General features: G+C 40.3%; 2 protein-coding genes across 9 annotated transcripts; both read left to right on the top strand.

Moving 5' to 3' along the window:
• Positions 1–21,779: 21,779 nt before the first annotated feature.
• On the top strand, positions 21,780–24,886 carry S100P (S100 calcium binding protein P). Its single transcript, XM_068404269.1, has 2 exons — positions 21,780–21,917; positions 24,737–24,886. The coding sequence occupies exons 1-2, from the start codon at positions 21,780–21,782 to the stop codon at positions 24,884–24,886; spliced, it is 288 nt and encodes a 95-aa protein (XP_068260370.1).
• Positions 24,887–72,368: 47,482 nt separating this feature from the next.
• On the top strand, positions 72,369–143,746 carry KIAA0232 (KIAA0232 ortholog). Of its 8 annotated transcripts, none has more exons than XM_068404208.1 (9): positions 72,371–72,564; positions 90,895–91,398; positions 107,200–107,337; positions 120,580–120,646; positions 122,021–122,102; positions 123,685–126,982; positions 137,873–137,954; positions 140,041–140,138; positions 141,094–143,746. In XM_068404208.1, exons 2-9 carry the CDS (start codon positions 91,168–91,170, stop codon positions 141,271–141,273), a joined length of 4,176 nt encoding a protein of 1,391 aa, XP_068260309.1. In that variant the 5' UTR covers positions 72,371–72,564; positions 90,895–91,167; the 3' UTR covers positions 141,274–143,746. The 8 variants fall into 8 exon arrangements, with proteins under 8 accessions (XP_068260311.1, XP_068260310.1, XP_068260309.1 ...); XM_068404211.1 differs by having other exon boundaries at positions 72,372–72,564; positions 90,895–90,936; XM_068404213.1 differs by lacking the exon at positions 72,371–72,564 and adding an exon at positions 94,681–94,746 and having other exon boundaries at positions 91,334–91,398.
• The last annotated feature ends 433 nt before the right edge of the window (positions 143,747–144,179 follow it).

Genomic DNA, 144,179 nt, shown 5'->3' with positions numbered 1-144,179 from the left:
GGAAAGTACTTTTCACAGAAGGGAAGAATTTGGGCAAGATTTCAGCAAGATGACAATGAAATGTGTGATAAGGAAAGACAGGAGTAATACTTGGCATCAATGTAACCCATGTACAATCGTTGTCTCTTTGGCTTTGGATAAGATTCATCAGGTTGTCTGGAAGAGGCTGCTGGCAAGCATGTACACAGTAACTAAGGAAGTCTCACCTTCATAAAATGCCATTGAAGGATTGCAGAAGTGCAATGGCAAACGTTCACACGAGACCACTATAAGTATGGAAAAGCAATTCTTTATGTCATATCAGAACAGAGGGAAATCTAGCGTTGAAAGGTAACCAGTTAGGACATGATTTAAAATTTAAAGAAGGAATGTTCTGATTTCAGACAGGATGGTAGGGTTCTAAAACCAGACACATCTATGATGGCAATTTCAAAGAGTGTAGGGAAAATTTGGGTTGCATTTCAGTTTCTGTTGTCCTGACCACATGAGGGAAGAGGAAGTTAAGCTACGAATCTGACATGCTTTCGTTTGTTGTCTTGCTGATCTTCAACAAAGACACCCTGATGCAAGTGCTAATAATCCTGCGTGATGATCATAATTTCACTGAAACTTCTTTTAACAATGTGTTTTGGCTGCTTAGGTAAGTGCTGTTTATTTTCTTTGTTTTGTTTATAGTTAGTCACCTGGAACTCTTGAGATGGATTTAAAAAAACTTCTCACAGTATATCCACCTCAAATAGACTTATGCATGAGACAAGGAGAATGCTAACTATATTTTCATAATGCTGAAATCAAAATTAAAATGTGTGGGGAATCAAAAAAGCATTTTCACAAAGAGATTGTTGTAGAAAAAAGTGTAGAGGAACAAATCATACACCCAAAATGATGTTAGGTTAAGGCAAGCACCGTTTTTCTTAGACCTTCAGACTTGAATATTTATTGTGCCAAACACCGAATGTAGAATTTTAAAACGTTAAGGAGGTTTTGTTCTAGGTCACGTAGGTGCTGAAAGACAAAGCAGATAAGGTTTCATGTTTCTTATTCAATACAAATTGCACTGGATAATACTGAAGGTGTTCAGTATAAATTAAAAAATGGAACGAAAGGGAGAGATTAAGAGATTAAGCAAGGGCAAAAGGATTTTTTCAGTGGGATTTTTCAGAAAGACAGTAAAGTCACAAGATGGAAACGTAGCACAGCTTATAGCACAACTGTATTTTAAACAACAAACCAAATGAACAGAAAAACTGAAATTAGTGATCAGTTCTTTGACACTTGAACAGCTTCTAAGTTGGCATTTGCACACTACATCAATTCTTTCCCTTATTTTTTCTGCTCTTTGTATTGCCCCTATACTGTCCATATTGTTCTCTGCAAGTTGTTGAACGCTGCACTGTGGAAAAAATAGAGGTACCTAATTCCTTAGGATATGATGAATAGGTGGCTTTTTCTAAGGGCAAAGGAAAAAAGTTTATTTGCATAATTCTGATAAAACTTATCAGATGCCATTTTAGGATCAGATAGGGGCAAAATCATCCCATTACTTGTATGTTAGTGTGAAATGTGCCAGAGTTACAAACAGGATAAAATTTGGAAGAAAATCATGCAGTTTAGTCTCATTATGAGTAGTTCTTAACTGTAATAGTATAAATGCTAGAAAAAGGAAACTAATGGTCTTAGCAGTCATGGGGCTAGATTTTATAGGATTAGCACTTCTGCGATGAGCATCAATGTCATTAGAATAAAAAAAAAATTATCTGATATCCACACTGTTTTCACTTCAGAAGAAAACATTTTGTACGGCATTGCACAATATCTCATGTAGATCACTTTGTGTATGGTCAGTGCATGATAAAGAGAGGCAAAGCAGGAAAGAGTAAAAAATTTTATTTCTGATACTGTCTGAGTCAGCCTTAGCTAAAAGCCAGGCAACAGACCTGATGGGACACCTATGGTCTGCATGGCATATTGCATACCTGCTAAACTAAGGAGGTGAATTTGATGCTATAAACTACTTGTCAGCAAAAACTTAATGAAAGAAGTTTACACAAAACTAAAGAACCCACCTCAAAAATGCTGTATGTTTGTCACTAATTAGAAGCAGTGCAGGACAAGAACTCCGACACGATGACAAAAATTGTTGTGGATTTTTCTTTCATCTTGATGAGTCTTTTGCTATTCACTGATGAATCATTCTGAATTACTCCTTTTGGTCATTCTTTATCTGGCAGATAAAGTGTTTAATGTGCTTCAGACTCAAGCTCTATTATAAAAGCTTTTTGTTGGAAATAAAAAATAAGTATACCAGCAAGTACATAGAAAATCTTCATTTATTGCACACAAACAATGATGGAGGACTTTAACACATCAGATTAAGTTTCCTTTAGCAAGAAAGTGATTGCCAGTGTTCAAGGGAGAAGTGGGTAGTAACTAATCTTAAAAATTAATATCATAATGATTTTAAAGTGTTAGCATTATTTTAAATACTGTGATTGTAGACATTTCAGCTGTAATGTCATCATCTCTTTGCTGCTTTAACTTTTAAATCTATGTGTATTTCTCCACTAGCTACCAGTCCCATTAATTTAGCAGTCATCCAAACACCAAAGGAAATCCATCTGTCAATTGGAGACCACACTGAAATCGCCTGTATTTGGGAAAAATCTGTTGTGAGGTATAGAGTAAGCTGGTATCTTATTAATAAAGAGAACACCACCAAAACTGTGTCATCAAAACTTTTCTATGTATCCAACACCACCCATGAAAGCAAGGATGTGCTAGTGATAAAATCTGCCAATGTAAATGACACTGGATTTTACTACTGTGAGATAATTATTGAAATACCTTTCTGTAAGAAAGTGTGTGGAAATGGGACAACAGTGATTGTTGAAGAGAAAGGTAAGCTAGCAAGAACATACATGTGCTGTTTAACTTATCATAAAGATTCTTCAGTTTGAACTATTTTGTACATTTCCTCCCTCTTCCACATCCCTCCCTCAGCGCTGTGGATCTGAGGATGAATGAGACAAACACAGAGAGGACCTGAACAGCTCGTAATGACAATTGACTTAAGCTCTCTGCCTTAATACCCCCAGTGTAGTGTTTTTCTTCTATAAGGGTTTGATAATAGGAATTACTAGTTAAGGTTTACAAAAAAGCTGTGCGTCAGCTGTGTATTTCACAAAAGACCCAAACACAATTCCTCCTCAGAATGGATTTGGTAACTAGATGTATATATTTTATTAGTATAATAACACTAATTATAGTAGTAGTAGTATTATTAGATAGTGAATGAATCTGCCTTGTTGTAAGGAGTGGCTGAAACAATCACATGGTTGCTCTGTTCAGTAATATGTATCCTTTACTAACCATTTTATCTTTTTATTACAAGTTCTTGATAAAAAAATGGGAGATAAATCAATATGGAAGATAGGGCAGCATGGGTTCTATATTTTTTGAGGATTTGTGTCTATAAAGTTGCTGTGACAAAATGTTTTACATAGGCTGTGTCTCCTTATTTTATTATGGTCATATGCTGACCTTTGCAGGGGAGCAATTTAAGGTCCCAATTCTGAATTAAGCATTGAAAAGCATTAATACAATGAGTGTTCAAACACAATTAAATTTTTCTGCAGTAGGAGTGAGGTATGTTTCACCTTAAATTATGGGAAGAATGTGACATACCTAGAAAACAACCTACCTCGCTTCTGTTACACAACTGTCTCAAGACACTGTACCTCACTCCTTGAAGATGCTGATGTCTACCTCTCTCTTTCTACCTCTTAACTGTAGAGAAAGACTAGAGGACTAGCTCTGACTAGACCTTTAACATTATTCAACATCACTCCTATATCGACTGGTCAAGTCACAGAAAGTGACCTTTCTGTTCATCCAGCACAGTCCAGTTTTGGAAACTATTTTATACTATTGGCCGACTGCTAGTCTTAAGGGAGGCACAAAAATTCTCGAAGATTTAGGAAATATCAGTGGCAGAGAATGAAGTAGTGTTCAAAATGGTGGGAAATGACTGTAAAAGGCTGTTAAAGAGTTGAAATAATCTAAGCTGCTGAAATGAGTTAGGTGATCTGATCTCTTACTTGGTCAAGTAGTAATAGTCTTAAAGTACAAGCAGAAAAGATTCACATTAGACACTGGGTGGGGGGGCGGGGAAACTGTCAAACTGCAAGAGCAATAGAAGGGATTGATGTTACTGTTCATCAGGCATGCATCCCTCAGGAGTGGTAAAGTATAGATGACCTTGCACTTGGGTGGGGAGATGGACTGATTCACTCCTGAAGTCACTTTTAATTTTTAATTTCATTTTTTTATTGTTTGTTATGGTGGTGTTGTTCTATTGTATCTTTGAATAGTACATAAATTTATTTAAAATATATAATTGCAGAAGCTCACTCATTGAAAAAGAGAGATTTGGTAATATGGGCCGTCATTCCTTTCTTAACGGCAGTGGGAACCTTGTGTCTTTGCTACAAGAAGAAACGGCACTCAAAACTTTCTGGTGAGTGGCAGTATTTCCATTAACACCTGTTCTCTAAGTTAGATGTTTGTTTCGAGATGGCTGGACAGGTGCACTTAAGAGGCATCACTAAGAGGAATTTCAGTGTATAACTTTTGCTCACCTGGTCCTGGTCTGCTAGGGACACCTCAAACTGAGAGGAGGGATCAGAGGCACAGCTTTGTAGTTCAAGGGAATGTTCTTGCAGCCACTTGCCTCCATTATTTATCTTTCCAGGAAAAGCGATCACTTAGACTGAAGACCTTGATCTGGCTAAGGTATTGAGGGATATCAATTCTATAATTTCTTAGCAGACTGAAAAAGCGAGGAGCCAGAACTTAGCTCTACATCATAGTCTTACTCCTGGTATTGACACCTGGAAGTGACATCTGAAAGACCCAGCCTTGGAGACTTTGTGCTGAGCGATGTTTTTTAAGCTGTGAATTTTTATAACTAATTATTAATTTTTGAGATTTTTTTTCAAAATCCTGAAATGAAGGATGGAAGAAGTCACAAGAAAAAACAGTGAATGGCAAGGGTACAGGACAAGTATAAATGTAGGTCATCTGCAGGTGGTGGGGACAGATCAGTGACATGTAACCTAAGGCAGTGTCTTAAGTTAACAGTAGTATGAGTATTATGGTTGCGGCATGAGGCTTACTCAGCTTGTTGAGCCGTCAGGGATATAGGTGGAGTATCTATGACTTGAGATGCAATTCAACTTGCAGATTAAAAAAGCAGGAGGAGGAGATTTAGACAAGTGAAGTCCGTCAGCTCCTGTTTTGGTCACTGGAGTTGACACAGGCAACTGTATGAACTAACCCCATTGTAGGTGTCTACTTAAGGGTGAGCTGATCAGTTCTCTTGGTCAATTTTCACGGCAGAAACTCTATTGACCAGCTCTCCATCACATAAGGGCTGTTCAGAAACCTGAAGGTAGTTGATTTCATCTGCAAGCTGAATATCGCTCTAGTGCCTGTCATCAAGAGTAGCCACACAAGGGCTCTGCACTCTTCATTTCAGAGCTTTAGAGCTCTGGCAGAGTACCAGTGTGACTCTGGAAATGGACAGTAAGCAAGCAGTGACCATAACTTGGTGTTTGCTAAGGTTCTGCACAACGTCCTGTGCCAGCAGGAAGGCATCAGGAGGAGCAGATGCTCGAAGCTGCAGAACTTCATAGGAGAAATGAATCTGCCAACGAAGCAGCTGAGGAAAACTCATCATGTAATTCTGCTGAATGGGTAAGTAGTTTATAAAAAGACTCTTGCTATGAGAGGATTTTGAAAATGAGGCACTAGGAGCGCGCTGAACGGAAAGCACACAACAAGATGCTGTTCCTAGGATGGCGTCTTACTATGTATGAAAAAGGTTTAAAGCAAAAAGAAAAAGTTTTCTTGCAAGAGACGATACTCGGAAATAAGAAAAGAGATATTTATGTTGTAGGAAAGTATTGGATTCTGTTGTTATATTTAATGATGACACTCTAAAATTGCCTGGAGAAGAGGGCAGCAAAAAGTGGAGAATATCATTATAGCGACTGCGTGAAAGAAGTGTAGAAGTGAAAAATGACAATGAAGTCCCTTTACATATAATTGTATATCAAGCTCAAGGGGCTTGGACCAGCTTCAGCTCATAGGGCCATTAAAGCAGACAACACTCGCTGAAACCAGGTAGCAGATTACAGGCAATCTCCTTTTTCCAGGCAGTTGTTAATCTTTTAATTATATTAAAACATAAACTGGCCAAGGGAAAGAAGCCCTGATTTAACTCTTGCATAGGCAGGTGCAACTTCCATTACAATCAGCTGGACAGGCTTGGACAAGCCACACAGAGGTGATTTAAGATGCTAAAGACCATGGTCACAACTGCAGTTTTGAGCTTACAGATTCCTGAATTCTCCTGTTAGAGAACCTGGCTTCAGTCTTGGTTTGGTCGTGCTGGTACTGAAATCATGGTGAGAGAGAATATCAAGATGCAGGCAGTAAAACAGTAATATCTATCTTTTATTGTGCAATAGTCATAATTCTAAAAAAATAAAATGTATAGCTGGGAAAATTCATTCCCCATAATAAGCAGATTCCCACTGAAGCTAAGACACTTGCTTTTACAGGAGATATCATAGTACAAAATTTAAAAAATACAAGGCATGAGATGGTCTGGTCATAGTAATAAAATATTGTAATTACTAGCTATAAAGGGATAACTCTTCTACTTGTTAATATTTAATGAAGACATAAGAAAATGAGGTTGAGAATGAGAAAGCAAGCATCAGAGGTGGTGCAGAGTGAAGAGTTCATTAGTAGCCATTAAATGCTCAGCGTTTGCATGGACAAGACTCATCCAGAGGATGTTATAATATATACAATTATAAAAGGTCTTTTGTTGTCACTTTATAATTTAGCAGCTGTTAGCCACAGTGATGTGTCATGGCACAGGTTCAGTGTTTTCTTTCATGTAACAGACCTTTTTGCTATTTTAATGAAAGCAGAAAGAGTGATTTCATAGTGGTATCATTTTACATGTTAAAGCATAGTTAGATTTTATAAATCATTCAAGAGATCCAGTAGATTAGTAAAGCCAGTACATACGCTGTTCATGGAGACTACATTTCAAACAATTTAAGCCAGTAGTGATGAGCAAATATTATGGTGTCTCTGGAGCTGCACTCATTGCATTTCAATTGTCTTGCAGAACATGACTGATTTAATGTAATTTTTTTTTCTGTGTGTGCAAAAGTAAGTCTCTAAAAAGTTCACACTGGTTCTTTATGTTGCTTGCACTTTTTTTTTTTTAAGCTTGGAAATTTGCTGTACATGCTGGGTAGGTTTGGGCACCATTTCTAGAACAGCGAACGTGAAGGTTCTGTATGCCTCTGCAAGGCTATTTACAGTCTCCAATTTACGTCATGGGTTTTTTCCAATTCTTGGGGTTGTGAAGGCAATCTTGTATCACAGAACTTAAATCAAGGCATGGATTTTATTCTCACCTGTATCATATGTTATAACAACGCTGAGCAATTAGGTCAGATGACAACATGTAGCTCCAAGTATCTAAGTCAGCTTAACCTGAGAGTGAACATCCCCATAGCAAAGCTGTCCGCTATAGTCATGCTTTTACTATATAGCACTTGTCTCTATCCCTCTGGAGATTCATCCCATATTCCCTGAGATGCTCAGGGAGTGCTTCCCAGACAGTTCTGTCCGCTGCAGGGGAATTCAACCCTTGAGGGAATTCTTGGAGCAGTTGATGATTTTTTCATTGTTGAGTTCTGCAGGTTCCAGCCCAAATCTAAGCCCTGCTGTAGCATTAATGCAAACTTCCAGCCCATGGAACCACACAAAAAGCACACTCCTGAGGGGCTCTGGCTGTGCAAAAATGCACAGAAGCATGATCCAGATTAGCTGGCCATGCCTACCATGCCTCCTGTTTGACATTCAGCCAGCAGGTACCTCTCTCTGTTCTGAACATCGTTCATTAAAACAAAAATAGTAAACCCCCATAGTAAAGTATAAGTGTGAAGACAAAGAGCCACCACTTCATGGCTTTCACCTTTTTACTGGTTTATGTCATGTCAGCTGGAGAATTTGATTTTATACGTCTGTGAGCACAGGTCTTTGTGCACATTTCAGGCAGATCTTTAATTCTCAGGTTTTGCTAAAGGACTTACCTGAGGATCCCAAATCCTACATGTGCTTGGGAAATCAGAACAGGATGATTTTTGCACAATCCAGAATAACATCTGAAGACCGCAGCAGTTTGCTAGTTTGCTGCATCAAAAGAGCATCCATCCAGAAGGAACAGTGCGATAAAGCTTTTTGGAATTATTGGAGTTAAATGGTTAAAGGGATAAAAAAGCTTTGCCATTTCAGATTTCATAGAACCTGGGTTATGCTGGAACTTGACATCTTTGGTATTCTAAATAAGTACTTTGTGCCTGGTACCTAATTAACTAAGAGACTTGTATCCAAACGTAGGAAGACTTTGCCTTTCAATGTTAGTACTGAGACACTCTTTCCCTCTGAAATTATAACTCCATGGCCTGTGTTTTTCTCTGTTCCCTTGGGCTGTGCTACATGCTGTGTCTTGGGTAAAAGTTCATTAAGTTCATTTTAAATAGACTTTATGGGTAAAAGTTATTTTGACTGGAGTTTTCTTTGCTTTTTAAGGCTGTGTCTACACTTTATGAATCACTTGATTCTTTTTTGCAATGAATCAAGAGGAAAAGATGACAAATCCACTGCAACTATTGTATCCAGTGCAGCAGATGAGCAAATCCCAGGAACTAGGACAGCTGAAAAAGTCTAGAACAAGAGTGAGACAAGGATCTGCAGTCTACTTTGACATTCAGAACTAAAAGGACTACATCATAAACAAAATATGGCTAAATAACTATAAAACTGAAAACAATATGATAATTTGCTGCTGAAGGATGGATTACGTGAGTTTCCTGTCAGAAGCATGTCAGCAGGACAATATACAAGACAAAAGGTTGGTTCCAAGCAGTGTCTGAATGTTTTGTCACTAACAAAATACTGTAAGGAGTTTGTGAATTTGGAGGGTATGTCATTTTAGAAGACTGTCTTTAGCTCTTCCTCCCATGTCCAGAAATAATAAAGGATGTATTATCATACTTTGAAAATTTTCTGGTCTGAAAAACATTCTCCAACAAAAGCATTACTTCAGGCAGCCCATTTATAAATAGCAGAGGATAGAGAAAAAATGCACATGGTAGTAATCATTTGTCCAAACAGACAGTGCTACACATGGGACGGAGTCTGATCTCTGAAACTATCATCAGTGCTGACCACGTCACAGCAAGAGTGGTATGTCAGAAAGGATTATATTCCTGTGGAAAGGGACTGTTAGTGTTAATTCATTCACGCACGATGAAGTGTCTTCCAGAGAAGGTAGTCACCTACACACAACGAAATGCTAGGTTTAAATGAAGCTATATATGATATTATGTATAATTATTGTCTGACTGGGGTGGGTGTGCTTGGAGGAGATGGGAGTCTTAACACTTGTTCCACTTTTGCCAGCTCTAAAACTTTAAATAAATCACTGAAGGAATAAATCAAAACTGAAAATGTAAGTACGACCTGGCTTCCAAGGTCTGAACAGAGGTGAAGAGTATTGACAGCAAAGCTAATGGCAGTTGTCCGAGGGCTGCTGAATACTAAAAGCAGATATCTGAAGTGTGAATGTATTTATGCACCAGGGTTATTTCATCTTCTGTTACAGTTTTTTCAGAGTTTAGCTGGAGGTTAGATCATCTTGCCAGCAAAGCAGGGAGACACGACTTCACTGCTCAAGAAGTGTGTTGCAGCTTGTATGTGGTCAGTGCAGTAGACACAGACTAGCATTCCCAGAGTCCTTAAAAACAGTTTGCGTAGTCTAAATGTCTGACTGCCTTGCTACTCAATATTCCGTAATGAAATCTTCATGGCCATAGAGCATGGCTCATGCTCTGGCTCTGTCTATGCTATCATGACTACAGTTCACAAAGCTACCTCTCACATTACTGTAGCTCAGCCGTGGTCACTGTTTGGTGTGGATCTTCTTTCCTGGGTTGTTCTGTAACCTGCCCTGAATGCCCTTCTGCAGTGAATATACTGCTGTCCAAAATACACTGTAATCACTGCACTGTGAATATACCCTGTACGAGAGAAACTGTTTGTTATAGCACATCACCTGATATTTATGTACACATTGAATAAAGCAAGAGGATTTTATTTTCTTCCTTTTCAAGTTCAGTCACTTTAAAATCTTGATGTTTTTTGGCCTGAAACTCATTTTTATAGCTTTGTTTCCTTTACTGCATGGTGAAACACAGTCACGTGCCATATTCCTTTGAAGATCACAAACGGGACTCTGGATTTCCACAAACCCTGTTGCCCCCTGCACAAGAAAGTTATAATCAGTAAAAGGGATGGTGACCCTCCGGCCAGGTCCCTGATCAAGGAAGGGCTGTAAGTGGGTGCATTAAATTTTGGTCTTTCCATATATTACTGATTACTTCTCTATTTAAGCACAATGAGGAGATGTAGACTATTCAGGGAATGTTAAAGGAAAACCACCAAATAAAGAGATTGCCTCCAAGCCACAGTTTACTAGTCTCCAAATCATATTTTCATTACAACACTGTTAATAAATTGTTGATTAAATGTGGTTCCTACCAGCAAAGAATGCTGCCATGTTAACAGCTGCTCATATTTTGTATGCTAACATGGTCATTTCCAACATCTGGCAGTTGAAGATTACATTCAATTTATCATGACCTGTTTTTATCTATGGCTGACAGTGGCTATGAGCCAGCAGAGTATTTTCAGAGCTCCTGCTGGTTGTCCTACTCAGTCAACAAGAGTTTGACACCTATGCATCATGTATATAATCTCTGCTTCTGTACCATTTGGGAAGCAACAAACCCTGATGAGGATTTTCCAGGGCAGGCAGACTTCTGCTTTTTTTGTCTTCATGGTTATTTTGATAGCTCTAAAACAAAAAAGAGCTCTGTAACTAACCTCAGGACATATTCTAGCATCCAGTGTGATCTCAATTTTAACTGTCCGTTTACCTATTCATTATATAATGAAGCCCATCATCTGCTTAATAACAGAACTTGAAGAGAATCCTGGGCCTTTGCTTTTAGCCAGTTTTGGTGGTTATTCCCTCTTGAACAGGCTGCTGCAAAGTGATGGTTCCATTCTGGTTTAATTGGAGGTTCAAAGTCCTGTGTCAAGCACAGGCTAAAATACCCTAATTTAAGAGCAAGACTGGCACAATGTATTCTAAAGCCTTGTATGTGTTCTGCTGTGCTTTTAATGTCTCATCAGTGTACTTAGCTTAGTCATGCTCCTACAAATGAGGCTCCCTCTCTATTTCTGTCATGCTCATGACCTTGGTTTGGAGAGCTAGTATAGTCAGCTTGAGACTACAGCCCTGAACTCTCTCTTTTCCTGCTCCATTACACAATCATCCAAGGAGTTGCAGCTTAATTAATCTACCTAGCACTTACGCAGCTAGTCTTAGCAACTGGGTACAGATTATTTCAGTCTGACTTGAACCATACTTTTTTTCCAAGCCCTGGGTTGGGGTTCTTTCCTCTCCACAGTACCTATGGAAGAAGAGTATGGAGCAGGTATTCCTGGCTCCATTACACCAAGGATCCTCAGTAGCAGGCAGGATGATGAGACACCCCAACCAACGTATTGGCAAAATAGTTGTGTTTGTGTGTGATGCTGTGACTAACATTCCTGTGACTCATAACAGTGCTGTCGGAACAGCAATGACGTTAACTTGGTTGACTAAAATTTGTTTGAAACCTGATTTTATCTAAAGTGGTTTCTCTGTACCGCTGACATCAAGAACCACTGCAAAACTGCCACTATTCTCAAAAACTCAACAGCTACAGCCCAGGCTTAAATTGACTTAAGGATGTCTTCGTTCAAAAAGCTTAGAACACTCTCAGCTTAAAAACAGTCCTACATTAAGTAGGTGCAACTCTGGATCTAGGCTAAATCTATAGAGCCAGTCTGATCTGCGCAAACAGGAAGGGTTTGTTTGAATTGTAATTCTTGCCTAGTTTCTGTCATTGCTTGGGAAATAAAAGTTGAAATCAATACTTTGTCCTAGCTAAAATGTTTTTATCTGCTTCTCTGTTAAAGACTACGATCTTCAAATAGATCCCAAATTTAAGGAAAAATACCACCCGAGGGGAAACTGAAGTGTGCCATGGGGTCCACAGGATCCATGTTTCCACTAACCTAAAGAGGTTGCTATGTGGGTTTTATTCTACCTCGATGAACTGGGCTTTCAAATTCAAATGCAATTTTGTGTGCTGCATCTATTTCACCATCAGACTCCAACTCAAGATATATTGCCACATCCTATATAAATAACAACAGAAACAAACCAGAGGATAAATCTATAAAATGATCAGAAGTTATTTTTTCCATCATGCTTGGGTAGTTACAATGAGGGTGTCTGTAAAAGGGTTTTTTTATTATTATTACTTTTAATAAGTAGTCTTGTCTCGGTATTTAGTAAACAGGAAAATGGAAATACAACTGTCAAACGAATACACAGATCAAAAGAGCATTAACTAATACCTCTGACCAAGAGGAAGGGCAGATGATAATCTATAAATGCTTCTCAGTTTCTACATCATATGAAATACTGAGATGGGAAGAAAGATTTTGATGAACTACTACATTCTAGTAAAAAGGCTTTGGCTAAATTGCTGTGGTCTGGTGCTGGGTGCTGGTGGATTTTGTTGGCTGATAGGATGTGACAACAATTAATGCCTTGTTCTTTTTCCAGAGCAGAGCCAGTTGGCAGGACTCAGCAACATCTTATACAGCCAGAGCGCTCTTATCAAAGTTATGAAGTAACTTTGTCTCAGGAAGTATTCGACTCCACAGAGGTAGAGGAATATTAAAAAGGATAAGGCGGAGAAGGAGTAAGTGCAGCACCTGTGTTAAGTATTAATATTGGACTAAAGACAGACAGAGGTTAGAGATAAAACTAAACAATGTAAGGGTTCAAAATAACAACAAGGAATTGGGTTTGTCAGGTACATCTGCTCTGAAATGCTCCATGTTCTGTTATCTGCTGATGCACTTGTCTTGCCCTAAACCTGAATGACCGGCTCCGCAAGCCAGGAATGCTGTGTCTGTGCATTGCCCGGCCTAAGGCAATTGTGGTCCACGGTTAGGGCTTCTGATACTGCTGTGGAAAGAAACCATGAAAGCAGGTAATAGGTATTGCTCCCTTTTTTACTTATAGCTTTTAATTCTGGAGAGAGGAAAAAAACCATAAGCGTCTCTAATGAAAACAGCAGAAAAAGGTCAGGTAGTAAGGTAACAGACACTCCAAAAGTACCACTGGGCTGATTGGGTTTGCTCAGATGGAATACCTGTCCTTTCTGTACAATATTACGATTTGTCCTTTTAAGTTTCTTTTTAAATACAGACTAACCTTAACCTAAAGACTCTAGGTCTAATTTAAACAGGGATTGCTATTGAGCAAGAAAGGAAATGGAAAGAATAGCTACCATTTCATTCAAGCTCTGCGGAGGGGAAAAATGAGCTGATAGCCTCTGGGTAGAAAGAATAACAGCTGGTTTCTCATCTCATCTTCAGATCTGTGGTGTGGCAGCAAAGTCATGTGAGCGGAGGGCCTGGGCGCTGAGCATGAGGACTTCAGACAGACGCAGGCCGTTTCCAAGACACCATAACCAGTAATTGTCACACCAATGGCTACTCTATTAAATACACCCAGTCGGTAGTACATCTAGAATCATAGAATCATAGAATGGTTTGGGTTGGAAGGGACCTTAAAGATCATCTAGTTCCAACCCCCCTGACACAGGCAGGGACACCTTTCCTCTAGACCAGGTTGCTCAAAGCCTCATCCAACGTGGCCTTAAACACTGCCAGGGAGGGGGCAGCCACAGCTTCTCTGGGCAGCCTGTGCCAGTGTCTCACCACCCTCACAGTAAAGAATTTCTTCCTAAGATCTCATCGAAATCCATGCTCTTTCAGTTTAAAACCATTCCCCCTCATACTGTCACTACTTGCCCTTGTAAAAAGCCCCTCTCCCGCTTTCCTGTAGGGCCCCTTCAGATACTAGAAGGCTGCTATGAGGTCTCCCCAGAGCCTTCTCTTCTCCAGGCTGAACAGCCCCAACTCTCTCAGCCTGTCTTCATAGGAGAGGTGCTCCAGCCCTCTCATCATCTTCACGGCCCTCCTCTGGACTCGCTCCAACAGCTCCATGTCCTTCTTATGTTGGGGGCCCCAGAGCTGAACGCAGTACTCCAGGTGGGGTCTCACGAGAGTAGAGTAAAGGGGCAGAATCACCTCCCTCGACCTGCTGGCCACGCTGCTTTTGATGCAGCCCAGGATACGGTTGGTCTTCTGGGCTGCAAGCACACACTGCCGGCTCATGCTGAGCTTCTCATCAACCATCACCCCCAAGTCCTTCTCCTCAGGGCTGCTCTCAATCCATTCTCCACCCAGCCTGCAGATAGATTTAAACACATTTAAACTCATTTAAAAGATAAATTTGGGCCAAAATAATGCAACTCCTATATTTATATCCACATGGCCACATTTCCTCAACACAGTCAAGCATCCTCTGGCTTTAGGTGAGAGTCCGTCACAGAATCACAGAACCAATCAGGTTGGAAGAGACCTCTGGGATCATCGAGTCCAACCATTGCCCTGACACCACCATGTCAACTAGACCATGGCACTAAGTGCCATGTCCAGTCTTTTCTTAAACACATCCAGGGATGGTGACTCCACCACCTCCCTGGGCAGCCTGTTCCAATGTCTAATGACCCTTTCTGTAAAGAAATGCTTCCTAATGTCCAACCTGAACCTCCCCTGGTGAAGCTTGAGGCTATGTCCTCTTGTCCTATCGGTAGTTGCCTGGGAGAAGAGGCCGACTCCCACTCCACTACAACCTCCCTTCAGGTAGTTGTAGACTGCAATAAGGTCACCTCTGAGCCTCCTCTTCTCCAGGCTAAACAACCCCAGCTCCCTCAGCCATTCCTCATAGGTCAGACCCTCCAGACCCTTCAGCAGCTTGGTCGCCCTCCTCTGGACTCGCTCCAACACCTCAACACCTTGCTTGAAGTGCGGGGCCCAGAACTGAACACAGTATTCAAGGTGCGGCCTCACCAGTGCGTCCCTCGTCCCAGTACAGAGGGACGATCACTTCCCTAGACCGGCTGGCTACACTATTCCTAAGAGAGGCCAGGATGCCATTGGCCTTCTTGGCCACCTGGGCACACTGCTGGCTCATGTTTAGCCGGCTGTCGATCAGCAAACCCAGGTCTCTTTCCACTGGGCTGCTTTCTAACCACTCTTCCCCCAGCCTGTAGAGCTGCATGGGGTTGTTGTGGCCCAAGTGTAAGACCCAGCACTTGTTCTTGTTGAACCTCATGCCATTGGTCTCGGCCCATCTATCTAACCTGTCCAGATCCCTCTGTAGGGCCTTCCTACCCTCCAGCAGATTGACACTCCCACCCAGCTTGGTGTCATCTGCAAATTTGCTGAGGGTGCACTCAATCCCTACGTCTAGATCATCTATAAAGATATTGAACAGCACCGGCCCCAGAACTGAGCCCTGGGGAACACCGCTAGTGACCGGCCGCCAGTTGGTCTTTGCCCCATTCACCACCACTCTCTGGGCTTGGCCATCCAGCCAGTTTTTAACCCATTTAAGAGTCCACCCGTCCAAGCCCCGGGCAGCCAGTTTGTCTAGGAGGATGCTGTGGGAGACAGTGTCGAATGCCTTACTGAAGTCTAGATAGACTACATCCACAGCCCTGCCCTCATCTGCTAAGCGGGTTACTTTGTCACAGAAGGAGATCAGGTTGGTCAAGCAGGATCTGCCTTTCATGAATCCATGTTGGCTGGCCCCGATGCCCCGATTGTCCTGCATGTGCCGTGTAATGGCACTCAGGATGATCTGTTCCATCACCTTGCCTGGCACCGAGGTCAGACTGACAGGCCTATAGTTCCCTGGGTCCTCCTTCCGGCCCTTCTTGTAGATGTGTGTTACATTTGCTAATTTCCAGTCCATGTTTGGGTTCCTCCCTCCAGGTCAAGGACTCTCCCAGTTCTGTGCAGGTCATTTTTTATTTCCCTGTTTGTTGAAGGCCACCTCTTTTACTCATAAGTGAAACCTGAAGTTAAATTACCTGTTACAAAAGCATGCTCTGGTTCCCATTTCCCACCCCACCTTTCAGTATTTCTGAGCCCAGCGTGCTCGTTTGCTGCCCCATTAACAATGACAGAACAATGTCAGTGTTTGTCTTCTGAAAAAGCCCTATTTGTTCTTCGCAGTTGCGCTGCGCCCTGTGATTACTTTCTGGAAACCAAAAGCAGACAGCTCTGTGAAATGTGTGTGCCTGGGGAACTTCCACTCGGTCAAATTGCCTTGTAAACCTTCCTGACGGTGTATATGGATATCACTTCACTTTACACACAGTTCTGTGTAGGTCAGCCCTTCTTGTTTCTTCAACGTATGCATAAATTCATATTTTAGCATGCAAAAAAAATATTTTTATGGGGGATGCAAAGGTTTTTTCATGATATGTTGCCTGCATGGACACTCAACACAAGGCAACTTTATCATAGGGATCCCTTCCCTCTGAGAAAATGTTATTGTACAATAAAGGGAAAAGAGTATTGCTTAGCTCATGAGAGCTTAACATGGCCAAAACATTCCTCTTTGCATACAAAAGTCTTTTGAAAGCTTTCTTGGAATTGGCTCAGTTATTCTGGCATGTCTTTACCTCTCTCTAACAAATAGGATCTTCCTGTAAAAGGTTCACTCAGTCTGTTTTAAAGTTTACACAACAACCATCCACTCTCTCAGCTCATTTCCTTCCTTTTCTTTTTCATTTTACTTGTTCTCTTTTTCTTTTTTCTTTTTCTTTTTCTTTTTCTTTTTCTTTTTCTTTTTCTTTTTCTTTTTCTTTTTCTTTTTCTTTTTCTTTTTCTTTTTCTTTTTCTTTTTCTTTTTCTTTGTCTCTTTTTCTTTTTCTTTCTCTTTTTCTTTTCTCTTTTTCTCTTTTTCTTTTTCTTTTTCTTTTTCTTTTTCTTTTTCTTTTTCTTTTTCTTTTTCTTTTTCTTTTTATTTTTCTTTTTCTTTTTATTTTTCTTTTTCTTTTTATCTTTTTCTTTTTCTTTTTCTTTTTCTTTTTCTTTTTCTTTTTCTTTTTCTTTTTCTTTTTCTTTTTCTTTTTCTTTTTCTTTTTTTTTCTGTTTTTCCTTTTCGTCTTTTTCCTTTTCCTTTTCCTTTTTATTTTCTTTTTCCTTTTCCTTTTTATTTTCTTTTTTCCTTTTCCTTTTCCTTTTTTCCTATCTTTTTCTTTTTTCTTTTTCCTTTTCTTTCTTCTTTGTCTTCTTCTTTGTTGTCTTTTTTTCCTATTCTTTCTGATTATGCCATAGAACAACTTTTTACTATGCTCACCACAGCTCAGCGTGATGAGCTTATATCTGAATAGGATTTTGTAAGTGCTAAGGTAGAGCAAATGACAGTTGGACTGCTTGTGTGAGACTGGCTGAGGAATCACGGTACTTAGAAATCATGACTACAGCACTTGAGTGGACAATATTCGGTTACCTTAGGGTGTGACCTCTCTTTCTGTCATTACAATAAAAAAAAAGTAGTCTTGTAAACCTTAATATCATGAACCTTAAAACTGAAGTATAAAAAACCCTGTAAAGAACAGCATCCAGGAAACGATTCAATCAAGGACTGAAAATGAGACAGAAGTATTTACACTGCAAATAGTAATTTATTGGCTGTTATATATTCATTGATTTTACAGTCCAGTATGGCTATGTCTACTGCACTAATAAATGTGTTTGAGGAGAGTCAATATACAACAGTGAAAGTGCGTTTCCCAGGGTAAAGCTTTGCCAGACGACAGTGGTGTTACCCCAACTCTCAACTCAGAAAGTCACACAGCCAGTGAGCTGACCTTGGTCTTCTCCAGTTTACCTGCCTTTCAACTTCACTTAAAGAGTATGTGAGCTTATTAACTGCATTTGTGAAATATGTTTTAAGGATATTTTGAGACATAAATGATAATAAAATAATGAAAACCTGTAAGTATATAATTAACAGAACCTATACAGTGTGTCACTGAACAGCACACTGTGCTTGTACGATCTCCTCCCTATGCCTCATCAGTGCCTGTTTAGTCTAATCTTTCTGTGTTTTCAAAAACAATGTAGTAATTGCAACATTTAATCACTAGACATAAATAAATTTACCATGCATTGCAGAAATGAAATGACCTTTAAAAACTGTTACCCAGACTTAGAGCAAGTTTTCAGAAGCAGTGCAAAGGAAAAGCTTGCTCTTTAGTAAACAAAGTGTGTTGATACTCTTAAGTTCAAGAAGCAATCCAGGACACTGGAAAATTTGAGGTTTTTTGATAATTTTATCTCAGTGTGGAACATGCAATGCTTGTTTATGGTTCAGAGGGTATCATCTTGCTAAGAGAAAAATAAAGTGCTTTTCATACTGCTGCCAAGATACAACTTAAGAAAAACAGCTAATTCATCGTTTCAGGTTGTGTTTTCTTCTTCCTGTGCTTCCTACATTCAGATACATAACAGATTTGTGGAAATTGTCAAAAGGTCCTTCTCTTGGAACTTCCTACATCTTTCGGAATAAGCTTTAAGGGATGATAAGCTCTAATAGAAGTTTAACATTTCAGCTATCCCATTTCAGCTGTACAGCTGGCTGTGACACAAATGGCTCTTTAGAGTAGAGCTGATGTATGTATTTATTCAGACTTTTCCAAAACAGACGCTGCTGCAAAAAGTACAGGATAAAATTTATTCTCTAAGAGAAAATCAGCACAAGGTCACACAAATCTCATGCAAGCCTGAACATCTGGACAAATGCCATAAAATTTGAGTGTATCTGAATGGTTTTTGAAAATTATGTGTGTAACAGTCCACATTTCTATCACATAAATAATTTAAACTTTTGGCCCAAGTTAGGAACAGCAAGACCTAATTCTGTATAAACCCTCAGTAAACACTCCTCCAAGCCTTTGCCCATACCATTCTTCGAAGAAAGAAACCTGAAAGAAGAAAAAAATGGGTCTTGTTTATATTAAAATAATAATATAGAATTTAAACAAGCCCACCGAAAATGGCTTATCACACTGGGGAACTGCTCTCCTCTGTGTGCCTCCTATTTGTATTCTGCTTTGTTTTTGCAAACAGTTGTAATAGCCTGTGCCTTGTGCACAGAACTGCTATTTTTAATGAAAACCAAATTGTAAGAAAATATTTAAACAACACAAAAAGTGTAAATTGAAAAGTCTGAGCAGTACTGATGTGTGTGTGCATGCATGAATACAAATATGACACATTCAAAAAAAAACAGCCAATGAGGCAGTGCTGCCATGGTGACCTTACAGCTTGTAGAAATTCAAGCCCTGTGGTTTATTTTGTGTTTTAGCACTTCTGGAGCTTCTCAAAAATTGTGTGTCACCTTTGCAGAGAAAATGGGTCACGAATGAGGACACCTTTTCTGCCAGGTTACGTGGCCAAGGTGTGGACACACTGACATATCCTGTTGACTGAAGCTGATGATCTTCCCCTCTGCCTTTTCAGGGCACTTTTTTTCCTTCTTCTACATAACTAACATCGATGTTCACGATTCAAAGTCACAAGAATGCGTAAAGTAGACGTTTTATTTTGTAAGGTTTTCTTTTAGAGGGAGGAACTGATTTTTCTTTAACAGCCATGCTTAATATTCATATTACAGAAATATGTCGGAAAAGGACAAAGGAAAGTTCCTGGCACTTGACACACCAGTGACTGCTGTTGCGTGTGTATGCAAACATCAGATGATGTTCATAGCTAACAAGGGCCAGTTGTTTGCTCTCTTCTTGTTCCTTCTTCTGGAGCAACCCCACAGGTTTCAACATGCACTTCAATGTAAAAACTTCAAACTTAAAACCTTTACCCACTTAATGCAAATCAGTTGCAACTATGTCATGAGGTTGAAGTCACAGGAACAAATAGTTCTCATGAACTCTTGGAATAAAGCATGCGGCCTGAGATGTTGCTGTGATTTTCTGGGAAATGCAAAATCCCTTGTTGGAGAATGTAAGATGGAAAATCATGGGTTTTTTTTTGTTTCAGAAAGGTACTAGGTTTCCATGTACTTGTGATGTGTAGTCTTCCTCTGAGATGTTGTAGATGTTACAGGACAGATTCTGCCTGGGGAACAGGTGGCTATAGACATCTGGGAGAAATTAGTTTAATTTTTAAAATTCTTCTCAATTAAAAAACATTTTTTGCTAACTTGTCGATAGCATAACAGGAGTGGAAACATATCTTCAAGTATGCAGAGGTATGTCCAAAGACATCCAAACTCGGGTTTAATTTTGGTAATCTATAGTCAGGGTCTTCTACAGAGAACACTGAACCCTGGGGTCCATCAGCATTATTCATGCATGATGCCCTAGTTTTGATAGGTTCCCCCAAATAACCTGTTCAGTGTCCACTCTGCAGCCTCTAGTGTAGATGTAACTCACCTTAAATGAGCTCCTCCAGGTCTAGCATAACCACTTGGGGTTTGACAGAGGCCAAGTTACCTTGCTGCTTGGCCAGAAATTTTATGTTGTTCAAAACTCGGTGTAGCTGTAGCTGATCAGCTGCCATCACCTGAGCTAACACTGTCCACATACCGCTCAGCTCCCAGCACAGACCCTCAAACAGCTCTGTTGTGTGTACATGTGGGTCCAGCGTGTTCGGTGTTTTAATGATGGGGGAACCACTGTTTTCAAGAAAAATCACAAAGTTCATCAGGAGCCACAGAAGACTACAGGATTTCAAAGTGACCTTTTGTTTTCAGTACAGTCCATTTTCTCGCAAGGTTTGATGCTGCACAGGGTCAATAGCAAGTTATTTCACTGCAGATCAAGATGGATTTTGATACTAGCTGTTTGCTCAAGTATCAGATTTATTCCTTCAGCTATCCCCATCTGAGCAAGTTCTTTGTGGAGCACCTCTGAAAAGCTCCCTTTACTGTCCCTGGAGAGATGTTGGTTCATCAGACCTGTTTCAGACATCCACGCTGGCCTGAGTGGAGGCCCAGGGGGACTAAGTTACCTGTCTGTATCCCAGACCTCTACTTTTGATCTGGTGAATCCCACTCCCAGTGTGTGCTAGTGAGCCATCTGGTCTGCCACAAGGTCCTCTGCATGGCAGAGAGGGCAGTCTATGTCTGCTCTTGGCTCAGCACAGGCAGCACCTCGCAGAGCCCCTAACTGTGGTACTGAAGGAGAAGCGAGACACTCCTCTTCCTCCTGAGCAGGCTAGCATGTACTCTGCCGAAGCTGGGCTACCAACCCTCTGCTAAGACGAGGATATATGAAGGAACAAATCTGATTCTTGAGCAAACAGCCAGTATCAAGATCTGATTTTTGTTTGTTAGTCACACAGTGTATCTTGAAGGAGAGGCTGGTTTCTACTGGTGAGCAACTGGTTGTACCAGCCACGCCAGGGTGATAAAGCTTGAGTTTTGAATAGCCAGAGGTGTGTACTCCAAGCAGTGCTCAGATACGGATGTTTGCTAAGGGATAACCATCCCTCTGGTGTGCCACCATTGATTGGATGGGACCGTTGCATAAAGCACCTCAGAGTAACACCAGTCTCCGTCCTCCGAGAGAGCCCTGAGGCTGTTCCTGTTCAGAAGAAAGCCAGACTCCAGCAGCAACATGTCTCAGCTGGAAACTGCGATGGGAATGACCATTGCTGTCTTTGACAAGTATGCGAAGACTGATGGCAACAGGCAAACCCTCACCAAAGCAGAACTAAAGACCCTCCTGGAAGCAGAGCTCCCAAACTTCCTCTCGGTAAGAGAACGGCACAGCATCATTGCTGCATAGTGGGTGCAAGGGCTGCCTGCAGACATAGGTTTTAGTACATTATAGGGGAAATTACATCCAGAAATATTCAATGTTTTGTAGAAAAATTTTAAATAAAAAAGTCTTTGTACATACTGTATAAAACTCATCCTAATATTCAGGGCCATTCCTTGTTTACTAAATTAATCACTCGAGTTATCAGGACCAGTGGCTCTGAAATAGACTGGGTTTCATCTTCACAATTCATCTACTTCTTCTGTTTATCCCTGGATTTATAAGCTCATGTCATGTCACAGCTGCTGTGAAGGTACTTATGTTGTCAGCAATTGAAGATCTTGCTTGCAGATGGGGACTCTCTCTAAATATTTATACAATTACTTTCTGTAGGTATTTATACTACAAACTCAGTATACACATCAAAATGATGCATAAACAAGAGCAACAGGTGAACTCAGAGCAAGCTTTTTTGCATTTGAATTTAATAGTAAAAGAAAGACCTGAAAAAGTATTTTATAATATAAATTTGTATGTAATCATCATGTGCATTTAAGTAGGTTTTATATATATAAAGGGGATGATGCTCAAAGGTTGTTCCTGATTACAGTTACTGGCCAGGCAACAGCTTTTCCAGTTGTCCATAACTGCTCTTACTGGTTCTACTTATTTCCTGAAACTAGTGGAAAAGCGAATTTTCCAGGGACATAATTAGCTGCATGTCCTCTTATTCTCTTCCCATTTTACCTATTCTAGAACAAAAAAAAAACCAAACCCACAAAGTAACATTTTATGCCAGTACTTAAAATAAATTTGAACCAACAATGTCTTGTCTCACAGACTAATAACTGCAAGAAAAAAAAAAAGAGAAAATAAGTCTGACTTTAGAAAAAAAAGTTTTACCTGCATTTTACTGACATTAATATCAATATTTTTTTATTTGCAAGAATGTTCTGGGAAAGAGAGTCTTTTAATCTTTTAGAATACCTGACACAGCTCACAACTACCTGGAAAGGTCTTGAATCAATCAGAGGCACAAATAAATATATACCACAGGACTGAAGGATTGGACTCTTAAAGAGTCTGCAATAAAATAATTCCCACGTGTGCATTTCAGAAGTAATTCAGAGGCTAAGACTAGTTCATATATTTCACTAAATAATATAAATATTCACTTATAAAATTAAACCTGATTGTAATTTGCAAAGTGAAAAGCAGTAAAACCTTCCAGACACATTCATCAGTCAAATCTAGGGAAGTGGTTCAATTTTTAGTGATTTTAAAAGTGCCCATATTTAAAGTGAAACATGAAACTACAGAATGAGAAATTTAGTTAATTAGACCATGATCAAGCAGTGCATCAGATTTCTATTAAGGTAGTCATTATTTTCAATTCCTCGAAATTTTCCAAAAGTTTATATAATTTCTTTATAGAATAACATCAGATTTGGTGATTGTTTAACTTTAACAAAATCCACACGGTTGTTTCCCACATTAGATAGGTCTCTACTGCCATCCCTTGTTTATTTTTAAAACTGCGTTTTCTAAAATCACTGAAGTGAATCAGTGTCGGGACTCAAGCCAAAAAGCCCTCCTGTAAGCTACTTTAGGGAAAAACCTTCTTCTTTTTTAGGAAAAAACTTTTTTTTCATTTGAGCAAAATTTTTTAAAAGTATCTCTTTTTACTTGGATGGTACCTTGCTTAACATCAGCCTCGAGAGGGACTGGTTCAGTCAGCCCGTCAGAATTATGGCAACTTACTTAGAAAGAAAAAGATTTTTCTAATATTTTTCCCTGCCGTAACTCAAGCTCAGCATCCCGCTTGCTTCAGGAGGTGCCTTCCCGGGTGCCAGCTCCTGTGAGCAGGAGCCAGAGGGAGCACTCGAAGCATTTTTGAGGCCATTTCCATCTTTGCTGGGGTGGCAGTGCTTAATGAAGCTTAAATGTGACATTTGCCCCAGGAATGCATCGTTTTGCAGAGCTGTGAAGTGCCCGAGCACCAGCCGAGCCTTTCCATGGAGTGGGTGGGGAATGCCTGGCTAGCTCAGCTAGGTGATGTCCTCAGGGCTCTGCATTTCACAGCTTAGCCATGATAAATGATGTCTTAAATGTAGAAAACATGCCTCTCCATAGCAGTGTGTGACCACAGCTCCCAGGTGCAATAAACTCAGGAGCACATGCTTTCAGGGAGGTGGACGATGTGCTCGCTGCCACCGGGCAGAGGGTGGGAAAAGGCAGGTCTGTACCCATGCCATGAGCATGCCGAGACTCACACCTACCCCCACCATCACCCAGAGCCCCCCAACCTCTGCCTGTTCCCCACATGCCTGGGCCTGGCCCCAGCAGCGGTGTGAGCTGCTTTCCAGGCAGCTGGAGGAGGCGCCAGGCAGGTCCCGTCGAGATGGGCAGGCAGAGGTATGGCTCCCTGGGGATGTGGTACCTGTGCTGGGCGCTCAGCAGTTGCCTCAGCCAAACATGGTACAAAGGGACTCAGGGCTTTATAGCCAGAGATATAATGGAGAAAACAAGCAAAGAGAATTAAAACCAGAAGGTCTCACTAAGCAGGAAATGTGATAACCTGAAAGTCCAGGTAGGCCTATGGCCAGGCTGCATGTCGGAGCCATCGCACCTCCATCACACCCCCACGGAAAGGTAAATGTGCTCGAGCTGGCGACAGCCTCACGCTCCCCGGGTCTTCCCCTGCACGCCTCGGCGAGGGCCCGGAGCCCCACTAGGGCCCTTGGTTGGGGTACAGGTAGTTACGATGCTGCGTTGGGGTTTGTGCACCTCAACCTGCTCCTTTTCTTTTGCAGTCAGGGAAGGACAGGGACGCCATTGACAGAGTCTTCAAGAACCTGGATGAAAACGGCGATTCCCAAGTGGACTTCAAAGAATTTATCATCTTTGTGGCAGCTCTGACGTGCTGCTGTCACGACTATTTTGAGCAGAAAGGAGCCAAATAATTGTCAAACTGCTCGCAAGAAGCCGTCTTTGCCTGTGCCCCATATGCTAGTGGCATGGATCCCTTCACTTCTTCCACGTACCGCCATGCAGTTTACAAGCATGCTGGGCTGTAAAAATAAATCCTACTGTGCTTATTTCCCTGTGTTGAATGTTAATTTCTGCTCCTTTGAGGAAGAGCCTGGGTTTGACGGCTTCCACTAACTCTCACTGAGTATTTTCTCTCTTCCTCTGCTTTTTAAAATTCTGTTCTCAGCCAAAAGGCTCAATATCCATCCCAGCGCAGAGGCCGCACAAGGGTAAATGCTGCCGGAGCCATGAGTCAGCTGGAGGCTGCTTTTATACAGCAGCAGCTCGGGGATGCAGCCTGCCAAGCTTCAGCTGATGGAGACTGCAGCCCAAACCTGTGCGTGTGCCACCACGGCGGTGCGGGATGGATCTCATTGGGACTGCTTGTGAACCTGTTTGGTACCCTCAGCTGGGCGGTTGTTGCAGGGCTGCCATGTGGGATCCTTCTTGGTTAAAAAAAAACAAAACGAACACAAACTTTTTTTTTTTTGCAGCATGGAGGATTCTGTGCAAATTTATGTGCTGGTGAACCATCTCACCCAGCTCAGATGGATTTACTTCCTATAACATGATAAGGCTTTTGTACCAATATAATATTACTATATCATTGGCAATGTAGGTAGGGTTGCACACTATAACCATTTCATTTTAAAAAAATTTAAATACCTCTCAAATAGCGTGCCATAATATTTCTGCATGAAGCAAGACTAATGACAGCAGACCTTGCTTCTTTACCTGAAAAATGTCTGTGTGGAGAACTGGATGAGTTTACTTTCAGTAGAGCAGGCAACACACATCAGCTGTGACTCTGCAGCCAGAGCAGGACTGAACCAAGTGGTATTTTGGAGCACTTTGCAGGTGAGCATCCTCGTGCAAACTGAAAAAAAAAAAGGCAATTTTTTCTTCAGAATGGTCTTGTTTGGTGCTATTCCCATCTTATGCCAAGAGTCAAGTCATTCCCTGTCCTGCTGCATGTGCAGACATGCTGTCCAGGCAGAAGCACTGCAACTCCCCGTGAAGCTGCACAATGTTTTTGCACAGCTTCCAGCTCCAGCTGGAGATCACGCTGCACAGCAAACACAGGAACGAGAGCTCTGTGGCTGCAGAGCGCTGCCTTAACTGTAAAAACACCTTCCTCTTCCTGCTGAAACCTGGTACAATGAGCCAACTGGTGGAATCACACACCTGGAGCTGGACCAAGAACTTAGTTTTGCTGCGTTTCCCAAGTCTGAAGTTAAGCCACAGGTTCGACCCGTTCATAGCTGTGTACAAGAATACATATGTTTAAGTGTATTCATCTTTTTCAAGATGAATTTTCATCTTTTGGGGCCTATGTGATTATTTCAGCCTGTTTTAAGCGTTACAGCTGTCCTTTCATCTAGCTGCATTTTGTTCCTCGGTTTGGCTGTACTGACTAAATGGACTAAACATGACTTAAAACTTTATTCCTAATACCAAAGGCACAGTGTCCCAATGCCCTTTAATGGATGTGACTGCCACCTGCTTTGGGAAAGGCTCTGCCCTTCTCTGCCCTGCCACTGTTGGGTTGGATCAAGCCATCACGATCCAGGGGCTGGGCTTCCCTTGGTGATCGTTGCTCTGTCCCCACCAGAGCTGTCTAACCCCAGTAAGACCTCAGAGTCTCACATCCCCCCCACGCTACGTGTGCCTGGTGTACACACCAGCACTGTACCCAGCACAGACACCTGCAGAGGGGTCCCCCCACCCAAGAAGCATTAGAGCCACGACTGCTCCGAGTGGAAGGAGCGTGCTGGTGCAGCTGCAAACGGCACTGCAATGGGTGCTGTTAGCCTGTGGTCACAGTTAAACCAGAGACCATACTTAATGTGCAACCAAAAAGTAGTGTTGCCCACGTTCATGCCTTCTCCCTGGCACCTTGCTGAGAACAGATTCCCAGCTTAGCGTAGACGTACAACAAAAAACTAATGATCAGTTATTCCTCATTCGCTAACAGACTTCATAAACTAGTATCTGTGTGCAAGAGACTGCTCAAGAAAGAGAAAGCATGTGGATGTGGGAGCACGCCTGTCCCCTGCCAAAGGGGACAGCAGTGGTGTGTCACCGTTCCAGCGCTGCGACAGACTGAGCTCATGCAACAGCCCATTTTGAGCAGGGGTCTGCCTTCTGTCCCCAAATCCTTGTGGCATGCCAGTGTGGCACAAAACCGTGCTGAACAACACTCATAAGGTTGCCGAGTTCCTGGATGATCAGAAATAAATCGCATCACCTATATTGCACTTGCAGAAGTAACACTTACTTTATTAGCAACAGTAATGTTTCTCTGCACCACCTGAGCAAGAGAACTACTAATTATGAAAATGTACAAAAGTCTTCCCAGTCCAGGGATCCCAAATTACTCTTTTCTTCAGAGACTACTCCGTATTATGTCAGTTGTTTGAGATACCTTTACAGCTCTAATCCCATACATCCCTGTCCGACAACTGCTGTGCAGCTCATCACCTGCAAGGCCTGGCAGATTCCAGTATTACATCCCTCACTATTTTGTCAAGGCTATAAATGAGCAAAGCACTCTCCTTATTGCCAAGGAAGTTGATTATAAATTACAGAGGTAAATTTCATCTATTGCATATCTAGCTAGCTAGTGGTATGAATCATCCTCAGGTGAGGAAATTTAGGTGATACCTGTCACTAATTGATTAGTGTATCCTAATTTTTTTAAAATGTATTTTTCCTTTTCCAAGTTTAGCGTTATCATCTAAAAGCTTTCTTCTGTGTTGCTTCATAATATCCATCCTCACTGAAATTATTTTTTTTACCACTGTGTGGCACTCAATGCAGCCTTTTTATTACCCACTGAGCCCCAAATCCATGTATCATTATCGAAACACAATGTAAAGAATTTGTGTTAAGCTTAAAAAAAAATCAGAAGCGTTTTTAACATCATGGCAATTTTATTTCTCAACAAACACTGTACGTCACATTGTGAGCATTTCACTGATCGCAGTGGAAGCAGCAGGAGCCGAGAGCCACGCAGAGGCTCCATCTCTTGGGCTTTTGGTTGGGTTTAGCTGCAGCATCCCAGTTTCACCCTTGTGAAAGTTGATTCCCCGTGTTTATAAACTGCAAATCCCTTGTGCAATTAACTGTAGTATCGATTTACACCCCACTGAGATCGCTTTTAAAACACACCTTTTAAAGAGCATATTGGTGAAAAGCTCCTGTCTTGTCAGCCAAGAGATTCATCTTATTACTCCATTTTATCCATTGGAGTTTTAAACCACACTGTTCAGCGGTAAGCGCTGTGTATCAGCGTGAGCAATATTTAATTTACCCCATATTTCACTCTTATTTCCTAAACTTCCTGCCCCCAGTGTTCGATATCCACACAATTTCACTCACTCCCCAATGCCATTTTGCCCGTTTTCCTGACTTTGTGCAGGTTTTTTCTGTGCTCATAGGGCATTTGAAGACCGTTTACTCCGCTTACCTGTGGTTCTGCTCACAGCAGCATGAAGCTGCTTTGTAACCGCTCCACCTCCCCAAACAGGTACCAACCAACCCTGATGAGCTCAAGCACCCTCTCATCCATAAAGGAGTACCCAAGCTGTCTCTCCTGCCACCAGCTCAAGTGTGCTATGAGATGAGGGGAATATTATTTTTCTCATTGTTCCTGCAGGCCCCAATCCTGCAAACTCTTTACACTTGTGTTTATCTCTGGTTAGGCCCCCTGCTCCCACCCGTACCCGTGGGGACACCCAGAGAGCCCAAAGACCATGCTCAGGAGCACATGGATGCTGTGTGCTTCTTTGCTACCCAGAGGGACCTGTGCATGATCAGAGCCACAGAAAGAGGGGGAAGAAAAGGGGTTTAGTGTTTGGTTTTTTTTTAATTTTTCCCTGCAGATCTTTCAAAAGCTGCAACTCAGTGATGAATATTCATTTCAATGTAGTACTGAAATTTCAACTGATGACACCTCAGAGAGAAAATGATCCAGGAATAAAAGGTATTAACATATAGCTCCCACCTTATCATAGAAGAAAAGTGACTTTTCAGAACATATTATTTAACCTAAAAGCATTTCAGCAGAGTCACTTTAATATCTTTCAATCCACTAATTTTTTTCCCCAGTATTATTAATTTTCACTATGAACCCACTGTTTACGCAGAATATACTGTGTATTTCCTTCCCTGGGTAAACTTTTGTCATTCAAGGTTCAAGTTGCAGAGATGCTAGACCTGGATTTATACCTACCATTTAATCCTAGCTCTTAGGCCTAAGTGTATTGCATAGAATGAGATCGTTTAAGAAACAGTATAAGGCAGATGTAAGAGAAAGGAAAAGACAACATAAAGAGCAGCTCAGCAAATATGAGCTAACAGTTGTGGGCAGGACATGTTTGACTTATGTTAACAGAAAATAAGAGATGGGAAAATATATTCCTCGCAAATGACAATATGGGAAATCATCATCTGTGATGAGTTTCAAATTAGGCAAGGCTTAAAGGCAGAGGTCAGAAGTCAGCTAAGCAGCAAACCAGCCAATAGGTATTTTTGTTATCTTATACAGAAAAAATATAAATTTGTATTAACAGTAGATACTTTCTATAGAGGAAGATACCCCAGTATCTATTGTTGCCATTTTGAAATTTAGTGGGATATTGTCAAGGCTCTTCAGTTTTTAAAATGACACATTGAAATCTTTTTCCTGAGTGTATATACAGGAGAATATAGGCATGATGTTACCTAACCCTTGAGTCACTTGTGGTCACTTTGCTGTGGTTTTAGCTGGGAAGGTTCCTCATTATTTTACCTTCAAGTTTACTGGCACTCATGGAAAAAAATCACAGAATCACAGAATCACAGAATGTTAGGGATTGGAAGGGACCTCGAAAGATCATCTAGTCCAATCCCCCTGCCGGAGCAGGATTACCTAGACCATATCACACAGGAACGCGTCCAGGCGGGTTTTGAATGTCTCCAGAGAAGGAGACTCCACAACCTCTCTGGGCAGCCTGTTCCAGTGTTCAGTCACCCTCACCGTAAAGAAGTTTTTCCTCAAATTTAAGTGGAACCTCCTGTGTTCCAGCCTGCATCCATTGCCCCTTGTCCTGTCAAGGGATGTCACTGAGAAGAGCCTGGCTCCATCCTCATGACACTTGCCCTTTACATATTTATAAACATTAATGAGGTCACCCCTCAGTCTCCTCTTCTCTAAGCTAAAGAGACCCAGCTCCCTCAGCCTCTCCTCATAAGGGAGATGTTCTACTCCCTTAATCATCTTCGTGGCTCTGCGCTGGACTCTCTCTAGCAGTTCCCTGTCCTTCTTGAACTGAGGGCCCAGAACTGGACACAATATTCCAGATGCGGCCTCACCAGGGCAGAGTAGAGGGGGAGGAGAACCTCTCTCGACCTGCTAACCACACCCCTTCTAATACACCCCAGGATGCCATTGGCCTTCTTGGCCACAAGGGCACACTGCTGGCTCATGGTCATCCTGTTGTCCACTAGGACCCCCAGGTCCCTTTCCCCTACGCTGGTCTCCAACTTGTACTGGTACATGGGGTTGTTCTTGCCCAGATGCAGGACTCTACACTTGCCCTTGTTATATTCACTCAGTCAAGCGTAGTGTTTATCTCCCCAGTAAAGCCAGTTTGGGGCTGGAAACTGGACATTTCACTCCTCAGGCCCTCTAAGCATCCCACGCTAGCAACATGTACCCTCAACACTTGACCTACGGTGCCAAGATCAAGCTCTTTAAAAATACATTTTAGCTGCTGTTTTTCTTATAAAAGGTGGGTAGAGGAGGGGGAGGAGATGCTACCTAGCTTTTATGCAACAGCCTCACAGTGAAATGCTCCTGTAGGAGCTGGGAAATTGCATTCAAATCTTTCCTCAGCTGAAACCCACGCACTCCAGCTGAGCGCACTCAATAGCAGGAGCCAGGGTGGTGGGAGGCCCAGGGTACATGCCACCGGCTCCCTCCGTCGCGTCAGAGACCGGTGAGGCTAAGGAGGCCTGAAAAAGGGCACGTGAGAAGTAGCACATCTCTGTAGCCTGATAGAAGGAGTATATAGCTGGCAGTGCAGGTGTCTGTGTTCCAGATATGCTATAAGGGCAAATTCTGTATTTCAGTCAATAACTACTTAATGCAAAATACACAGCCAGCATAGCTGAAAAGATACTCTTTGCCAGGTAAGTTCCCAAGCTATCGAACGGTAGAGCTATGGTCGCTGCTCTGGTCTTCTCTCTTGGACCATGTTCTCCACAACAGGCTGAAAAGGTCACAGCAGAGGATGGAAGGGAGCATCTCCTCCTCCTTATCCTCATCCTCCTCCTGCCCCAAGCATCCAGTCAACCCTATAAAACAGTATAAAACAGAGGGTGATGCTCAGCCCACCACCAGCAGAGCGAAAGTCCTTCCAGCATGTCTCCGCTACCCTAACCACTCAGCAGCGCTTGGGGAAGCTCTAAATGAAAAAAAGCTGACTCCTGCTCAGATACCTGGAAGGAAGGATTGAGATATCTCTTTTTCTAAAGAGAGTTCATGGCTGCAATATCTGGAGGTGAGGTTTGGAGCTTGCCTGGTGTCCTCTGGGACATTACTTGCTGCTGCCTGTGTGCACACAGCTCCCCATTGGACAGACTCATGCTTTTGGGGGCCCTTTCTGAGATACCTTTCCCACGTGCTGGGAGCAGACCCTTGGGGATTAACACAGGTTTCTTCAATCTGCTCAGATCCACCCACCTGGAAATTAGTCATTCCAGCAGCTAATTGACTGTGCTTTTGTACAGCTTTTTCAGGCCATTTTCTTCCCCAGACTCACTCCTTTTTTTTTTTTCCCTAGTCAATATTTTTTTTACTCCTGTAACAACCCAAAAGCCTCTGGATCACAGCTCCATTCTGGAAGCTGCTCATTGTCTGAAGGGAGAGAAAAATTCTTAACTTTTTTAAGGGCACAGCTCTGCTACCCTCCAACAGGTGATCAATAGGAGCATACACCATATTATGCTACAGGACTAGGCACCAGAATATTATACAAATAAGTTTGATTTTGGCTAGTAAACCTTTCCATTATATCCAAATAAATGCACTGAATTCTTTTTCCTCATCATTTTATAGTTTCCTATTTAGATGTAGTTGCCAATAACACTTTCTTTTGTTTTATGACAGGCAGAAGTATATCTGTAAAGTATTAGGTAGCTATTGATGGTTGCATTCAGAAAGAACAAAAGGTTCCTGAAAAGAAATGGATAAGAAAGCTGACTGGAGATGTGCTGTGAGAGCCAGGAACTTCCCCTCGAGGATGTAAGTACAAGCACAGAGAGACTCAACCAACCTGCAGGTCACTGCCACAGTTTTAGCCTTGCTACCTAAAAGGGTTTCAATCTGATGAAGGCTTGAAAACCCAGGATTGTGGGTTTGCTTTGGAAGAATTTTAATGTTCAAATATTTATTTTCCCTGTGTCTCTAAATCCTTGTTATAATTACAGCTCCCTTCTTCCTTCTCATTTCCAAACCCTACTCTGTAATTTAAGTCTGGGATGCTTTGACCAAGTAGTCTCGGATGAAGATGTTTTGGAAGCCACTGATACATCACAAAAGTCAATATTGTGTTTCTGAATTAACTTCCTCACCTGCGCTGACCTCAGCTAGTTCAGTCTCCCCGTACACTCCATGAGGTTTCACGTCTGTCAGTGTAAGTTAGTATGTTTAAAAGGCTGAACAGTAAAACCTGCAGAGCAAGTAAAATGCCAAAGACCCTGTGCTCTCTGCTGCTCTTCCTGCAGGTGCTAAGAGCTGTCTGAAATGAATATTCAACCTCCCATGACAAAAATAAGCTCTTCTTCCCTATCACTGACTTCCCAAATGAAACTGCTGGGAGAAAGAGAAAGCCCAGGGCTGCAGCTGTAGGGGAGCTGGAAAGGATCTAAAGTAAATAAATCTCAGGTAAATCAGGGATGATGCTAGGTTGGTCCTCTGAGGGCTCTGTAGTTGGAGGCAAAGACGTGTGCCTTGCCTGGGGCTCAGCCTGGGGCTAGGGCTGGGAGAAAGGGAAAGCCCAGAGCTGCAGTTTTAGGGTGCTGAAAAGCATCTTCCAGAGCTAACTCAGGTCTGCTGCTTGATTTCGCTACTGCAGAATACGTGGACTGAACGCACGGTCACCCGGTCTGGGTGCCCAGCCACGTGCCACCATTCTGAAAGCCACACACCTCAGGCGGGTATCATTCCCAACCATCATCTCAGAGGCAGAAGGATTTTAGCCTGGTTTTGGCAGGGACAAGCTCAATTCCTGCAAACCCAGCGACTGCCCTACCTGTCTTTCAATAGGAAGACTCTGTTGGCTTTCCCACGTCACGAGGCAGCAGCAGAGCCTCGCTGACAGCCTGCCCTTGCTAACAGACACATCGCCTCCTCAGCCAGCTGGAGCCACAGGGAAGATAACAAAGGGCAGGATAAAGCCAAGACAGCGCAGCAGGGTGAGGCAGACCTGCAGGAAAGGACACTTCCCCCCAGCTGATTTTCAGCTTTATCCTTGTTTTTCCCTGCTCTCCACATTTCCCTCCTTCTTTTCCTTCCTGTTTTCTTCCTGCCCAAACACGAAGGAACCTTTCAGCAGAAAGCCGCTCTGTGGTTTATTTTGTAAATAACAAACTGAAGCATTTCTGTCCCGATAAGGCCCCAAAAATCAAGCAAAAGAACTGTCCTCCTCTGGACAGAGGCAGCTGCTATTTCAGCTCACCGTTTAGCCAGCACAACGTAGTCCTTTCTAGCGCATCTCGCCCTGCTGCACGGCAGCTCAGTCTTTCAGCCCTCGGAGAATGGGCACATTAGGAGCTGAATATAAGCAATGTTTGCTTACAATTTGCTCAAGCTATGCCCAATTACTTTATTAACGGACTGGTTTGCAACAGGGTTCAGATAAAACAAAGCTGTGCTTTAGGTTTGGTTTTGCAGTGCTCCCGGGTTTAGAGCAATAAAAACGAAGCAATGTTCGCTTTCTTTTTGTGGGATATTGTCTGTAGAAGCATGAGCTAAAGATCTCTCTATGGGCAGCCTGTCTTCTACTAATGTCTCAGTGCTAATGAAAGCAGAAGAGCAAATAATCTTATTTTCCTTATACCTTTGATTAGGATAGGATGACTCTTCAAGAGACAGCTTTAAATATCTGTGTAGTAATTCTTTTCGGATAATGTAGTTAGGATAATGTAGTTGAGATAACGTAGATCTACAGCTACCTGAAAGGAGGGTGTAGCGAGGGGGGGTGTTAGTCTATTCTCCCAAGTAACAAGCAATAGCACGAGAGGAAACGGCCTCAAGTTGTGCCAGGGGAGGTTTAGATTGGATATCAGGAAAAATTGCTTCACCAAAACAGTTGTCAAGCATTGGAACAGGCTGCCCAGGGAGGTGGTGAAGTCATGATCCCTGGAGGTATTTAAAAGATGTGTAGATGTGGTGCTTAGGGATATGGTTTAGTGGTGGACTTGGCATTGCTGAGTTAACGGCTGGACTTGATGATGTTAAAGGTCCTTTCCAACCAAAACGTTTCTATAATTCTATGATTCTATGAGTGTGGTGCTTCTTTCCACCAAGCAAGTCCGGGCTCCTCCTGCAATACCACCTTTGTATTAAGTTCCCCTCCCTTTGTTTAGTGCACTGAGGAAAGCTGGGGGAAGGCTTTTTAGAGAGATCCAGGAGACCTCTGGATCAGCTTCCTGGGGTTGCTGACAGCAGCGTGCAGGTAGTGATAATTCTGAGCTTCAGAAGATACTGAGCGAGGCTTCTAACCCCTTAATGGGAAGGGGATACAAGTATCACCCCCATCATCCACCTCACAGGTGAGGCTTTGAGAGTCTGGTCAAGGTGACAGAGAGAGGAGGTAGCATTATATAGGTTCCTACTATTGCAAAGCATAATTTTGGCGACCTTAATACTTTGCCTCTCGGAGATTAAAGCATCCAATACATGTGCTTGGAAAAGCTTTCTGTAGAAGGAATCAGTGCAGGCAGAGACATCTCCTACAGAGCAATACAAAACACGCTGGAAGGCTGCTGTCTTGTGAGACGATGTCCGGAGCCTGCTATGAGCTGGCCCCATGCCTGGACCGAGACTCAGCACTGCTGCATGCTGTCCCATCCACAGACTTCTCTGTAACTTGAGGAGGTCATCTTTAAACCAAAGGGTTTAGCAGTGGCTACTTGCTGCTGGGCTTTTAACTGGTGGTGTGACCTCTGCGATTCTTTAAATCTACCTGTTCTTTGAAAGAATCACCTTGAAATAAATGTAAATCAATTATTAGTATATTTACTGATCTGTGGTGCCTATTACTGCATTTGTTTTGCAATATTTTAAAGACTTGGGCTTCGTACAGCATTGTAAAAATAAACCAGAAAACTGTTTTTTGTACTGCCTGGGGAGGGCTAATAAGTCTAGATGTTTTTCAGTAAATACCCACGTTCCCTTGAAATTTTTATTTTTATCTTTGAAAATGTACATAGTACTGAAGCACGGCTGGAAAAGAATGTAAGAAGAAAAGGAGAACGTACAGACCTGGTAAGTGTCACACTTTATAACCACATGATCTCTTGAATGACATCAAATGTCAGCTATACTTGGGGATGAGAAGTGGTGGCCCTTCCCCTGCCAGGCTACAAGAATGCTGATATATTGTCATCAAACAAGATGTGGACCTTGGCAGAAAGATGTGGGGATTAAGATTCTTGCTTGGAAAGTCCCTCAAAGTGATTTGGAAAAAGTGCTGGGTCCCTAATTCCAGTTGATAGGGAGCACTAAGTTTCGCAACTGATCAACAATCTGGGGTGATAGAAGATGATTCATGATAACGCACAAAAGAGCCTTAGATGCTTTGTTATAGGATATCATTTGTTCTCTATTTACATAGTGCCTTTGTTTCAAAGTACAACTGAAGGATAACAGCAGTGAAACGGAAAGCAATACTCAACAATGAAAGCAAACAAGCCATCAGCTCTGGATCTCAAGTGAGAACAATAGATGGAGATTACAGAGGAAAAGAAAAGATCAAGACAGTGGGAGAAACAGCATAAAACAAAGAAAATAATAGATTCCTACGGCTATATGTAGAGCTGAAACTGTGAATGATAAGGAAGTGCTTTTTTGCTGCATCACCTCAAGGTAAGATGCAGAGACAATGTCCACTTTTCTTTTAGGCCTTTTCTCTTAGACCTTTTCTCATGTTCTCCTTTGCTAGTGATGGTGCCTCAGTCTGCAATACCCCATTGCAATGGATGCTGCCAGTTTTATGTGCCTGACCTTCTGAGAAGCACTGCAGTACTGAGCAAATTCATTTCAGCTTTGGTTCGTTCCCTCAAATATCTGAATCACCCATGCCCTTTGCCCCCCTCCTTCCCGAAAGAGATTCTGCCTCACCCTTGTCAGCATCTACCCTCTGCCAGGAGAACTGGTAGCCCTTTTCTCCCCTACACACTCTCCTGTATGTTGTCCAGGGCTTACCTGCCTCCATGCCAGGAACAGTCTGCAGCTGGGCCAGGAATCACTGCAGCGCCCAGGAAGACAGCAGAAGGTGATGGGGAAAAAAAAAAGACTCTTCTAGAGAGTGTGGAGATGAGACAGGGGTGGGGAGGATCAACTTTCAGGGCATTAAATCAAGACAGCAATTATACTTTCTATGCAGGAAGAACTAAAACCCTTCACTGTTGGCCAAATAAAAACGTATGTATTCGTTTCCACAAGGCATAGGTGAAGAGGAGCTATGCACAGCCAGTAGTTGCAGGACTGAAGGTGGTGGCCTTGTAGTCCTGCAATCAGCTCTAGCCTGATGTTCCAGACAGGAGTGGACTCTGTCTTCCCTATCCACCCTGGAAAATCTCGAAAGCAAACGCTTCAGGACATAAGGAGTAGGATGGGTCCTCGAGATAAGTGAGAGATTCTGCAAAAGACAGGCAGAGCTGACAGATGCATCTCTGACTTCGGCCTTTTAAAAGCCCAGGAATTAAAATTATAGTTAATAGCTGTGCCAACAGGCCTTGGCTCCACTTAGCAAGACCCCTCCAACAAAGTCTTGAGCCTTGGTTTTCTTTCCAGACCAGCTTCTGCAAGATCAAGGACTATTTGCTGCAACGGGCTGGCCACTGACCTACATAGAGCAGCAAAGCTCAATGCAATACAGGGCAAAGCTGAACTTCCTTTTTAAAAATAATCTAAGTTTAGAAACAATTTAGCTGCTGGGGTAGCTGTGTGACTCCAGAAGCTGCAGAACCTAAAGCCAGTGGTTTAACCTATACCTGGTTCTTGGCAGACCTTGGGCTGCTGATGATTTTGCATCTGAAAATCTCTGTTTAAGGTGTTTTTAGTTCTGAATAGCAGAGGCATAGATGGAGGCACAAAGAAACCATATTTCTTAATATGTAGCTGTTTCTAAACACAGTATTTTGTATTAATTTAAAGATGCCTGTTCTAATTTATGCATACTGCTCAGCCCAAAGGAGGTTCAAATTCCTGACCCAGGCCTCCAGGCAGTGTGGCAAGATAAGTAAAAAATGTTAACAATATCTCTCATTATATATCTCTAGTTGCTTACATGTCTTTTAACACTTTTCAGGGCTGGGATTTTCCGAACTGCTCTGTGCTGGTCTAACTCTGACCTTGTTTCTTCCAGTGATTGAGGCATTCATTCAAAACAGATCCCAACATGTATATATAATTTGGGACACAGGGGTAATTTTTTTCCCTACTTTTATGAAGTAATATTTTGCTTGTTAAATCACATTAACTCAGTCTTATGCCAGCCCCGAAATAATTTATCCCAGTAGATTCTATCTTCCTCTTACTGTTATTCAAAGTGGCTGATGTTCGATGACCCAAGCACATAGTCAATCTTATAACTTCTTAATTTGTAACAGGAGATTTTAAAAGTGCAGCTTATGTAATATCTGAGCAAAACCCATTTACATGTGAGAAATTACTGGCCGTCCATTTTGTGATCGAACGCATACAGCAAGATTAGTGATCATCTGTAGCTCAGCTGTTATTTTTACTGGGTTATCAAAGCCCTGGGGAGGATTTTGTAAAGCTATTTAGCCTGAAGGAAGGGATTAAAGAGGTTTCTCCCCGTGAAACATCTGTTGCAAATGTACTTTCTAATATTCAGAGCAGAATGTTAAAATTAATCAGAAAGGGGAAGAGTTTCTTTCCTGTTTAGCAGTCATCTCTCTGCTCAGCCATCCCACAGGTCAACCTACTGTTTCTTTCCCTGCCCAAACCAGAAGCTGCTCCCACCACCACAGAGCAGAGGACTCTTTGGATGCTGTGCCCCTCCTGGAATAGGTCAACTTTTTCCTCAAGCTCTCCTCTCTGTTGTCAATTAATGAGAAACAAGGACTTAAAGTGACTGTTATAGTCAGAAAAGCCAACCATCTATGATCTCCTCCTCTTCTTGCCCTGATTCCCAGACTCTACACTCATGCTTTTGTGATATATGCACTTGCACACACTATTTTTTTTCCCAAACAGGTACCTGCTGGAATAGTGCATAATCATGCCAACTTTGGGCAACAGTTGATTATTTTCCCAAATTGAGCCCATTATCTACAATCCCTCTATTTCTGTGATTTAAAAAAAAAAAAATATAATATTAAACTAACTTGGGTACCAGCAGGTCTGACACTGATATGGCTCAAGAGCTGTTTTCCGTACCTGTCTTCTCCTCTCACATGGCTTTCTCAAGCCCACTTATCCCAGCCCCAGGGTACAGCTTATACTCTAGGGGCAAGGACAACTTTTTTTCTCCAGTAGCAGATAGGACTAGGTTGTGCTATGCTTCTACTGCTTATAGTATTGCTTTCTATAATATTTGGGGAGAAAGGAGATATCCAGTAATAAGCAAGTCCATTCACTACAGAGCAATATATACTGTGCAAACTTAAGTGCTGAAAGAAGTTGGATAAAATCAAATTCTCAGTTTATTCTCCTGCTTTATGCATAGGAGATTTTCACAGAAATTGAGGAGACTAGACTTGATGTTCCTCATTCTTAGTGCTTTTTTTATTGTTGAGTTTAAGAAAACAGTCTGATTTCTTTTTTCAAAGCAAAAGGAGAAATAATTTAATTCTTCCCCTCTATATGAGAGGGGGAAGAATGATATACTCATGCTTATATATGCTGGTCTTAGTAAATTGAAGCTTCAGGAGGGTGGGGAAATGGCTTACTGATAGCATGACAGTAGTATCCTAATAAGACCCATAAGTGACACAGATTACACTGCATTTCTGTCTTCCGTTCAGCCATGGACAAGTGGCAGACCCCTTAAAAACACATCATCGTTGTTGCTGCTGCTGATATCTGGTCAAACACAAGAGGAGGAATAGCACGACTATGGTGACTTCTGAGTGCTTAGTAGGACATACCTGTCCTTGTCACTCCATGCTCCCAGCTCCCAGAAAGGGACTGAAGTGTCTCATTCCTCTGGGCCAAGTTCACCTGCTCCAGGTGAGCTGCTGCCAGCAGACACATGAGCACAGAAGCCGCGGTGAGGCAACGATGCACCTACTATGCATGTGTTAAGAAATAAGGAAGCAAGGATACTAAGGCATAAAACTCCTAAAGCTGGATACTTGGGGAGCTCCCAGGAAGGCCCAGGACTTACACCCTGTAGTTATCCAGGAATGGAAGAGGTTTCTTCTTGCAAAGACAGGCTGTGGTAACAGAAAGTAGAACAGAAATTTTAAAAAAAAAGACTGTTTCGGGTTGATATATAGAAGAGGTGGAGATACAATTTCTAGTGCTGAGTATGAGGACAAGGTCATAAATAAGAAGGCAGACAGTAAAATATCAGCAAACACCTGTGCTGCTGCTGTAAATGGCATCTCAAAGATTAACTGGTAGAGGTATACCAGCCAAGCTTTTCCACTATGGCATGGGCTTCAAAAAGTCCTTAAGCACTTCACTTGGTTAATGTTGTACTGAAAATCCTGGCGAACACATCCTGAAACCTGACAGTGGATACGGTGGCCAAATGACCAGGACTTCCTTCTGAGGCAGTGAGGAAGGGGTGACCAGACTTCCCCCATCACTGGTATGCACAGGCTATGCCACAGTAATTTGGGAGTCCACCCTCAGTGCCTTTTCAGGCCTTTTCATTGAGAACAACAAAATAGTGAAAGATGTGAGCTCTTGTCTACTAAAAACTGGAGTAAACCCAGAGTAATGTCACGGGGGTCATAAAACAGCCTGTAAATAACCACTGAAAACCTGGGCTATAATAAAACTGGTGATATGTGATTAAAAAAAGCTACCATTCCCCTCAGTCTCTGTGCCCACATCCAGGTGACACGCGGTCCCCACTGTGGGGATGGCTGCGACACAGCAGTTAACTTGGCAACTGCTGCTGTAATAAAATATTTCCCCTCTGAATCAGAAAGTATTAAAAACATACTGACAAAATGCACCCTGCATTTTTCTCATGTAATAAATCTGCTTTTATATTTAAAGACCATAGTTCTTCCCCTGGCAGGACATAACTGTGGAATATTTCTTTCCTCAGTAGACACTGTACCAGCCTGATTTCTGGAGGGCCTGTGAAGGGGAGATGCAGAAATGCAGAAGAGGAGCTTTGTGCAAGTTGCTGCTGGTGGAGGCACAGGAGATGTTCAAGGGACATCCATGGGCTTTGCTGAAGATACTGCAAGGAGCAAGCTGTTATTCAGTTTGCAGACTCAGCTGGCTAACACAGGACAGAGGTCTGCCAAAGCTCTCCCTGCCCTGGGAAAAGGACCATCACTGGGTCACATCAAAAATTTCCTTCATTCCCCATAGACCCTCCTCCCGAACGGTCTGGAGAACAAGTCTTATGAGGAGCAGCTGAGGGCACTGGGGTTGTTTAGCCTGGAGAACAGGAGGCTCAGGGGAGACCTTATCGCTCTCTACAACTACCTGAAAGGAGGTTGTAGAGAGGAGGGTGCTAGTCTCTTCTCCCAGGTAACAAGCGATAGGATGAGAGGAAACAGCCTCAAGCTGCACCAGGGGAGGTTTAGATGGGATATCAGGAAAAATTTCTTCACTGAAAGGGTTGTCAAGGAGTGGAACAGGCTGCCCAGGGAAGTGGCAGAGTCACCATCCCTGGAGGTATTTAAAAGACGAGTAGATGTGGTGCTTAGGGGCATGGTTTAGTGGTGGACTTGGCAGTGCTGGGTTAACAGTTGGACTCGATGATCTTAAAGGTCCTTTCCAACCAAAACGATTCTATGATTCTAGGATTCTCTAGAGCGTGGGCTCCCAATCCAACACGCTTCTGAGCACAGCCCAAGGCAGGTGAGAGCATTTACTGATGCCAAAAGATCCCTACAGAATCTGTACAGACTGTTGTGACCTGTTCTTAAAGCCATTTTGACTCAAGCTATTCAGATAATATGTTGAGGGGTGGGTGTATGAGAAAGAAGCTAAGACAATTTCCAGCTACACCCTGCCTTTGGGGGCTGCTGCTGGGCCTTAGAGGACATGGAGATGTTCACTGAAAGGAGTAATCAGAAATAACTGCAGCCTTACATGACATCTGCAGCCAAGTCTCACATTCAGATGACAAATATCTTGCCTTGAATATAATCTTGGCTATTGTATTTAATAAAGGCATCTATTAACAAATTATTGGCTGGTGGTTATACAGCACTCCCAAGTACAGCAGACTCAGGATTCATGGTGTGAATGATAGCTGCCTCTTTTTCCTACATTTTTTTACAAAATAACTCTGGGGAGGCATGCAGAGAAGCAAAGCCTCTGAAACACATTTAATTAGATAAACCGAACCTGCAATGTAGAATTTGGAAGCTGTCCAGGTTCGGGATGGATAATTCAGTAATCTGGCTGGGAGACAGAGGGACTCTGCTGATCTATGTGTGAATCAACTGCTGCTCTTCTGGGTTTCCTTTTCCCCTCCAGGCCAGTAATTCATTTGCCCATCTCTTCTCCCATCTAAAGCTTCTAGGGTTTTTCACGTTGCCATCTCTCTGCCCTGAAAAACACCCATACACTCACTTTTTCAGGACCGGTTTTGGAGGAGTGGAGAAACGGAGGTGCACAGATTGGTGAGATCATTGCACTCTACAGGTAATCGGGCCATGGGGGAGCATGACTTCCCAGGTCCCCATTCCTATGGGATTGCTGCTGTATCTTCTTAACCAAGAAGTTCCCTCTTCAAGGGGAGGGAAGAGGGATATATCTCTCTCTCCTGCTGTGGCTCTCACTGATATTTATTTCCCTGGGAGCAGGCTGTAGAAGTACAGAAATCAAAGGGACAAGACTACAACTTGCACAAGGGCTGAGAAGCTTCTTAAAGCAGCTCCAGGGCCAATCACAGTCATTGAGATATTCTGAATTAGCAGCACTGTGTGCATGTCGAAGGGCACCCTGATGAAGAAACACAGATTATCCTTCATATTGGCAAAGTAATATCTGGGATGAGCTTGCATAATATTATAATCTAGAACTCAAGGTGTCCATGGGCCTTGCCCAGGTAACTGCACCTGAACTGTTGACTCCTCACAGGTACAAGTTAATTCACCAGAGTCCTAGTCACCACCTTTTAACACTGTCTGAAAAGTGCTGGAAGTGTGTCACATTCCCTGCATGCTCATATCTGGGGGCCAGAGACAAAAGCCAAGTTCATCCATCGAGCTGAAGGCAGCAGGGAAGGGGCAGAGCACCCGGTGAGCACAGGGATGGCTTCTGCTGCTGGAGGCAAGACGGAGATGGGGAGTGGTGGAGGAAACTTTTTAGTGGAGGACAGAAAGCAAATCATAGAATCCTAGAATGGTTTGGGTTGGAAGGGACCTTAGAGATCATCTAGTTCCAACCCCCCTGCCATGGGCAGGGACACCTTCCACTAGACCACGTTGCTCAAAGCCTCATCCAACATGGCCTTAAACACTGCCAGGGAGGGTGCAGCCACAGCTTCTCTGGGCAACCTGTGCCAGTGTCTCACCACACTCACAGTAAAGAATTTCTTCCTAATATCTAATCTAAATCTACCCTCTTTCAGTTTAAAACCATTCCCCCTCGTCCTATCACTACTTGCTCTTGTAAAAAGTCCCTCTCCAGCTTTTCTGTAGGCCCCCTTCAGGTACTGGAAGGCTGCTGTAAGGTCTCCCCAGAGCCTTCTCTTCTCCAGGCTGAACAGCCCCAACTCTCTCAGCCTGTCTTCATAGGAGAGGTGCTCCAGCCCTCTGATCATCTTCATGGACCTCCTCTGGGACTCCCAAAGAATCTTCACTTCTTGAAACTGCACAGCAGATTAAAAAAAAGGAGTCGCTGCCTGGCATTTTCTGTCTCTACAGCAAACTACTGGCCAGCCGTTTTGGAAGGAAACTCATCAGTTTGCTTACAGTGTCACCTGGAGCTCTAAAATAATTTTTCTGTAGCTAGAAAATATTTGGGCTTAACTGACACTGCTGCAACCCCAGGGAAAAATATGAGGGAGGGAGAGACAGGGCTGAAAATGCAGGCGACGTGCTGTGTTTGCACAGCAGCTGCCGTCCCCGAGCAGCCTGCAGTCACTCACGCCTGCCTCGCAGAGCAGGTACTCCATGTGTGCATGCAGAATACGGCCGAGTAACACATCTGTGCTCTAAAGAACGCTTCAGCTTCATCGGCCTGTGGGCAAGAATCAAGGCATGTCTTACAAATAAATAATTTTTGAATAACTGAACATGTGAAGGCTGATTTCAGGGGGCTTTGTGTGCTGGGTTGGGTTATTATGTATGTAATAAGGTGCAGGCGGTCACTGAGGCATTTTCTGCAGCTCTCTCCTCCCTCATGTGAGTTCCCTGGTACTCACTCACACAATTGCTTTCACAGTGTAATCTGGCTTTCTGCGAGGAGCGCTCGTTTTCATCTGTCCTCCTGCCTAACTTTTGCAAAGCTGTGAAAGCAGACTATCTTCGAGACATCTAACACTCAATTCCTTTTGGTTGAAAAGTTTGGGTTTCCATTTTGGGAAAACACTTGTGGTGTAGCTCCATTGCAGGAGGACTTTGTCTGAGGAGTCAGAGGAGCGCTGCTGGATCTGATCCTCACTAACAAGGAGGGTCTGGTTGAAGAGGTGAAGGTTGAGGGCAGCCTTGGTTGTAGTGACCATGAGATGGTAGAGTTCAGGATCTCATGTGGCAGGAACAGAATAGCTAGCAGAATCACAACCCTGAACTTCAGGAGGGCCAACTTTGGCCTTTTCAAGCAATTGCTAGGGGAAATCCCATGGGACAGGGTACTAGAAGGTAAGGGGGCCCAAGATAGTTGGCTAGCATTCAAGGACTGCTTCTTCCGAGCTCAAGATCAGAGCATCCCAACAGGTAGGAAGTCAAGAAAGGGTACCAGGAGACCTGCATGGTTGAACAGGGAACTGCTGGGCAAACTCAAGTGGAAGAAGAGGGTGTACAGATCGTGGAAGGAGGGGCTGGCCACTTGGGAGGAATATAAGTCTGTTGTCAGAGGATGTAGGGAGGCAACTAGGAAAGCTAAGGCCTCCTTGGAATTAAACCTTGCAAGAGAGGTCAAGGACAACAGAAAGGGCTTCTTCAAATACATTGCAGGTAAAGCCAACACTAGAGGCAATGTAGGCCCACTGATGAATGAGGTGGGGGTCCTGGAGACAGAGGATAAAAAGAAGGCGGAGTTACTGAATGCCTTCTTTGCCTCTGTCTATACTGTTGGAGGCTGTCCTGAGGAGCCCCGGACCCCTGAGGCTTCAGAAGAAGTCAGGATAGAGGAGGAATCTGTCTTGGTTGATGAGGGCTGGGTCAGGGACCAATTAAGCAAACTGGACGTCCATAAATCCATGGGCCCTGATGGGATGCACCCGCGGGTGCTGAGGGAGCTGGCGGAAGTCATTGCTAGGCCACTCTCCATCATCTTTGCTAAGTCGTGGGCAACGGGAGAGGTGCCTGAGGACTGGAGGAAAGCGAATGTCACTCCAGTCTTCAAAAAGGGCAGGAAGGAGGACCCGGGTAACTATAGACCAGTCAGCCTCACCTCCATCCCCGGAAAGGTGATGGAGCAACTTGTTCTTGGTGCTGTCTCTAGGCACATCAAGGATAGGGAGATCATTAGGGGCACTCAGCATGGCTTCACCAACGGGAAGTCTTGCTCAACCAACTTGATAGCCTTTTATGAGGATGTTACCCGGTGGATAGATGATGGTAAAGCTGTGGATGTGGTCTATCTCGATTTCAGTAAAGCGTTTGACACGGTCTCCCACAGCATCCTCGCAGCTAAACTGAGGAAGTGTGGTCTGGATGATCGGGTAGTGAGGTGGATTGTGAACTGGCTGAAGGAAAGAAGCCAGAGAGTAGTGGTCAGCGGGACAGAGTCCAGTTGGAGGTCTGTGTCTAGCGGAGTTCCGCAAGGGTCGGTTCTGGGACCAGTTCTATTCAATATATTCATTAATGACTTGGATGAGGGATTAGAGTGCGCTGTCAGCAAGTTCGCTGATGACACAAAACTGGGAGGAGTGGCTGATGTGCCGGAAGGCTGCACAGCCATTCAGAGAGACCTGGACAGGCTGGAGAGTTGGGCGGGGAGAAATTTAATGAAATATAACAAGGGCAAGTGTAGAGTCCTGCATCTGGGCAAGAACAACCCCATGTACCAGTACAAGTTGGGGACAGAGCTGTTGGAGACCAGCGTAGGGGAAAGGGACCTGGGGGTCCTAGTGGACAACAGGATGACCATGAGCCAGCAGTGTGCCCTTGTGGCCAAGAAGGCCAATGGCATCCTGGGGTGTATTAGAAGGGGTGTGGTCAGCAGGTCGAGAGAGGTTCTCCTCCCCCTCTACTCTGCCCTGGTGAGGCCGCATCTGGAATATTGTGTCCAGTTCTGGGCCCCTCAGTTCAAGAAGGACAGGGAACTGCTAGAGAGAGTCCAGCGCAGAGCCACGAAGATGATTAAGGGAGTGGAACATCTCCCTTATGAGGAGAGGCTGAGGGAGCTGGGTCTCTTTAGCTTAGAGAAGAGGAGACTGAGGGGTGACCTCATTAATGTTTATATATATGTAAAGGGCAAGTGTCAAGAGGATGGAGCCAGGCTCTTCTCTGTGACATCCCTTGACAGGACAAGGGGCAATGGGTGCAAGCTGGAGCACAGGAGGTTCCACTTAAATTTGAGGAAAAACTTCTTTACGGTGAGGGTGACTGAACACTGGAACAGGCTGCCCAGAGAGGCTGTGGAGTCTCCTTCTCTGGAGACATTCAAAACCCGCCTGGACGCGTTCCTGTGTGATATGGTCTAGGCAATCCTGCTCCGGCAGGGGGATTGGACTAGATGATCTTTCGAGGTCCCTTCCAATCCCTAACATTCTGTGATTCTGTGATTCTGTGTGATTCTGTGATGTCCCTTCAATTAATCATACTGTCCAAAAAAGTTTATTTAATATGTCAGAGCTAAACAAAAGTGCAAATATGTCATGCACATGAAATATAAATTGCCTATTCAATTCTAACAGCATTCAAGCCTCATGACATTCATTTGCTGGTACCTGGAACTATTAGCTGAGAACATTCTCCATAAATCTAGTCTCTTCAAATCAGAACTGAACCCATTGTTTTGTTGACAGGGCAGTGAAGGGAGCCTGTGCTTTACTATTTTTAATAGCAGAACAAGCAGCAAGAGAGTTTTCTTTTTCCAGGATTCTCCAGTATTTTTCAGAACCAATACCTTTTCTTCTATCAAGGTAAATATATGGCTGTTTTGCTGGTTGAAATATGAAGCCAAGGAACCTATATTAATCTCATCATTTTAAGCTGAAAAAAACCACCTGTACTCTAAGAAGCTTACAAGAATAGATAGCTGACCAGCATCAAGGTTTCCACTGTGGTTTGACTCTTGCTGCATGCCTGCTGTCCACGCAACTCTTTAACTACAAAGACCAGAGTGAAAGTGTTGCCTTTTTACTGTATACATGCACTTTAACTCAAGCGAGTTTAGCTGTGGACACATACTGACTCCTTTTCTTCTGACAAACATCTCGCTATTTGTCTCACCAACACATACCAGCATCTTTTCTGCAGAACAGTCACTACCATTGCTGGTCCTTCACGCAATGTGCATGTGTATGCAACCCAAAGCAAGAAAAACCCCAAAGCAAGAAACTGATCAAGTAGTAAGCCAAACTAAATGGCATAAAACCCAGGTACTGTAGGAATATGGTGAGATTGGAATAATCTAATTTACAGTTAACAACCCAGTTCTGGCTAATTGTTGTGGCTGCCCCCTCCCTGGCAGTGTTTAAGTCCAGGTTGGATGAGGCTTTGAGCAATCTGGTCTAGAGGAAAGGCGTCCCTGCCTGTGGCAGGGGGGTTGGAACTAGATGATCTTTAAGGTCCCTTCCAACCCAAACCATTCTATGATTCTATGATTCCATTCTATGATTCTAATTTCAATCAAATCTGATAAAAAGCTTGAGAAGTCACTGGTGGGACTGAGAGGGGAACAAGCAGACAGAAGGATCCTTACAAAGCCAGAATAAAAATAAATTCATCCAGGGACTGCTTTGTCCTTTTAGGACTCAGCTTAGAAAACATATACCCACTCACATGCAAATTTGGAAAAGGGCAGGCAAAACTTCTCTAGCAGGTGGAAAGTCATGCTGATACCCTGCCCTACTTCCTATTGCATGCCCAGATCTTTTCCAAAACACACCCTCTACCTCTGCTCGTGTTTCTATGTGGTATAGATGCTTAGTCAAAGCAGTCTTTTGCACAGAAGTCCTATTTTCACCCCACTGAACTTACCAAGGATGAGTGTTTCCAAAGTGCGTAGGGGTACTGGCTGCCTCAGACTGTACTATGGCCATTTTGGTCCTTGGGGACTTCTTTGAAAATGGCCAACTGTATAGACAGAATGGTCAGAAATATAAACAGCATGGGATGTGCTACAGATGTTTTTTACTGCTTACACAGAGAGTGTGAATTATAAGGCAAACATTTGGGATTTTTACAGGCCATAAAAGGTGAGCATTAAAGACAAATGAAATATTATTGAACAGTTTTTTACATTTCTTAAATCCTTCCCACAGTCTTTTCTGCACCAAGACCAGTCCAGTAATGTAAGGCTCAAAATATATTTCCCATGAAGTCCAGAGGAAAACCCTTACATCATATACAATATAAATGTGTAAATCAGGGCAACATGTTGTCCTAGATATTTTCAGGCACAAAACGTCTCAGTTACACTAAGATACTGCTCAGCATCTCAAGGTTGCACCTCTAACAGCGGCAGATTCACTGCATTTGAATAGTTCAGCATGATTTTACAGAAACCACAAAGCTTTTCAGGAATATCAGCAAACGCATATAATGGTAAAGCTTGTGTGGCACAAAGAGGCAACAGTGGAACTCATCCACCAGAGGATCATAGTGGTCATGGGTGCAATCTGGATTTAAAAGACAGCCTACGAGAGACCCAAAACCCATCATAGTGAAATTCAAAGTGAGATGTACTTCAGAGGAGCGAAGAACTTAGGTAATATCAAAAAATAATGCAAATTCTATCCTGATACCATGAATAAAAGAATATTAAGAAGTTCAAAAGTTCTCTATTAAGAAGTACCAAGTTGCCTTAGTCTGAGGAGCCCCAAACTAATGTGTTAATAGCAGTTGGATGGTTGCTATATGCTTCCACAACAGAATAAAATGATGTTGAAAAGTTTCCAACACTGCTTACTGATGTATTAAGATGTGGTTTAGAAGGAATAATTTATTTTTGAAAGCATGCAATGGAGAGGCAGAGCTGCAAGGCAAGGTGACAATCAGCCCCCAACTGTGTGACACTTTGGGTACCCTACCAGGATAGCCTTAAGATTACAGCCTTTCCTCACGGATTAAAGATGGATTGATGGACTGTCAGATTAGCCCTGCCCCTGAGCAGATTTGCCTTTCCCTTTTATCTCCCAGCTTTCACTGCCTTCTGCCTTTCTCCATCTGATTAGATGAGTTATCAAAGCATATTTTTGTGCTGAGCAGAAAACTCCATTCCAGTGCAGCACGGATAGATTTTCAAAAGAACCTAATCTTGGTTTTGATGAGGCTTTTGATGAATGGAGAAGATGAGGCCTGCTAGTCTGTGCAATGAGTCCACCAGATACTCCTGGAGGTTAACCGATGGGTGTTCATTGCTCTGATAGGCCTCCAAGATTTTACTTTTTAAACTCAGGCTCCATTGCTATCACTTCTCTGTCTTCACTCCCTCCCCTGCACCTTCCTGCTGCCTCCTTGCCCTGAGCCTCTCCCCAATGTCTGCCACCACCGCCTTGCCCCACATCTCTCCTGCTCCTGCCTGGATCTCCTGTGGTCAGGGCTGGAGCCAAAGCCAAGCAGCCTTGGTGGAGTTTATCAGCTCAGGATCTGCCAGCAATGGGTCTTGGCCCCCATTGGGGCCAGCATACCTCGCCACCAAGGTGTGCCTCTGCTGTCTGAGGCAATGTGGGCATGGAGGAGCCTCAGTGTCACCCAAAGGCAACAGGGACCTGCCGCACCATTCCCTACAGCCATGCCATGCCGCATCAGGAGCCTCTGTGCAAATTACTACGTCTACATATCTCAGTGATCTGCCTGTCAAAAATAGTAGCTTTGGTCTTGAAGTCGGTATGAGGATGATGCTGCACCCAGATTAATGAGCACACTCACTCTCAGCAGGGCCAATTAGCCAGAGTAGGCTGGGGGGTTAATTCAGTTCCAGAGCTGGCTTGTTTTCTAGTTGTGACTGTGTTTGCCTCTAATTTGGGTATCTTTGCATGTTGTCACACTACGTCTTGAGACCTGGCAGCATCTACGCCACTTCTGAAACGCTGCTTCATCATTTAGTTCATGTAAGCCTTGTCAGACTCAGCAGAGGTATACATAAATACATTTTAAATATCTAGGCACCAGCACACTTCTCAGGCAGTTTCAGACCCAGCCCACACAGCCATTTGATGCCAACCTGAGAGTGGCTGATTGCTGCTTCATGCCAAGCCTGGACTGACACACTGTTTGATATATCTATCACAAAAGTAAATCAAATTGCAGCATAAAATACAAGAATCAAATTAAAATCACATGAAGAGGGGACATCCAGAATGGGCACCTAGAAGACTGAAAATTCACCAGAAAATATAAGTTCAGTGACAAGCCCTGAGAACTATTTACATTTATTTGAAGAATAAAATCCTGTCTGTCTCCCTTGTTTGTTCTTGAGGGAGGAAACTAACACTTGAAGGATGTACATAAAGTCTTCAAGAAAATGGTTTAAATTGAGATGACTGTCTTCAGATTTACTTTCAAAATAAATGCCCTTACTTTGGGCTCATAGTCACAAGGCTCAAGGCAGTGGTAGCAAAAAATTTAGTAGGCCTTTACCATAAAGACACAACCTCAGCCAAAAAAGAGTTAAAATTTTAAAAAGTCAGGAAAAAATTGCTCATTATACCTGCAATAATCTGAATTACTGTACCATATCTGTATTTTAGTATTACCTAGTCATCAAGGTTGAAATATCTTGTTATTGCCGTAATTCTCCAAGAAGCAATTGTATTGCCAAAGACATTATGAAAAAAATGGAATTTTCCTGATTAGTAGGAACAATGTAGCAGGACAAAAAAAAAAATAGGTTTTATTCAGTATCTTGGAGGGATAGACAGAAACAAATTTCGGAAAAATTGCCTCTTTCATCTCTCAGAAAATTGAGCCTGTAATTACATCCTAGATCTTGGTAGACTTAGTTTTTATATCATTGTTATGCACTTGTTCTTTATATGTATGTTAATGTGCCTTTTTAAGTTTTCATAATTTTTATGTATAGATGATTCATTTGGAGCAGCAGTAAAGGAATCTTGCAAATTTTCGTCTTTTTTTTCCCCACATTTTTGCAAATCGGGTCACAGCTTTGCATAGACACGAGTTTGGAAGCGAGTATTTTCAGTGTGTGTATTTACAGAAACAGCCCTGAGTTAGCACGAAGTAACCACGGAAAGCTGCAACAACCTTCGTACTGGAGCAAAACTGTAAGGAGATATTGATAACGAGCTGCTGTTAAGAATAACTCCATTAAATTGCAAATACAGATGTCACAGTTGTGCAGGGCGGATTTGGTAGGAGGCTTTGGGAAGGCGGGGGGGAAGGCAGGGTGGGGAGGTGCGATTAGCCAGGGCCCTCGGCAGGGACGGGGTTATCGTCGGCGGGGACTCCTGCCAGGTCACGGGGCAATATTTCCCTGAAGCGGACAATCTGCAGGAATTTAGTCATAATAAAACAGGATAAAGTGTGTTTGTGTAAACATGGAAAGGACGCAGGCTCACGCTGTGAAAACAGCTGCGAAAACGGTTGGTGTTCTGGAGTCTGACTTTCTCAGCTTCAACTTTTAAGATACTTAATTCTTCATAGAATATTTAAACAGGAAACAGTGACTATGAGTAGAAATTGAAGGTCTGAGTGGGAAAAAAGCGCGTTTTCAAGGGAATAGAGTGTTTGGGGTTTTGCTTTTGCAAAATCTGGTAAAAACAGAGGAAATTGAGGGGAAAAAAAAGGAAGCAAACTGTTTTATCAGACATATTTTCCCACAGAATGATCAGTGAAGCAGAGACACTTGTTTCAATTTGTGCAAATCTCCAGTTTAGGGAAGTACGTGAATACCACAGGGGGAGTTTCAGAATGAAATGTCCAGATCTCTCAGGCCCATATTCTGCACAGAGAAACCAAAAGGAAAACCTCGGGCACTGCTGGCACTTCCAAAATTACACCAATAACCGCGTTGCTTCACTCACCTCGTGCTTACTGTAGGGTGGCTATTTTTGTCTGCAGTTGTAGGGCTGCAGCACAGTGATAACTCACTATGAAAGTGCGTGGGGCTTCACTGTGCAGTTTCATCTGTGCTCAGGCTGGTCCTTGAGCCTGAGTCCCATCTTGGCAGGGCTCTGGGTAGCAGTGCAGCACATTCACTTTCAAAGCTCCACTTCAGACTACGTTGATGCCTTCTTTTTTTGCTTATAAAAGGGTTTCCATTTTTTAATGCCTTAATTCCTGCTCAAATTTTAGAGATTTGTCAACAGATTAAAAAATTGCACGTGGGCACCGAAATGTTTAATCCAGCCCCGTGTCTACTACCAGATGACTTAGACGTTACTCCTATAGTCTTGTACAGATCAGAAAGCTCACACTCACAGATCCCTTGCAGGACTAGCACCATACTTCATGAGTTAAGAACAGCTCTCCATGCTCAGCCATGTTTGGCTTTGGCATGTCGCGTATGACAAGGCCAGCCGTACTAGCAAGGGTCTGGACGTCTAATCAACCAGAAAGAGCAAGCATTTATCTCTGGCGTCCTCCCCTGTCCCCCAGCAGAACACGTATTTCCAGAGCCACTGATACTCTTGCAGCACAGACCTGGTTTATGACTAGTGCCTTCAGGAGCTACTGCAATGCACATACTTAATTTGACAGTACTAGTTATGGTAGCACAAACTGATACCATTTACAGAGGATCTTTCTCTAAATGACTTGTATTTACAGAAATAAATCCCAGTAATATTTCCTATTTTCAAACATTCAAATCTGTGAATATGAATGCTCCTGCATTTGTAAAAATATATCCTCAAGATGCTCATAGTAAAACACTATTGAAACATGTACAAATACATATATAGATATATAAAAGAAATACAGAATGAGAATTAAAGAAAAGAAATACACTAAATATACTCTATCATCAGAGAAATACATTAAATAAATACCTGTTTTTAAACTGCCTGTTCAGCCCATCTAACAGTCCAACAACCATGTTGCTCAGGCGGATGGTCCCCTCTGCTACTTTCAGTTGAAGTACACAAAGCTGAATTTAGCAATTAGATAAAAAAGTTGAGCTACTTTCTAATTTCCACACGTTCAAATAGATTAAGCAATTAGCAGAAATATTTTGTGGATTAGCTTTTGCAAGCCCTGCTAGAGGGGCCTCACGTCCTTGCTGGAACTGCACGCTGATGAGCTAATACACAGGTTAAACCTGCGCAGCCCCATGTCATTTGCTGCAAAACACTTTGCACATGGTAGTAGGAGCTCTTCTATTAACTCCAAATGTTTTTAACATCTGTTAAGTTATTTGTTTGATAGAGGGCAATAAAGAAAGGTGAAAAGGGCCATCCCTTTGACCCACAGCGTAGTGCTCTGCAGCAGCACGCAGTAGCCTCCGGTGGTTTTTATGCCCAGGATTAGCAGGGATTGGGAACGATGCAGAAGCAGCATGCTGAATCAAGGGCCAGAAATTGCTTTGCAGGGCAATTTCTCCAGTAAGATCCAAAAAAGATGATGATTTCCAAGTACAAACACCCTAATGCCCTATAGTCAGAATTTGTTTATTTAATCTCAATTTTTGTGCAGTAGATGGTGCAGCTCAGAGCTTGTTTGGATGACATGACAACGGTGCATTTCATGGCACAAAGGTTTGGCTGTGAGTGACAAAGCTATCAGAAAATTTGGGAGAAGTGAATGCAAATAAGTTTGTTAAACTTTGGCAGCAAATGGGAGAAAAAAGAGAACTTGTTTGCAATCAGAGACATCATGTCATGCCCTTTTTTCCTTATTAGGGAAGGCAGTGAAGCATTTCTGTTTAGGCCGAATTTACTCCTGGTAGTTGTGGATACAATTAGTTTCAAAAATGCACTCTTTTTAAAAATCTTTGTCTTCCAACTACATATAGAACTTTGAAAAAAAAGATTCTCTTGGATCCATTCTCAGTCAGATGGATTTCTACCTCTGGGTTTATTTTTTGCCTCGTGTTCATTTCGGCCTTATGAAGGACCCAGTATTAAGGAAAGTGAAACATTTATTTTCCTGCAAAGTCCTCTCCCTGGAAAAGCAGCATGCCTCTTTTTTTCCTCATCCTTGATTCTCTGTCCCTTTGGTCCCTTTCTTCTCTGCAGTCTTCAAGCACCGTAAAAGCTGCAATTCTCTTTTCCCTACGTTTCTAATAATTATCTGTTACTTGTTTCTACAGTCTGTCTCCTATTCCCTTTAAGAAAATTGTGAACACTCTACAAACTGCATAATTAATAATAATTAAGTATTTTATTGCACACTTAGCTGTAGGCACACTAATGAATTATCAAAGTTTGATTGTGAATGAAGATTTACACTTAACTTTGCCTCAGATATATAAATGCATTATCAGCAATATCTGTGACAGACAGAAATGTCTCCAAGTTTTCTGTAATAAGTGAGAAAATCCTGTCTTGATTTTCTCTTCAGCAGTCTCAAGAATATCTCTGTGAAATAAAAGTATTTTTTTTCTCTTAGCTGGAGCACAGACCTGCATAGTTCATCATGCCAAGCTAATGTATTTATGGTCCGAAGAGCTCTCCTCACCCCCAGACTTCAGGCTTACAGTGGAATCCAAGGTATGTAATGATGATATGAACATGATATACTTTACTGTAACCTGTGCTTCAGGCAGCTGTTAATGCCAGTCTAGCTTTCTGTGGTCGGCAGCCAAAGGAAAGTTGTCTGTGGCATATGTATAGCTTCAGCCCACAGCATTCTTACTGTGAAGTCAATGGCACGCTGAAGTAGATGCCACAGAACCAAAGAGCCATTTGTTAAAATTCAAGTCTCAGATGTTAAGGTATATTTGGGATCATTTCTCTGCCTAAGAATGAAATTAATTTCCTCCCTGCTATATTACTATTGTGGTAGTGTCTAAAGTCTTGCACAAAGATCCGGAGACACATTGTACCAAACTTTACAGAAACACTGGGAAAGACGGTCCAGCTCCAAAGAGAGAAAAGTCAAAGATAGCAAAAAGGTCAAAACACATAAAGGAGAAACCAAGTAGTGGGAAGGGGAACAGAGAGATACACCGACCTTCCCACAACTGCTGAGCAGATCAAGAACAGAAGGATTTGAACACAGTCTGTTGGCTCCTAGTCTAATCTTCTATTGTATGCTGCTGCTTCTGACAATCTTGGTCAGGAGAGAGATGCCTTACTATTTCAATATTGCCCCAAATCATGTCTTTTTAAGTTGCTCTTGTTATGCACATGCTCAAATTTTCAGCCCCAGTTTATGCAAGTCATATGCTGCTTTGTTAACTGGGAGATCATTATATTTTTTACTGAGTGTAAATACTTTCAGTGGCATGCAGGTCAATAAAATCCCACTCCCTGCTTAGTTTATGAGCATGCAACACTTATGCATACAATGTAGATCCAAAAACGTGCACAATGGGGTTTCTCTGCAGCATCTCTGGGATTGAGCGCACCCTCAGCGAGTTTGCTGATGACATCAAGCTGTGCGGTGTGGTCGACACGCTGGAGGGAAGGGATGCCATCCAGAGGGACCTTGACAGGCTTGAGAGCTGGGCCTGTGCGAACCGCATGAAGTTCAACAAGGCCAAATGCAAGGTCCTGCATGTCGGTCAGGGCAATCCCAAGCACAAATACAGGCTGGGTGGAGAATGGGTTGAGAGCAGCCCTGAGGAGAAGGACTTAGGGGTGATGGTTGACGAGAAGCTCAACATGAGCCGGCAGTGTGTGCTTGCAGCCCAGAAAGCCAACTGCATCCTGGGTTGCATCAAAAGCAGCGTGGCCAGCAGGTCGAGGGAGGTGATTCTGCCCCTTTACTCTGCTCTTGTGAGACCCCACCTGGAGTACTCCGTTCAGCTCTGGGGCCCCCAACATAAGAAGGACACGGAGCTGTTGGAGCTCCAGAGGAGAGCCACGAAGATGATCAGAGGGCTGAAGCACCTCTCCTATGAAGACAGGCTGAGAGAGTTGGGGCTGCTCAGCCTGGAGAAGAGAAGGCTCTGGGGAGACCTTACAGCAGCCTTCCAGTACCTGAGGGGAGCCTACAGGAAAGCTGGAGAGGGATTTCTTACAAGGGCATGTAGTGATAGGACGAGGGGGAATGGTTTTAAACTGAAAGAGGGTAGATTTAGATTAGATATTAGGAAGAAATTCTTTACTGTGAGGGTGGTGAGACACTGGAACAGGTTGCCCAGAGAAGTTGTGGGTGCCCCGTCCCTGGCAGTGTTTAAGGCCAGGTTGGATGGGGCTTTGAGCAATGTGGTCTAGTGGAAGGTGTCCCTGCCCATGGCAGGGGGGTTGGAACTAGATGATCTTTAAGGTCCCTTCCAACCCAAACCATTTTATGATAAAATTATACCAGTGGGACTTTATTCTATGACCTCAGTTAGTGGTTCTGGTCCTGAACGGTCTGGGAAGGAGTCAATCAATCTTATTGCTTTTCCTTGGACTCTTGCTCTCATTGATCTGAAAAAAAGAACATGAGTAATTTTTAAGTTCAGACCTTCAAAACACTAAATAGTATGGAAGGATTGCTTGGTTTTATTTACATGCAACACTCCCCCTAAGACATCCTCATAGGATGTTTGTTTACTTTTGTGCAGCAGTATGACATTCTGTGATTCTGTGATTCTGTGACATTGTTGACTCATATGTGCTTTTTTTCTTTTATAATCTTCAAATATGTTTCTACTGAACTGCTGCTAGTAAGCAATTCCCATTTTTTAATTTTTAATGTTAATTTATTAACTTTAAATTATGTTTATTGGTACCTAAATCTACCTCAACTATGAAAATACCAAGTGAAGTATTATCATTCATTAACCTCATTGCATATACTTACAGCTTCTCCCTATACTCTTACTTACGTACATACAGTAGTGAAAGCAATGGCAACATGTATTGATTGCAGTGTGGATGAGATTTTAATTATTACAGTTTGCAGAACAAAGACATAATTAAGTAAGTTCATGCAATATACAACAGCTGCCGAATAACTTTACCTTCTCTGCAACATTTTCTAGAAAACCAGTTCTCTAGCAAGTGACTCTTGTTTTTAATCACACTGCCAAAATACAAAACTGTGTTCATAATTCAGGTGCTGTACACCAAGTACATCTTCAACATGGAGTGCAGGGGCATCACCCACGCTTACAAAGAGGTAGAGCTCAGGTATGGCCACAGCTATCACTTACATCTGAATTTCTCATCTGCAGAGCCAGCTATCAGGTGCCAGACTGAATTTGCAAGCACATAGTGTCAGGCAGGTTTTGTGGATGAGCGAAGATAAGAAGTAGGTGAAAAATTTGCAGCAGATCAATGTGGGCAGCACAGACATGCTATTTATCTTCCCGAAGCTCCTTGGAAGGGACTCAAGACACCTTCAAGGGCATTTCCTCTTACAAGAGAGTAAATGAGCACCTCTATGGCTAAACTCCTTAGTGATCTATAAAGGATTAAGCATTAGAGGGAAACAAGAAGAGCCAAAGTTCTGTAATTTATTTTTGGAAGAGAGGAGCACTCAAAAAAACCCCACAGATCTGGTAGCAGCAGGCAAAACTGATTTCTTGGACTTAGTGCTGCACAGAAGTATGAAAAGGGTGTAGACAGGAAAAGACGATACCAAGACCAGAGGGCAAACAGAGAGGGTAGGAGCTGCCTGCATGTTAAGAGAAGGAGAGAGAAAAGAAGGCAAAAAAGATTTTAATGTCAATTTTCTTTCCATAAAAGCCCATTTTCTACTCGATTTTTTTCCATTTTACCTTAGTCTTTGACATCAGTGAACTGTGTCTGTTCATTCTAGCAATAAATTTAACCCAGAGTTTCCAGATCCCACTATTTAACAAGATTTTGGAACTTTGTTGTTTGATTATTTGCACGTTTCTATCTGATTATTTGCACATTTCTACTGAAGTATTTGTCTGTGTGACATTCTGACCACTACACCCATCATAAAATACACCTTGGAGTAAGTGTAACAGTGGGTTTTGTTTGCCTGAGTTTTTTTAAAATTGAAATGCAATTCCAAAAGAGGAGCTAACCTGCATGTGCAGAATCAGGAGAGTACTTTAGCATCCTGCAAACACGCTTGGAGAGAGAAAAATTAAACATTTAAGCATGCTGATTAAGGCATTGATTCTGCAAATACTCACTACCAGGCATAATCCCTTTGAAATCAGGGGGACTATTCCCAGTCAGAAAAGCTGTGCCTGTGAGTAAACATTTGCCTCCCTCAACTCTTGAAAGCGATTGCAGACAATATTTTTCTTCTAGATGAACAGTGCTAACTCGTCGGCAGTCCACAACTATGAAATTACATATATTGTAATTGTGAAAATTACATAGGACTGCCCCTAATAACAGCCTGTAGTCAGTAATCGGCTCGGTGGTGAGATGAGAAGCGCTTAGTCATGCAGTGTGAGGCGCACAGGAAATGCCGAGGTGAACTGTCGTAATTAGACATATATTATTAGTATTTATTAAAACACAACTAGTTACACTGGTTGTGCATATTCGGTAGGCAGACCTTTTGAAAAACTGAGTAATCCAGCCTCAGCTGTGCAACATGGGCCTTGTTTACAATAGAAAGTTGTGCTGACCTAACCATATTGCTGCAGTTAAAGCTGCACATCTCCTGTTTAGGAGGAGTTGTATCGGAATAGCTTGCTTTTCCTGAGCAGAAGAAAAACCAGTGGCAGTGTAAAACACCTTCATACCTGTATAACCATGCATCAAATTAAATAGTACCATTAAATGTGTTGTAAAATTCACACAGCTCAGATAACATAGTTAAATTGGCACATGATCTATGAAGAGACCAGACTCTCTAGTTCAAAATAAACATCGATCAGTGAATCTTACCCCTCTGTCAGAAGGAGGAGGAGAAGTGAAAATGCCCAGTGCTTAGGATAAAGCCTTTTATGCCTGAGTATCTTGTGACCTAACCAGCATTTGCAACTCAGTGAAATGCAATGTATTCATTTGGCGGCTGCCTGTAAAAGTACTTGAATCAGTCTGAACTGATTCTTTGAATAGGAACAAAGAGGGAATCACTATGACTGGAGGGAGAGAAGCTGCTCATTTAAGAAAACAGTAAAAGGTCACAGAGGGATAAATGTTTCTGCCAGCATTAATTTTACTATAATGTTCCAGTTTCTCATCTTGAAAACTGAATGGATTTTTCCTTGTTCTTCCAGTCAGAGAAGTAAGGGAATATGCATATACATGGATAAGAAACACACTGCACTGTGGTGGAAGCTGGTTAATGCTCTCCAAAGAAGATTTCTGTTTTCCAGTGATCACTGATAGCACCACGGCGCTGCTGGACAGACAGCAGGACCAGGCGGCACAGACGGGGCTTCTGCCTCTGGCCTGCTGTAAAACCTCTGCTAAGTCACCTTCTCTCTCTGTGTCTCAGTTTCTTCCTTTACAAAATGAGAGAAGGTCAATTTGCAAAGCACTCTGAGAAATAACGATGACACACACGTGCTATATATTAGTTGGGTGGATTTGTTATTATCTTCTGTACCTTTTCTTGTGCAATAGCCACCATTAAAGGCGGGAATTTCAGCTTTGATTGCTTAGTAGATCATTTACTAATTTTGGATCCAAATCTGAATTCAGATTTCAAATGAAGTTCAAAGCTCCAAACTCTTGAATGTGATTTTTCAGTTTAAGGTATTCATTTCTTAAAAATCCATGTTACAGAAAATGCAAATTTTCATACAGAATACCTCAATAAAACACTTTTTTTTTCTATTTATTATTTGAATATCCAAATGGACACAATCGATCTGCTCGGCAACGCTACTTCTTTTTGAAGATTCCCCTCATTATGTATTTATAGAGAAATTGCTACAAGTAATTCCACTACCGATTGCTACCGGTAATTCCATTAGGCTGAATCACCGAGTAACCTTGTTTTTGACACTATAACCAGATACATCACATGAAGCAGTGAACTGACTGCATCATGCACTGGGTGGCTGCTGAGAAGGGTATACTGAAAGTTAGGAAACAAGAAAATAGTGCACAGATGTGGGATCTAACAAACTGAGCCAAAATTTGGAGCCCATTATACCTTGCTGTCCCTTACTAGTAAATTTACTACAATTAAACTGCAAAAAAAAAAAAGAATAAAAGTTTTGATTTGCATAAGTACGGGCATATCTGTTATGTGAGGTCTCGAACACAGAAATAAAACTATTCACATGTGAAAATATTTTCAGGATCAGAACCAATATTGTCAGATGTTCCCATACGTAAGTTCCAGGCAGCGTGTTCTGTCACCACAAGTTCACATTTGGTCTCAGTTTTACTGCTTTAGTTCTGTAAAGGATAAAACATAAGTAGAGTTAAAGTGGAATAAAGGAAACAGAAGGTAGTCCCAGCTGTTTGCATGCTAGGTGTGGGAGAACAGCTACTCTTGCTTAATTCAAATTGTCAGTTGTCTCTATTTTGTATATGCTAGCTAAATTTATGCATATTAATTACACGTTTTATATTTGAAATGTTTATATGATGCTGTTTTTGTTGATATAGCACAGAAAATAATCTAAAGCATATATTTCAATAATATTATTTGTCAAATTATTTAATTTCTTTCATAATGGACTACTACTTTACTTTTTTTTTGTATTTCCTGTATTCTTGGTATACATAAGAAATTCTCTTTATATGGCACTGAATCTTTGAATCATAATAATACATTATTTTCTGTAAGAGAGAAACTTCCTAGGTATGAAAATGGTTCATTCCACAAGTCCTGGTAAATCTTTCCAATATTTAAAGGTACAGTCTGGAATACCAGTGACCCAGGCCCCACTGCCTTTATCAATATCAATTTTACTGAGCTGTTCACCAAGATGCCTGTCATGAAATACATGAATAGCTTTTGTTTTATTAATTGCCTTTTGGATATCATCCCGGCATCTTCTGGCCATTCCAAATAACGTTTGCTGTAGATACGGGTTTGAATTAATTCTCCAAATTCAATGACTTCTCCGTTGAAGGAAGTTCAGAGGCAGGATCTGATGGACTCCCTTCTCTTACAGATTTCCTGCCTGTGTCTAGGCAAGGAAAGACTAAGGTCTTGTCCCGTGCTGTTATCTGAAAACCCTATGCAAATTATGAACGCTTTTTAAAAAGCTCTAATTTTGCCCAGACTCATATGAAAATGATATTGTAAACATGTATAGATGGATGATGAGATCAGACTAAGATCTTAATAGGCTGGGTTCTTCCTATTCAATTAGTTGTAAATTGTATATCTTTCTCTCCCTAATTTAGGAAACCACTTTAACCTGTGATTAAATCCTAGTGAAAACAAGGAGGTATCAGCACACATTTAAGGCTTAGTCTACACTTCAGTGTTTAAAAGAGCATCTTAACAACATGCATTCCTGAAGGAGTATTTATCATGGTAAAGCAGTATTTCCATGTGCCTTGGACACAGCCTCCAGGCAATCCACTAAAAGAGATCTAAGTGATCATGAGATGCTGAAAAATTTATTAAACAACACTGAGACAACTTAAATATTCAACTTTTGTGAAGTCTGACGTTGTAAGCTTGGTAGCTCCACCCTTTCCATATCCTGCAGGTGACTCTTGGCATTATCTCAGTGCTCCACAACCCACACTCCCCTATCATTCACCTTCAAGAATTCAGTCAGTCTCTTGAAACACGCACGGAAATGATGTACGCTTATACTGAGAAATGCAGAGACGTACCATTCAGCACTCCTATCTGAAAAAACAGTGTAATTTATAGACATGAATATATATTAGCATCTACATGTACATTTATGGATTGCTGCTTTTACTTTTACGGACCTGTGCAACAAACTTTGCAACACCAGTATCTTCTTTTTCCCAGGGGACTAAGGGACAAACTTTTTAGCAGGGCCTGTTACGATAGGACAAGGGGTAATGGTTTTAAACTAAAGGAGGGTAGATTCAGACTGGATATAAGGAAGAAATTTTTTACAATGAGGGTGGTGAAATACTGGAACAGGTTGCCCAGAGAGGTGGTAGATGCCCCATCCCTGGAAACATTCAAGGTCAGGTTGGACGGGGCTCTGAGCAACCTGATCTAGTTGAAGATGTCCCTTCCAACCCAAACTATTCTATGATTCTATGATTGACCAGGTAAACATAGATTCATCTCTGTATAGTGCCTTCTCTGACATTTTGCTGAACTGAAAAATTGGCTGCATCATTGTTATTCTGTGCTTTCTGGAAGTCCACAACTGAAATGTTGGCAAGTTGATGGTGGGAAATTATTAGAACCTTATATATATGCTATACCCTGTCGAAGTGTGGCAGAACTCGCATAGTCCTTCTCCAGAGCCCTTCCAGGCATTGGAACTTACAGGGTATGTTCCCTTCTGGAAAATTCAATGTACCCCATAGCTTTTGCCTAATGCTTTATCTTCAGAAGCAAGTTTTCCAATTAAATATAAACATAAACATAAATATAAATACAAATATTCTGCTGTGACTTCTTGTGGACTCCCTTATATTGTAGTGTACAAATGGCTTTTTTAGTTATCTGATGTCACATGGAAAAGGGACTGAAAGTGAAAGAAACAACCCTTATGCAAGATGAAAGGAGTATTCATAGATGTACATGGTAAAACTTTCCCAAAGAGATAACTTATATTATGAAGCTTATTTCTTTCACTGGCATTATGTTAATCTCTTACTGAGACATTTAGCCACTGCAAACAGTAACTGATATTGTCTGCAAATATGATACACTACCGTGGGTGTTGTGCAAGCCAAATACAGCCCACAGGACAATTCTTCTCGTACCATCATTACCAACTTGTACAATCTTGGAGCAGCGATGAAAGGAAATGACTAATTCAGGAGGTGCAATGAATCTCAGCAGAAGTTGCTGCTGCCACATGAAGGAGTGGTTTGCCATCACTTGGCAAGCAAAGACTGGCAAGCAGTCCAGCAGCCACTCCAGGGTTAAAAAAAGTGGAGAATGCCGGTGCATGAACCTCTGATAAACCTTCTTCTCAGCTTCTTCTGAGGATAGACTGCTGCTGCAATAATATTATCACAAGAGCCCGTCTGTAGAGAGTTCTGCTGTTGTTGTGTGTGAGCGCAGAAACGTGTTGGTACAACCTCTCTATTTAGCCCTGGGAAGGCTGAGAGCCTGGTGGAAGGACTGAGCTGCTACTCAATGGAGCAGCACCATATTGACCACTATCATATACTCTTGACAGGTTAGATCATGTCACCCTCTCCATCTGCCATAATGTTTCCATTGCAATTATAGCTATGTATCTATTTACTGTGATGTTTTACCTTGCGGGTTTTAAATATGATGTATTAAAACACAGCGCAGGGTAATCCAAATGCAATGAGGCAGGTATCTGTAAAAGCCAAAATTAGGATACAGAGAACAATGTATTTCAAATTAAGTGGGAACAAGATTACTTGTTAACTGAAAATAATGAGCACCTTCAGTGCCTTATGTGCATGCAAATAATAGGTGTGCCAAAGGAACATAATATCAGATGACATTACAAAACCTGCCACCATGGAAAATGAGAAAAGTGCACTGGAGAACCTAATTATTACAGAATTAAAAGAAAATCCCCCCCAAATCAACATCGCAATCAAAGAAGTATGTTGATTTAACCTGCCGCTGCATAAACTCAAAACCTGGCTGCCCCCAATGAGACATGCATCAGGTGAACCCCCAAAATGGGATGGTGAGCCAGAGAAAGGTATGCAGTTAAAATGTTCTCTGCATCTATGGGTAAAAAAAAAATTAACAAATCATGGAAGCTTGTTATCATCTCATGTAACTATAGAAAGCAGAACAGTTGATGCAAACAATCACACATTCAAAATGTGAGACCAATCACAGAAAAACGTAAGCACTTGTCATTGACTTCGGATGAGACCACTAACAGCAGTGAAACCAGGCAGTTATCAAGGTTCAGCTGAGCTATTGCTAAGGTTTTCTTTGTAAAACAAATGGGGCAGTACATTTAATGCACATTGGAATTACTTTCTACCACTAGCTCGTGTAGCAGTTTTCAAAACTCCCTTGTCACAAATAATGACAAGTAGTGACTGTCGAGAAAAGTCAGTTAATGAGTTTGCTGAAAAGAAACTGCAGCTGAATGCCTCACTCTCACTGCACAATACATTACCAGACAGTTGGTGGTAAATCTATGAAACAAGGAACATGAAGACTAATATCATATATATGGTTAACCTCATTCACAGAAGAAATACTGCACAGACACACAGAAAACGTATCAAATATCTTAAGGAGCTGAATCAAAACTATGGGAATTTAACCTCTCGTTTGAAACTTGTGTGACTGTAAGCAGGGAAGCTGCTGCCTTTGCTTTTCCAAATGTGCATATCTTGAAGATGAGAGAGCAAGTAACACATTTCAGTTATAAGAAACTATCTCTGCTCATTGGTCTTCCTACCAGCTTTGTAATAGCTCCAGTCTGCATGGTGGCTAAAATCCAAGAGCGCTATTCAGGTCACCTATTATCCATGGAAGAGCTTAAAATTTACTAGAGTTTTCATGTCAGACTGCAAAATTTTTCACAAAGACCCACCCCCCCTACTTAAAAGTATCCTAAACTGAACTCTTAGGACTGTAATTGAGAAAGAAGTGCCTAAACTCATCCCCAAAGAGCCCATTCCCACACCTAGCACCCATGAATAGCACTGAATTTAGCTCAAAATCCATTTAGCACTCCCAGCTGACACTGGCACTCTTATCCTGCTTGTGAAGAGAGCTCTTCCACAAGACTGCTAGAACCAGCAGCCCAGAGAATAGCTTAGGATGAGGTCCACATCCTCCCTCCTCTTAACTCTCAGTAACTCACTCATGAGATAGATATAGTATTTACATTTTGCATTACAGAGCTGGGTAAACTGCATACATATAAATGGAAATAGAGTTGGAATTCCAAGACTTTTAGACTTTTCATTTCAAAGGAGTATCTTCAGCAACAAGATATAGGGAGTTTGGGTCTGGTTTTATATTCTTCTTGGTTCTGCCTTTCCTTTCTAAATAATAACCTAGTTGCAACAAGAGCAATGGAGACTGGCCTGTATCCTAGGGCATTCCACCATTTGCTCATTCCTTTGGAAAATCAGAATCACTGGGTTCAGCTTATTCAAGACTGAAAACATCCTAGAAGAAACATTTCCATCTTCGAAGACAAATGCACAAATCAACAGATGACTCTGCACAGGGCTGCCATGGCTATGTCCTCCACTGGTACCTGCCTGGTCTGAAGACATAAAACAGTATTTTGAACTCTGACATTATGTTTACAGTGACATATAAACCAAGACCAGGGTATGGACTTGAACACAGGACTACATAGTACTTAACTGTTAGCATAGTTGGCCAATAACAACTGCGTACACCATTTGGAGATAGCACATGCCAAGAACTATCCCTGATAGGAAACCTGGGTGCAGCCACACTGGTTTCAGGGAGTGAGGAGAGAAGAAAGTGCAGTCATATGGATGTGAACTGGGGTCCCTCACGGCCCATACTTATTGAAAAAATGTCTTGATGTCCACAGCTATTTCTGGCAAAGCCAAACCTGCTGACTCTTCAGATGGTTTTCAATGTTTTCTACTGATGAGCTCTAAGTACATCTCCATTTCAGCATACAGGAGTCCTGGATCAGCTGGCAGCCCTAGGCAGTCGGGGCAGAGAAGCCAGTGCCTCAGACAGGTGCCCTGAATCCCTTTTTACAGAGGCTTATAGGTTTTCATTGCCATAATATTTTCTGGCACAGCAATGTTTCAGTTCCAGGTATGGAAATCAATTTTACGCACAACAGTGAAGCGTGGAGTTTTCAGCTTGTTTCTTAAGGATTTCATTTCCTACCTGAAAAACTTTGCAATGAAATACTGTTCAATGTACAGAAATACAGGCGTCTGTGAAAGTATGCTCCCAGGAACAAAAATCTGTAAAATCAAAATATTGCAACAAGCCAGAAAACAATGCCCTTGACTGCCAATTCTTATTCACCGCTGTCAATATTGACATTGACATTTAGGAACAAAATATTTGTTCTGAGAAATAAACTACTCTCTTACTTAATGATACTGCATTCATTTTACCCCTTTAACAAATAAAGTCCAAGTGATCCATCTCGTAGGATTATACTCCCATCTGTGACCTGTAGTTGTGGCCCAAACCTGGCATCTAATATTCTCCTCTGATACACCACCGCTGCACTAGTTTGCTCTTTAGTGCCTCTTCCTTGTGTTATCTGATCACAGTAGGTTCATGATTTAGCTCTATCTGGGCCTACAATCAGCCTCAGAGAAAAAAAAATGTTACTTTCTTAGGGGAAATGATCTCTGTCTTCCCTATACCTGGAAAAGCTGTCTGGGTCTAGACATTTAATCATTCCTTTATTTCATGACCTCTTCAACTGCTGAAATACGTGGGGTTTTTAACATCAAGACAGCAATTTTCATTCAGCCAGTTACAGCTATGCCTGCTTTTTTTTGTCTCTTGGGAGTTGATACTGAAACAGTATCAAACTCAAAAGACACACCAATTTCAACCCAAAATCCTGATGAAACTAGAAAACAAGTAGTTTTCATCTCAACAGAGATAGCTTTCTTGATAGAAAACACCTTTATAATATATATACATAAATTGGCCTGGAAAGTCAGATACTTTTGTTCCCATTAACAAGTTCCAGGGAGTAACTCTTCAAATGAGCATCTAGATATCATTCATGTTAGAATTACAAGCCAAAATATCATGAAAGATATTTCAGACTGCATATCAGTGTTGCCGCAAAGTATTGAAATGTTAACTACTTCCTGACAGAAAAATATCGTTTCTTTCTCTCGTGCTGCTCTTTTTTTCTCTTTCAGGCTGACAGCCCTGCAGTCAATCACACAAGCTAGAAGGCTCTCCTCACTGTAGTTAAAGGTTTGGAAATGCAGGTACTAGATCTCAGCATGTAGTTTGAAACAATTTTTTTCTAAGATGAAAATGGTAACATTTTTGTTGGGATTCAATACTCTTTTTCAAATACTGCTTGAGGTTTTTTCCTATTCTATGTGAACTCGTTGTAATGGCTGCTGGTATTAATCAGCCACTCTTAATGGTTCTTCTATGGAATTACTTATTTTTAATGGCAGCACTTCCTAGGTTATGAGTTCTATCAGAAAGCAGCAATGGCCATTCTCCCTTCTGCTCACACACAGATAAAACAGTTCACACACTAAACAATATATAGAATAAACATAAGTTTATTACAGCCTGTAAGTCATGCATACAGATTCACTTACACGCCACAGTTTTCAAAACATGTATTTCTTTTTTTTTTAACCATTGGAAAACACGCACTATTTTTGCTTTGCAGTTTTTACCATGGGATCAGATAAGAAAGCTTTTTTGATCAGTCAAAACATAATGTCAAAGTGCCAGGACAACAAGCTATTAATACACAAGTGATCTTTTCTTTTACTAGGGTCTGCAACAGAATATCACGTTAAGAAAACGCTGATGCATTGGATGAAAAGAATAATACCTTTGATGCAATTACTTTAGGAACTCAATACATTTTCATATGTTTATTTCATTTTTCATTTCATATAGATCATTAATAAAGGTGGAGTGACTCTTTTAGTATATTCATTCCAAAATCTGTGGCCGGATCATCAGCTAGTGTAATGTGATCCACCCTTTTTTCAGCATTTTCACTGACTGAGTATATGGCCAATATCAGAAAAAAATGTTTGGTAGAATTAGTGTGGAACAACAATTGTATTTCTGACGAATAAGGCAAGGACTGCATGCTGATGCTGCAGGCTACTCAAGGATGGTTAATTGTATTCATGAACTATTTGTAAGACAGCAAGCTGCCAAAACCTCAGACATTTCCAACATGGTAATTCTGGAATGCTGTAGTAAATAGGAAAAAACAGATGTCATAATGTGTTTCATCTAGTTTAAAACTTAACATGTAATTAACTTAATGGTTTGACAATAGCTGATGTAGCAACAAATATAATGCAATTAAATTAGTACCTCATTATGACATCAAATTCTTCTACATATGCATTACCAAAGAAAAGATCAGATTTTGAGACATTGGTATATTTTACAGTGACTAACTGTCCTTAAAATGCAATCACATGTAATACTTGGTGTTTCCTCACTCGTGGAAATTATTTCATTTTTATAACACTGTATTTTCTGTAGTCATTTCATTATACCACTAGTGAAAGCTGCTCCTTGGTTTATTGTTTCAAATACTATATCTTGGTACTTGGACTTTTGCATTCATTATGTAATATAAAGCTTTCATTTTCTTTATCTTTTGTACTGCTTGCTGATTGTCCAAAGCGGTGCAGGCAATTATTGTGGTTCTTTCACATCTTCGCCGAGTATTTCTTACAGCAGACTTCAGGAGGTCTGTTTTATGCACACAGCAGCGTGTTGAGGCAGAGTCCTGTTCATGTATTATTTTGGACTTCCCAAAGGTTTCTCAAGGTACTATTAGGGTTTCCCAATTGTTAATGCTGGAGGATGAAAAAAGGCAAGAGTATAGTGAGAATAACTTTAAAACAAACGTAGAGTCACAAAGAAATATCAATACCAAGCCCAGACACTCTTGTTACAGAACAGCACTGCCTGACTGGCAATTTCTGTGACAGTTTCTTATGTGCAGCTTGTGCTCAAAGAAAACAAAAATGCATTTTGAGGTTACAGTGATATAGTTGTATTAACCAGAAAATTTTACTTTGAATTATGTAATTGATTTTTCAAGTGACTCAGATCTTCTGAACTCACCATGCTAGCGTGTTCCTACTAAAGACATGGAAACCTGTTAAGAGAGAAGCCTGAAAGGAAAAAGGTTGATTTGTGGCCTAATGCAAATCCTACTAAAATTTAATGTTACTTTTCATTTGCTGTGGTGGATGAGGTCCTTGAGGCGGACAACAAAGTGGCTCCCTGATGCTGCGGGTATCTACAGCTTGCTTTTTCACTGTGCAGGGATATTATTAGGAAAGAGGGATCAGTAAAAAGGAATCTGAAACCTGAGCTAGTCCTGAGAATGTGTCATTTGAACCTAGTTATTACTTCTGGGAGGTGTGAATGTTTTGTTGAGTCTTTGCTCAAAACCTGAAATGGACTGTAAAGAGTAGTAAAAAAGTTATGCAAGCCTTCATGCAATTAAGCAAAGTAGTTTCAAAGAGATAATTATATACTTCTGAAGCTGTACATCAAGATATCCAATAAAATGCATCATATATCTGTTGGATGTTCCTTGTTTCACCTTACATTAAGGTCCATCAATTTTCTGGATTTTAAAAATATCTATGACTTTGTGTATATATTTAGATTCTGCACACTTAGATGATCATTTTTATGCTTCAACTACATTTATTCCCTCACGAATGCTGCTCTATCTCCACTTCTAAAATGCTGAATGGACAGATTGTTTCTATCAAGCGTTTCATACGAACAGTTTATGAAGTGTGAACAATAGAGGACTGTCTAATGATTGGTTATCATGACTTTCAAAGTTAACTGATACAGAACCCCTGCCCAGGGAAAATCAGGTTGGTTTTTTTTTTTTATTGTACCTAGCAAGAAATTTTAGGGAATATTATAAACTGACCAATTTTAAGGAAGTAAGATGGATGGCTGACAGTAAAATGCTTACAAGCCATGGCTATGTAATACTGAACTGCTGTGCAATTCCTCCTTCAGTATGTTCCTTAATAGGAAAAAATATTATATTGTGAAATTGATACTTTTTTAGAAATTTATTTGGAGCCCCTTTCCAGCAGGGGTCAGAATGAAAAAGGGAAACAGCGGTACTTGCTGCAGCTGACAGCTAAAAGCACAAATCCATCAGTCACTCGGATGTGGTTTAACATTCTTTTCAACACAGATCATTTAGCCTTGATTTTCCAAACAAGTGCCGTCACCTACAATGCACACCCACATAGTTGTTCTCGCTGTGTGTAGGTTGTCACCCAGGGGCAACAAACAGAGAACTTCTGTCTTTTATAGCAGTTCAGAAAGGAACAGCCTCTGATCTGAGTTAGCATGTTCTATCCCTACAGCTTTTTGGAGGAAAAGTTCATTAGCTGCTTCGCATGCCAAGGGACCAGCTGTCCTTCAGCACGTGGAGCAGCTCTGATTGACCAGGAGGACAAGTGGGAAATAAACTCACAGCAGTGCCAGCACGGCATATGGTCATGTACCAGCTGTTTCTGAAATGCTTGCCAAATGGAGACCAGAATCGGGGTTGGCTGTTAGGAAAATAAAACCCAACAAAAACCTACAAGCAAACAAAAAAATCCCACTGTTGGGATTCCTGAGATCTGACCACAAAGCCAGAACTGTCAATTTGAAATGTCACACAGCAGCTACGTGAATATTCAGAATAACCTGTCATTGGCTTGCATGCTCTGACATGCTCCATTAGGAGAACACCGATGTTCCCAGCATCTGTCCGTTCTACAGAGCTTTCAGAGAAAAAAAAATCATAGAAAGGGTGAAATAAGGTAAGTGCATTCATATTAGTGATATACATTATTTATACATTGAGAACACATTCAGAAGACTGAATGGAGATTGATTTAAATTGGTAGCAATTGTTATTACAGACAAATCCCGGGTGTCCCACATTTTACTATATTTTATTTCTACCTCTAAAAGGGGAATTCAGGTTCTGAGCTCACAAACAAAAGGAGATTTGATTGTGATTGGCACGAGTCGTATTACAGTGTTGGTGAACTGCTTCTGATAAACCAGTGGAATGACTCAGCAGAAAGCAGTCAGCAGGATTTTTCTGCCAAAGCTTTTCAGTTTCAGCTTTTCATAACAAGAAAATAATTTAAACAGTAATTAAATAGTTCAGAGAATGACACTGCCCTTCTATCACGGGGTTTAAAGCACTATCTTCTCTTCAGAGCTTTCCCATAATACTCCAAGGTTAGGAGGAAGCCAAACTGATTAGCTCCACGTGCATAGGACATCAATTACTGCCTCGGCAGTGTTTAACAGAACACCAGTAGCTCATGTAGCTACACAATCCCGTGTATTTAACTTTAAAAACTTAGTCTTTTTGGCCAGTCTAAATCAAATTTATGACTCAATTACGTGTTGAAGATGTTCAAAAAAGGCGAACCCTAGCTAAAACAAAAATAAGAGTAATGCTGCTCTTCTATCAGGAAATAAGTATATAGGCTGGGAGGCAGCGGTTACTCTCTTGGCTTGCGTTCATGTTTCTTATGACGGTATTTTTATATACAGGCTTAACTTGTCGAAAGGCCTGAACGGGACTAATCTGGGGTGGGGGTGATCATCTTCTCAAAGATGAGCTTGGTTCCAGTGACTGAAGATGTTTGCACAAAAGAAAGTGTCAGCTAACATAAATGACACACCACATGTTGGAACTCCAGGAGCCACACATTTAGCTGTGAATAAATGGAAGAAACCCCTCAGGATTACGTGCAGACAGAAGACTTACTTTTGACATTTTATATAACATTTGACTTTCCTTGGACTCGTGTGTGTTCATGTATTTGAGAAATGTGAGGTGCTAGTGTAGACCTGAAAAAGGCATTATTATTTTCCCAATTAAGAAGCTTAATTAGTACTTTGGTGTGTCTTCTTCTGTCATATTTTCAGTCTTACAGTGGCTCATTTTCAGCCATCTACTATGCTAAAAATGTTGCTCCTTCATTACTCTACGGTTGTGTAAACAGTTCTGATTAAGCTGGCATTTAATGAATTGGAGTAAAATTTTCCCAGCTCCTGAGAAGTTCACCTACTAAAACCGACTTTCAATGGCATCAATCTTCTAAAAGACGACTTTCCTTCCAGACGGGTTTTCATTTAACAGCAAAATAAACTTTATTTTCTAACCTTGCCTCAGAGTCGTTCAGGATTTCAAAAGGACCTCACATTACAAACACCGCCACACTCCATCATTATCCCCCATTTCCTCCTTCGCATTCCTTGCCCCGGCCCTGGGTGTTTCCCTCTCCGTCGTTCGCACGCAGCCGCCCTCCCGAGGGAGCGAGGGTGGCTCCCGCCGGCAGCTCGCTGAGGGAGGCGAGGCCGAGCGGCCGCCGCCCGCCTCCCCGCACGGCTGACGGTTGCCCCGAGGCCCAGCGCCGCTCCCCTCGCCCGCTGCTGAGGCGGCCCTCCCCGCCGGCCGGCCGGTGACTTTCCAATGCCTCGCCCACCCCTTTTCTCCCCGGGCGCCCGGCGTACACCGCGCTGCTCTCCCGGCGGGCGGGGCCGGGCCACGGCTGTACAACCAGGGCAAAGGGATACTTCCCCTCCTCCCCCCCCCCGCCCTTCCTGCGCTGCGGCCCGCCATGGAGCCGGCTCGCTGGCGCCCGGGCACTACGGCACAGGGACGGAGGGGCTCGGCCCCCCCCGTAGCCCGCCTGCGGCGCTGCGGAGAGCCCGTCGCTCCCCTGGCCGCCCCGCTGCGCGCGCGCAGGCACTGTGGCACGGCCCCACGGCCCGGCCCGCGCTCCTGGGCGGCGGGATCCGGGCCGCCCTCTGGGCGGAAGGATACGGGGAGGAGCCTGCGGCGCGGTCCGCCGGGGCGCTGAGTCCTGTTGCCGGGTGACGGAGCGGCCGGCCCCCCCTCCCCGTGGCGCTGAGAGCCGCTGCCGCCGCCGGTTTACGTAACGCCTCCCAGGGCAGGTCCCGGCTCCGTCCCGCCCGCCTCACTCGGGGACGGCAGCAGCGGGACGGAGTCCGCCGCCTCCTCCGGCTGCCAGAGGCCCCAGGGCCCCGCTCTGCGCCGCCACGGCAGGTAAATACCCGCCGCGAGCCCGGGGAACAGAGGGAGGGGCAGGGCTGGAGGCAGGGCGGCTGCCGCCCTTCCCGTGGCGACGGGAGGACGGAGCCGGGAGGTGGTGGCGGCGGGCGCCCACCCCCCACCCGCTTCCTTCCCACCACTGCACTGAGGGACGGGCGGGCTTGGCCCCCGGGGAGCGGCGGGCCGGCGCCTCGGGGCCAGACCGAGGAGGCCCGCGCCGGCCTGTTCTCCCCTCCGCACTCCGCTAACAGCCCGGGAAGAGGAGGAGTTGCGGGGCCGGGCCTGGCAGGCGCTGGGAGGACGGGTTCCCGGGACGGCGCGTCCCGCTTCTCGGCTGCGCCTGCCGCAGCACGGCGGGAGCGTGCCGGGGAGGCCGGGGGCAGGGCCGGGGGGAGCAGGGAGGAAGCGCGGCGACGGGAGGAGAGGGGCCGGGGAGGGGGTGACAGGGAGCGCGAGGGGCCGGGCGGGGGGGGCTGGCTGCAGGCCGGCGGCGAGGCAGGGCTCGGGGGCGGGGCCGGGGGCCCGGCCGGGGTGCCCCGGTCCGAGCGCCTGCCTGGGAGCTGAGCCTTCCCCGGCCCCCCCACCGCCGCGCTCCTCCATCCCGGCCCGGCCCTTGGGGTCCCGGCGTCAGGTGAGCGACTTGTGCCGGGGATCGGGAGGGAGGCGCCGGCCTAGAGCGGGAGCCGGAGCTCCCCTGCCTTCGGGCTGGGTCACGCACGGGAGGAGAGGAAGAGGGAGGCGAAGGCGGCACCCAGCGCCCACCCTTCGTGGGTGCCGGCCTGCGCCGATGTCACCCGGCGCAGTGGACGGGGAAACCGGAGGATGCGGCGCTTCGAGTCAGGGTAGCGAGAGCCTGAGCCGGGCAGCCCCTTCTATGCCCTGCGTGACCGCGAGGTGGACGTGACAGGGCTTTCCGCACCCGCCCGCCCCCCCGGGCTGGTGCCAGGCCTGGCCGGCGTGCGGGCATGGCTCCCGCCTTGACCTTTCATCCTGTGCGTAATGGTGCACAGCGGAGGCGGCGGCCGCTGACCGGCGAGGAGGAGCCGGGACACGGGTCTGGATGCGGCGAGTTGGGGGGGATGGAACCCGCCGCTGGCTTAGCGGCCGCGATACAGGGCCACCCCGGGGGCCGGGCTGGTGGGACTCGCTTTTTTTTTTTTCCTCCTTTCCGACAGCATTGTCCTTTAGGGGCCTATTGAAGGCAAAAGGCGGATAGAAAGGCGAGGGCTGCTGCCGTTCCAGGAGGCGGAGCTGGGCTGATGGGAGACTGACGGGAGCCGCATCCTATGGCCGCTCGGGGCTGGGCGCCGCCGGGGCGGGCCCGGCAGGGCCGCAGCCGCTCGTAGGCAGTGGGCGGGGTGGGGGGGGACAAGGTTTTGGCGAAGGTTACAGCTGAATGCAGAAGTGACACGGACTGACACTTCATTCCAGCAAACTCATTTCTGTCTTCTTCTCGTGTTGTCTCGATTAAAAATATACATTTATTAAGTCGTGTTACGAAACTTTGAGAAAAGCTAAAGTGCGGTGCTTTTTTTCTGTTTTGTCTTTGTTTTAATTACTCATTGCAGTACCTGATACTGATCTGAAGGGTGGAAACAGTACGATTGCTTGTCCTTTCGAAGAAAAGACATTCCTATATTCCAGTGTTTTCTATATATAAGTAATTTGGGTTGTAGTTTATAGGCCTGGCATCAGAGAACACTGTGGTACGGGTAGTTGTTTTTTCTCATGCAAGCCCTTTGAAATGTTTAGGTTTTTACCTTTCTGTTGCACACTGTATCTTACTTCTGTGTTCCTGGGATGAGGTGGGAATTGCAGATCAAATTTGGTTTCTTAGCTGTCAAAAGTGAGCTTGTGATGATTCAGTAGATAATTGCGTAAAACAAACTACTTCACTGCAGTGCTTAAAACCCGAGCATTGCAGGCTTCTCACAGTCCTTGGCAGTCTGAAATTGACATTTTTCTTTATTGTTTAAGACAGAAATATGCCTTATAAAAGTAAATTACATGGAACTTGATTGTTACTTGACATGTAACTGTACAGATTTTATTTTGTACTAATCCTCCATCTGCTGCTTCTTGTCAGTATGGATATGCTGAAATGGTAGTGTACAACCCCTCCCTTCCGATCAATAAAGCATATCGTATAGGTTTCAAAACCTTCTATTTTGATCATTGAGATATAAGAGGGGATGTAGGTAACTTGAATGAGTAGTACACTATATAATGTTCTTCATTTTCAAAGACTAAGAATTATAGGGGAAATCCTGATTTGTACACTCCATTGAAAGCATGAGCAGTTTATACCCCTGCCGTGTTCTGCTTAGCAGATATTCTCACACGTACAGTCACCGAACTTTATCATTTCATTTGTTTTGTGCACTGTGGGAGTAATGGTTCTTTGAGACCACAGATCCTGAAATTTGGATTGGATACGTGACCCTCTAGCTTTTCTGCTCATCAGCAGGGGAATCAGAAGAAAAGGAAGGGGCAAACAGATTTATATGTGACCCAAGAGGAAAAATTTGAGGCCTTGAACTTCTCTTGTTATCTTAATATGCTGATTTCATAGCCTGCATTCCCCACTGCTTTTGTTGTTGTTGCTATTCGTTATTCTTCCAAGTAAGAGAAATTCCATAGGGGTAAAATGATGTCAGCGTTTTCCTTTGCTTGTTTGCTGTGCATTCTAGCAGGAATAGGGATGGAGGAAGATCTAGATACTGCTCATAACTTCATTATTTGTCCTTCTTGAGCATCTTGTTTCTACGGGAACAGGGGGAATGAAGGAAGCCGAGAGGTTGGTTTTATAGTTAGTATGGGTGAATTTTCTGTGGAATTTTACTGGGTTTTAGGCATAGTGCTGTAGAGTCAGAATAGACTTTCTCTCTACTTAGCTAGAACCCTAGCAAAACCATCAGTTTGCTTCTTTAAGCTTTGCGTAAAGAAGCATACAAAATTCGTAATGATGGATGTTGAAAGTAGTATGTGTTAAATATTTCCTTTAAAGCCATCTAAATGTTAATGTGTTCAAAATAAATTTGAGCTTTTTTTAATCTGTTTTTCTGTAATTTGTGAGAGTAAAAGACCCTTATTTCTTGTTATTCCATTGCAACTTGTTTTTCTTCTTAAGACACACGTTTATATCATAGGTCTCATATCTGTCTGATAGACTGTTAATGTGAAACCCCTAAAATTGTGTAATAGTAATAACAACTGATAGCTAATAACTAAAAATAATAACTTATTACTATAATAAGATGAGTAACAATGTTTGGTAAAGCAGAATGCAATGAAGACAGCAAGACTTAGAATTCTTGTAGGCTAAGAGAGGTAAAGGGACTATTCTAGTTATCTGTGCTGCTAGTGGGGATTGGAATACAAATGATCTTCTAGAAGCTATTTAATATGCTCTGTTTATTGGGATAGTTTCTTCTGTAGTGTGGAACAGAGATTGTAATCCTTCGCTGTACTCCAAGAACAGTGACAGGCTGGTTAAGTAATTTGTAAATGTAGTTATAGAAACAAATTGTGTTGTGTCCATCCCCCCTAACCCCACCTCAAGAATTTTTTCCGAGTAAGGTCAAATTCATGATACAAAATAAAAGTGTTCAAATGACTTTTTGAATGCTCAGTTGCATTTCAATATACAGACAAAAAGAAAATTGTCTGATAGGAAGGAAGTGTATGTTTTTTCATAATTGGGAAATTATTTACCCGATTTTTCTAGGCAGAACTTCCAGGTAACTGCAGGACTGTCAGAGTATTTTAGTAGAAAAAGATCTAGATGAGCTAGTTATAATATTTTTACTAAAAAGCATCTTGCTCTACTTTCCCCAAAGTTGGTTGGGTGCATTTATAAGGGATGCTGAAGGATTGAATGTGTATTTTATTGGGCCACAGTGGTGGTTGGCGGGGTGGGGGGAAAGGTTAAGTACTTTGAACATTCAGTACAAAGATTATTCTTTCACAGACTTCTTACTAGAAGTTGTTTCTCTAGCTGTATTGGAAGGTACTGAATATTTTTAATTTTTAATCTATTTCCCTTATAATTTCACATGCAAGTGTTTGGATTTACCTGCATAAAACTATTCATTGATTATTTCTGCATCATCTAGATTCTGCTCATAACTTAGCTTCTGTGCGTCCCCTTTGGTATCTGTCCTTCCAAGAGATTTATTTCTAAGGCGGTAGTGTAGAAATTTCAATTATAAAGGATTTAAATTCATTTTTTAGTGTTGTGATATTATATGTAATAGATTAATTATATCCCACTAAGTTTGCGCATAGTCTGTGCTCAGGCTTGCTATAACAATTTTCATTTTTATTATCATTTGGGGAATGTTTAAATTTATCTTTTTTACTGTGTTGAGGAGGAAGTTTCAAATATGCAGTCCATGCCATTTTACTTTTGTCTGTAACTTTCTAGGCCTTATTCTAGAAAGAATTGCATGTGAAAATTTATACTCTGTGCAAAAAACTTGTTAATAAATAAAAATAAATTGTGACAGGGATGAAATCTGAATGGTTTTGTGATCTTCTTGTAACTTTATAAAACCTTCCCCTAGTTACTATTAAATTTATATAAGGAGCAAGGTCTGCTGGATAGAACGCTGGACTAGGATTGAAGAGACCTGCAGTGTTCTGTCAGCTCTGCCACTGACTGAATTCAAGCAAATTGTTTCATCTTAATGTGCCAGTGTTTAAGATGCTATATGGAAAGAAGGAGCTGTTACGCCTTTTATATGTTACTAAATTGTGTGAGTGTGGGTTTTTTTGTTGTTTTTATGGTTTGGTTAGATAGACTAGCTTGGGTATAGAAGAATTCTGAAGGGAGCCATACTTGCATTGCAGAAGGCGTTTTGTGTATATAGACTGTGGAAGAAAGTACAGAGAGAAATAAGAAGAGTAAGAGACTGGGGATAGCTGAAGGCCAGAAAAAATAAAGCCATTTTTCATAAGATTGTATAATTTTAACATCAGAACAGTGGAATTGAGTTGCAAGATACGCTCTGCAAGGTTATTCCAGGTAGTGTTAGTTTAGTCAAGATTTAGATTGAGATAATCATCAACAGTGAAGTGGGAAAACGTGCTAAAACATACACAGAGTGATTAAGGGAATTATTTTGGTCATTTAGCGTGTGTCATATGTGCTTTTTAAGAAAATAAAGTGTTTTATTAGCCTAAAGGAAAAAGGCTACTTGAAGCATCACTAATGAAGAAATCAGTAATGCGTATTGCTGCCATTGGTTGAGTAATTAATTCTCTTTAAATTCTTGTGACACTGTAATCTGTTATTACAAACTTGAAACAAATTTGGAGACTCTGTGGCTGAGTGGGAGTGCAACATTAAAACACTTCATTGAATTTAGGACACTAGAGTATCTGGAAAGAAATGGAGCCAGCATCCAGTGCTTTGTCTGATTGACAGGAAACTCCAGGAAAAACTTACCCTGTTTCATGATATTTTAATTCTGCTGGCTGAAGGTTTTGAGCTACTAACTGTTACTAATTAGCTGAAGGTTGCTGTTAAGTGACTTCCTATTCTCCTGGTTCTGTCTTCTGGGGTAGAAGTTCTCTCTGATGCTTACTTGAGTCTTGCATTTAACAGTGAAACTGAATTACCTATAAGACTTTTTTGTTTTATTTAAGTTTTCATGGCTGCTTTGCTGGAAGTCATGTTGAATTCTGTGGGGTGACACAAGAGTTCTAAAATGTTTCTATAAGTCCAGGTATTAGTTTAATTTTCATATTTATGTACATCATTTTTTCACCAGCTTCTCTGAACAGGATATCTTATCGGCTTGAGAGAAACCTCAGAGTTCCAGTTTTTAGTAACTTTGTTCTTGAGTTGTGAAAGAAATGCCTTGGTTAACATTACAGTAACTTCCTTGAAGAGAAGTAATATAATGCTGACCTGCTGTTTTTGTAAGAGGTTTTCTGGTGATGATAGATAAATATTTAGCATTTTAATAAAATAAGATTTCCAGCTGTCATTTGAAGTAGCAAACAGCAAATTGATTAAGAGCAATATTAACCTGTCCTACCTCTTCAGTTTGTTAACTTTTTTTTTTTTTAAATAAGCAATAGCATTTTTAAACAACATACTTAATCATAAAAGTGGGGATATGATATGGCAACAAATATCACTACTGTTTTTATGGAAAAAGAAGAAAAAGTTGTTTTCCTGACGATCTTACAACATAAACTGAACGAACAATGCCAATGCAAATGCACTCAAATGCTAAAATATATATTCTTTCAGGTGAATTGTTACTCTGTTCAAAATTGCAGTGTCTCCTACTTCTGATCTCAATTTCCTAAATATGTAGTATTTAATTTACTAACATTTTGGATTAAAAATTAGAGATAGTGGAAGTGCAGGAGAAGAGCATTTGAAACCATTTCCTTTGTAGGTCTGCCATATTTTCTTTGCTGCAAGGGTGGTATCTTCTTTGCTGGTTAAGCCATAGAGCTTGCAAATTCAACAGGTCAGAACTCTTTGCAGTTACTGAGCCTCTCATGGCCGACATATAGTATACGTTTTACACAGTTATTAATGAAAACACTGTCTATATGTGACTTCCAACTGAATTTATGATAGCATCTTTTTTTTTTTTTAATGAAAAGAGCTGTTGAGAAGACTATATAGTTAGGCAATAGCTATATTTGTTTTTAAACCCTTCACGAGGCTATTTTAAGCTTTTCAAAAAGGTAGTAATTAACTCCTCGAATCACACACCAAGTACAGAAAACTTCAATAGTAAGCATTCAGAGAAGACCTTCATACAAATTAAAGAAGTAATAAAATAAAGTAACATGTATAGTGTGGTCATTAACTAGTTAGATGTTTATATACGGCTGGATTATTAGCTTTGGAAGTATAAATAGCTGGAGGAATACCATAGCCTTTAAATGGGCAGTGGTTATTGGATTTTTGGAATTCATAATTCATTCTTCTTTTCCTCCCTCAAATTAAAGATGCAATGTATGCCTAAGAATAAATTGTATATTAATTGAAGTAAATCCTGTATGGTTGCATTACAAGAGTGGCCACTGGGCTACTTGGTGCTGCAGTAGTGTTCCAGCTGATGGGAAGAGCACTGGAGATTTTATCAGGGTGGCCTCACTGGTGGCATGGGGTGACGTTTGATTCCTCCTGGTAGCCCACAGCCTGTGCCTCGGAGGAGGCTGGCAACACTTGCTGGAACTCACCAGGGTCTGTGTCTACGCACTGAGACCTCACGAAACTAGAGGCCAGTCTGTTTTAATTTAGCGCTTAGGCCTCCAAGCCATTGCCATCCCGCTTGGGAAGGGAGTTCAAATGCAGGCAATAGCTGTTAGTAACAGGTAGTTTGAACTGCTCTAAAAGTTGGGTAAATCGAAGCCATCCATCAGGAGGGCAGGAAGGAGAGCGATGAAAATAGTCGAGAGCATATATCTGATCTTTCCATTACTTGACTGCATCCTCTGTTGTGTTGTTAAGCCCCGCATATATTCTGGGGGATAGAAGGGCTAGTAAATATAGTGAGATACAAGTAGTAGAAAGCTTACAGATTTTACATGCTGAAAGTCCTGAGGATAAATGTCTCAGTGAGCTTAACGTATGCATCCTTTGTGATGTTAGTTATATTTGGTTTTGGTTTTTATTAGCTCCATTTATGTTTCCTTAAATCTGACAAGCAGTTACTGAAGTTACAATCAGCGACGTGCAGTCTGTTGCTTGTGTGCATAGCTTTTGATAAATAGTGTCCCTGTGAAGATTCTCATGGGACTGAACAAAAAAGACTAACTGTCTCCTCCTTGAAGTTACAGCTAGACAGGTATTTCTCCCCAGGACTTCCCAGGCTCTGTAGCAGTCCATCCAGGCAATCCCTGTGTGTAGTAGACTTGAGGTAAACGGGGGAGAATGAGGTGTTTGTCACTGGCTTTGCTCTGGTATGCTGATAAGATCTGCAGTTTTAAATTGAAAAACTTTAATCATACCAATGTCTTCAGTGGTAAAAAGAAATGTGACAGAACAGTCTGAAACCTGATGTCAGTGATACTGAAATTACACTGATGGCTGGGGAGTACTGTAAAGTATGAGCTGAGGAAACCTCTGCGTTCTTGAGGTGCACACATGCTGCTTTCTGCATTAGCGCTCATGCTTTCTCTTGGGTTCTCCACATTTTGGTGATCCATAATATTCTAGGCTGGTTACAGTGCAACACCTGCCTCTCTTACCAAACTTGAAGCAACCAGTAATTTCTTTGTTATCTCCAGGCTGCTGTTGCGGTGGGACTCTCTTTGTTTTGAGGGTGAATCTGCTGAATGATACGGGGTACAGGTGCATGGGTCAGTAGGGAACCTCAGTAAAAATGTTGGAAATATCTATCATATCTGTTGAAATACCTGGATTAGCTTCCACACTTCATGTTCCAAAGAGTAATGGTGTTCTGAAAGGCTTGCATGTGAATTAGCTAAAATGTAGTTTCTGAACTCTGCCTTCCTAATGTTTCCTTGTTATACTCAAGTGGATCTGACAGTGGGCTGCTGCTGAAAGGGGCAACCCCACTCCCTCTCTTATGCCAGAAGTAGAAATTTTGTGGCAACGGGGTGAGTTAATTGCTTAGTTGTATTTTTTGAAGACCAAAAATGATTTATTTCCATTTAGAGCAAACTGATCTAGTTCATCCCTGCAACCGCACAGTGGATGGGTTAAGTACAAGGAGAAAAGGCTGAGAATGCCGGGAAGGGATGGTGGGAGAAACAGTAGAACATCCTCTCTTGGTGGCAGCATGCAGCTGCGGTGCAGTTTGTGTTAGGCTAACTTGCCTTTGAGTCAGCCACGAAGGTTTCTCTGGCAAGATGCTGCTGCTGGTGTCGTTCTCTTGAGAGTTAGTTACTGCTGGTGTAAAAACCATCACTTCTGGTTTTTACAAACTGGTACTTGTGCTGGCAATAGTAGTAATTCCTTCAAATTTTATCAGTTATATGCTGCGTTGTTTTAAGTTCATTTTAAAATATTTACTTAAATTCCTTGTCAGTAGATGCTGATTTGTATTTTTAAACTTATAAAAATTATTGTATTGCTAAGTTAGGTAGTATGTGTACGTTTTTCTTTTTTTCAGATAGAATTAAAAAAAAATAGAGTCTTGTTTTAAACAAAGGAGTAAAATTTAGTTCAAACACCAGTTTTAAGCAAGCTTGAAATTTAGTTCAAAATCCAGTCTGGACAGTAACAAACTAAATTGGAAAAAAATTTTCTTATGACAGTTTATGTTCATCATTTTAAGAATAGGATGGAATTATTAGGACTATATTGGTAGCTGGATAACCTTGTTTGGACAAATTCTTACTAAAATAATGTAAATGTTGCCATTGTAAATGGGAGCTGGGCATTTAAAATTAATGAAGCAGTATTTCCCTCTTCTAGATTCAGAAAGTCTATAAATATCTTTCAATTTATTAAATCTGATCAATGTTTGAAGGTGTTTTTAACAGTTGTAAGCCCTTAAAATTAATACTGAAATTTTTGGAGACATAATGCTTTGAGTTTGGGGGCAGCACAGGTTACAAACGTGCTGTACTTAACACTTATCTGGTACAAATGCACAACAAACTGAGGTATGAGAAATTGTTTTATTTGTCAGGTTTTATTTTGTCAGAAATGTTCTGGGCTGCTTTATGTTTATTGAAATGGAAGCAGTGGCTATGTGCTGTGTAATGAAGTGCTTGCTCTTGATTTTTTTTATGCAACTTTAATATTGAGTCTTGACCTCCTGAAACAGTTTCCTGAGTGATGCTATGAAATAACAATACTTGTGTCTTGAAGGTAAAATTTGCTTCCTAAATTATCAAGACACCTGTTGAACCATGATCTGCAAAACTTACCAACTATTAGGGCTTATTAATTAAATTTTTAAGTCATATTACATGTAGCGAAGGACCATTTCCTGGCTCTCCACTGTGTAGAGGTGCTTCTCGCACGTCTGCTATATGTAGTAGGAACCCTTTCAAAAGAGTCTGTTTATGAAGCCACTTTTAGACCTTCTTATAATTCTATAAAGTGGTGAAGTTTTGGTATGTGGTGGATATAGTACGCTGTGACTGTTCTTCACAGTGTTTGTATGTTTTGCTGCTAGGTCATGCTTTTTCCACTTCCCATCTTGCCTTTTTCCCCCCCAACTTTCAAATTGTGTATTTTCCAGCTTATATTACATGTTTGTTTTGAGAAAGTGGAGAATATTCAGATTGCTGAGAATTCAGGGTCTTGGATATGCAGCTGAACCCCTAGTGCAGGTGCCTCACCGGCTAATTTTGCAGTCCGTTAACAGTTGTTTCCCGTAGCTCAGTTTTTGCTCTCTGACAGGACTGATGTTCTGATGTCTTGAACAAAGTTCATATATGTTAATAATGTGCAGCCCTGTGAGTGGATCAGCTAATTGAACTCCTGCAGCTACTTTTTTTTGAAGTGTTGTTCTTGTATGATGGTGAACATGAATGTTTTATAAGAACAGCTGTAGTGGTTCAGACAAAGACTTTGTCAAATCTGGTACTTGTCTGCAACAGCATCTGTAAGTGAGCTGTTAGGGTTGAAAAAGAACAGGGAGAGTATATGTGATACCTCTCCTGAATACTCCCTCAGCCTCACGCTGTTTTCAGTCTAGGGGATTTGCTGAGCCTGATGTGGTTTGTCTAGTTGGAAACTCTCAAGGGATCTCTCTTGTTCGATTTTCTTTGAAGCCCATCTAGTTTTTTTTTTTTTTTTTGAGTCCTCAGTATCTTTTGGCGAGGAATTCCTGATACCTGTTGTGCGAAGTTTTGTACATAGCTCTTATTAACTCACTGGTACTTTCTATTTAAAAAATACATTGAACAGTCAATCGCTATCCACAGAGAGGCACGTCTTCTTTGATATTATAGGACCAGGGTTGCATATTATGTACAATATATGTGCAAAACATTAATTCAGTGACACAAAGATGACTTTAGTTTTGTTCTGTGGTTTGCTCTTTTGGTTACTCCTGGGTTTGAGCTTATGGTTTCATGAAATATCTAACATACTACTTAGGACACAGATCCTGGGATTAATAGTCAGCTCACAACTCATTGCTCTATGTATTAATAGCATGAGGTTATTATTCCTCCTCTGTTTTATTTCAAGTTTATCTAAGCTGAATTTTGTTTCCTTTTTTATTGCCCAGTCCAGTTTCATAAGATCCTTCTGTATTTTTTCAATTATTTTTTATTCACTGTCTCTAATAGCTTGCTGTTGTTTGTTAGCTTCTTAACTGTGTCGCCCATACCATCTTCCACGTCACTTACAAATTTGTTAAGCATTGCAGGTCCCAGTGCAGAATCCTACAGAACTGTGCTGGTGACTCCCCTGGTGTCATCTTGGTCATAGCTCTGTTCTTCTTCTTTGCTAACCGAAGTAAATGACGCTTATATGGTAGCTCTTGAATCCTTTGAGCTTTTATACAGGATTAGCAGGCTCAGATTTTCATTTGGATAAGTGTAATGAAAATAAGCTTGCAGATATACAAGAAAAAAAACCCTGCAGTAATGCCCACAGACTGCTTTCTGTCCCCTCTGTGGGTTCTCTGACTTAACTCAGTCAACACTAGAACCATAGCATAAGCCCAGCCTTGCTAGACATCAGTCAACAGTGAAACATATATCCAGTTCTGTTCAATACCTTTATCAACAATATGGATGAGGGGATTGAGTGCACCCTCAGTAAGATCACAGATGACACCAGGTTGAGGCGGGAGTGTTGATCTGCTTGAGGGTAGGAAGGCTCTGCAGAGGGATCTGGACAGGCTGGATCAATGGGCCAAGGCCAACTGTATGAGGTTCAACAAGGCCAAGTGTTGGATCCTGCACTTGGATCACGACAACACAATGCAATGCTACAGGCTTGTGGAGGAGTGGCTGGAAAGCTACCTGGTGGAAAAGGACCTGGGGGTGTTGGTCGATAGCTGGCATGTGCCCAGGTGGCCAAGAAGGCTAACAGCATCCTGGCTTGTATCAGAAATAGCGTGGCCAGCAGGACTAGGGAAGTGATTGTTCCCCCATACTCGGCACTAGTGAGGCTGCACCTGGAATACTGTGTTCAGTTTTGGGCCCCTCACTACAAGGAAGACACTGAGGTGCTGGAGAGAGTCCAGAGAAGGGCAACGAAGCTGGTTAAGGGTCTGGAGAACAAGTCTTATGAGGAGCGACTGCGGGAACTGTGGTTGTTTAGCCCAGAGAAAAGGAGGCTCAGGGAGATCGTATCGCTGTCTACAACTACCTGAAAGGAGGTTGTAGCGAGGAGGGTGCTAGTCTCTTCTCCCAGGTATCAAGTGATAGGATGAGAGGAAATGTCCTCAGGTTGTGCCAGGAGAGGTTTAGATTGGATATCAGGAAAAATTTCTTCACTGAAGGGGTTGTCAAGCAGTGGAACAGGCTGCTCAGGGAAGTGGTGGAGTCACCATCCCTGGAGGTATTTAAAAGACGAGTAGATGTGGTGCTTAGGGACATGGTTTAGTGGTGGAACTTGGCAGTACTGGGTTAACGGTTGGACTCGATGATCTTAAAGGTCCTTTCCAACCAAAACGATTCTGTGATTCTATTACAAATGAGATTGTATCACTCTTGCACTTTCTGATAATACTTCTTAAAAAAGGAAATTCTGTGTATATCTAAAAGTTAATTCACAGAGCTGCTTTTATGCTTCTGACCACTTAAGAGTGCTCCTTGCTTTGATTCCATCCAGGTGTTTTAGTCCGTGTTCCTTACAGCACCGCATTGCTTCTGAAGCTTTGCAGCAGAAATTGTCTGAGCTGGGATGGAGGGAGAGGTTTGTTTATAACATAGGCATTATCAGTTTTTTTGGTTTACGATAGTGTTTCAGTGCCTTGGTCATGGATCAAGTCCCTGCTCTGCTATTTTGTTGTACAATAACATCAAAGATCACCAAAACACAAAAAAGCTGTCCTTGCTCTGAAGACTATACAGCCAAATTTCTTAGATTATTGAGGAATCTGATTAAAAAGTAACAACTTCTTTTATGTCTGAATTCATATGTCTTTTAAATGCCATGTGAAATTTATTAAGGACACAGTTTCCATTGTTCAGTAGATTTTAAATAGGTTTTTGTTTCTGGGCTTTGACAGTGCCCTCCCCAGTGTGTGGCCATTTGGTTTGTATGTTAAGGATTTGTTTAGGTTTTTCACTGAAAGAAACAAAAGAAATGATGGTAAAATTGCTCATTCCTCCACAATATATAACAATATTGGACTTCCGTTGCCATCGTATGATGTGATTATGCTTTTGATTATTAGACTTCTATAGGGGACTGAAATTTACTGAAGTGCATATGTGATTTTAGTATGTTATTGATCACATTGTCACTTTGATTTATACTAATTAGGATTTGCATATTTTTGCTACATGTAGTTGTCATGGAGAGGAAAGATTGTTTGCTTTTAATACAGCCATTCTGGGAAAAAATACTATTTCTAAAAAGCTTTGTCCTGGTTAAAAAATATGGACACTTATATCCACATTAAAAAAAAAAAGTAAGAATTCTATAATCTTTTTTTTCTCTGTGCAGTGAAAAATATTCATACATTGTCAAAGACCATAGCAAAGAAAAAAGTCTTTTGAAAATGAGAGCTGTTAATTGTAAACTGTGTGATGTTCTGGCATGTTTCACAGAATAATAGAGGAAACTTTGTGTAAGACAGCAGTTATAACAACTATTGTGTGAGAATGTGTTTGGTCTAATTGCTAACATATAGCAGTAGGCAGGATGAAGCACTGGAAACACAGATGTTACCCCTTCTGGGAATGGAAGGAAGGAAAAAGGTAGCATCTGTAGCTTTATCTAAGAGATCGACTTCTCTCTAGTAGGTGTATCAAAATGTGTAAAGAGTAACTTTGAGGCTTGAGAGCCTTTATTTGGAGATTATGCAAATAAATGATATATTAGTTCAACTTCCTTAAATTATGTGGATCCTCTAATTTTTTTTCCACTGAGAATGTAGACCCCAGTGTAGTAAATTTAAGTCTGCAGACCATTTGCTTCCTTTTGGAGATCATAAAACAGGTAAATTAAAGAAATAGTCTGTGGACCTTTAGTTTACCTGAAAGGACAACAGTAAGGGATATGGTTTTTACTCTCCTATTCCAATATTTTCTGTTAAGAGTTGATAGTTGGTATATCTTTAAGAAAGCTTGAAAGCTTGTTAAAGCATTAAGTCTTCTTATGTTTTTTTTTCATTGACAAAAAATGTTTGTTCAGCATTTTGCTGTGTGGATACATGATTTTCAGAGGCCTCTTGGTGCTGTTAAAATACAGATGAGGTTACCTTAGATTAATTCAGTGAGTTTTGTGGTTTGGCTTTGGTCAGTGTTTTCCAAGATAAGAAACAATTGGGAAAAAAGGCCTTACTTTTAAATTCCTTAAAAGAACTTATTTTTTTGTGTGTGTGAAAGGGAATTATGGAGAAGAAAAGCTGTTGAAGACATGGAAGTGTCTTGCCTGGCATAAGCTTTTACCCAACCTGCTCTTTCTGTTGGTAGTCTGATAAGAACAACTACATATGCTAGCACTGTCTTGGTGGGCCTGTTTTCGAGCTTCATTGAAGAATGATTTAATTACACCTTTCTTTTACTGGACTTTTCGGTAATCTTAGTGTAATTTTACACTATCAGGCGGTATTCCTGTAAACACAGCTGTCACAAGAAGTTGTTTGTGTGGCTCTCTATTGTAGTATCAAGATACTTTTCTTTTTTTAGGTTTTTAAAAATTATTTTATGTATTTGTTATCACAATACCTGTATTCCATTTCACTTATGGGGAAGACTAGATTTAGTCTTCAGAAAAGGTTATTTACCATGCAAGAGCAACCCTGTTGTAGGGAGCGGACCTGGAGTGTCACAGCTTCAGTTTCTGTACCATTGATCTTCCTGTTTCTTGCTGTAGATTATTTAAAGTTGTTGCTTTTCCATAACTAGGTTTCAGGACACTAAAACTCGGTTATTGTTTCTGCTGCCTATTGTAGGTCAAAAGAATGTCCAGTGACTATCGCACTGAGTAGAATTTTGAGAAAGAGTATCTATTCTAAGATAATCTAAGTTGTAAAATCTGAGTGCTTACACAATATTGTATTCTCATTCCTTTAGAAGACACTTCATGAATTAGTTCTTGTGCCTATACTTGTTAAGCTGTTGACAGCTTATGTAACAGTGACCTTGTTAAGGTCATTGATTAGTATTACAAAAACTGAAGGCCACTTAAAAGGAAAAATTTGACTAGGAAGTGGAGTAAGTAGAAAATATTTTGAAATAATTTCATCATGTATTTTTGACTTTAGGATTTGTAAGTAATCAGTAGTTTTCACAAACTATTGATAGAGATGTGTAAACTTTTATTTGGTAATTCTCATTATAAGACATGTCCCTCCATCATATTTTATAGCTGGAAATGGAGAGTTCTTTTCCACTTGGTAGTTAAAATAACTAGCCTTGCGCTAATTACTTAGGCTGTATTGTAGTCTTCCTGTTCAGATTAGCTGTGGTCATTGTGAGGGCAGAGAAAGTTATTTTTAACAAGACAGGAAAAAAGTTAAAAAGGGGTGATAACTTATTTGTCAGAAAACATTATCTCTAAAATAGAGGTTCACATCTATTAGCAGAAATGTTCACTCTTTGAGTGACTTGTATTAATTTAATATGGAAAGCCTCTCTCTAGTACTGAGATGGGAAAATGCTCACTTTGCATGAAATTTTGTTAATTGTAAATCATAATGGAAATATGTTTGAGACTTTCTGTACAACCAAGTACTTGAGACAGTTGTAAAATGAGCTCTCAAATATTATTTCAGAATTTTGTTCAGGTTTCCAGTTTTTATATCATTTTTATATTTTGAAACTTAAAATAATGTTAAAATAGGTAATTGAATATGGTATTAAAAAAGCTGGACTGTAATATTTGAACATCAGAGAAATTTTGTTGTTGTCTCATTTCATAATTCCTGTGATAACCTGTGTCTCTGTCTCTCTCCTTTCCTCCCTATCTAAAAAAAGCAAGACACACTTTAACTGGTCAGCCAAAGTAAATCAGATTTTGTCAGCCTAGAACTAAAGAACTGAATTTCTCAAATGCCTCATGAAAATAAGTGTTACGGACCTTAGAGGGACACCACTCATTGCTGGTTTCCACTTGGACATTGAGCCATTAACTGTAACTCTTCGGACACGGCCATCCAGCCAATTCCTTATCCATCTAATAGTCCATCCATCAAATCCATAGCTCTCCAATTTAGCAGCAAGGATGTTGTGTGGGACTGTGTCAAAGGCCTTACAGAAGTCTAGGTAGATGACATCTATAGCTCTTCCGTTGTCCACTGGTGCAGTCGCTTTTGATTGAAATAACTCAGTTTCCACAATCCCATTGCTTTGCTGTCTTGGATACTCAGAACCTTCAATGAACGATATGATCACCTTAACCAAGCCCTCTCCATCCCACCTCTCTTGACTGGTTTTGATGGTATCTTTGCAAACCAAAGACTACTTGGAATGGGTGTTTGCTGTCCCTCTCCATTCTCTGTATGCTTTGTAAAATAAAAGATTATGGGTAGATGAGAGGCCTGCTGAATTAGAATAAATGAATTTCTAGTTCAGTCACTTTTTCACTCTTTTTCTCCTGATTTTCCTCCCTGTCCACCCTTTCATAATTCCGCTTTCCAGTGAATTCTCTGTCAAAAAGTTTTTCATTTCCTGAACATTCAGGTAGTTCTACTCCATGTCTCAAAAAAGACAAATCAAGAGTGTCCCTTTTCCCAGATCTTTGAAAGATTGGGTTTGGGAGGCTGACTGGGATTGTGGCATTGACTTAGGGAGAGTGTTCATCACATGCTGTGATGTGGAGTACCAACAGGAGAAGGATGAAACAGATGTTTAAGTGGAACGTTGTTCTTCAGCAATTAAGATAATATGGACTGCTAAAGAGTTTGGACTTGTGGCTCTTGATTTGGAGTATTTTGGTCACAATATTAGACTTTTCTAAGTCTAGATCTGGAATATACAGTTGTACCTGGGTGGTGATGCAAAGAAAGCTCCTAAAAAAACTACAATCTTTTGTTGTGTGGACGTAGGTATCAACTGTAAGGTCACCTTTCAGTTTTGTTTGGCCACAAAACACATGCTGCACACAGTATGTAGTTTAGATAGTTATATTAGGTGATGTTTGTTTTGAGTGTGTTGGTAGTCTTGTAGTGGGGCTGAAACAAAACAGTAGATTTTGCTTAGATGCTTTAGTTTTCGTTTCCTTTCAGTGAAGGAGTATTTCCTGCTAGGATTGGAGCTTTGTTTTGTATTGCTGAGAAGCTGGAGGGGAGACTACACAAATGCCAGATCGGCATGTGATTGACTGGCAGACTGGTCCAAAAATGCCTTTTTTGGACTGACGTCTTCTGGGTTAGAGGGCAGAATGCCTATGTGTGTGGTGCTTGCACCTTCTGCCCCTTATTTGTTGGGATTGATTTGGGATTGTGGGTAGTATAAGTCTTAGGATGGCTTGTCTATTTTAGGATATGGTTTAGAGTGTAAGTGCTCAGGTAAGACTGGTGTATGCTTTCTATAAAGAGGGTTAAGTATTAATTCTGGCACTGATAAATTATGTTCTGCTCAATTTTTGTAAGTTATTCCAGAGATTTATATTTTTATAAGGACAGATTTTGGATGATTAAATGCTTTGCTCTCCTGAAGCAAAGCAAATATTGGAACTAAAAAAAAAAATCAGAAAAACTCAAGCCTGAAGATAGCAACTATTTAGTGGTAGGATTTATGAAACTCCTGACCAGATGAAGTTCATAAATTCAGTGTTTTATAAACAAGACACTTTTTTCTATTCCAGAAATGGCAATCACTGCAAAATGGTAGAATAATATTGTCTTCTAGTGATGCAAAATATACAGTCAGTCTTTATGCAAACTAACGTAGATTGGTGGGTTTTTTTATCAAAGTGTTTTTTTTCAGCTGATAGTGAAAGTAATAAAATCTCAGCTTTCCCATAAAGTGAGGTCAAACGTGTATTTCAATCAGTGGATTAGTTGTGGAGTCTTTGATGAGTCTCTCTTCCTGCATTAAAAAGTACCTTTTCCAAAAGTCACCTTTAAACTTGGAATAATTCCTGTTACTCTTCAAAATGACACTGAATAGTTGTGCTATATATGTGGATTAAGCAGTATGGAAATGACTGCTTTCTCCATTGGGTGTTTTTTTCACTGTTTAATATTATTAATGTATGGATACATATTATCACAACTTATCATTTTTTCCTCTTTATAGGTCCTGCTGGGGACTTGCATCTGGCCTCAATGTGAAATTAAGGTAGAAAAACACATCTACATATGTGTTTGCTATTAGGATTTAGGTTATTCACTGGTCATGCCTGAAGAGTGATGTTCGTCTCTAGACGGCTAACTGCCAGGAAATATAAATGATTGTCCTAGAAGTCAAGCCTCTCTCCTATTTACTGGAGTGAAAATCACCTCCAGATATCGACGGAATATCAACTACAGAAAATGCTTCACGTTATAAGGATGCCAGCCACCTAGATTCATGCGCCCTATCTGTACAGTTGTTGTGGATGGTTTGCCATCTGAAAGCTCCTCAAGCTCTTATCCAGGCCCTGTATCTGTTTCTGAAATGTCTCTGCTACATGCTTTGGGTCCAGTGCAGACCTGGCTGGGACAAGAGCTAGAGAAGTGTGGCATTGATGCCATGATTTATACTCGGTATGTCCTCAGTCTTCTGCTGCATGATAGCTATGACTACGACCTGCAGGAACAGGTATTTACATATTTTAGATGTTGTCCAGTGCAAGTGAGTTTTTGTATCGGTTATGTTTTGTGTACTATACATGGGGATGGCTCAGATGCGGGGGGTGATTGTCATTCAGTGTGTGGGTGGAAGGGGGGTATAAACCACACAGGGATCAGATTTGATGGGTGAAGTGAGATTAACGTAGTTAGTTTGCTGTATGAGCAATCACGTTAAATAAAATTTTCACATTGCTACAATTAATGCCAGAATTATTAACACTGGAATGTTCTATATCATAAAGGCAGACCTTCAGTACTTGTGATTATAAAATTAATTTAATATTGGAGCATTAGTAAACAAATGTAATTCTTGTAAACTGTGTGTCAAATTGGCCTGCTTCACAGTAGTTTGTAGACTCCCCATCATTTTGCCTCAGGGATTTAATCTTGTGCTATTTGCTTTAAAGAATAAAAAAGAACACTTTTTTTCCTTTTAGTATTCAAGTATTTAAAATACATTATTGCACATACATTATTGATCTCTTCTAAAAGAATGTTAACGCTGAATCCTGATAAAAGACAGGCAGAGGAGTTGTGGAACAACGAGTCGCTATACATGGTTGTAATTCAAAAAGGGCAGGGGAAGAAAAGTGAAGCTGTGTATCAGATAGGCACAACTCTATTACTATGTTTCCATGTGCCTTTATCGCTATGGTTTTTATATGTCCATAGAACACACCTTTCAGTCCTGATTTAACCTCTTTTTTCTTCTTTTTATTTTTTAAATTTTAATTTCTCTGCATCGGCAACCTATATCAAAGTACTTTTTAGTAGTGGAGTTTTCTGGATATAGGACTCAGGGAAGTTACGGTGTTTTCAAGAAGGGATGAGGATGCTGTTGATCATAGACTTCATCGTATAAGGTGGCTGTGATTACAGTGGGAAGGAAGGAAAGCAACTGTCTCTTACTTGGTGGCTTAATTATTAGTTCTTTTTTGTTGCTGCTGTTTTGGTTATACCTGACACATTGCTACCTAACTGCTTCAGAACTGTCGTTGTTTTCTAGTTTACCTTTTTAAAAATCCAGCAAGAGCAGGGCAGGAAATTGTGGAATACATGTAAATATAGCTGAAGCAGAAAAACATGTCAGATGCTGCCCGTTTCTGAACTCTTAGCAACCATTACTGTGCATAAAAGCCTTTGTCCTTCCATCGTGCAAAACAGAAAACTTTATGTGCAAAAGTAATTTTTGTTCAAAAGTTTATCTGGCAGCGGTGGAAGTCACGAGGAAACAACCTCATGATTAATAATAATAATAAAAAACCACCCACGGTAAGGACTCTTTAGAATGTACCTTAGAGTGAACTTACTTAGGTCTTGGTCAGATATGAGTAGCTGTATTTTAGAACGGGACAGATTAAAGTTCCAAAACCTGTTTGAAAGGAGGGTGTGGGGTGAGGACAGAAAAAAGAAACCAGGTGATACCACACCAGAATTTGAGGAGCTTTACAGATAGCCCTGTGGCCTTGGGGAAAAATGAAAACTTGTTTCTTTGCAGTCCATTTTAGAGCATAGTCATAACTGAAGTCACTACTGTGGCAATTTGAAACGACTAAAGTGCCAAAATTAGTTTTCTTTTTATCAGGCTTTGCAAGAAGCAGGGTAACTATATTATGAAAACCTCATTCAGTTTATTTCTTGTTTCAGTACTTTAACTGGGTGCTTTGTGGGTTGATAGCAGAGCTTTAAGGAATGTGTCTGTTCTTTTTCCAAGTTGATTATCTGAACCTAATGAGCCAAAGCGGGAAGAATACCACATGCTGACAGGGTAGCCAAAACCTGTGTTGCTGAGCGGGTGCTGTAGTACAAACGTACAGGATGTCTTCTGAACGACATTGAAATTTGAAGCAGCTGGAAGTTTCTCTTCCACCTCCTACAATTTCATCCTGCTTACAACATACTTTTATTGCATTTGTTCCCTCTACTTCAAATAACTATTTTCTAAGTTTTGAGAACTAATACCAATTTAGTTTTGGGATGATATACTGTAATAATTATTGGATGCATATATTGTAAAACCTACCTAATTCCTTTCTCAAATAACTTAGTCTTTAAAGACTGCAAATAAAAATTTCTTATGTGGAGAACTGAGGAAATCTTAAAAGAACAAGCACGTGAGTTTTATTTATTTTATTTTTTTTTTAATTTATTTTTATTTACTTATCGCCTACTGGTTATTAGTATGACCTGGCATTTTAAAATTAATTTTGGTTTAGTTAAGTCATTCAGAAACAAGAAAATCTGTACTCTAAAGCACATGTTTGCATATAAGCAGTTTCAATCCAATTTTGGTGATGGGTACAACATTAAGACAAAGGGGAAAAACAAATACTAGTCTTGTTTACAAATAGAAATCAGGGAAGAGTGCAGCAATTAAACATCTAAATGAGAAATAATTTAGGAGTAAAAATACTGAGAGTTGCTAAGCTCCTTTAATTCAGATTAATTCCTGTGGAAGAGTTGGTTCTTGGCATCTCAAGATTCTCCCATACGATTCCTTTTGATTCTTCAGAAAGATGACAGAATTTCCAGGGAAAGAATTGTTCTCAATAGTGGGCTTATTGAAATGATTTCTCCCCAACTTAGAGCACAGCTACAAAGAGGACGGAGGCTCTCTCTTCACAAGCAGCCACATGGAGAAGAAAAGGGACAACGGGTTCAAGTTGCACTGGATGAAGTTTCATCTCAATATGAGAATTTTTTTTTTTTTTTAAATAGTGAGAACAATCTGGAACAACCTCTCAGGAGCATGATATATGCCTCATTGCTGGAGGTTTTAAAGATGCAGTAGGACAGGGTGCTAGGATAATCTTATCTAGGCTCCCTTTCCCTTAAAAGGGTGGACCAGATGATCTTTCGAGGTCCTGTCCAACTTGGGCTGTTCAATGATTCTTTGCTTCTAGAACTCTGTTTCTGTGGGGAGTGATCAGCCATAACTTCTTCCCCAAAATACAGCAATGACCTCTGTTTTGAACAGGTTAAAAGGAATGCATGGTCTTGGAACACCTAGAATGAGATTACACATATGAACAATCCATTGCAATGCGCTTTTTTTGGGGGGGGGGGGGTGGTAAAAAGGACAAATTTAGGAAGTCTTAATCTTACGGATACTGTATAAATCGTCTTCGTTAGAAGTGTTGCACACTGAAGTTAAGGTGGTCATTAAGATCTTTCTACCCCAGAATGTTGATGACATCATTAGCACTGTTATGTTCACTTCAGGGAGCCTCCTTCCATACTTTCTTTATAGTGTTCTGGTGTCATCAACGGTAGCAGTGAAATGAAACTCTGAAGTCCTGGACTGAGGTTCTGTCAGGTAAGTACAGAAAGAATTAAAATAAAAAATGAATGAAAAAAACATCCCCAGCCGTACTAGGCATACCCAGCTATTTAAGATATGAGTGTTACTGTGTTATCAGTCACTTCTGTTTACATTTAAAATAAGTATTTCAAAAGAATATGGGAGTTTTGATTGACTAGATTTTCAGGGCTATTTTTGAGAATAAGTGGGATGTTCCCTTCTGGTTTGTTAGTAACATATAATGTGTGGTTTCTGGTCTTGATTCCGCTGCAGACTTCTGTGGCTTTGGTCACTTGACCTCTCTTCCTCCAATATTACCTGTCTCTGTACGATGAGGTGGTTTGCTATATGGATAGAAGATAAAATGTTTTTAAGGGTTTGTTTTTTTCTTTGTTTTGTTTTTGTTCGTTTCCATTTTTTTGTGCATGAGTCTGGTTTTTGGGAATCTTTTTTGGTGTGTGTTTTTGTTTGTTTGTTTGTTTTTTATTATTACTGTTAATTCCATGCCTTGCCCAGTTAGAGTGGTCTTTGTTGGGTATCATTATATGGATGCAGGCTCAATCTTGCAAAATGATATATCAATAAGTGATGAGTTTTCAGAGAGTTGATAGGGGCTTTTTGCAAGTACTTGTGTGTGGGGCTGTGGAGGGAGGTATAGTACAGAAAACATAAGTGAAAGTAATACACTGCAACCAGATTTTACTGTAGTGTTTGCAGTTTTTATTCTGACTCATTGGCTTGAACTGAAATATCTGTTAAAATATTGGGAAAATTGATGAGCAGGTATGTTTTGCCCAGCTGTGTTTCAAAGTACAAGAGAGCTTTCAAGAAAGGAATCTTGTTTATGGTAAATTGCACTGTGCTACCAAGATCTTCCAGAGCTGCTATGGTTATACATACGTTATACATACCTATCAAGAATTACTGTAACACCTCCTAAATAGACACACTTTAAATGTTTTTTTTAAAAAATACTCAAGTACTGAAGATAATTATTGTTGACATTTATAGCACAATTCTTATTCAAGCCATACTCATTCCTACTTTTGGAAATGAGTCTAAAAGCTTAAGATGTAAAAGTTCTTAAGCAGTCCTTCATTCTCAGTGTGTGCTCTTTTTTCTTTTCTTTCTTTTTTTTTTTATCACCCCCCCTCCCCCCCCGCCCCTTTTTTTTTTTTTTGTGCCAATGACATTGCTGGTGGGAGGGTTTAAGAAGGCAGAAGGGAACAGGCTCTTTGGGGTTTTTCCCCAGCGTTGACTGATGGAGGAGAGAATACAAAGACAGTATGAATTGGGTTTGCACATTTTCCTTGATTACTGTGACACAGCAGGATGTTCATAGGAATAGTTTTAAGTTTTTTGTGGCTGGTGAGTTTAGGTCTGTCATATCAGAAGACAAGCAAGGACTTCAGTGGTAGATTTCCCTTTTTTTTCTAGAAACAAAGATGTTTCTTGCTTACAAACATTCTAGAGAATGTGATTCTCAAATTGATTTACACGTAAATTAGATGTCTACGTGGTCAAAATTACTAAAGGAGTCTGTAGAACCATGTTCTATAACATATTATTTAGGTGTGTTAGGGTTTTTTTTATTTGTTTTGGTTTTACTTTTTAAGATTTGAGGCCTGTTAATGGTCTTTGTTCAGAATGTTTGGAAACCACTGGTATTTTGTTCTGAGGCAGATGACCTTTTAGATGCTTTTGGTCTGTTAAGGAAAACCTCATAAAATTGGTATGGATTTAAAGACGGTGTGATGGTAACTCAAGTGCAGAATGTTCCTGTTCAGTTTATATGCTTTCATCATTTGCATTTTGTTACTGATATTTCTTATTTTTGAATAAAGGATAAATTAAGGAGAAAACCCCATGAAATTACTGACAAATGTTTAACTTTTGAGGACCCACGGAACTGCTGTTGGGGGAAATATGAACATTGTGAGACAGCTTTTGACTTCAGACTAGATTGACTTTTAATCACAATGCCTTGCTCTTAGTTTCCTAATGTTAAACTAGCTAGGTGCTTTTAAGATATCTGATTGTTATTTAAATGCTAATTAAAAGTATATTTGTAGATACACATGTTCTCAGACCAGTTTGTGATACAGTAAATGTTGCGTTAAGACAGTATAATCTGTGTGAAGCAGAAGGCATTGCCTTAAAATATATTGTGTGAAACATTATTTCATTGATCTTTACTTGTGCAGTATTAAAATCAGTGTTCTGTGTGGTATCTTGTATATACTATTTGTAAGCATAGCTGTTTTCAAATATAACAAGTTCATATTTTTTTTGCCTGCAGACTGTTCTCCCTTTTGAAGGGATGGAGCCTTTATTAAAAAGAAGCCAAAACCCAAACCCAGCAGCTAGACACTGCAAGATAAAGGCTTGCTTTGTAAGCCTTTGGTCATGCAGCATAAAGGTGTAAATGCATTTGTTATGTGTACTTTCCATATCAAGTGTCTCTGTTGCTTTTGATCTACTTCTTTCAACTCATTTTTGGAAGCTGACATTTTTTTCTGACCCTCAAAAGTAAAAATCCTAAAAATATAAAAAAAAAAATTCCTAAAATATTATCTTTTTTTAAAAGATAATATTTTCCTGCCTCTCAGAATTAAGTAGCTGTTGTACTGCAAACTGTGTTCTTCTGTGACCAGCATGATATTTTTCCTTTTGATTTTTCAGTTTATAAGAGAGGAGGGTTTCATTCTGGAAGACTAATTATTTGTACACTGGTTTGAATTAGTTCCATTCAGGTAATCTTTTACATGGAAGGATAGAAGAAGTCTTCAGAATGACAACTACGCTTCTGCTGATTCTCTGATCATAGTTTTTATTCTTTCTTTTCCATCATTAGCACATACATATTTCAAGTCCAAAAGGTAGTTTTCTTTTTTATATTAAGGGAAGAACAGAGCGGTGGAAAAGATACCCCAGTGCACATATGATAAATTTTTGGTCTTTACTCTGGTTTTATCTCCGTAAATGCTTTTGGCCTATCACTCTGAACTGGGATGGGGATATCCTTGCCAACTCTTCTGCAGTTGGGTAGTGTGTACTGGTGACACGGGACACTTTTTGCTGACAGCACTTGTGGTGCCACTGCTACGTTCCAAGATCCAGTCCAACGTGGAGCCTTTGTTCTCCCTGCCATCCCATGCTAACCCAGTAGAGGGACCTGATGTCTAGATTTATATCCTAGTAATGGATATTTAGATTTTCATATGTATATTTTAAGGGAAGAGGATGCGTTTTGTTGTGTTTTGTTTTGAAGGGAAAAACTCATCCATAACCTAAACATAGGAGGAGAAACGAGGATTTGGTCCTCTGTACTACACTAAACCTGTATTAAATGTTAATCTGGCTGGTATGCCTATTTAACAAAAGATGACAATGCGGGTTCTAGTATAATTGCAACTGCTCTTTTATCATGCCTAAGAAATAACTTTGGGTCATTCAAACCCAGTTTTTTTTAATGCATTAAAATATGCAGAGTATAGTTCTGTTATAGTAGGATAATGCTGCGTGACTGCTGCATACGTGTCACTGAGTTTCAAAGTTCACCAGCAATGTGTAAATTTCTTGAATGCAAAACATTTTCAGTTTAGTGTGTGTTACTGCTTATTAAGCTGTGCAATATTCCTGTAGGAACAATTTTTAACATTTTCTGACCTTAGTTTTTTAATCATTACCCAAACTAAGTATGTAAAATTCACGTTGTGAAAATTCGTGTATGAAAAAAAAAAAGAAGAGTTAGGTAGGTAAGGGAACTGTGAGACCAAGACTTTTGCCTGTACTTTTTTATATGATTAATTTGAAGTCCTTAGAGTATTCAAATGTGTACATATTTGCAGGGTTGGGAATCAAAACCCTGTTTTTCTCATACATAAACATGTAAACTGAAGAAAGAGCAGATTTATATTTGGGAAACAGTACTGTATCCTCAAGTTAATATGCCCATAAAGCTTATTTGTTAATAGAAAATAGTTTAACTTTTGTAAAAGCTCAGACAACTAAGTTAAACGGTTCATAGGGGAAAACTTAGCTGTGCTCCCCGTCCCCCCTTTCAGGAGTGACTGGCTGAGGACTGTGTAACTCACACTGTCATGTTTAAACTTTGGAAAAGAAATCTTTTGTGTACAGTATTAACTTGATGAGAAAAACCGTGGGGATGTGGATTCCTCTTCATTTAAGCAGTGGAAGGTGACGGAAATGGCTTCACTGAAAAGGCACGTGCCTTGGAGAACTCCCGGATATCCTCTCTGAACTGCTGTGTGTGCAGCAGGTTGGGGCCTCTTGGTTTCGGTCTCAGAGCAGACTTGTGATTCCCCCAGCACAATGGACTTTGTCCTGTGAAAGCACCTGTAGTTGGGTTTGTGAGGAACAGCTGCACCTATAGTTGTTTTGCAGGTGCTGAAGTCATCTCAGTTGTGGGTTCCTTTGCAAGTGCTGTCAGTACAAGAGCTTCCAGCCAAAGCTCATGTAACAGTTCTGACCAATGCAACTCAAGTTCGTACTGGTGCAGTGCCTCTGTGGGACTTACCCTTTTTTTTTCTTTTCTTTTCGTGTTTTTTTTTTTTTTTTTAATTAATTTTTAGTTGGCATGTGATTTGTTAATTATGAGATAACTGCTCTGTTCTGTATTTCTGTCTTGGTGACTGTTAGATGTGGGGTAGATTTGGAGTATCATGGACTATGCATTTATATTCTTTATTCTGTTTTAGGGACAGGAATTGCAGCGGCAGGGATTGGAGCTCAGCAGGGGGCTCTCAGAGTCGTTGTATTTGTGCAAACTGTACAGATTTCAGGGTAGTCAGCTTCAGCTGATATGTTAGTGCAAAAGAAAAGCATTTGTTCTCAAACACCGTGGTTATCTCAGAAATTTTTCTTTCAGACTGTCTACTGCCTTTGTAGCAGTGTGAGTGATCATGTTGAAGTGCTGGTTCCTTTGCAAACATGACTGTTCCAATATGTGAAACGCCCATTTCAGGACATCAAACTTAGGTGGGCTCTGTGGTGCCTATCGTATGTACTATCCTATTGAAGTAGGCACATCTGTGTAATACAGTTAAAATGTTATCATCAGCTTCTGTTCCGAGTAATCAAAGCTTATCTTTTAAAACAGTACTCTATGGCCTTTTTGTGACTTTCTAAATAGCATCTAATGCTTAGTTACAGTGTATCTCTCACAGTCATGTAAAAACAGTAACAGAATCACTTTTTTATTGTTAAGTTATGACTGCTAATGTATTCTCACAAAGGCTTACATAATGCAAAGCCGAGATAGAAGCTCAAGTGCCAGGCTGGTTAGTCCTACTAAGAGTCAGGATTTAATTGCCACCATCTCTGTGCTGATATAATTGTACTGTTTCGGATTCTGGGGCTAGCTGAGATACCTCCTTAATGTGCTTTGTACAATAGACCCTTGTGTGATGGTACACTCACCACGTGTCTCCAACCATGGATGTGCACTGCCTATATTCTCTGAAATCAGATTATTACAGTGGTCTGTGATGCTTGCCACACAACTTTATTCCTAAGTCCAAGAAAGCAACCATAAATGCTGTGAAATAACTTCTCCAGTCATAACATGTCCCTTTCAGATATCTGGACTTCGTAGTGGCAGTTTCTGTTGAGTTCTTGGCTTTCTTTTCTGCCGTGTAGGTGAGACGTGCAAGTAAAATGATGTCTTTATAGCCGTAGCTATAGCTTTCCTAAATTTTCTTATTTTCTGCTTTTCCTTTAATGGGAAAACTCTAAAGGCAGCCTGCTCAACAAACGCAGGATTTCAACAGATGCAGAATTTGCATGTTCTCTCGCTCTTGGGAGTGGGTGTGATCAAATTTCTTCTGCTTGGTTTCAGCCTAGAGTAACTTCTAATTAGTGAAGAACACATAGACTGCCCTTTCAAGTTGGTAGGTTTATAAGCAAGAGTTTATAATTGACAGAAACTCAGATTACAGGATTTTATACTCAGATTGATTGGTTTTGATAGGTAAAGTGCTTCCCTGCCTGCAAATAGTGGAATCATCCGTCCTGAGTGCCTTGAGGACCTTGAAGTCATAGCAATGCATGATGTGGTCTGAAATATTATCAGCTGTTCTGTTAAAGTCCAACTGCATGGGATTGTAATGGTCCAGTTACAGCAAATGGGAAGGAGGTGACTGCAGTGGGTAGATGATTCTTTGGCTTTTCACAAAAAGCCCAAGATGAATTCTTTCTCTGGTACTACTGGGATTTGGAGTGGTTATCTAACGTTAAAGAATGTTTTCCAGTGCTCTCCATTCTGTGGTAGCATGGCTTTTGACATGGAGAAGACTTGTGCTGTTCTTTTATCTGCTGTTTGAGTGCTGAACCTCTTGTTGCATGTCGTTTGGAGAATATAAGCTGAGCTTGTGCCACTGTTCTCGTGTTTTCTTCTGAATTGTCTTGCATGTGTATTATCTCATTATCTTTGTCTCAGTCTGAGGCAACCTGTGAGGAATGTCTGAGCTGATCCTGGGGCCCATTAGACCTTTCTCATTAATTATAATGAGATGCAATGTCTGTTAAAATTTTTGCAAAAGCCATTACGAAAAGGTATATATCCCTGTGGCTCTAAGCAATCTGTGAGAGTTTTTTCCTGAATCTCAGTTTAGGGGAAGTATTTTTTCAGGGAAGATCACTGAAGGTATTTATACAGTCTGCTTCTTGAATAATCTTAAAGGTGAAACATCTGTTGCAGTTTTCCCCAAATTCTCCATTATGAGATTATCCTAAAGGTAGTGGGGACCTATTCCATTTTGGATATAATTTATGGCTCTTTTCTTCCATTCCCTGCCTATCCAAACATCTCGACAGTTGATTTTTGGAGTCTTTTGCATAAGATTTTTTGGAAAAGCTTTCTTGCAGTGCACAATGGTCCGTGCATGTCTACACGAACATTGGATTTAATTAAACATCAGTGCTGTAAAAATTGTTGTCAGAAGAGACCAGGACTGCTGGACTACCTGGGTTTTCATTATGTCAGATTTTACAGTCTTTGTTTTCATTTATTCACTACAGGCCTTGGTAGCTGTCACTAACTTAAGATACACTGATAATAGACTTTAGCAGGGAAATTTTGTGGACTGCATGTTGATATTCAGGAATTATTTTGGGTGTGTTTGTGGAGAGAATGTGAGTGCCTTTGGAGAATGCTGCTGGTTTGAGGCTATTCTGCCTCATAGGCAGAGTGAAGATCTGCAAATTCTGTAGTTCTATCAAAACATTTTGGGGTTTGTGGTGTCTTGTACAATCCATGACCTTGGTATAGCAGTTGTTTTGGGTGATCTGTATTTTCCTGGTTTTGAGCGTCTTTCTAAGGAACGACGGCATACGCATTCACCATTCGCTCTGTCCATTCTATTTTTCCCTTTGGCTTGTCCAGTAATTTGATGATCTATTTTAATTGCATTTGTGCATCTTTTAAAAAGTTTTGTAAGAAAGGTTTCTCCTACAGTTTGGTAGAGGAGTCTGCAGGCTAATGCCCCAGTTTGGAACAAGCAGACAAATCCTAATCTTTATGTACTGCACTGGACAGGAACTGGCCAGCCATTCAGTAGGCATAAAACTCCAAACTATTCATGGCAAAAATACCGATCAACTATTCTACTGGGTCTTAGCAAATGTTTGCCCCTTTTAAAAAAGCTGTGGGTAATTTTTTTCCCCTTCCTTCAAGGTATTTCTCAATCTGTTGACTGAGAATTATAAGAAGGAAAAATTCTTTACATACGTTACTCAGTCTTTCAGGACTCTGCTTGCATAGTGTAAGAATTTGGGGAATTCTTTTCACATTAGGTGATCTTGTTTGGGTTACTTATTTTGATGGTATTCTTTGAGTTGGATTCTTAAAGGAAGAGACCCTGTGTGTGCTATGATTTTGTATTTGAGAAATTAAGACATTGAATACTTCTTATTTTTTGTATGAAATTGTTACTAGAACTTGCTTGTGGAAGCAGCACGTTTTGGTTGGCCAGCAATAACTTTTACAAGAGCAAAAAATGCCAGGCAGGTAATATGCTTGAATAGCAACAGGTTTATGCTGAAATTAAAATACTCAAAAAATGCTTCAAAATTCTCTGATTTGGATTTTTTTTTTAACTCTGTATTTTCTTCTCCTCTCTAAGAGAACGGAAATTCTTGCCCTAAAGTCTCTCATGTATATTTTGAAATAGATGTGTTGACCATATAGATAATTATGGCTGTTCAATACATTACCTGAAAACTTGATATACATTATATTTTTTCATCATCTTAGTGTGTACCTAATTCAATCTGTAGTGCATTTATGCAGGGAGAATCTCAGAGAATCAGTTTCCCTGAACTTACTTGAAGAAAAAAAAATCTGATTTTATAAAACAGGTTTTTCTGCTGATTTTATTTCCCCATTTGGGGAGTTTGTTGATCAGGTTATTAAATCTGATTACTTTCCTGTGTGTTCTGCTGATAAGGCAAAATTTAAGCCTGTTTACTTACCTGAATAGAAACTGAGACCTTGAGTCATCTAGTGTTTCTGCATCAGTGAACTTGACTCCAGCTTTTATGAAATATGGGTAGTTTCTGCAAGATTCTTGAAGTATGTTTTAACACTGATTTTCCATTTATGTAGACTGTGAACTTCAAAACAAATTTCAGTCTTATCACAAGGTGTCACGTTTGTTCTCTTTTTGATAGTAGGTATTTCTCTGTTATCTTTATAACAAATGAAAGTAAGAAGAATCACTACCAAACTTGCTTTTCTTTTGCTTCTCCAGTTTCTTGGTAGTGTGGAGGGAAGCGGTGGAATTGCTGCTTTTGCATAGTTGAGCAGGAAAAACAATTTAGAAATCTCTTTCTAAATTGCACCTGTATATTAATTCAGGATTGAATTAAGCACTCCAAATACTGGATTTCTTGAGGCAGCAGTAGCATAAAGAGTACAGATACTTCGCCAACATTCCTTTCCCACGTTTATGGTTCTTAAGTTATTCTCGTCATGAAACTTCGCACTTTCAGTGTCTTTACAATTAAAAATCTCTAATATGATATTATGTATTTATGTAGCAGGTAGGTACAGTAGGACTCTGACAACTAGATGTTTAAATAGCAATTTAGATATCCAAACTTGAATTTTTCCAATATACAGATGGCCTTGGATTCCTGTTGATACTTATTTAATATTAGGTGGTTGTCCCTTAAAAATTTAAGTAGTGGTAGTCTGTTTTAAATATTAGAGTTTTGTAAGCCAAATTTCAGTATTTCTTCTGTGTGTGTGCACACTTTTTACATCTGTAAGTTTGGGGTGGCATTGCTTTTATGAAACTTTCGGTGACCACTGACCAGAATTGTGAAAATTCAGAGTTATGGTAGAGCTCTTGCATTAAAACAAGCATTATCGTATGATTTGTAGTTTTGTTAGGAAGCGAAGGTAAACGAAGGCATCTAGTAGCTGAAGAGAACAGAAGTCCTTAGTGATTCTTTCCACGTGAAGTAACTATTTTACTTGCCTTCTTGCATGCAGAATGTTTTGTTGAACTGCTTTCTTTCCTGTTTGTCATGGACTTAATATTTTCCAGCCTAAGGAGTAAACCTACTAATGGGCTCCTGACCACTGGAGACAAAGAAAAAAAAAGTGGGGTAAAAAGCAAGAGATTAATTTAAACCATTTGAAACTACTGGATTGTCTTTGCTTTTATGATGACTGAATTGATTTTAAAAAAGAATTCAACTCGGTTTGTGTGTCACACCTCAAGTTCTACAAGTTCTCTCTCTAAGGAATATGACATTTTCTGGTTTCTTAGCTGTTCTATTGGAATGCTTTTTTCTTTTTTTTTGGAAGGGGGGGAGGAATTGATTCTGAGTGGTTCTGATAGATTATAACACAAGAATTATGTGTAAGGATTTTTTTTCCTTCACTGTTCTGTAGTGGTTTATGGGTGTGGTGTTTGATTTGTGTGCAGAAAGTGCAAGGTCCTCGATAAATTTAGGCTATATCAAATATATATATAGTGCTGATAAATACTGTAGTTTACATGAGGATTTTAAACTTCAAAATTTTATATGGAATAGCTGTAATCCATGGCGTTTGCTAATTGTGTAAAATTTGAGGCTAAAAAATTAGCAAGTTTGTCCAGGAAAAAAAAATTCAAAAGTTCAAGTTTTCAACAGTGTTTTTTCCCTATAAAACTTAAAATGACGATGTGAAGCACTGGCAGCCAGGCGTCACTGAAAACCGTATGTTCAGAAAAAAAATTTTCTTCGTATTGTCTAAAGAGGTAGAAAGGAGGAGAGGATTCTACCGGAGCTCTGTCCTCAATCAGTGCATCCTCCAAGATGAGCCGTGTTGTTCCCAGAGTGCAGGAACAACGTGCTTACTCTGGAAGGAGGGATGGGACCGTGATACATATAGCTCTGTGGTGGGTGCCTAAGGGAGAATTCCATTTAGCCTCCCTTCCACCTTTTAAAAAATCGGGTATTTCTTGCAAGGATTAAATTTTTAAAAATTGAAAAGTGACAAAGTTTGTAGACAAATGTCACATGTCTTTCAAATGATGTGTGTGGAGAACTGAATGAAATGCTTTATAAATTTCTGTAAGCGTGCATGTTCTTACTGCTCTGCTGACAGACTGCTAGCATATACGGCTGGTAAAGCTACTCTTGCACGGGTTAGCTTTCATGTACCAGTGCAAAGCAAAGCTTTGTTGGCGTAGATAAAACAAAATAATTTTAATATATAGCGTTTTGGTAATGTTTTCCCAGTGTAGATGTTGCCTTAGTCAATTTTTCACCTAAAAGCAGAATAAATGAAGTTAACTCAGTGCACATTTGCTGGTGTGCCTGGATTTTCATTGAGTAACGTATTGCAAGTGGGTATATATTTTTTCACTCGTAACTGTGCCCCTGTGGATGAGCAGGACAGGCTTTGGAAGCTGGCAGGGGGTAGTTGGGTGTCCTCATCAGTTTGTGTACTTTCACATGAATAATTGTGAAGAGTTAGAGTGCTCTATGGCCTCGTTGTGTATAAAGAAATATAGAAACTACAATTTTGGAAAAGACTTACAAATTTACTAAAAAACCCCACAGAATATAGATGTGCACTGTCCATTGAGCCTATTTTCTGAGAATTTTATTTTTCTTATTTTTTTCTATTATTTCTTTCTGTTAGTCTTTCTAATAACAGAACAGTAGCCTGTTCAAATTTCTTGTTTTAAATGAACCACTGGCATCTTGCACAAATTTAAGGAAAAACAGAGTGACAGGTAGCTTTTTGTTCTTTCAGAACTAAAGCCATTTTTCCAGTTTTGGTGATCAAGTAAGACTTTAAGAAAAATATACAACAAATTGCTTTACTCTTTCCTGAAGGTCTTGGTCATGTAAAATGACGAATGGCAGCTGTTCCAATGGCTGCTTCTGAAGGTGGGCCCTCTCCACCCCCTTTTTTTCCCATCTTAATCTTTGATTGCACAGAGACAACTAGTTTCACTGACAACTTGTTTTTACTTCATTTGGAAGCCATGGTGAATTGGGAGTTGTTTTAAATGAGGGTAGGCCTTAGCCTGGGTTTCATTAGAAGCAGTAACAGATATGTTGAAAAGGTTGAAAGAGGTTTGTTGAAAAGCATCAGGTGTTTGTGGATCTCTCTGGAAAAAATGGTTTAGACCAGCATACATTAAAAGACATTAGATTATTTTCCTGGTAGCCAAAATATTTCTCTGATGAGGTGAACATGGGAAATCATGTGTATATATGTGAACGGACAGCGAAGAATGGGCAAGTCTGACAAATTTTGTAAATTCTGAAAAATGATGTAAAATGGATGCTACGTATCTTCAGGTTATTTACATGTAATACAATAGCATTCTTCTTTGATTTTATTGTTCTTAATTAAATATTCTTACATGTATGGGAACCCAACACGCACTTCCCTCCCCCAGTGTCTAATTTTCTTCTGAAATTAGTTCAGGTTCATTTTAAGGTAGGCACTGCTACCTCTAGTCGTAATGATGTTCGTTGTGAGACTTAGTTGAAGGCTTTGGGATCTAACATTACATTTTCTTCTTTTGGGTTGTTTAGCTTTCTCTTAAGTTTGATCCTGACTGTGAACTACTTCTTTTCATCCTTATTGTTTCGGAGATCAGTGAAACTCTTAACATATTTTGTGTAAATTACAATAATGTATTCAACCATAAGTTGGCCATAAAATGGTCTTTATGGATATACTTTGCAATTGGAAAATATTGCAGTGAAATGCGAGTAGCCCTCATGTCCTGTCAAAACTATATGTGCTTTTCTGAATAGTAAGTACAAGTTGTCTGTAATCAAACTACTCTTTAATTTGGCAAAAAATAGGTTTTAGTAGATAGGATGAGGTTGTTTTTATTTTGAGCAGTATGTTATTTGTAGTCCTGTTCTGCTATAGTACTGAGATACTTGTGTATTTTAAATAACGTAATTTCTTTATTTTGATTTTAGGAGAATGACATCTTCCTGGGCTGGGAAAAGGGAGCTTACAAGAAATGGGGAAAGAGTAAGAAAAAGTGCTCTGATCTAACACTAGAGGAAATGAAAAAACAGGCTGCTGTCCAGTGTCTTCGCTCTGCTTCTGATGAAGTAAGTTTGGACTATTTAACAGCTTCTTAAGACTTTGTGGCTTCTTTGTGTTAGATATATTTAGCTTGTGATGCTTGTCTTTTAATTTGTAGGTTCTTAAAATGCGAGTTCCCCAAGAGTTCTTTGGGTGTTTTTTATTTTTCTTCAGGAAATTATGAAATCTGTATACGGCAGCAGGATTTCACGAAAGATTTTGTACTATGTAGTGTCATCCTTTCCTTTCTGGAAGGTCTCACCTATTCTTGTCAGGGACAGTTGCAATTTACCAGTCTGTTGAAATTACCACAAAGCTTTGCATAACGATATTTCTTAAAATTCTAAATTTACTTTGTGTTGAGTGCGAGCAGCGAGGAATGGAATATTTGGGCAGAAAGCCACCTTGCTTTGTGCATGCTGTATGTGTAATCCAGAATTGCTAAATAAAAAGCAATGTATAGTAGCAAATGTTCACTTTCCAGATTACATCATTGAGTGGAAGTACAGTTGAAGTGCATTAACTGGAGAAGGTGAGGAGAGGTGAAGGCAGCAGGTTGAAGGAAGATACCAGAGGCAGCAGATACCATGTAGTTCAATGGAAAAGTGTGGAAAGGGAGAGACCATCGAAGGAAATGTTTAAAAAGAAAAAATAATCTGTAGCACAGGTCAATGAAAGCTCTTCAGGGAGATTTTTCAGACAGCAGAAACAAGAAGGTCTATCTTTTAGTTTACAGAACTACAGATACTCTGATTTATCAATACTGTAAGAAGAAACTGCCCCACCTGTGCAACCTGGTTGCATTATTGCTCCATACAGCTTTCTAGTCACGGTTTGTGCTTGTGCAAGCATTTGTGTGGTTTTGTGGAGAACTGGATTGGGAGAGTGAATCGGTTTCCTGAGATTTAACCTGGTTGGGGTGGAGGAAAGGTTAACCCAGAGAGATTTCCTGGTCAGATTTGTAGCACAGACACTTGTGCCAGTAAGAGTGAGGAAGGTATGTGGCCAAGAATAATGAAGGAAGTGGGGGTGCTTTGTGTGGTTATTCCCACCACCACCACCTTAAGCAGCATTGCCATCATATACTGGCTTACTGTTTGTGAAGCTACTTGAGCATTTGTTCAGTTACTAAAGTGCTAATTGACTAATTGAGAGATTTCTGAACTCCCATTTTCTCATTATCTTATTATCCTAACAAAGTGATGCAAAATATAATTTTGTTGGTAATTTGCTCTGCTCTCACAGAATATTGAGGTCAGCACTCTGACTACCATAAAAGTTAATTTAAATATGAAGCAAATATGAAGAAATAATTGCAAGAAGTAATGTCTTTCTTGAGAACATGACTGTTTTTGTAAACTCGTTTTATGAACAACAAAAGGTAGTAGTCTCGTATGTAGACCACAGGAGTACTGATGACTGATTTTTAGCTTTAGAAATTACTCTCTTGATGTATCTTCACATAACTGAAAATCAAGGAGCATCATGTAGAGATAGATTTATGTTATATAGAGAAATCTAATTGAAAAGAAGGAGGTAAATTTAATAATAATCCCTGGTCTGCCTCCACTTGAAAGTTCGTATAATCTAAAATAGAAGAAGAAGGGAAGAAACCCTTCAACTAGAGTTTTGAAAGAATGAAAAGATGTGTGATCTGAAAGGTTGAACAAGTAACTTCCTCCTTTGACTCCTGCCACCTTGCCAGATTTTTGTCGTTCAACATTAACCTGTAATCAATCTACAACCTGTAGACTTGTGTTATTTCAGGGCTATTTTGACTCCTATTGCATGCTCAGACAATTAAGCTTGCACATTTGTTGTCTTTAATGAAGTTGTAGGTCATATTTTTTTATAAATGTATTTTCAAACACAGGGTGGAACCTTTAAAGCTTTTTTTAAAAAAAAAGTTCTTACTTAAAGCTGTTCTGTAGGTAGTTTAACACATGTATTGCATAAGAGACAAATAGAGATTTTTGTTTTTTCACACCTTGGAGTTGAGGGGAAGGGTGATCCTGCTTTGATGCTAGTGTTATTTTAAAGTAACTTGTATCTTTTCTTTCTGCTTTTCAAACACATTTCCTATGTTGGCTGGTTCCTGTACTTAGGTTTGTGTGCTAATCTGATGGGAATAATCAGTAGTTTTTGGACTGTGAAACATAATGTTAAAATACTATTTCTGCTGAGGCATTCAAGCTGCTCCATGCAATGTTCATGATTTAATCTCTACAAATAGATAAAAATACTCTCTTAACTGTAGCCAAAATTGACGATCAGTGGTGTGTGAGTGAGGAGCATTTATAAAAACTGTTGAGACACAAATAAATACTTTTTCCCCAGTGCCACTTGAATTTTTTAAAATTGTTTTCTGAATCATCTGAAAATGTTTACCTGTAGAGATTTTGTCAAATAGGTAGAAGTTGGATGTGTTCGTTAGGATCTTCATAAATATGTCCACTAGCAGCTTTGTTCTCACAGGTTTTTCTTCTTGCAAGGGGTCTGGCAGTAGTCCACATGGGCAGTTCTGGAGCTTGCTTAGAGTTTTGCTATTCTTCTGTGATCCTTTTTTCAAAGTAGGTGGATATGGAAATACCAGTATCCTCACACTGAGATGGAACACTTGCCCTTCCCACCTTATCTCTTCTTTCAACCTTAACACTGGAGCAAAGCAAGCAGGGTTGAGGTAGCTCCATTATTGGGAGTAATCGAAAGAAGTCTTAGTGTATTTAAACTTAAGTATATTTAAATAAAATTGTATTTAAATGAAATGGTTAGAATGATTACCCTGTGTGTGTCTGTAGAGAGAGTATATATACACAAACAAACAAACAAAACAGGGAGACAATTAAGTGAAGATTTTAGGATTCTGCAGCCTGATCTGTTTTAGGGGGAAAAATGTGCAGAGGATGAAAGGGTATTGAAGGTTAATAATAACTTTTCTAACTCTCATAGGAAATAAAGAGAGATCCAGGTACCATAATTTTGGTGTTTATGTTTAATTACTTAAACCAGTAACATGTTGAGAAATTGCAGACAGTCTGCCTCCTCCTCCCTACCAGTAATCAAAGGCCCTAAAATTGGGTGATCACTTCAAAAAGATGCTTGGTGGGGCAAGGAAGTCATAAAATAGATTATATGAAAATTAACTTGATAACAGTAAACACTGTTTTGTCAGTCTTTCATTTAATGATTGAAATAAATATTTTGAAATCTTCTCTCTTGTGGATTTTCATTTACATAGTATTCATTCGTGGGGAGTACGTTATTTGGGAACTTAGTTTTGTTTGAATTCATTTTTTTTGATTCTTACTAAAAACAGTAATGCTGTAAAACACTAGTCTGAGACAGACATCCAAGATTCTTGTTACAATTTTATGGTGCAGAAAACAAACATTTGACTTAAAAAAGCCTACAGTTTGGTGTTTATTTCTAAAACATTTCCGAAGTTAGGGAGTATGACAAGTCAGGGAAGCTGCAGTCTTAACCGCTTTGCATCACTGTGTCTTGCAGTGGCAAAGCATGTTGTGCTTTTGTGAGAGGCGGCCTGATCTTGACAGATACTACCTGATATGTGTAAGAATGCAAACTGTTTATGTATGTATGTTCTGAGGACAGTATTTTTTTGTGTGACAAGGATTTTGGTGTCTGAAGTTGTCTATATTTGTATGAATCTTTGTCTGCAGATGGTCTTATTGCATTCAGAATCAGAGAAAATGTAAGTACATTGCAACTTGCCAGAAAATTAAGACAGAATGATGGTGTGAAGAACTCTTAAGACAAGTACTTTAATGCAGTAATCAATTGCTAGTCTTACTGCAGTTCTAAAGTTTTGGTGTTTTTTTTCGAAAACACTTGAATGAAATATAAATAGCGTTTCAGAGACGTACTGAAGAATTGTTCAAATTTTAAAAAGCTTGTTAATACTGACTTTGAGTGGAGACTTTATCTTCTTATCCTACTGAATTGTAGAAGAAATGTTAAAATGTTGGTTTGTAATTAACTGGCAAAGTAAGGGTGTCCATTCTAATGACATGTTGGGTAACAGAAAAAAAACAAGGACTGGGGAGTATTTATGTAAAAGTCCTTTGAGGAAAATAAGAAATTTTTTCCTGAAATTACTGCCTCAAAGTTTTAAGTAAAACCATCTGTTTCTGTCAGCATCAAATGACTTGTTTTGGTTAGTGTTTTTGTTGTTGTTTTTTTTTTTGTTCCTGTCTAGTACAGCTAAAACAAAGAAGGTCAGTTTGATCATGGATAGTTTCTGAGATGCCTTTTTTTTTTAAAGCCTCCTAATTCTGAAAGTCTGTAAAATATTTTGGTTTTGAATAATAAAACTTGTCAGTAACAAGACAGAAAGCAGTATCTTTGAGACACAGGAGCTTAGTTAAAAAAAAAAAAAAGTAAGAGTTTAGAAATTCACCTGTGTTGTGTTTTTGCAAGGTGGATACTGTCTGAGCAAGAATGGAATTGTTGAGACTGATAGGTGTAAGTCTTTTCAGTAGGTTTATTTCCTACTAATAATACTAAAATTACTAATGTTGCCTGTCCACTGGTAATAAATCCAAGCTTAATTACCTTTTAACTGACCAGTTTTCTGCTAAAGGTTGCATTGCTCAATAGAGAGGTAGGTTTTCAGCTATGTTATTGCAATTCCTGTATAATATAGTTCATTCACTGAACAGTTGTTGTATTACATGTGAAATTCCACCCCAAGATGGTGCTAGAGTTTCAGTTAAAGCCATCCGTGTATCTTTATCCTGCTGAACTGTATGAGGACATTTTAAGAATAAGCAAAGGAAACTACTTCATATGTATCTTGCTTTGTGCACTGATGAAACCAGATCTCCCAGACTCTTTCCTTCTCTGGCTATAGGTATCCGCTTCACCTAAGCTGTACCACAGCACATACTGAGACATTGTTAGCGTCTAACGCTGCTCACCTCTCCAGGCATGTCCTAATGGGGTTCAGGCAATGTCGTCCATTTCTGAACTAACCAGGCTCTCAAAATCTGCTAACTGCCACATGAAATGGTGTACAGCATGCTAAAGTAAGAATTAGTCTTGGTTGATAGATTGCATAATGAATTTTGAAAGAGCACTGCTCTAGTATATTTGACAAAAGCAAACAGTGCCCACCATCCCACTGTTGTAGGAGGTTACTGCTTGGAGGTAACACTGAAACATAATCAGTGAAACTTCATTACAGTAATTTATTTGAAATGTAGTCAGCTGTGGGCATCCTGTTATTTGGAGCATTGGCTTTGCTTGTTTTAACTGATGAGAGGGCAATATGACCCTTGTGATATCTGTATTATCATATGGGAGCACTTACAGGAATAAGTGTGGCTGTAGTGAGCAGTGTTGTTAAAAATTTGAAATGGTAATCTTATTCTCAGATGTACCTTGCTTTCAGCACGAATTGGAGATGTGTCTAGAGTAAGATTCTGTTGAAAATTTCTTAGCATTTGTCATCTTTCTTGTTCTAAACGCAGAACTGTCAGACCTCTCCATGCAGTTACTACAGTTCTGCACGTAAACCTTATTTGAAGAAATAAGCTCATAATCAGGCCAAATTTTCAGTTGGTTTTGATTCCATGTCTGAACGTGTTTTTACTGATGGGTTACTCTGGCAAACTGTTGTACTCTCCAAAGGTGACAGTATCTGTGTGCCAGTTAGACCAAGGCACTGTTGCATCATCCGTCTTGCACTTGGCAATAGTGATGTGTGAGAATTGAGGCAAAAGGACTTGTGGAGCCTGTAGCACAGGGACTATGTTTCTTTTCTTCTTATGTAGAATGTCAGATTAACTAGATAATTTAAAATTCATTTTAATCACTGTTTTATTTCTGCTGTTCTCTGCTTGTCTGATGTAAGCCAATATTAATTAGGTAATACACTCTGACCACTGTGCTGGGGTACCAGGGAAGCAGCTAGCCAATATTAGATGGTTTGTCAAGTGATTTAACTTACGCATCTTCGTATAACTAGAAGTGACGTGAACAAGAGACGTGTAAAGGAAGTGCTCAATATTCTTCTGACTTTTTTAAAAATAAGTGAAAAACATTAGTCAAAAAGTCCTGTAAGGAGGGTAAGCAAGTGCTGGGGTGAACACTGGTAAAGATAAAAGACATAATAAGAATGAAGCAAGTTGTGTAAAAGCCATCTTAACAAATCAGAAAGATGAAGTTGCTGTTGAAAAGTCCATATTTATTAAAGCAAAAAAATTGAGTTAAGGTTAAACAACCATAACGCTTCTTGAAGCATATATCCTGACTAGCTAAGTCGTAAGCTTTTCTGTGTGCCTGAGGATGATTGTTCAGAATTTTTTTCCAGGAAATCCCAAAACACTTCACAAAATCAGTGAATATTATCTCCTTTCTGGGTTGTATGCAGTTGGCCTTTGGAAAGGGATATCCTGTCTCTCTCTAAAACACACAGTATTGTTTAGGAAAGGATTTTAAAATTAATCAGGAGCTAAGAAGAATTTTAGACAAGAAGTATATTTTGAAAAATAAAATGGAGCTAGGACTGATGTCACTCAGCTTCTCCTATGAGAAGGCACTATAGGTTTTTTTTATTTCCAACCAGTCATTGTGTTTCTATGATAGTTTAATTTTTATTTGTTTAAGAGAATTTGTATTGGCTCTATACTATCAAAGTCATTGGCTTCAAAAGTTTCCTTCTTTCTCCATTCATTTACTAAGTAAACTATGTGGTATTGAATTTGGCAAACTATATTAGCCTGTGTTTTATAACTTCAGGTACCATATAGAAAATGGAAATGAATTTGTCTTGCCAAGGTAACCATCAGGGAGTAAAATAATTGCGATAAATCAATTCCTTTTTCCTTATGACTTTGGCATTTAAATAGATATTCACAGTACCACATATCTGATTTGTCAGGTTACTGAAGCTGCTACCCTGAGTATTATAGTAACTTTAATGGAATTTGACAAAGATTTTAATTATTCCAATTTTTGTATGAGTTTTCTCGATATAGAAAAAGTATATATCGAACTGGAGAAGTTCTGTGTCGGAGCTTAGTCTACACAGAAGTTGCTTCATAACATTGTTTTTGGGCATTTGTTTCTCAGTTTACATCAAGCCAGCAAAAGTAAGTGCGTGCTTGTCTTGTATTTCTTGTATTTAAGCATCTCCCATAGTACAGATTCTTTTCTCTTGGAGGCTGAAAGTAGATGTTTGGTATGTTTGAAAGCTATTTCACCTTGCATGTGCTCTCAACGGTAATGGGAGCAGCTTCTGTCATAAGTCTGTGACAGAAAGAACGTTTGCATATGCACATCCTGGAGAAGGCAGCACAATCTTTCAGATGCACAACCATGGCCATGAAAATGCCAGAGAAGTCTGTTACAGAGCTCTTCTGAATAATGGCTTGTGTTTCAACACAGAATAATGTTATTAGATTATAATTTTCCTCAATGTACAAAAATAATTTTCACCAAAAAACTGAATTGGGGCCCATTATGAATTCTTACCATACACACAAGCAGACTTCAGTGAATATGGCAGAGTACCTACTGAGGAAATTTCAAGTGTCCCTTCTGCATTTCACTTGATGCAGAAAATTACTTTTGCATAATTGGTGGGAACACACTTTTAAAAGTTTCTCCCGTTTCATTGATATATAGATAAGAACACTCCAGCATCCACAAAGCTGAAGTACTGTGATTAAGTGAAAACTCGCAGCAGCACTGCTTACGAGGATAGTAAGTCTTTTCTGGCTTTGAAGTCAGCATGTTTGTTTATAAGCGATGAGTAATAATCAAGAAGAATAGTTTTCAGAGAGAATTATCCTTTCTTGGGGGATAACTTTTATCTCAGTGTAGCCCGCTATGAGAGGGAACTACAAGAATTAAGTTTTAAATAACAGAAGTCAGATTAACTGCTCTAGTAACTTACATTTAGGGATAGCGTGTTCAAGTTAGTTTGAGCTGGTAGTTGACCTCTTTTATCTAGAATTAGTAAATAACATGCTATTATCTCTGTCTCTTAGAACGTGTGGTGTGAAGTAGTGAATTACAGCTCTGAAATCTGAGCCTGATCCTAGACATGATTTACGTTTCCTGATGCTGTTTTAGTACAGAAGACAGGACTAAGACACTCTTGCAAGAAAGTATTTTTATCTCCTTGTTGGAAAGCTATTGCTCTTGTATTGCTTGAGATTGGATTTTTTTGATATTAAGTCAGTTTGCTTAGAGATCGATATTCTAAAGTCACACATCTATTGAAGATGACTTGGATCAAGTGTTGATGAGCCCCAAAAGAGAAGTTAATAAATAGAATTTGTTTTTCTGACTAGTCCAATGTCTTTGTTGTAAATCATTGCGTATTCAAGTGAAAAGATGAAGATTTGTGTTCCCACTACTGAAGGGTCAAAAAGGTGTTGTACAAATACATACTCTAAATGTTTCTTAGTGTCATCCACCTTATTATATTGGAGGAAAATCCCATAATGCAAACTGGAACCCTGTTTTATTCCTTCGAACTCTACCTGGATTGAACACCCCAGGGAGGCTGCTGTTTTGCTGGATTGATTTATTTATTCATTCATGTATTTATTTAGTGATGATCTTGGGGTTAGGGAATTTTTTTTAGTCCTTTTTTTGGTCTATCTCACAAGCACCTCTTTTGAGAGTACTTGTAACCAGCTGAATGATACTGTATCAGAATGTTAGAAATTAAAATCTAGACTTTTATCTAGCTCTCATCATGCTACAAAATATAGAAATAGATGTGTGGTTGCAGTGAATCACATTTTGTGCCTTGTACAGTTGACGTGGCTTAACAGCTGATTCATATAGAACAGCTACCTAATCCTGCTCTTGGTGACGGGCTACATGCCAAGAAAACAGTCCTGGTACACTACAGGCAGAGCACTGTCTCTGTCTGGAGAGTCCTGTGACCTGTTAAAAGAGTGATTTTAAACTATGAATATATTGATTTACTTTAATTTCTAGATTGGTTGAACTTGTATTCTATGAAAGGAGTGTCTGTATTCTGCTCTAGCTGATCCTGCTTCAGCAGGGGTTTGGACTAGATGATCTCCAGAGGTTCTTTCCAACCTAAACAATTCTGTACATCTGGGAAAGTGAAATGAGGATTTGTTTTAAAAGTGCAAGCTAGAAAGCTCTTAGAAACCTAAAAGCAAATAAGTGATTATTTTAATTGTTAGGTAAAATGAAGTGTAATGCTTTTGTCTTTTCAAAAAGTTTAAGGAGGAATAAGGAAGTTTCCTCATACCTTGCTGGCCTGAAGTAACAAGCCATATTTAGTAAATATTTACACTACACAGTTCAAAGCTTCTGTAAGAAGCTATTAACTTACATTAGACTGAAAAAAAAAAAAAAGAGAAACCCCCAAAAACCCAAACCCAGAAGAAAATAAAACCCCCAAAACAACCCTTCCCTTTGAGTTGTATAATCTGATGGAATTTTTCAGTTTCTGTTTATATATTTAGGGTATGTCAGATGTGGAAAGCTCATTCTAAATACTGGCTATCACAACTTTGTTTTCCTTTATTTCTCCAGAATTTTTGGCTATTGTTTATGTGCAGATCTGCAGAACAAAGTATACATTTACTGGATTTTTTGGATGGAAGTACGAGAGCCATAACTAGACATCACCACTGCGTGATGGGAAGGGCTGAAAGCTCAGCGAAAACAAAAAATTTTGCTGACCAGTGCTATGCTCAGTTCTATAGAGTAACTATGTGAAATAATAGTGGTGCCTGAACATTTGTGATCAAATTCAGGAAAAACTTATTAAATCTCCTGGATGGTGACTGTGCAGTGCTTGTTTGCAGCAGCATTCAGAAGTAACCTACTAGCAGAGATGAATGTCAACAGAAATTAAAGTGATTCATGAAGAATCTGAGAGGAGCTAATGCTTCACAGCTTCTTACTAAAAACTCGCAGAACATAGAAGGCGGTGCCCATTGTTAACATAGGCAACAGTTTATAGTGGATTTGAATTTGGTGTACATAATATTGTTTTGTTTTCATGGTTCACAATTAATTAAACTGATTATTTTAAATGTATAAAAATATTTCAGAAGTAACTAATTTATAGTTCTATAAATTTATAGAGTTAATATCTTCTGGGACTAGACAACTCTGTCTAGAGTTGTGTTGGTCAGCAAGAAAGACCCTGGCTATTAGAGTCCTGTTACTCCCGCAGTCAGATTGACTGTTCTTGCTGGGTGAGTTCAGAAGCTTAATTTATCTGTTAGCATGGTCACTCCTATGCCAGTAACTTAACATCTATCCTTTATGTAATCCTTCCCTTGCTTCAGCCAGCTGATGGAAAGCCAAAAAGAACAACTTTTGATGGAAATGGATGCAAGTTAAAGCAGGAGAAAGAAATAGGAATAGGTTGGAAACAGTAGAACAGAATAAAATGTGTTTGGTGTGGAGGAAGTTTTGTTATGCAAAATGAAAAATATGAATTAAAAAAATGACCTGCTGTCCTTTGTGGTTTGAGTGAGAGAAAAGGGTTAGTAGAAATCTGGGTCAGTAGTTTAAATAATCTTACAGATAATGATGAGATTTAAGCCTTTCATGTTGGAATTACAAAAGCAATCTTAATTAGGCACTAAGACTTCCATGTTGAAAAATGTTTTTAAGGTGCTCGAGTATTTGTGCTATTTGGGGACTGTCTGCAAAGCACTTCAGGCAGATCACCTGATTTTATTAACTGATTGTGTCCTATTGAACTAAGCCAGTGCCTGGAATATGTTGCTTTCTGGCAGTGGGGTTGCTGCAGCTACAATGCATTAACCGAAACACTGAAAAAATACAGTAACTAAATATCATATTCAGAGAACAACACTGTCATATACGAGATAATTGCTGAGGCATTCGTTACATTAGGTCTGCAGCTTGTTTTCTATGCTGCAGTAAGAGGTTGAGCAAGTGGTCTCTAGAGTTAGCGTTCTGCACAGTGGCTTCCCCCCCCCCCCCCTCTTTTTTTTCCTTTAAAGCCAGCGCTGGCTACACCAGCGTGCTGTGCAGGACAGCGGGCAGCGGGTCAGCTGACTCAAGGATTAGTTTCATGGTACAGGAGGAAATGAAGCGTTTGATTCCAAAAGTTTTCACTTCTTCGGTGTAATGGTGAGCATATTGTTGCCGGTTTGGGGGATTTTTTTTGATGTGGTGTTATAATTAAGTTAAGGAAGTGAATCTATATTCCTTGGATTTTGGGTATTTGCTACAGGTGTCCGTTCAATTAGACCGTTCGGAGAGCTAAGCAAAAACAAGGCCAGCTCCTCCTCTGTTGCCCTTTAGGGGGGAGAAGGGGGGAGTCAGGAGTCGTATAGGCATAAAGTGACAATTATTACAACTACATAGGTTTGTCCATATTACTGTGCTGCTTGGTTCTTTCTAAAGAATTTAATTTACGTTGGTAAATTCGCTGATACAGAAGATGCCATCTAAAGTTTAATATTGCTAAGTCATCCTCAGTTAAGTGTGCGGCGTAAAGGTTTATATTTAGCACTTCAGTGCAGCAGTGCAGTTAGGAATAGAAAATTGCTTTCTCACTTGACTGCGAATAATTAAAATTTAGAAGGTAGCATATAAGTCATTGCTTCAGTATATGATTTTTTCAAGCATGTGTTTCTGATAGAGAATTAAACAAGCTAGTTTCACTGTATAAATTGGTATTCCCTTTTCCATAATATTTTCTTGTGCTTTAGCAACATATATTCACATTTTTCAGCAATTTCTAGCCAGTAATCAGGAGAGAGGAGAAACTCTTAGATCTTGGAAAAATGAAACCTTTATACCACCATGGTGACACTGCAAATCAAACTCTTTTTTAAATGCATTTCTGTAACTTGATATTTGATCTGCGTTGCCTTTGGAGAGAACGCATATTCCATGACTGTATGCACACAAGATCACGTCAAATTCAGAAGGTTGGATAATTTTGTAGGAGGTTTGTCTAAGTCTCAGAATCTCCAAGTATGGTGGGGACAAGATGCTGGAGTTGTTATTGAGGAAACTGCGCATGGGATACAAGAAGCTGCACGGTTCTCCCTTGTTGCCATTCCCAGCTGGCTGGTAATGTGCAGGGGACTTCTTGCATCCTCCTCGCTTGTTTCGGATTGCTGCGTTCAGCTGTGATTCCAGCCTTCTGTTTGCAGTTATGGAAACTACAAAGTGTAATCTCCAAGCATGATCCCTGGGCATCGAAATACTAGGACCACGAGTATCTCCACAGTACCCACCTCACCTCGTTTGCCTTCCAACAGGAATAGTCATTTCAGGCTGTAGGCTGGTATTTAGTATTTCGCTAACTGGAATTCAACTTTTATCCCATTAGAATAGCACAGGGTTTTCTCCTATGGGACAGCTGGTAATATAGTGTACCGGGTTGTGTGTGTGTTTTTATTTTTCAGTATTTTGCTGTTCTGGTGCTGTTGCTTTATCTAGAACTGCTTGCAAGTCTAGGCAGGTTGTAAAAGCAGAAGCGTGTGAGAATAACACTGAAATGAGGTTTAAAAGGAAGCTTGAGTGTATGGAAGGTTTAGGTGGAGGAATAAAGGAGAGGAAAAGAGAGGCTTACAGGGAAGATGATTAAGGTGTTTATTTTTCCCTCTGCTCTCCTGAGCAAACACCACAATGTTTAAAAAGAAAAAGGCTGGGCATTGTAAACTGGCAAAACCATGGGGTAAGTTTTGCATGAAGATACTGTGGAAACGTTTCCTCTCCCTCTCTGCCACTTGCACGTATGTCTTCATGCAGTTCTCCTTTTTACCTTCACACCTGATTTTCTGTATCCTTTTAACAGTCCCTTTCTCACAGGTGCAAATTGTGCAACCAAAAGGGTCAGGCTTAGCTTCTTAAAATGCATCTCAGTGATCAGTTGATTCTTGAACTTTTATCCTGAGACTCTTGGCTAAATCCTAAGTGGTACAGTGCTGTAAATGTGAGCGTGCAGAGTTTGCACAACCTTGGATATACAATAATGCAACAATGTGACTTGTAGTTTGAAACCTGTGTGAATGTATCTACATGTTTCATGGAATCATTTTGACTTCTAATTAATGTATTTATAGGAATGAATTTATACATAGTAATAATTTTTGTTGCTTTTTAATGTGTAGTTACCATGCAAAAAGAAAAATATGTGTCTGCTAAGATATGTTTATTGTATTGATGTCTTTCTATAAAATGAATATTCTTTTAGTAAGTTTTTTTTTTCTTTTTTCTTTTCTCCCCCCCCGCCCCGTAATTTTGTTGTTGTGCAGAGCTCTGGGATTGAAACGTTAGTGGAGGAGCTTTGCTCCAGACTGAAAGACCTTCAGAATAAGCAAGGTGAGGAATAAATCTCTCAACTTCTGAAGCCATACATTGTATTCACCAACTGTGTAACATCCTGAGACATGGGGGTGGGGGAGCAGGCTGTTAATTCAGTAGCTTTTAATACCGGCCATGCAATTTTAAAATGCATTTGAATAATTTCATTCAAATAGTTTAAGCAATTCTGTACTAGTATGCTTTGTTTACCTACGAAATAGTCATTCACAAATGGAGTTTTCCTCAGGAAAAGCTATAACCGTTCATATCCAGCTATGCCTGTTTTTTTAGTAAACGTTCCATATTCAGCATCTCCCCTCCCCACCAAAAGAAATCAAAACAAAGTAGGCTTGATTCTGTTCCTTTTGTGTATTGATACTTGGAAAGAGTGGATTAGCCTCAAAATTGTTATGTACTAGCTATTCCTGTGAAAAGCATCCAAGTAGCCATCACAGAGAGGTGTGCTTAAAATTTCTGTGCTTTAGGGGAATGATAATGGGGACTTCATGTTGTCAAGCTTAGGGCAGGGAGGAGCATAATATAAAATTGTGGTGTTTCCAGTGAAAAGTTCATCGCACATAAATGTTTGTTCAGGCACATAGCAGCAGCCTTTGACACTTATAGTAAAATTAATATGCTTATTGTGTAGTATAAATAGCAATAAATAAGGGATAAATATTTACCTGCTTAAAGCATGATTTTAGCTCTTTCCATTCCCTTTTTCTGTTTTTAAACTAAAACCAGAATTTCATAGTGCTATGCTGTGACACTTTCTTACTGAGCCAAGGTGATGTTGACCGTTTATTTTGAAAAAAAGTAAAATTAGTCTGTATCTCACAGCATTTTTTTTGGTATTTTACAGATTTTAGAGTCACCTCTTGCACAGGAAATATGCCTTTACATCCACCCAAAACACAGCACCTACTGCAGGGGTACTTCTTTTTAGTGAAATACATGAGAAGTTAGATGCAACCATTCATAAAAATATTTAGTTAAATAGTTGATTTTTTTAAAAAAATCTTTTTTTTTTATATGTAGCAATGCAAGAAGGAGATAAAGATTTGGATATGAAATAACTAAAAATTCAATCTGAAGTCTTCCAGTGGGGGCATTGCGAACCATGAAGTTGTATGCAGCTGGTAGCCAGTCATGTTTGGTGAAGTTTGCAGGGCTTAACAATACAACTGTGGATATCTTGAGTCTTGGGTGGTAACTTGTAATTTCTTTATGTATAATAACCAGACTATAAATTGTTCTGTTATTTGCAGTGTTTTATGGAAATTTGCTGCTACTACAGATATACATCTTGGTGCTTTTTGTTTAATACTGTTATAAAATACACTGGCTTTTTGAATTCTTCTGTTAAGCATTTGGAATTTTCTTCCAAAACAGAGGAGAAGATTCACAAAAAGTTAGAAGGCTCTTTGTCTCCTGAGACTGATTTATCTCCCACAGCAAAGGATCAAGTAGAAATGTATGCATTTTTTTATTATTATCTGAGATGCTTTTCTCTTTTCTCCTTTTAGTCCCATATTTGAACACAGTGAAGTTAACTTAGTGGGGAATCTGGAGTTTTGTGGAGATTAAGAAATACATTTTTTCCTGCCATCTTCTTTTGTTAATCTTATATATTTAAACATGAGCATTGGGTACCATGGGCTAGTTAAATTTCTGGCAAAGTCCTGACTGCTTTATTTTGACTATATGCAGAACTCAAACCTTACTGTATTTTAGTTTCCTTAAGACCGAGTAAACTAGACAAATTAAAAGCCTTTAAAACAGCATTAATTGGCATGTTTGACTTGCAGAGAGAGAACCCAGTTTCCTGGGTTCATAGAATCAGAGAACAGTTTGGATTGGAAGGGACCTTTAAAGGTCATCTAGTCTAACTCCCCTGCAGTGAGCAGGGACATCTTCATCTAGATCAGCTTGCTCAGAGCCCCATCCAACCTGGCCTTGAATGTTTCCAGGGATGGAGCATCTACCACCTCTCTCGGCAACCTGTTCCAGTGTTTGACCACACTCATTGTAAAAAATTTCTTCCTTATATCTATTCTAAATCTACCCTCTTTCAGTTTAAAACCATTACCCCCTTGTCCTGTCTTGTTCATAAATCTTTGTCTTCTGTTGCAGAAATGGGAAACTGAAACTCTTTTAGAACCTTTAAACTCTTCATAACCAAAGTGCTTTACTAGTTACCTAGTACCTGAGTCCAGTGTTACTGAAGGACCCAAGAGTTTTATCATTGACTTCTCTTGGAGATATGACTGCTTCTGTATCTCTTAGTAATAACCATTGGCAGCAACAGTCTAGTAGAAGTATTGCTAAATGAATGATACTTCTTCGGGGAACTGATTGTGCTAACGTGCATTTAACTTAACTGACTTCTGAATGTTTTTAAATAGGTTTTCATTGAAATATATGCAATTCAGTATAAATCTCTACTTACTTTACTTTACTACTTTAAACATTGCAGAAAATGATATTTTAATTTTGTCCCTGTTGCACAAGGCTGTTAAAACATCTTAAACTACTCAAGAACTAATCTTTTTTTTGAATAGCTTTCTCTTAACTGGACAATCAAACTATGTAGAACTTAACAGGTAGTGTCTCATTTCACAAAGGAGAATTTAAAAAACTGAAATTCAGAACTGAACTGACTGAAATTCAGGACTTCCTCATTTAAATCAAACATGTTTAAGAAGACTGTAGTGAATTGCTACATTATCTAATAAATCTGGAGTCAGGCCTTCACTGTTTTAAGCATCCACAGTTTCTGTCTACAGTGAAGTTTAGTGCTTTCAAAAAATGGGATGGTTTTACTTGGCAGTATATTTTTAAACATATATTAATATAAGCACTCTTAAAGCTTATCTTAATCTCCCCTTTGTTATCATTCAAATAATGCAGTGAGTGGCATGTGCATATGTAGAACAAACTAGTTTTTTTGGCAATTAGATTGGTAGTGTTTTGATGTTTTTTTAGTAATACTTTCTAATCTTAATGCCTGTCTGAAGTTCTACGATCTGAATGTCACCTTTTTGTTCTGCTTTCAGGTACTATGAAGCATTTCCTCCTCTGTCTGAAAAGCCAGTTTGCCTGCAGGAAATTATGACTGTATGGAATAAATCCAAAGTATGCTCTTACTCTAGCTCCTCATCTTCATCCACTGCTCCACCAACTAGCACAGATACATCTTCTCCAAAGGACTGCAATAGTGAAAGTGAAGTAACTAAAGACAGAAGTAATAAAGTATCTGCCCCTGTACAGGAAAGAACCCAGCAGAAGAAAAGTAGAAATGAGAAAGAAAACAAATTTAGTAACAACACTGTTGAAGAGAAGCCTGTTTTGTACAAAAAGCAAGTCCGACATAAGCCTGAGGGAAAGATGCGTCCTCGCTCCTGGTCATCTGGATCCAGTGAGGCTGGCTCAAGTTCTAGTGGTAATCAAGGTGAATACAAGGCATCAATGAAATGTATTAAAGTCAGACACAAAACAAGAGAGGTTCGAAATAAAAAAGGGCGTAATGGGCAAAGCAGGCTTTCTGTGAAATCTGGTGAAAAGGCTGATAGAAAAGTCCACAGCGGAAGCAGTAGCAGCAGTAGCAGCGGGTCCATCAAACAGCTGTGCAGAAGAGGTAAAAGGCCATTAAAAGAAATTGGAAGAAAAGAAGCTGGCGGTAGCGATGGAAAAGATTTGTATTTAGACAGCAGGAATGAAAAGGAATATAAAGAAGAGCCCTTGTGGTATACTGAGCCGATTACAGAGTACTTTGTTCCTCTTAGCAGAAAAAGCAAGCTGGAGACTACATACCGCAACAGAGAAGATATATGTGGCGTAACATCAGAGGCTGTAGAAGAGTTGTCTGAGTCAGTGCATGGTCTTTGTATTAGCAACAATAATATTCATAAAACATACCTCGCAGCAGGTACTTTCATCGATGGTCACTTTGTAGAAATGCCTGCAGTTCTAAATGAGGATATTGACCTCGCTGGGACCTCAATATGTTCTCAACCAGAGGACGACAAATATTTGGATGATGTTCATCTGTCAGAACTAACACACTTCTATGAAGTGGATATTGATCAATCCATGTTGGATCCTGGTGCCTCAGATACGATGCAAGGGGAGAGTCGGATTTTAAATATGATTCGACAGAAGAGTAAAGAAAAAACTGATTTTGAGGCAGAATGTTGCATAGTGTTAGATGGAATGGAGTTGCAAGGGGAAAGTGCAATATGGACAGATTCGACCAGCTCTGTTGGTGCTGAAGGGTGGTTCTTGCAAGACCTTAGTAATTTAGCTCAATTTTGGGAGTGCTGTTCATCTTCTAGTTCTGGTGATGCAGATGGGGAAAGTTTTGGAGGAGATTCTCCGATCAGATTCTCCCCCATCTTAGACAGCACAATGCTTAATTCACACATGCTTGCTGGCAATCAAGAGCTCTTTTCAGATATTAATGAAGGGTCTGGTATAAACTCTTGTTTTTCAGTGTTTGAAGTGCAATGCAGTAACTCTGTTTTACCATTTTCTTTTGAAACACTCAACTTGGGAAATGAAAATGCAGATTCTAGTAGCACTGCTAATATTCTTGGGAAAACACAGTCTAGATTGCTAATATGGACCAAAAATAGTGCCTTTGATGAAAATGAACACTGTTCCAATCTTTCAACAAGAACCTGTAGTCCATGGTCACACTCGGAAGAGACACGTTCAGACAATGAGACTTTAAATATTCCATATGAAGAATCCACGCAATTTAATGCAGAAGATATTAATTATGTAGTTCCTAGAGTGTCTTCGAGTTATGTAGATGAAGAAATTCTAGATTTTTTGCCAGAAGAAACCTGCCAGCAACAAGCTAGAACTTTAGGAGAAATGCCCACTTTGATTTTCAAAAAAAAATCTAAGCTAGAATCTGTCTGTGGTATTCAGCTAGAACAAAAAGCAGAAAGTAAAGACTATGAAGCTACACAAGGGTGTAGTGAAAGCAGTCCACATGGAGATGGCTACAGCTCAGGGGTTATTAAAGATATTTGGACAAATATGACAGACAGAAATTCTGCAGCGATGGTAGAAATGGAAGGAATAGAAGATGAATTGTTTTCAACTGATGTAAATAACTATTGCTGCTGTTTGGATACAGAAGCAAAAGTTGAAACCCTCCAGGAGCCCAATAAAGCAGTGCAGAGATCAGAGTATCATCTTTGGGAAGGTCAAAAGGAGAATTTAGAGAAGAGAGCCTTTGTCTCAAATGATTTATCAAAAGTAGATGGTGGTGACTATACTACACCATCAAAACCTTGGAATGTTAACCAGGATAAAGAGAACTCATTCATACTTGGTGGTGTGTATGGGGAGCTCAAAACATTTAATAGTGATGGAGAATGGGCAGTGGTGCCACCTAGTCACTCAAAAGGGAGCTTATTACAATGTGCAGCTTCTGATGTAGTGACAATAGCTGGTACAGATGTTTTTATGACTCCGGGTAATAGCTTTGCCCCTGGTCATAGGCAATTATGGAGGCCATTTGTATCGTTTGAACAGAATGAGCAATCCAAGAGTGGAGATAATGGATTAAATAAGGGTTTTTCTTTTATCTTCCATGAAGACTTACTGGGAGCTTGTGGTAACTTTCAAGTTGAAGAACCGGGGCTTGAATACTCATTCTCGTCCTTTGACCTGAACAATCCATTTTCACAAGTTCTTCATGTAGAGTGTTCGTTTGAGCCAGAAGGAATTGCATCGTTCAGCCCTAGTTTTAAACCTAAGTCAATTCTGTGCTCTGATTCAGACAGTGAGGTTTTACACCCCAGGATATGTGGTGTTGATCGAACGCAGTACAGGGCTATACGGATTTCTCCAAGGACTCACTTTCGCCCAATTTCTGCATCTGAACTTTCTCCAGGTGGTGGAAGCGAGTCAGAATTTGAGTCAGAAAAAGATGAGGGAGGTACTGCTGTCCCTTCTCAAGTAGATGTATTTGAGGATCCACAAGCAGATCTCAAACCTCTGGAAGAAGATGCAGAAAAAGAAGGGCATTATTATGGAAAATCAGAGCTTGAATCTGGAAAATTCCTTCCCAGATTAAAAAAGTCTGGAATGGAGAAGAGTGCACAAACATCATTGGATTCCCAAGAAGAGTCGGCTGGGATGTTGCCAGTAGGAAACCAAGATCCCTGTTTAGAATGCAGTTTGAAAGAATCTCTAGATGGGAGGGCGATGGAGAGCTCTAAAGTGAACTGCAGAATAGTGGAGCCACGTGAGGAGACTGGCAGGTTTTGCAGTTGTAAAGCAGGGTGCCATTTCCCCACGTACGAGGATAATCCTGTTTCTTCAGGAGAGCTTGAAGAGGTATGTGGATATGTAAAATTATGGAATTTGCAGCTGGCAGCTGATAGCCAGCAATTTGTCATGTGACAGTTCAATTTGAATGTTTTTAATTGTATAGTTCTCTAGAAAAATACGGTTTTGTAGAAACACTGGAGGTTCCATCTGAACACAATGAAAAGCTTTTCACTGTTAGGGTGACCTAGCACCAGCACAGGTTGCCTAGGAAGGTTTTAGAGTCTCCATCCTTGGAGATATTCAAAAGACATCTGGACGTGGTCCTGGGCAATGGCAACCTGCTCTAGGTGGCCCAACTTGAGCAGGGGGAGTTGGACATGATGACCTCCAGAGTTCCCTTTGAACGTCAATCATTCTGTGATTCTGTGAAAAATTAACCATCTTCAGGCATTACAGTGTCATCTTGCATACCTTTAGAAATATATGCATGTAACTCGTAACTTTAAAATCTGTTTACTGTAGGTTTTTAGCTTGTCTGCTTTACAAATAATATGTTAAAATGTGCATAAATTTTGAGCAATGAGATACTACCGATTTTGCTTCAAAACTATTTTAAAATTTTGAAGAGGAAGATCTGAAGTCAGTCTTTGCAATATGAATTATAGTTACTTCCAAGTAGAAGAATTTGGAGTTGAATTATTGGATGGAAACTTCAGGAAAGAAAGGTTTGTAGAAAGGCTTAATCGTCTGGAAATTAAAATGTTCTCTCATTAGTGTAGACACAAAAAGAAATAAAACATGGATGCAAAATATCCATCACTACCACAGTACTGTAAGGAGGCATAACTGTAACTACGGGTTAAACTCAGAGTTTTCTTTCGGGTCATTGTAGCCATAGGTTAAGTAATGATCACGAGCAAAAATCCATTCCAACCAAAAATATCGAAGTCCTTGCTGTGAGCTCCCTCTGCCCTTGAGAAGAAATACTTGACCAGCAAAATGAAGGTTCTTGAATGCGTCCAGAGGAGGGCAACAAAGCTGATGAAAAGGCTGGAAGGCATGTCCTGTGAGGAGCAGCTAAGGGCTTTGGGCTTGTCTAGTGTGGAGAAAAGGAGGCTGAGGGGTGACCTTATGGCTCTCCAGAGCTTCCTGAGGAGGGGAAGTGGAGAGGGAGGTGCTGAGCTCTTCTCCCGGGTACCCAGTGACAGGACGTGTGGGAATGGTTCAAAGCTGCGCCAGGGGAGGTTCAGACTAGACATCAGGAAGCATTTATTTACTGAGAGGGTGGTCAAACACTGGAACAGGCTTCCCAGAGAGGCAGTCGATGCCCCAAGCCTGTCAATTTAAGAGGCATTTGGACGATGCCCTTAACAACATGCTTTAACTTTTGGTCAGCCCTGAAGTGGTCAGGCAGTTGGACTAGATGGTTGTTTTAGGTCCCTTCCAACTGAAATAGTCTAGTCTAACATAATTTAGTTGAGCAGCCAGCCCAGAGATGTTGTCTGGATAGTTTTAAGTTGCGTCTTACGTTTTCTTTTCAGCCTCCTCTTCCACATACTCAGCAGTTGTAGTATCTACATTAGGAGGGAATTTTTTCATTTTCAACTGAAGAGTTGCACCCAGCTTGTGTTGTGTGATTGTATACTCCTCGATTACAAGTTTGAAACACTTAATTCATGTATGGGAAAGCTAACCTTTTTCGAGCTAAAACTAAAGCTAACCTTTTTGTTGAACAAAATCAGAGTTCCTTATTTTCCTTTGTCCCCGTTTGTTTCTCCTCTCATCCTCCTTTAAATTAATTGCTATTGCAGCTTCTTTTCCCAGTGTCAGTAAGTTGTTGTCTGCTGCTTGCACAGAGAAATCAAATTTGTGACTTTTCCAGGCCCTTTCTAGACATCTTGGTTCCTGTGCTCTGTTAAGTTAATGGTGAAGTGGCTCAAAACTTTTCTGGAGTCTGGGAAGTTTCTGGGTTTGTGCCGGGCCTTGCAAAAAGAGTCACCAAAAAAATTAATGAACTTAGACTGTAAGTCAGAACAGATTCTGGAATTACCTTTTACCAGGAGTAAGCAGAATCTTAACTTCATCATGCAGTAGGACATAATGAATGAACAAATGGTATGATACAGTTATTGGTGACAGCAAGAGTCTAAAGTTCCTTCCAGCCCTTTTCAGATCTCTTTTCTGGATGCTTAGTTCTCCATGAGGATGTTTATTCTCCATTCAAGAAAGTAGTAAGTGTCTGGTATAAGTTTACAGTGGTTTCATAGTTTATGGTAGCTATGAGGCTTGAAAAAAAAACTTTGGTACTGAATAGTGCTCAAAAAAGCTCTGGTATTTTGTTTTCTTTAAGTTCCTGCTGTAAAGAAGAGTTTTTTTTAAGCATTAAAACAATATTAGTACGTTGGTTGTGAAGTAAAGTTTTAATCAGTAAAAGATGATGACTGTATCGTGTTGCAGGAAGGGTGCAAATGTCATGCAATCATGGTTTCTGTGTGCAAACCTTTTTTCGTTTTAAGAGTTGTATGTTTTATTTTCATGAGTATTAAACAAAGTCAATATAAATCCCTAGAATTAGAACAGTTTAGGAGAAGCATTCTTCCTGGACACCCCACACATACATGCATGGGGAAAAGAGCTTTAACTGTGGCAGAGGCTATGGAATTGACTAATTAGTTATATATCAATATTGTAAAGGATGTTTTAAAAATGAAACTTCTGTGCTTCCTTTTACTGACTTACGATAAAAATTAAAGTTATTGTTTAACTCGCTGTTATGTAACATAAAGTTTGAGTTGTGTTCTGAGGTACCTCTAATATTTTTGCATAAATGATAGATGTGAAAATACTACTGTAGACCACAGTGTGACAGTAAAACATTGTTTTGCATCACATGAACTTGAACTATATACGTGCTGTGCAAACACACATCTTTGAATACCTCCTATTTATAAGACTCTAGGAGAATCTGCTTCAGTTTCCTCCCTCTTACCTTCTATATTGGAGCACTTCTTTTAGACTTGTAGCATATTTTGCAGAAGGAATTTGCTGATAGCTCCTGGAAAAGTGCTTCAAGAGTGAATGATAATTATATACCTAGCCTTAAGATTAACACCCCCCCCGCCAAAAAAAACCCTAAACACACCCCCCCCCACAAGAACAACAACAAAAAACCCACAAAATACCTGCTGAAATACAGTCCTTTTTCTCCCAAGTAAATACTCTTACCATTTAGCTGTGGAGTCATGGGTAAGTACACAATCTGGTCCAGTTAATGGTCTCTGAGCATAACAACACTGAGTCCTTGACATAGATAAAGAGCCACGAAGATGATTAAGGGAGTGGAACATCTCCCTTATGAGGAGAGGCTGAGGGAGCTGGGTCTCTTTAGCTTAGAGAAGAGGAGACTGAGGGGTGACCTCATTAATGTTTATAAATATGTAAAGGGCAAGTGTCATGAGGATGGAGACAGGCTCTTCTCAGTGACATCCCTTGACAGGACAAGGGGCAATGGATGCAGGCTGGAACACAGGAGGTTCCACATAAATATGAGGAAAAACTTCTTTACAGTGAGGGTGACCGAACACTGGAACAGGCTGCCCAGAGAGGTTGTGGAGTTTCCTTCTCTGGAGACATTCAGAACCCACCTGGACGCGTTCCTGTGTGATATGGTCTAGGTAATCCTGCTCCGGCAGGGGGATTGAACTAGATGATCTTTCGAGGTCCCTTCCAATCCCTAACATTCTGTGATTCTGTGTGAAAGAGACTTGTGGGGTTTTTTTTGGGATCGGTACCAACTTTTGAGGTCTGAACATGCCTAGGACAATGCATTTGGGGATGAAGAAATTTTACTGGGAAAAACTGTAAGTGTTTATGGATCTCATTACTTAATTAGCCTGTTAGATTTTGTGAGGTGCTTGCTCGACTGGAGTAAGGCAATGTAAGTGTGTAACTCCTCCTTTAGGAAGGGCTGGCAAGAGAGGAAGGGAAGAGGGGTGCCTTACAGACATTGGTTCTGAGGTCAGTAGTGTAGGAGATAGCCTGCACTAACTAGTGCAGGTTACCTTCTAACCTAGGTAGTGATAAGAGGGAGACAAAATTCAGCGGAGTCTGCTTTATGCCTTAAAATCAGGAGAATCAAGTGAGAAAAACATTGAAGAGCACGTGGAGTCATCCACATACAAAGCAAAGGACTTCACTGTAAAAGGGAGAGTAAGTTTGGGACTATCTGAGAATGGATTTGTCCAGATGGTTCTTGATACGTGCTGATCATGGCAGATGATGAAAACACCTACAAAGACTCTGAGCGCTAACTTTGTAATTAAGAAGACATAAATTTGCTGAGATTTTGAAGGATTAAAGTATCTTGTATGAATGAAACAAAGTACTACAGATAAATTACACTGTTTCAGCTAGTCATAGGAATATTCAGCTAAATATCATGAGGAGCAGCAACTAATTTGAAAAAAAGCCTGGTAGAATACTTGTTTGAGAGCACAAACACATTTCCATCTTTTTAAAGAGGAAAATGGAACCTGCGGTATTACCAATGTCTCTCTTAAATTTCCTAAATAAATGTTTAACCAGTAAATGGCATGGATGCATGAGAAAGTGAGAAAGTTTCTAAGTATTAGTTTGGCAAAAAGATTGCACACTCAAAACAGCAGTCAGTGGCTTACTAGAGGACAAGGGAGATGATCAGTTTTTCTGGGCTGGGGAGTAAAATACATGTTTATAAAAATCCCTGATGATACCAAACTGGGAAAGTCTGCAGTTACACTTGAAGACGGGATTAGAATCAAAAGGTTGTTAAATGGGAGAAATGGTCTGAAAAACAAAACACAATCCAGCAGGGACAAATACAAACTTGTAAAGAAAATAATCATCCTCTTCACAAACACAGTGTGAGGAGTGACAGATGAGGAAATGATGTGAAACAGAACAGCATCTTCAAGTAGATCATAAGCTGAGCATAAATCAGCAGTGACACACTGCAAAAGACAGCATTGTGATACATAAATAGGAAAGCCCTTCTGTAAGAGGGGAAGTAATTGCTCCCCTGGAGCTGGAAAGCCTTCTGCTGGAGTACCAGGCTCAGCTCCCATTCCAGAAAGATGTCCTGAAGAGAGCAACACAAAGATCACTACTTTTGAAACCAGAGTGAAGGAACTGGGGTTGTTTTATCTCAAAAAAAACCGCAAGAGAAACTCGAAAGAAGAACCCAGCAGTTTTGCAGAAGCCATGTTCATAGCTACAGGAGATAACGAAAAAGCTGTGCTTGTCCTGTAGGCTCTGGTAAACACAAAGGAAGTGGATGTGATGACCTTAAATCACAGCAAGGGAAATTGAAGAAAAGGAATTCTAACCAGAAAATGAGCTTACTGTAAGGCTCAATTATTTTTAGGGAAGCAGTGAAAATTCTGTCTTGAAGGGATTTGGAGTGTAGGAATAGTGCATTGTAGTTGATTCTGGCTTTGTGCAAGAGTAGAGACCAGATGATCTCATAGTGTCCTTTACCCGTATATTTTCAGAGAAATTTGAGAATTAAGTGACTGCCAAATAGGTTTTACGAATGTGAAGTTTAGGCTTGGCTCCCTTTGTTCATTTGTGACTAGCTTCTTGAGCCAGATCTATCTTCCCTAGGTAGCTGATGAACTAAAATTAGGATGTGATCTTTTGGAATGGGACTCAATGGGTTCATTGCTGCTTTGACTGCTAAATTCTTGTGTTTCTTGTACTTTTTCTCATAGTAAGGGGTTGCAGAGCAGGTTCAACGAAATTTGTATTTACGGATTAATATGACTTTTACTTTTTCACTGGTTATGAAACTGTCAGTCGTAGCACTTCAGATAATATTCAGAACATAATGAGGCCTTAGTGCTTATTCTGTTCAGATTCTGCAAAACTCTTATCACTGCCTCAATCCTTGTCAGCGTGCATTCAGAAAGAGCAGAAATATTCAATGCTGGTGTTTTCAAATCAGTATCTAAAGGCCAAATAGTCTATCCTGAAAAGCATATCAGTTTAGATGAAAAATAATAGCTATTTAGATGGGTAGCTGGAAAATTTAATAAAACTTTTGTAAAATACTGGAAATGCCCTTTTTTCAAGACCTTCAGGCAGATGGTCCTTAAAACTACGGTCCAGCTCTGAGAAGATGCTTTGCATAAATTTTGCTTGAAGAATGAAGTTCTGACCAATGTAACTTTTCTAACTAGCAAATGACTGATCTGCCATATGAACTTGCTGTGGACTTTTGTCTGTAACTGTAGGGAAGAAGTTGTGATGGAAGCAAGGAAATCTCTACAACTACCTGAAAGGAGATTGTAGTGGGGTGGGGGTCGGCCTCTTCTCCCAGGCAACTAGCGACAGGACTAGAGGGCGTAGCCTCAAGCTGCACCAGGGGTGGTTCAGTTTAGACATTAGGAAAAATTTCTTCACAGAAAGGGTTATTAGGCATTGGAATGGGCTGCCCAGGAAGGTGGTGGAGTCACCATCTCTGGAGGTGTTTAAGAAAAGACTGGATGTGGCACTTAGTGCCATGGTCTAGTTGACACAGTGATGTTCGGTCAAAGGTTGGACTTGGTGATCCCAGAGGTCTCTTCCAACCTAGCTGATTCTGTGAAATCAACAAAAATGATAGCTACCTCATACAAAATTGTTAGTTAAGGAACAGTAAAAAAAAATCATACTAATATTTCCCACTATGTAGATCGCTGATAAAGTAAGATTTAAGTTGCTAAGTGCATCCTATACCAGTTCTTGGTGGAGAAAAAAATGTGTTGCATATTCATAAATGCTCTCTAAGAAATTTATTTGATATTGCAAAATAAAATTATCTGTTATTTTCTGCCACGAAGAAAGAATAAAGTAATATCTTAATGAACTCCTTGTATGAGCAATCAGGCTCTTGCCTGAGGAGAAGTATTCGTATATACCTATAACAAAATATAAATAAAATCAATATTTTGGGGTTTGTGGTTTTTTTTAGTTTATCAACATGAACTTCCCTTTTAATACATCTGTATACATAAGGAGAGAGGGAAGGAACCTACCCCCCCTGCCCCCTCCACATTTCTTCTACCTTTTCTTCCTTGTCTTTTCCATCTGCGCATTTATCGTTCGGGTAATAAAACCTCATATTGCAGATGTGACGGTACCAGGTTTATCATTTTATCATATGAATGGGTCCATTTTCTTGAATTCTGCTTTCGTACTTCTAGACCTCGTCTTTCCCAACTCTTGTAGTCACCGTTTCCTCACCTGCCTAAATGCCCCTGTCAAAGACACTCCTAAAAGTTGGCTTAGTATCCTGTAATACAGAAACTACAGTTAAATTTTATCGTATGTCAGGAAACCAACAGTACCACTCATATGTGGTGTTTATCAGGCTGCCTACAGGTCACAGTTGAAAACTGCGGTGTTGGATGCGTCCCTTGCTGTAGTGGGTATGGAACAGTGGACACAAGCAAAACAGCAAAAGGGTAAAATGCTCCTCCTGGGTGTTTGTTCCGGTAGGCCCAGCTCCACAGTCTGAAGCATGTTCACCAAAGCAGCTTGTCCTTTTCCCCAGATCAATATAATATGATATTCTGCTGCTTTCTCGCAACACAGCTTTGTCAGCTAATGAATTACGTATTGGTGTCCATCGCAGTCTTGTGAAGAAAGCAGCGATACAATAAAACTGTGTAGAACCGTCATCTTCCTTAGCTGCTTTATTTCAAATATGTGTGTGAGTGGAAGAGGTGAGGAAAAAAATCTCATCAGCTGTAGGAAATGGCATTCATGGTGCAGGAAACAATCTTTCACTTCCCTGCTTGTTTTCCTTTTTTTTTTTTTTTCAATTGTACCCTTAACAAAACAGCGAGTTGCTAGTCCATTGTGAGGCTGGGGATCAAATACACTGTTTAAAACTGTCGTTATCCACTTAAGCTCACAAAATCTCTCCTTCCTGTTACCTACTTCAGCTAGATTACAGGGTCGTTTCACTGTAATTTGATCTTTGAAGCAGCACTAGAATTTTTAGTTGAAAAAAACTGACACTTGCTTTTATTCCTGTAGAAAGTATTTGTACTGATGTTTGCAAAGAATGGTTGTTCTTTTGCATACCAGAGGTTTCCATTGAGATTTTGGATAAAAGACCGAAGTGGACAGCCCTGCTGTTGTATGAAGTTCTTAGGAAGGTTCATTTGAGAAAACAGACATAAAATGATGTTGGAAGGAACAGATGTGAGCTAGATGCCAATGAAAAACTTAAAAATGCTATTTAAAGTTTTGAAACTATTTTACTCTTTCAAACTCTTACACAAACAATAGCAAAAATTAAAACTATTTTTTTTCCTCCTGTTGGCTTAACTCTCAGTAGGGGACAGAAGCAGAATTGAAGTTTTAGTTTTTGTATGTAACGGCACAATTATGACCTGAATCTACTGAAAATTCATAGACAATTGTGAGTGACATCTGCCAGGATCTGGGGGGAGGAGAAGGTTTCACAACTGTAACGTTACTATAGTGTTTGTGCTAGTGAATGCTGAAGTCCTGAAGTGATTTTACATATCCTCAACCAGAAGCTGTAAGAGAAGCCTCAGTTACCATATGTCTAGCTGTAAAACAAGAAGGAAATGCATCAGTCTTGTCTCAGACCTGCAGGAAGACCGGGAGTGCAACAGCATTGCAGTTGGGTTTGCCGTGTTGTCTTTGAACTTTACTTAAGAATAAAGTAAAATAAATATGAATAGTTTCAGAGAGGAAAGACTTCCTTGAGAATTGAGAATAATAGCTATTTAGATGGGTAGCTGGGAAATTTAATAAAACTTTTCCTAACATACTGAAAGTGCATGTGAGTATGCGTGAGAAGAGGAGGTGGCATAAATTGAAAATGCAGTTTTAAAAGGGAAAGAAAAGGAAGGTAGAGTCATGGGACTGTTCTGGAGTTGGTATTTCTTATTTGCTAATTAAAGGTACTTCTTTATTTTTCAGAAATTTTTATGATGACAGACTGTGCAATTGTAGTAAACATCTAAGCAACTGTAGGAGAAAATGGTTTTCTTCAGTGAATGTATAAAATGAACATCAGCTCGTGTCCCCCATCACCTCCCACACAAAACCCCCAAATGACTTTAGTATGGATAACGGGTCTTTACATCCGTCCTTTTGCTTTACACATCTGACCTTAATGCTGCTTTAGAAACGACACACGTCATTCCACGAGGGCTAATGTGGGGGCAGGAGGGCCAGGTCTGAGCTCCAGCTGAAGTCCTGCTGGGCTGCTTCTGCCAGCAGCCAGAAGGTGTGTCTCTGGCTTTCTCTGGCTCCTCTGGTGTCAGGGCAGTGATGGAAGGACACAGGAGCCGAGGCAGCCAGCATCAGTTCAGTCACCGAGCCATCCTGAAGCACACATGTAGGCTCTGACGCTGACTTAGCCCAGGAAGCAAGAGCACTGTGGCTTGTTATGCCCTGCCAGGCTCAAGCTGGCTTTGCTTGTAACCTGCTGTGGTTCATCCAGCTTATCGCGTGTGCAGATACGAGTGCAGGTGTGACCCCAGCGATGTGGGAAGCTTTGAGGTTAATAAAGCACTGTGTGGAGTCTAGATGCCTCTATCTGTAGTCAGCAGCAGAGTGAGGCTTCCACAATTGAATTTATTTGTAAATGTATGTATTTCTAATGAAGTCCTGCTTCACATACTCTTGAGCTTTTTTTTTTTTCTTCCTTTCTTTTTTCTTTTTTTTTTAAAACTATGGTTTAACTTTCTAAGGACTCCCTTTTCTGGAGTTGGGGTTTGAGCTGTTGGAGGGTGGTTCCAAAAGGACTGTTCCTCAGTGTTCTGAGAGGAAACCGGCATGGTTCAATCAATATTCATTATAGCAGAATTCTGTGGGGAAAAAAGTTTAATCTGGCAGACACATCTGAATACAGCACTCTTGAGCTGCTTATTTGGTTTGAGAGGGATTTGTCTTTATTAAGTAGTAAGTATTTGTAAGTTTAGGTTCTATAAGGTTGTAGTTCTACAAAAGAGGAACAAAAGGAGACTCGTTAATTCTCCATGCTTAAATGTTCTCAGGTTGACAGAGGAGGAAGCTGGATAAAAACTCAGGGTTGACGCTCATTTTTTGGTTTTTTTTAGTAGCTAGTTGCACTATGGTTTGTTTTTGAATCATTCTATCTAATATCTATAGGGGCTGTTAAAAGCTGGCATCATCTTTTGAAGGTTAATGGCATTACCACAGATGCAGACATAAAACGAGGGACATGTCTGTTGTGACAAGCCTTTGGTATTTTAGCCATGTCCATTAATTTTACAAGGAAAGGGCTCTGGTAAATTTAAATTAGCATTAAAATATGGGGGATGGGGGAGTATTTAGGCATTTTGAGTGGGTAGATTGAGATTATTTTTAGCATAAAGACATTATTAATCATCCTCATAACCAGTTTTTCCTCATGTTGACACATTAATTCTCTAGTTTAATTTGACATTATCCCATTGATGATAATGGTACTGCTAATTCATCCTTTCAGACTTCAAACATAAAATTTTACTGCTTTTTGCTTTATTTTCTGTTTTGTTTTACAGTGAACTGTTTGTCATGTTGACTAATGTTGTTTCATTGTATTTTCATCTCTTGGGTAGCTATCTGTTCTCTCTTCTTTGGTACTTAGATTATACAGTGTAGGGCTGGAATTAATCTTTTTGTTCTGGATTTGTACATCACTCTCTGAGCAGAGTATGAGCCCCTGTGTGGAGTTTTTATTGAGTATAAGAGCTCAGATAAATGGGTGTTCTGTTGTAGCTTGACAGTCCTTTCCCATTAGTGTTAGAAATTGAACAGTGTGACCTATAAGACCTAGCAAATTGGTTGTAACAGCAGACTTCCTTCCTTTACATGTAAGTATATTATTTATGGCGTAGTGAAGTGTGATTATTGTCTAAACACTTTCCTGTATTGAATACTAATCTGCAGAGAATGAGTGGCAGCCAGGAAAAGCAATGCTGGTGGGAAAAGGCGCTCTATTCTCCCCTTTTTCCTGCATCACAGTGTGAAGGTAAGAAGCTATGCCTGTTCAAACTAACTTGGTGTTGCACCTGGGTTAGAAAGAAATGCTCTTTCTTAGGGATTTGAATTGTTGCAGAGGAATTGGAACTACCACCTGTGTTTAAAAGAGAAAAAAACACAGTAAACTTCCACAATGAATTCTCTTATCAGAGAGAGAACTGGGATGCTTCAGTTACATTTGTAATAGATCTCTAGCATGCTTCTAAATAGTTTTTAAATGAAAGTGCTTTTAAAATAGTCTTAACATTTATGCAAATCTACTTAATTCCAAAGCCTGGAATTAAGTAAATGGAATATTAAGCTCTGACTCTGAAAATACTTTATTACATTTTTGAATATGTTTCAACCTGAATGATACTTATTAGGTAGCTAATTTTATAAGAATGTGAAAACATGAGAATTACCTTTTATGGGTTCGCATAAATAACATGCCAGTTATTCAGTGAACATGTGGAATTTCTCTCCAGCTGGGAAGGAGAGGGATTTGCCTCTTGGCCACTCCTTTCACAGTGACAATCTGGGAGTTTTTGGTCCCACACAGAGAGTAACTCCAGTCTCTGTAGGCAGGCTGCTTGCTAGCGGAAGCAGGTGTGCTTCCAGCATTCTCTGTTGCCTCCCAAGAATTCGTAGCATCTGACAGCTGGCCCAAGCCCAAGTTTTCTGTGGACAGGCGAGAATCCAACAGCTTTTTTTTGCCTGCATACCAATTTACCTTTTCTGGGGAGAAGGCAAGAAGCTAAATAAGAACATTCTGTACACCGAACTGACAGGCTATCTGATGCTTTCCGTTGCTAGAGGCTCAGTGCAAGAAGCTTTTGATCAGAGACCTGGTTCCTTAATAATCTGGAAGTAGATTAGCCAGTAATTATTACTGAACTATTTCTGGAGTGCACCTTAAAGTGCAACCAACTGAACGGTGCCTAAATGCCCTTACTTTGGTGTTTAGGACAGTTTGGGTTACTTTCAAGAACATATTAACTTACTTCACTCCCAGCTATGGCAATGTGTTTGTGCAGTGAAAGAGAATAGATTGATGCCTACAGGGCTGTGATTTGCCTCCTGGACTGGTCACAGAACCTCCTATATTAGAAAAAAACTCAGTATTTACAAAGTAGAGATATTTAGTGTCCTTTTGTAAAGCGCTTTTTTTTCCCCACAGTGATAATTGCAGAGGTATTACTGGTGTAGTAGAAAATGTAGAGATTCACACTCTTGAGTACGTATTTTAGATGGAGTAATCCTTGAATTCCTGTGAGTGAATTGTGTCATCTTTTTCCTGACACCTGCTGGTGAACCTGCATAGCAGTCTCGGTGTGTCACGGCTGCATTGCATCAGAGGAAGATCGAATATAGGGTATAAAATACTGTGGAGTCCAGAACCTGCTTGATATAGTGGCAGAATTTCTGTGAAGTAGAATAGGTCCAGGATTTCCGCTTTTAGACTAAGTTTAACAAAACTAGGGCTTTATCCTCAGAGCTAATGTTATTCTTTCACAAATCTTTAGCTGTATCCAGTTTTCTGTATGGGTATATTTTATATATGGATATTGATGCATGTGGTCCATATATATCGATATACGTTGATATTATATATGGAAGCTTACCCTGACAAGTACAAACTACAGCCGTTCACGTCAACTTTTTTTTTTTTTGAGCTTCAGTCAGGATCAGGCTGCTGTTGCAGTGTGTTTTGTATGGGTATAGAAACAGGAACGATTGAAAACTGTGCAGTATCAGAACTGAGAAATGCACTGAACCATTTATAATAAAAAAGTATTCTTGCTCTTTGTACCTTACTATTTGTAGATGTTTTCATTAATTAAGTAGCTTCTTTTTTTTATTATGTGGTTATCCAGCTAAGATTTAGTGAAGCTTCCATAAGTTATTATGCTTATTTCTTTAAGGATGTCAAACTATAAAATCCCACACAAGCACATGAATTTACATGGCTTAGAGTGTGAATTTCAAGAATACTTCTCTAGATGCTTTCATTTGGCTAAATATAATAACAGTGTTCCTCAATTCTGTTTTTTCTTCCTTTTTCCTCTGAAACACCCCCACAAACACAATGTAAGAGTGTTACACAAATGCCAAGGGAGAGAATGGTGTAGGAGAATTTGCAGATGTAAAGGAAATATCCAATGATGATGAACATCTTTTAGATTTTAATATGGTAAGTGTGTCATGGGTTTGGGTTTTGTTTATTTTATAAGGCTGTGCCACCACGTCTTTTCTTTCATCACAGTTTTCAGTCTGGCCTGAAATGAAATTCCTGTGAAAACCTTCAAAAGCTTTTCTTTCCTTTCCTTGTGTTTTAATCTCTTCTGTGTCTTGAGTGTTCTTCTGAAAACTCCTCAGCATTGTACTTGGGGGAGTACAGCCCTTTGTACAAAGAGTTGTACTTCTAGTAGTCAGGCAAACTCCGTTTCCTTTGGGAACACTTGGCTTTTGCTTGTCACGTATGTTGAACAGGAGTCTTTTTTTCCTCAGCTTCTAATTTCAGTATGTGTAGAGTGGGCTGATGTGCACTATGAAGGCAGAAAGGACCAGGAACTAAAGGCGTAAACATGATGTATGAATTCTATCCTGCTGATGAATCAAAACCTGATTTTATGCTGTAGGGAAAATCTTTGTGTAGATGTGCTCTTACTGATATACTTTTAAACTTTATAGTGATGATAGCACTTAAATTTACACTGTGACGTGCTTGCAATAGCTTTACTGATTCAGCTGAAAATACATTGGTTTTGCTTGAAGTTTAGTCAGATCTGTGCTGTGTTTTCATGATATTTAATACTTACTACCGAAATTTAGAGCTCACTTTTACAGTAATTTTCTAACACTGACCTTGTGATAATGATGCATTCTAACCGAGTTCACTTTTGATGCTCTTGCTGTTTTGTGCAAATCCTAAAATGAAGGAATAGGAATAAAATAATAAAGGCCCCACCCTTTTTTCCTTGCTGTTCTGCAGTCCCTTCTACATAGTGGACTAAGTCAGGAAAGGGGAGGACTTGCCCTGTATCGTGACATCTCTCTTGAACAACTACAAAACTATATAACCTCCCAGAAAAAAGCAAGCATGTTTTTTGTTGTTCCCCATCAACACTGTCAGTTTAAATCCTTAGGTTTCTTCTGTTTATGAAGCAAGATGTGCAGATGATATAAATGCTGAGGCAAAACCAAATGGCTTCAGGAAGAAGATCTACTCCAGTGATAGCTCCAGCTCTGAAGACACAGCTTCAGAAGGTGGAAGTGAATGGGCTGATCCGTGTGAGGAGGAGCTTTTTTCTCGAACTCAACTATAAAAACTGCAGAGTAGAACAGATGATTTAAAAGTAACATGAGATGGAAAACTATCCTTCTTGAGGGTCTGTAGCTCTAAAACAACAACTTGAGTTTCCTCTTCAGTTAATGGATTCAGATGTGTATTTATCTTTCTCTTCTTGCTTATTTTATAGATGAGGACACAGCTGTCCTGTTGAAGATTTTTTTTTTCCCAAAAAAAACCTGTTAAATTCTTGGCTATTTGAACTAGACTAGATTGTGTTGTCAAATCAAGAATGGATGTGCATGTGCTTGTCTTAGTAGTACCACTGCTTTTTTGCATCTTAATTGCAGTTATTTTCATTCATAACTGTAGCCCTACCACTATTACTATCTTCTTAGCATCGCAGTGTCTACAACTACTTCTGCTATTCAGAGACTTCAGCTTTCTGCACATTAGGCTTTGTTCTTTAAGAACTGGGAGATAAATACTTAACACTGTAATCTATCAGTGCCTTTCTGAACGCAGGAGAAAAGCATGAATGACTTGTCCAGTCTTCATTCAGTAAATCCCGTAACTTTAAGTAGGAACAACAGGGTTGTGCTTTAGAGACTTACAGAAACTGTGTTTCTATCCTATGATTTCCCCCCTCCCACAACCAACACTGAGGATACATGGTTTGTATTTTTGCTAACTGGAGAAGCCAAGGATTTTTTTGTAGGTATGGAGGCAATGTGGGGGTTTTTTCCCTTTTTTTTTTTCTTTTTTTTTTGTCCTTTTTAGCAACTTGCCAATGTGGGGCAGAAGTTTAAAAAGTTAACACCAAAAATAATAAACCACTGGGGTGATGTGTGGATTGTTGTGAATTTTGTAACGAGTAATGAGAATGTTGTCTTGTTGCAGATGATGGCATTCGTGTAACCTGCAAAAGCATCCTATACTGAACTTGAGCCTGAGTGACTGAAACTTATCTAAAATGCTCAGAGTGTTCAATGTTTTAAAAGCAAAGGGTCAGTGCTTCACTTGAAAGAAATCCTGTGGCTGCTGCAGTTAGCTGCTGTTGTGGCTGTAACTTAGTAAATCTCGTAGTTCATTTTGTGTTTCTGAGAGAATGTGTGGGCAAGTTATGTGTGTGGTGGGTGGGGTAGGGAAAGTGATGACTTACAACATACGTGTGATTTGCAAGTAGTGATTGTTGCTTTATGTGACTTGCTTTTAAATTTTATTTTGTTAAACTTAGAAAGTCAATACATTGTCAAGTTGCATCTGTACAAGACTATCAACTCCTTGTGCTTTTAACACATATGCAAAATGTATAAGCCAGGAGGAGCAATATTTGCAAAACTAACATTCTCAGTTTTTACCAACTCATAGTTTAAAAAACAACAACAACAACTAACTAGTCTATACAATAGCAGCATGTTTGTAACATCCGGAAGTGCAGAAGGTCCAATACTGACTTGAAAAGCTTAACCATTAATTTTGACAGGCAATAAACCTCATGAGAATTAGAGCTGTTTGAAATGTGAGCTGAACTGCCTTTGAAATATGTTCTGTGCTGGAAAGGTTTTCTGAGTAACTGGGTTTTGTTGCCTTTATTCAATTGATAACGTAAGAATTGAAATACGTGGTTGGAAAACCACGCTGTTCTTTGTGCGACGCTTTTGTTGAGACCCTTACTTAAAATTGGCTTGGTTTGTCCTTACCCGGGGACTTTCTTTTGGTCCTCCTCTTAGGCAATGGTTTAGGGTTTGTATTCATGCAACAAATCTTTTGACACTTTATAGTTTCTTTTCTTAATTTATTTGCAGACTTTGGATAGATTTTTATATATTTTACTTTCTTCTGGAGCTTCCTTGAAAGGTTGTTTAGCACCTGCACTGAGAACTAGTTAACTGTAACATGAAAGTAAAAAAGAACTTTACACACAAATTCTTCGAATCACTACAGTGAAGAACGGAATAAAACTTCATTTGAGAACAAGAAATGACCAAATGGACATATTTCAAACACAAACTTCAGCTCAGTTAATTTTGGCTAGAGCTGCTTCTTTGGTAAGAAAGGGCTCAAAAAGAACAAAGGTGTTGCTTATAGTTACATTGTGGCATGTAATAATTCCAGCACCTTTGGGGAAAATAAAATCGTATATTGAGCTTGGGCAATAACAAATTGTCTTTACTTGTTTTCATAGTTTAACGGCTAAAGCTCTAAAGCTTTCAGTGAGAGTTGAAGTGTGGTTTTTAGTTTTTCTGTATGGATAGAAACACACACAACAACTACAAAAACAACAACAACAAAAGCATTAAAAGGTTGGCATACGCTGAACCGCACTGTGGTATGAAGCGCATTGCATATCCATAGCACTGAAGTATCAGTTTTCCATTCCTGGGCTGAAATTTGTTTCTACTTTTTGCTTCAAGTGGTTGTATTGTTCTGATTTCACGTACACCAGAGTAACTGATTTTGTTTTCTTGTGGAGTTACTTAACACCGAATAAAAATATAAAAGGACAATTGGATGGCGTGTGTGTGTGTTCATTTTCTTTGGCTAACATGTAGAACTCAGATGCAACATGGCAGTTAAGCGTTAAACATTCTGGAGGGAGAGCGTGAGATATCTAATTTGGGAGTCCTTTTCATTGCTATAATATTTTAATCTACTTTTTACTCTTTTTCAGTACAATGCAGGAAAATTAAATACACTGTGTATATTCTTAAAAAAAAAAGACAAGCAAACATAGTAAGCTTAGTCCCCACTTCAATTATTTCTGTAGAAAATGTCATCATCTCATTCCAAAAATTTGTAATGGCAACTTCATGTTTAGAGAACACGAGACCTCTTTCAAAAAAAAAAAATTAAAACCCAAGCAAACCCAGACCCTCTCTCACGTATCAGTCAAAGAACTTTTATATAGTATGGGATCTAAAATAGCAAACTTTATTTCTG

This window comes from Nyctibius grandis, chromosome 6, assembly GCF_013368605.1.
Source record: "Nyctibius grandis isolate bNycGra1 chromosome 6, bNycGra1.pri, whole genome shotgun sequence".
Taxonomy (NCBI): Eukaryota; Metazoa; Chordata; class Aves; order Nyctibiiformes; family Nyctibiidae; genus Nyctibius; species Nyctibius grandis.
The sequence above is the reverse complement of the archived record's forward strand: the minus strand, read 5'-3'. Positions and strand labels throughout refer to the sequence as shown.

Bases quoted from the DNA above. Each gene is read 5' to 3' on its own strand.
- KIAA0232 (XM_068404208.1), top strand. From the start codon at position 91,168: ATGCGCCCTATCTGTACAGTTGTTGTGGATGGTTTGCCATCTGAAAGC. The intron at 91,399-107,199 runs GTATTTACATAT...TTTTGATTTTAG, and splicing joins ACTACGACCTGCAGGAACAG to GAGAATGACATCTTCCTGGG. The intron at 140,139-141,093 runs GTAAGTGTGTCA...TTAAATCCTTAG, and splicing joins ATCTTTTAGATTTTAATATG to GTTTCTTCTGTTTATGAAGC.
- S100P (XM_068404269.1), top strand. From the start codon at position 21,780: ATGTCTCAGCTGGAAACTGCGATGGGAATGACCATTGCTGTCTTTGAC. The intron at 21,918-24,736 runs GTAAGAGAACGG...TTTCTTTTGCAG, and splicing joins AGCTCCCAAACTTCCTCTCG to TCAGGGAAGGACAGGGACGC.